At 44.6% G+C, this 139,772-nt stretch overlaps 8 protein-coding genes, 1 non-coding gene and 1 pseudogene across 13 annotated transcripts; 5 read left to right on the top strand and 5 right to left on the bottom strand.

Annotated features, from left to right (window-relative positions):
- Window positions 1-9,188: 9,188 nt before the first annotated feature.
- TRNAV-CAC (transfer RNA valine (anticodon CAC)) lies at window positions 9,189-9,261 on the bottom strand. Its single transcript has one exon. It is a non-coding gene; the product is annotated as a tRNA-Val (tRNA).
- A 13,956-nt stretch (window positions 9,262-23,217) lies between these two features.
- On the top strand, window positions 23,218-25,121 carry LOC132532307 (cytochrome c oxidase subunit 6A1, mitochondrial). The gene is made up of 3 exons (XM_060170678.1): window positions 23,218-23,348; window positions 23,494-23,636; window positions 24,836-25,121. Exons 1-3 carry the CDS (start codon window positions 23,249-23,251, stop codon window positions 24,917-24,919), a joined length of 327 nt encoding a protein of 108 aa, XP_060026661.1. The 5' UTR covers window positions 23,218-23,248; the 3' UTR covers window positions 24,920-25,121.
- Window positions 25,122-26,380: 1,259 nt separating this feature from the next.
- On the bottom strand, window positions 26,381-28,763 carry TRIAP1 (TP53 regulated inhibitor of apoptosis 1). The gene is made up of 2 exons (XM_060121464.1): window positions 28,296-28,763; window positions 26,381-27,341 (listed from the first exon to the last, which is right to left on the bottom strand). Exons 1-2 carry the CDS (start codon window positions 28,473-28,475, stop codon window positions 27,258-27,260), a joined length of 264 nt encoding a protein of 87 aa, XP_059977447.1. The 5' UTR covers window positions 28,476-28,763; the 3' UTR covers window positions 26,381-27,257.
- Window positions 28,487-40,261, top strand: GATC (glutamyl-tRNA amidotransferase subunit C). The gene is made up of 4 exons (XM_060121461.1): window positions 28,487-28,619; window positions 28,715-28,887; window positions 35,933-36,036; window positions 39,543-40,261. Exons 1-4 carry the CDS (start codon window positions 28,539-28,541, stop codon window positions 39,593-39,595), a joined length of 411 nt encoding a protein of 136 aa, XP_059977444.1. The 5' UTR covers window positions 28,487-28,538; the 3' UTR covers window positions 39,596-40,261.
- On the top strand, window positions 36,067-38,858 carry LOC132504261 (heterogeneous nuclear ribonucleoprotein A1-like; annotated as a pseudogene).
- A 548-nt stretch (window positions 40,262-40,809) lies between the features above and the next one.
- Window positions 40,810-47,454, bottom strand: SRSF9 (serine and arginine rich splicing factor 9). Of its 2 annotated transcripts, none has more exons than XM_060121460.1 (4): window positions 47,133-47,450; window positions 44,596-44,756; window positions 42,920-43,092; window positions 40,810-41,304 (listed from the first exon to the last, which is right to left on the bottom strand). In XM_060121460.1, the coding sequence occupies exons 1-4, from the start codon at window positions 47,318-47,320 to the stop codon at window positions 41,161-41,163; spliced, it is 666 nt and encodes a 221-aa protein (XP_059977443.1). In that variant the 5' UTR covers window positions 47,321-47,450; the 3' UTR covers window positions 40,810-41,160. The 2 variants fall into 2 exon arrangements, 1 of the variants encoding a protein (XP_059977443.1); XR_009534809.1 differs by having other exon boundaries at window positions 41,165-41,304; window positions 42,673-43,092; window positions 47,133-47,454.
- Window positions 47,455-47,618: 164 nt separating this feature from the next.
- DYNLL1 (dynein light chain LC8-type 1) lies at window positions 47,619-70,669 on the top strand. Of its 2 annotated transcripts, none has more exons than XM_060121463.1 (3): window positions 47,619-47,640; window positions 68,681-68,818; window positions 70,350-70,669. In XM_060121463.1, the coding sequence occupies exons 2-3, from the start codon at window positions 68,687-68,689 to the stop codon at window positions 70,485-70,487; spliced, it is 270 nt and encodes an 89-aa protein (XP_059977446.1). In that variant the 5' UTR covers window positions 47,619-47,640; window positions 68,681-68,686; the 3' UTR covers window positions 70,488-70,669. The 2 variants fall into 2 exon arrangements, with proteins under 2 accessions (XP_059977446.1, XP_059977445.1); XM_060121462.1 differs by lacking the exon at window positions 47,619-47,640 and adding an exon at window positions 68,332-68,467.
- Window positions 70,670-72,962: 2,293 nt separating this feature from the next.
- Window positions 72,963-89,183, bottom strand: COQ5 (coenzyme Q5, methyltransferase). Of its 2 annotated transcripts, XM_060121457.1 has the most exons (7): window positions 88,975-89,183; window positions 85,100-85,249; window positions 81,007-81,228; window positions 76,287-76,393; window positions 74,369-74,457; window positions 73,672-73,783; window positions 72,963-73,589 (listed from the first exon to the last, which is right to left on the bottom strand). In XM_060121457.1, exons 1-7 carry the CDS (start codon window positions 89,174-89,176, stop codon window positions 73,488-73,490), a joined length of 984 nt encoding a protein of 327 aa, XP_059977440.1. In that variant the 5' UTR covers window positions 89,177-89,183; the 3' UTR covers window positions 72,963-73,487. The 2 variants fall into 2 exon arrangements, with proteins under 2 accessions (XP_059977440.1, XP_059977442.1); XM_060121459.1 differs by lacking the exons at window positions 72,963-73,589; window positions 73,672-73,783; window positions 74,369-74,457 and adding an exon at window positions 74,476-75,192.
- A 3,212-nt stretch (window positions 89,184-92,395) lies between these two features.
- RNF10 (ring finger protein 10) lies at window positions 92,396-123,594 on the top strand. 2 transcript variants are annotated; one of them, XM_060170490.1, is made up of 17 exons: window positions 92,396-92,690; window positions 101,332-101,531; window positions 106,457-106,656; window positions 107,750-107,840; window positions 108,864-109,048; window positions 109,128-109,264; window positions 111,921-112,081; window positions 113,437-113,562; window positions 113,875-114,151; window positions 114,366-114,499; window positions 115,501-115,618; window positions 115,857-115,958; window positions 116,961-117,116; window positions 119,907-120,007; window positions 122,397-122,454; window positions 122,552-122,710; window positions 123,310-123,594. In XM_060170490.1, the coding sequence occupies exons 1-17, from the start codon at window positions 92,534-92,536 to the stop codon at window positions 123,384-123,386; spliced, it is 2,439 nt and encodes an 812-aa protein (XP_060026473.1). In that variant the 5' UTR covers window positions 92,396-92,533; the 3' UTR covers window positions 123,387-123,594. The 2 variants fall into 2 exon arrangements, with proteins under 2 accessions (XP_060026473.1, XP_060026474.1); XM_060170491.1 differs by lacking the exon at window positions 116,961-117,116.
- Window positions 123,595-125,485: 1,891 nt separating this feature from the next.
- On the bottom strand, window positions 125,486-127,779 carry POP5 (POP5 homolog, ribonuclease P/MRP subunit). Its single transcript, XM_060170746.1, has 5 exons — window positions 127,689-127,779; window positions 127,479-127,621; window positions 126,286-126,435; window positions 126,021-126,104; window positions 125,486-125,908 (listed from the first exon to the last, which is right to left on the bottom strand). The coding sequence occupies exons 1-5, from the start codon at window positions 127,706-127,708 to the stop codon at window positions 125,793-125,795; spliced, it is 513 nt and encodes a 170-aa protein (XP_060026729.1). The 5' UTR covers window positions 127,709-127,779; the 3' UTR covers window positions 125,486-125,792.
- Window positions 127,780-139,772: the final 11,993 nt, after the last annotated feature.

Below are 139,772 nucleotides of genomic sequence, written 5' to 3'. Positions count from 1 at the left end.
AACCAGCTATATGTATACATATATCCCCTCTTTTTCTGGATTTCCTTCTCATTTAGGTCAGCACAGAGCATTGAGTAGAGTTCCCTGTGCTATACAACAGGTTCTCATTAGTTATCTATTTTGTATATAGTAGTGTATATATGTCAATCCCAATCTCCCAATTCATCTCACCCCCCTTTCCCCCTTGGTGTCCATATGTTTGTTCACTATCAGCATTATTTCAAGTGGTATTCAGCCTTACAATAAACCCTATGAAGGAGCTACTATTATTAGGCTCCCATTTTACAGGGGTGGAAGTAGAGGACCAGAGAGGGTAAGTAAGTTGCTGAAGTCACACAGCTCAGAGGCTAAGCTGGAATTTGAACCCAACAGTTTCACTCCACAGCCTTCTCTTACCCATAAGTACATGGCCCTCACTGAGGTAGCAGATACCAGCCACCCCACTGGAGGCCAGGCAGGGCCAAAGGCTGGGTTGCTGCCTCCTGGGGCAAAGCACATCATTCTGACTTCCCTGCCCTGATGGCCAAGTCTACTCCACAGAGAACTTGATGTTTCCAAAGTCCAGAGCCCTCTACTCTTGGGAGGCATGGTGGGAATAAGGACACAGTAATTTAGGTTTGGAATCCAAATCCTGCCCCCCACCCCATACACATAATCACACTTCCTGTACACCAAAAGGGAAGGGGAGAAACCAGGGAGACAGGTCATGTGGAAACCTGAGCGGGGGACTCTGTGCACATACATCCCCACATGTCTTGCTCAGTCACCCTCATGACAGCACAGCACATGTTAACACAGGCATGTGTTAACGTGGGCATGTACCCGTGCAGTCACACAGGGAACACATGAGTATGTGTGACCTCACAAGTACATGCATCTTCCCCCCACACTTACACGTCCACCCACCCCACCCTGCACTGAATTCTTGGGCTTGGTCAGACCTCATTAAGCAGTGTAATGTAAAGGTTAAACACACAGACTCTGGCTCCTGACTGCTGGGTTTGTGTGTGTGTGTGTGTGTGTGTGTGTGTGTGTGTGTGTGTTTTGTTTTGTTTTGTTTTTTGGCTGCGCTGCAGGGCTTCTGGGATCTTAGTTCCCCAGCCAGGGATTGAACCTGCTCCCTTGACATTGAAATCACAGAGTCCTAACCACTGGACCACCAGGGAATTCCCTGACTGCTGGGTTTGAATCCACACCAGCTGTGTGACTTTGGGCAAATCCTCTCAGCTTTCTGTGCCTTGACTTCCCCATCTGCAAATGAGAGCAATAATAGTATCTACTCCCTGAGGGTGTTAGTATCAGGAATTTTATATATAGCACATATATAATGTTGATCCTTCAACATTGATCCTTCAATGTGATGTTGTATCCTTCATCCAACTCATCAGCTTCTCCAGAGGCAGACTCAGAGATGGAGCTTGGCATGCAGAACTTTATTAAGAGTTGTTTCTGGCACCAACACCTGTGGAAAGGAAAGGAAGAAAGCAGGAATGGGTAGAGGGAAGAGTTGGGCTGTAATGCAGTCTCAGTGGAGGCCTCAGCCAACCCTCTGGAGAGCTCTGAAGCTGCGACGGTCCATCACAGTTGTCCTGAGTTGACATGAGGGGGCTGAGCATTTATAGCTGCATTTACCAGTCCAAGAACATGAGCTACCCTGAGAAAGGGGCATGACCTTGGTGCAATGGCTCCCTTCAACTGCGAGTAAGCCACAGAGAGGACTCAGCCATGACCTGTCAGCCACCAACACCAGGGAAATGTATACCTCAGTTGCAAAGGGGCATCAGGACAGTGCACCACGGCATCTGCTACACAGCCCCCAGACCACAGCCAGGGGAGGGGGCATTCTCCCCTCCTCTCATCTCTGGACTCCAAACAAGGACCCTGAAAATAGTGAATCAAGGAACAGGAACCTCAACTTTCCCTGACTTGGACCAGGGTGTTCACTTTTGCCTCTGAATTCCATGGCACCTTATTCAAACCTCAGGACCCTATATAGCACATCCTTGAATAATAGTAAGTGGTGTTAACATTAAGGAGCATTTGCCCAATAGATATGAACCAGTTGAGTATCTTAAATGGATGAACTCATTTAACAATTACAACAACTCTATGAGGTGAATATAATACTGTTATCTGTACTTTACTGGTGAAGAAACTAAGACACCAGAGAGGCTAAGTAGTTTGCCTAAGGTCACAGAGTTTGTGTGGGGTGGAGCCAGGATTCTAATTTGGAGAGTCTGATTCCAGCACTCAAGTGTTAACCAGCATGCCCCTGTGCCTAGTGGTTAGTGTTAGCATGGATGATGTATATCCATGGATGGATGGATGGATGGATGGATGGATGGACAGACAGAGAGAAGGACTGGCAAATGGATGAACAAATCAATGGATATATGAATGCAAGAATGGATGAATGGATGGGTGGAGAGTTGAATGGACAGATGGATGAATGGACAGATGGATGGATAGATGGATGGATGGATGGATGGATGGATATCTAGTGTCCTGGCCTTCTTGGAATTTTCCATTCTAGTAGCTGCTTCCTCATTAGAGCAACTGGGTCCACATGAGCAGGGAGTGTGGTCCAGGCCTGAGCAAGGAAGACAGATCTAGACCTTCACCTCCTGTAGCTCTGACCTTTAACCAAGTGATGATGGGACTATGTAACAGAAAGAGACCTCAGAAGCAATGGCAGAATCCCAGGCTTGCCAGCTCTGTGGCTGGGGAGAGCCTACCTGTCTGGGCTACAGAGGTCTCATCTGTAAAATGCAGTGACTGGAACTTCTAGGTCAGACACCCTACAATTCTTTGAAGTGAGAACTCAGGCTAAGGCCCTTAGTCCTCTTTCACCTGTGGAGACCAGCCAATTCTAATTTATTTCTTCCAGGCACCATCTCCTTCTTTACCGCCTGTTTTTTCAGGCTTTCCCCAGAATGCACTGCTTTTTAAAGCATTTTTCTTCTCCTCTTCTATCACCTCTTTTCTGTTCATCTTAATACTTCATGCTCCCAACCATGGAATGGCCATTGCTGAACATGCACTGGGGCTGCCCGATTTCCTCCCTGTCTGGGCATGTGGGTGCTTAACTGCTATTTCCTTTTTTTAATGACTGACAGGCAGCACCCAGCCCTGGAGGGGAGATGCACAGCTGGAGCTGTGGTTCTGAGAGACTCTGAATCTTGCTGGAACCAAAAAGCCCCACAGGAAGATTTTCTAAGGCAAAGAATTTTGGAACTCCTACAGTCTTAACTCCCTGGATTAGTGCCCTGTGACCAGACAATGGAGCATAGGGGAAAAAAGTTCAGCAATCTGGGCTTAGGCTCTTTCTCTGACTTTGGGCAATTCACATCTCTTTTCTGCCTCAGTTTTTTAAATCTGTAAAATGAGAGCTTGATCAGTCTATGAATTACACAAAGGGAAGCAGATTACCTGGTTCAAACCTCAGCCGAACCACTTACCAGTTACGTGACCTTGGGAATGACATTTACTTCTCTAAGCCTCAGTTTCCTCATCTGTAAAATGGGGATGGTAAGACCACCCACTTCATAGGGTTCTTGTAAGAAGTAAATGAGATAATGTGTGTACAGTGCAAAGCACAAAGTAAACACTTATTAATTGGTGGAGGCTGCTGCAATGTTAGAGAAGAGAAAGAAAGGAGCTAGCTGGCAGCAGACAGGCAGAGATATATATTTAAACTCCAGGTGTTCACACCCAATCTTACCAAGCTGAACCCTCCCCCACTCCAGAATGCCTGTGCCCTTCATACAGAGTGAAACAGACAGGACATTTCAGAGATTGTGGGTGGGGATGTAAGGAAAGGTAACACTTGAGAAATATTGGACAATGCTTTTTTAAAAAATATATTTATTTATTTATTTTGGCTGCGCCAGGTCTTAGTTGCAGCATGCGGGCTTCTTAGTTGCAGCATGCATGCGGGATCAAGTTCCCCGACTAGGGATGGAACCTGGGCCCCCTGCACTGGGATTGCGGAGTCTTACCCATTGGACCACCAGGGAAGTCCCTGGACAATGCTTTTAAAGTACCTGAAAAATGAGTATTGCCTTTAGCCCAATAACTCCGCTGCTGAGATACAAGGACGTTATTTGACATAGAAGAAAAAATGTAAGTATAAAGTGCTCATCTGAGTTGTTTATAATCACAAAAACTTGGAAACAACTTTGCCGTCTTTAAGAGGGGAATGTTTGAGTGAAGGATATTTTGTAACTATTAAAATTATAGGGAATTCCCTGGCGGTCCAGTGGTTAGGACTCCGCGCTTTCACTGCCGTGGGCTGGGGTTCAATCCCTGGTCAAGGAATTAAGATCCCGCAAGCTCCGTGGCTCGAGGAAGGGGAGCAAACAAAATTAAACAACTATATTTGCAAGTCGTTTATAACAACATAGAAAAGCATATAAAAATAAGCTAATGAATAAAGGGAAAATACAAATTTACATATATAGAAGGAATGGTGTTGAAAAAAACAAAATCAACTCCCCATAGAAAATGCTGCAGGGAAGCATTCAAAGTTTATACACTAAAATGTAAACAGTAGTTATTTCTGAATAGTAGGGTTTGAGTGGTATTTACTTCTTAACTTTTCTACAAATATATCCTTTGTGTATATTTTTCCACTAGTACATTTTTCAGAGTTAAAAAAAAAAACTGTAGAAAGAAAACTATAAGGAAATAAACCAAAATGTTAACAGTGGTTGTCTTTGGATGGTATAGGGGATTATATTTTCTTTAATCAACATTGAATTTCTTTAATGAACTTTGTGTTTACTTAATGAATATTGTACTTTCTTTAATGAAAATATATTAGAATTATATATAGCTAAACTACATTTTTGTTAACTAGTTTAAAATTATGAATATAACGTGTCACATTAAAAGAAAAATTCAATCAGTACACAAAAGTATCAGGTGAAAGTAAAAGTTCTTGGACCTCTCTTTATCCCTTAGTCTCTTTCCCCAAAAGTAACTGTTACTAGTTTCATGTGTGTTCTTCCAGAAGTTTTCTGTGCATATACACTTAGATATGATTATCCATTAAAATATATATATATAGAGAGAGAGAGAGAGAGAGAGAGAAAGAGAGATTCACACAATATAAATGATTCTGAAACGTGCTTTGTTATTCAATGCAGTATAGATTTTTGGGTATCTTTGCATGTATGATATTCTACTGCAATAACTACAAAACATTCCACTGTAATGTGACATTATAATTTATTTAATTAATCCTGACTGATGACCATCAAGGTTGATGATGAACATCAAGAGTGTTGCTAGCTTTTGCTTTTATAAACACTGCTGCAATGAACATATTTGTTTATAATATTTAACTTTTTCCCACTCATGTGACTATAACTGTAGATAGAATTTTATTTTATTATTATTATTTTTTTTGCCACACTGTGTGGCCTGTGGGATCTTAGTTCCCCAACCAGGGATCAAACCCTCGTCCTTGACAGTGAAAGTGCGGAGTCCCAACCACTGGACCACCAGAGAATTCCCTGTAGAATAGAATTTTATTTTATTTATTTAAAAATAAATTTATTTATTTTTGGCTGTGTTGGGTCTTCGTTGCTGTGTGCCGACTTTCTCTAGTTGCGGGGAGCGGGGGCCACTCTTGGTTGTGGTGTGCGGGCTTCAGTAGTTGTGGCTCGCAGGCTGTAGAGTGCAGGCTCAGTAGTTGTGGTGCACGGGCTTAGTTGCTCCATGGCATGTGGGATCTTCCCGGACCTGGGCTCGAACCCGTATCCCTGCATTGGCAGGTGGATTCTTAACCACTGCGCCACCAGGGAAGTCCCAGAATAGAATTTTAGATATGGAATTGCTGAGGCCCAATGGTTTGTGTATTTGAAATTTCAAGATATAAGGTATTTAAAAAAAAAGATAGAAGGGCTTCCCTGGTGGTGCAGTGGTTGGGAATCTGCCTGCCAATGCAGGGGACACGGGTTCAAGCCCTGGTCTGGGAAGATCCCACATGCCGCGGAGCAGCTAAGCCCGTGAGCCACAACTACTGAGCCTGCGTGTCTGGAGCCTGTGCTCCGCAACGGGAGAGGCCGCGACAGTGAGAGTCTCGCGCACCGCGACGAAGAGTGGCCCCCACTCGTTGCAACTGGAGAAAGCCCTCGCACAGAAACGAAGACCCACCACAGCCAAAAATAAATAAATCAATTAAAAAAAAAAAGATAGAAGATATTGCCATCCAGCAACATAAATAGATATATACATTTATAATATTTAAATATATTTAAATATTATATAAATATATAATGTATTTATATAATGTATAATATATAATGGATTTATAAAATATGAAATATACATTATATAAATATATGTATGTTTATATACATATATATTTATACAAATTTAAATATATATACTATATGTATATAAAACACATGAAGAGAAAAGACAAATGGAAGAAAACCTCAATATGTTAAGTAGTGCCAAAAGTGTTTGTGCAGTATAAGTATGCAAAATAAACAAAAACAAAACCGAAAAACTTTGTGCAGAAATAAATCATCAAAGGCTATATACCTAAATATTAAAAGTGATTTTCTTTGTGTGGGATCATGGGTAGTTTTATTTCAGTGTTTTACACAGAATATAAATTTCTTTTCTAATCAGAAAACAGTATCACAGATATTATGAAAAGTACCTCTTTTTTAATTACAAAAGGCAATACATAGTCATTGAACTAAGTCAAAAATAAAGAAATGTGTTAGAAATAATGTTAATAATGTCCTTCTCCTCACGTCCAAATTCACTCCCTGAGGTTAACAATGTTGAAGGCCTGGTGAGAATACTTCCATACTCCTTTTCTAGAGCAGGTTATTTTTACACCGGAAAAGAAAGAATGAATAAAAGACCTTAAAAAAAATTTTTTTTTTCAAATTAGGACCTCCACTGCCCTTTTGCAGACCATCCCCTCCCTACCACCCACTCTGCCAAACTGTGCGCCCTCTTTCCACGTCCAAACTTGCCTTCAAAGAAACCCACTTGGGGTCCAGCTCCCCAGGGGCACCTGCGCCTCTGCCTTGGTGCAGCCCCACGCCCGCCGGGCCCGGGCCTGGGAGAGTCAGGCTCCCCGCCCTGGGCGGCGAGGGGCTGGGCCCAGCGGGCCCAGGGCTGCCGGCTAGGCCTCCCTCCCACGTGGGTGGAGCCTGTGCCCAGCCTCCCTCCCGCCCGCTTTCTCTAGGAGTAATTAAGAGTGAAATCCTCCTCCTGGTGACCCCGGTGCTCCTGGCCCGGGCTGATTTACACATGAAAGGTCTACGGAGGGCCTGGGCTTTCTCCTTTTCACGTTCACAATGAGGCGCGGCCTATAAATAAAACCTCTCTGAGAAACGAGAGGCTTCAAAAATGTCTTTGTGTGTGTGTGTGTGTGTGTGTGTGTGTGTGTGTGTGTGTGTGTGTGTGTGTGTGTGTGTGTGTGTGAGAGAGAGGGAGACACGGAGAGAGAGAGAGGGAGAGAGGGAGACACGGAGAGAGAGAGAGAGAGACCACAGAAACAGGAGAATGAAAAAGGGACATCCACTTAAGAGTTGGTATTTTTTATTGAGTGCTTACTCTGTGCTTGACCTCCTCACATCGCTCTTGTAAGACAGACATGATGGTGCCTATTTTATAGATAAGAAACTGAGGTTCAGGGAGGGGAAGACCTGTCCCAGGTCCCACAGTGAATAAGGGGGAAAGCTTGGGCTCGGGAAGTGGGTTGAGCATGAGATACAAATGGTGTCCTAGGCCTCCATATGATGGTTACAGGACTGTATGGATTTGTCAAAACTCATGGGACTATACACTAAAAAGAGAGAATTTTACTCTATGTAAAGCATACTGTAATAACCCTGACTTCAAAAAGGTAAAAGAAAAAAAAAACATACACCCACAAAAAAACCAAAGGTGCCCATGGGTCAAGGGTGAGGTCCCCTGGCTGCTTGGGGATTTTCTGTACCCTTCCATCTAGCAGGGCTGTTTCCTTATACCTCTGTATCCTCATACTTCTGTATCCTCAGGCTCAGGGCCTGATGTTGGAGAAATGTAGATACTAGGGAAATGTTTGCTTGCTTCAATGAATGAATGAACTAAATAATTCTCTCTGGATCCATTTCTCCATCTACAAAATGAGAAATTGATGAAACACTAAGGTGAGCTCCTGCTAATCAGCTCAGAGGTCACCTCCTCAGGGAAGCCTTCCTAGATCCCCTCCCACTCTCAGGCTGGATCTGGTGCCTCTTCTGGGCTCTCACAGAGCCAGGTTATACTCCCATCTCTGCACTGATCACACTGTATGTTATTTCTTGGTTCTGTGTGTCCTTCACGTGAATATTCAGGTTCTCTGCGGTAGGGCCTGTGTCTGTTTTGTACTCCCAGTGTGTGGCACATAGCAGGTGGAATGTCTGATGAATTAATGAATTAATGTATTTATTAGTTCTGGTCTGAGGTCCAAAATTGAATCATGCTGGTGTTGGCTGGAGCTGGGCAAGGGTCTAAAGCAGCAGAAACGGTCCAGGGCACAGAACCAGGAAATCCCTGTGCAGCAGAGTTGAGTTGAAAGGCCTTACTTCTAGAGCACCAAGAAAACAATCCTGCTGTGGCCTCTGCAGGAAATCCAAGACTCCTCCTGCACCAGGCAGGGGGGCCTGGGAAGAGAACAGTCAGACTCTGGAGAGTAGATGGTTTGGAGCGGGGCTCCCCTGGCACTGGGAGCTGGCAACCTGCCTGCGTCTGTCTGGGGCAGGGTTTGGGGTGGGACATGTGAGGCACATGAATGTTGTCAAGTCCCAGCTCTCCTTCTTCTTAGCTGTCGTTCCGCCTCACCAAGTCTCAGTCTCCACGTCTGTGAAATGGGCAGGGAATAGAATCATACCTACCTCAACGCGTTTATTAGGAGGGCAAAGGGATATAATGAGGTCAAAATGCCTGCTCTTTTGTACTGCTGAGAAAGATTTTCAACCCCCTAACATGTTTTCCCTTTTCTCCCAGACGTATTTCACCCTAATTAGAGAGGCCTCTTGTGAGTTCCTAATAATATTAACTCTTCCTAAGGTTTATTGGGTGTCTGCTGTGCATCAGGCACTGTTCTTAGTTGCTGCACATGGGATCTTCATTGCTGTGTGCGGGATCTTCATTGCAGCGTGGGGATTTTTTTAGTTGCGTCATGTGGGATCTAGTTCCCTGACCAGGGATCGAGCCTGGGCCCCCTGCATTGTGAGCACAGAGTCTTAACCACTGGACCACCAGGGAAGTCCCAAATCTGTTTCACTTAATTCTTACAACTCTGGGCAGCGGGTGTTACCCCCTTTTTACAGGTTGGGAAACCGAGGCTCGGAGAAGGGAAGTAAAGGCTTCAAGTAAAACTACCAGCAAGGCATTCAACTGGGGCAAGAATTTAGACTTACTCGATGAAGTAACTACCCACCAGGATATCGTGGGTAGCAAAGGAATCAGAATAAAAGCACGAAACCTTTACAAAGTGAGGAGGAGATGCCTTGCGGTGGGAGGTAAGGAGTAGAGAGACTAGGATGTGACTGGTTCATCTCTGGATCCTGGCACACAGTGGGCCCTCAAGAAATCTTTGGTGCTTGGTTGAAGCAATGAGGAGTAATGAATGAATGAATGAAGTGAGAGACTTGGAGCAAGGCCCCTGCTCTCTCTGGACTCAGTTTCCCATCTTTAAGTGGTTAAAGGCTAAGGTTCTCCTACTCAGAAAAATGGGCAAACGTAGACAATTTTGTACTCCATTTCCAGATGTTCACAGAACACCCTCCTGAACCCCCGCAACAGATTCCCTAGGAGAGGGTGATCCATGGAACACTGAGTAGGGAACCCCTGAATTTGAGGATCTGAGGTCCCTCTAGCTGTGATGCTAATAGCTGTAATGATAACAACAAGAGCAATAATAATAGGATTCAGAAGTTTTCGGACACTGACTCTGGGCCAGGCACTGTTACTTCATTTAATCTCTTCACAGCCCTGTGAATAATAATGATGCAGGCATTGTCATTATCATCTCTACTTTGTAGGTGAAGAAATTGAGGCTTAGAAGGACTCATTAACTTGCTCAGGTAGCATGGCCAAGCAGTAGGGGTCCTGGTTTCCAATTCAGCACTGTGGACACCAGAGTTTCAACTCTCCCACCTCCAATCCAGGGGAGTATAAACATATAAGCCCCATGGGGCTCTTTCAAGGCCAAAATCAAGTTGCTGTATTTGGAGAACATATCAATATAATGCTGGCAACCATTCATTCCTTCAAGCATTCATTTAACAATCATTCATGTGCCAGACACAGACTGGCTAACAGAGCCTCACAATGATCATGGTCCCTCCCCTCAAGCAGCCCCATTTATTGCATCCTTCCTCTGACACCCCCAGCACCAGATTCAGGGTGTGAGCAGCTCCATGGCAGATTCTCAGGCCCAGCTCCAGTCCCTGGAATAAGACTCTCTGAGGTTAGAGCTGGGAATCTGCATCTGACAAGTTTCCCGGGTTGATTCATAGACACTGAGATGTGGGAACTCCTGGATGGAGGGTGAGGTGACCTGGACAAGCAAGCAATTGTTTTTTAAATTTATTTATTTATTGGCTGCATTGGGTCTTCATTGCTGTGCACGGGCTTTCTCTAGCTGTGGTAAGCAGGGGCTACTCTTCATTGTGGTGTGCGGGCTTCTCATTGCTGTGGCTTCTCTTGTTGCAGAGCACGGGCTCTAGGCGCGCAGGCTTCAGTAGTTGTGGCAGGTGGGCTTCAGTAGTTGTGGCTCGTGGGCTCTAGAGTGCAGGCTCAGTAGTTGTGGTGCGCGGGTTTAGTTAGGATCTTCCTGGACCAAGGCTCGAACCCGTGTCCCCTGCATTGGCAGGCGGATTCTTAACCACTGCGCCACCAGGGAAGTCCCAAGCAATTGTTACACAGAGAAAAGTTTTCTCTATGGATTATGGAGGTTGCCGGGGAAGGCTTCTTGGAAGAGGGGACCTTTAAGATGAGACCTGAAGGGTGAGTAGGAGTGAATAGACCAAGGGGAAGGGGAAAGAGACACAGCAAGGAAGAAGCCAGTCTCTGTCTTTAGGGAATTCAGAGGGGGGAAGGGGGGAGTGAGGGGAGAGGGGATGGAAAGTGACAGCAGCTTAGCAGAAGGATGTGCCCAGGGGGCTCTGGGAATGTGGAAAAGGTGCCTGACTCAACCTGGGGAATCAGGGGTGACTCTGCAGAGGAGGTGACTGTTTTCCAACACCCAGGTATAAACATCTGCTTCATCACATCTTGAGTGAAGAGAATGGGCGTGGAAGAGATCCAGGGCTGGTCAGAGGTGTCATCTCCCAGGACGTTAGAGGCCTCTTATCAGCCTAGTAACAGTGGGCGGAAGCCACATCATCCTCTAATCTGGATGCTGTTTTCACCTCCATTGTCAATGCTAAGCCTTTGCTTGTTTGAACTAAGTCCTTCCATCTAGAGTCCTTAGTGCACAGTAGTAAATGGTGGAGGAGAATTCCTTTGAAATGGGACCCGGAGAACACCTGCTTAGATCCACCCAATTACAGAAGAAGCGCAGGATCTCTTCCCTCTTGGAATGAACCTCCTGGACATCATTGATGACTCATATTAGGTGGATAGTAGGACTCTGGCCCTCGCCAGCCTGGATTCAAATCCTCTCCCAGGACTTCCCTGATGGTGCAGTGGTTAAGAATCTGCCTGCCAATGCAGGGAACACGGGTTCGAGCCCTGGTCCGGGAAGATCCCACATGCCGCGGAGCAACTAAGCCCGTGGGCCACAACTACTGAGCCTGTGCTCTACAGCCTGCGAGCCACACCTACTGAAGCCCGAGTGCCTAAAGCCCGTGCTCCACAACAAGAGAAGCCACCGCAATGAGAAGCCCGCGCACCGCAACGAAGAGTAGCCCCCGCTTGCCACAACTAGAGAAAGCCCGTGCACAGCAGCGAAGACTCAACACAGCCAAAAATAAATAAATAAATAAATTTATTTTAAAAAAATCTCCTCCCAGCCATTTTCTAATGACCTGTCCTCGTACTATGTTACTTGACCTTTTGATGCCTCAATTTTCTCCTCTGGCAAAGGAGGCTACTAACAGTACTTACTATCTCCAAAGTGTTATTTTGAGAATGGAATGAATTTTCCTATGAAATGCTTAGAAGAGTGCCTGGCACACAGCAGGACCTCAGAAAATGTTGCGTAGGGACTTCCCTGGTGGTGCAGTGGTTAAGAATCCGCCTGCCAGTGCAGGCCACACAGGTTCGAGCCCTGGTCCGGGAAGATCCCACATGCCGTGGAGCAACTAAGCCCGCGAGCCACAACTACTGAGCCTGCCCTCTAGTGCCTGTGAGCCACAACTCTGAGCCTGCATGCCACAACTACTAGCGCCCGTGCTCCACAACAAGAGAAGCCACCACAAGGAGAGGCCCTTGCACCACAATAAAGAGTAGCCCCCGCTCCTGCAACTAGAGAAAGCCTGTGCGCAGCAACGAAGACCCAAAGCAGCCAAAAATAAATAAATAAAATAAATTTATTTTTTAAAAAGTTGGTAATTAATAAGAAACAAAAGCACAGATTATGATTTGTGCTATAAAAAAAATGACAGTGGCTATAAAGAAAGAGGAGCTTTTTTAGAGAGAGTGACCAGGGAAGACCTCTCCAAGAGGGCTGATATTTAAGGGGAGGCATATCACATGACAAGTTGGGAGAAGAGGGTTCCAGGTAAGGGGCACAGCGTTTGCAAAGGCCCTGAGGTGGGAATGGGGTTGGCTTGTTCAAGGAAAAAGAAAGCTGATACAGCTGGAGTGTGATCCTATTCTTTTTGTTGTCATCTTCCAGCTGAAGAAAGGAGGCTCAGAGAAAGCAAATGACTTGCCCAAGGGCACACAGGAAGTGCTGGCGGCAAGATTTGAACCTGGGTTCAGTTTGACCCAGGAATTTTATTTTTTCCAGCAGTGTTCAAGTTCATTCAATGTTTACAAACTTGAAAGGAGACCTAGAGTCTGATGTAAACCTGGAGTCTGATGTAAGCCTGAGAATGGGGCTCCATCCCTGGTGAGGTTTAAATAGACCTCCTCTCCATCAGAGTCATTGGTGCCAATGACTGCCAACTTCACAGAAAATATGTAATGTTGGGGTCAATGCTGTGTGCATAACTACGGGGTGGGGTGTAGGCTACAAAATAATAAAAGAAACAAAATAAGAAACAAAAAAAGAAACAAAATAAGAAAAGAAGCGGTATCCTCACAGGCAGGCAGGTGAGCCTTGTCTTCCTCCCCTGCAAAGTCTACAAATGGAAACAAGGTTATAGATGTCATTTAAATCAGCAATGGTTCTAAAGGATGGGCCGATGGGGAACTCTTACCTTCTAATTTATTTCTGTCTGAAGTTTTTACAGTTGGCATTTTGTCAACAGAAGAGGAACAACAACATCAAAATAATAATAAAAATCTTCAGTGAATTCCCTGGTGGTCCAGTTATTAGGACTCTGTGTTTCCTCTGCAGGTGGCATGGGTTCGATCCCTGATCAGGGAACTAAGATCTCACATGCCACGCAGCCAAAAAATTAATAATAATGCAATTATACTCCAATAAAGATGTTTAAAAAATTAATAATAATAGTAAAAATAATAAAAATCTGGAACGTGAAAAAAATTTTAGAACAATTAGTATTTATTACTGTGCAGCTTGGCATGGGAAATGCAGACAGTGGGTGACTGTCTGGGTGCAGTTTAGGATGTAGCTGTGGGGCACACGAAATTGTTAGATAAACACAGAAGACATGGACTTCCCTGGTGGTCCAGTGGTTGCGACTCCGTGCTTCCAATGCAGGGGGCGCGGGTTTGATCTCTGGTCAAGGAACTCAAATCCCATATGCTGAGCCACGCGGCCAAAAATAACCCCAAAAAAACACAGAAGACATGATGTTACATTGTATGGTAGAGACCGAAAGTTGTGTCAAAAATTTAAAAAGCAGAATCATTTCATTAAAAAAAAAATTAAGCACCTGGTTTGCGTCAGGCACTGGGTTTGGTGTTGCGATACAGGAGTAAGCAAGGTTGACAAGGTCCCTGCTCTCATGAAGCTCCCCAGCTACTTAGAATTTAGTGAGATGAGGAGTGGGAAGAGCATTCCTAGCAGAGGGAACAGCATGAGCAAAGGCCCTGAGGTTGGAAGGGACTTGGCATATTTCAGAAACAAAAAGATTAGCTCAGAGGATGACTGAGGTGTCCTTAGTGAAAATGGTAGCAATAGGCAGTGACTGTATATCCTTCAGGACCTTGAAGGTCAGAGTGAGGTGCTGGGTTTTAACCTCAGGGAACAGGAAGCCATTGAAGGGTTGCAGAGAGGAGAGGTCTAGTCAGACTTGCCCTTTAGAAGAATCACCATAGCTGCCCTATGGAGAAAAGATTGAAGGCCGTGAAGCTATAAGGAGATGGACCAACACTCAGGCTAATGCAATAGTCCAGAGGAGAGAGAAGAGTGGCCATGACGAAACAGGAATGGAGAACATTAGACAGACATTTCCAAAGTAAAATCCACTTTGTGATTGACTGTCTGTGAAAATGAAAGAGAAGACAATGAGAAAGATCGACTCCTAGTTTGTTAGCTTGGGGACTGTGTGGATGGTGGCGTCATTATAAGGCCACCTACCCAATGAAAAGGGACACCTAAAATTAATGAACCAGTAGGAGAGTCAGCCATGGAGACAACCACCATCACACATGGTACAGTGAAATGTGCTAAAAGAGAGGGGCTAACAGGGCCTCTGGGGGCAGAGAGGGAGCGGGGATAGGTTCTGGCTGGGGAGCCTCAAAGGGAAAGAGATCACAATAAATGAAGCAGTTGGAAGGAGGCTGGAGGCAAGGAGGCTGGGAAGGTGGCAACATGATGCGGAGCTTGGAGAAGACCTATGTGGCTGATGCACAAAGTGGGTGGAGGTGCCCCTGGGAGGCCCTGCATGCCAATCCAAGGAGTCAGTGAAGAGAAATTACACCGTGTTCTAGAAGAGGACTTGGTCCTTCTTATAGTTTAGAAAGTCACTGATCAGTGTGTGAGAGGCAGTAAAACAGGTGTTCATCTACGTACCGAATATCTCTAGAAGGATCATCAGAAATCTCTAGTATAGTAACTTTCTTTGGAGTAAAACTGGGTGGTTGGAGAACAGGGATGGGGAGGCTTTTCATTCTTTATTATTATTTTATAATTTGTACCATATAGATGTATGTATTCGATACTTTAATACTCAAAATAATTATGAAGGAAAAACATGTACTGGTAAAAAGCATACTTTGGGGTCAGACAGGCATGCATTTGAATCCTGGCTCTGTCAAACTTGTCTCCAAATTTGTCAATATTTGCATCTCTGAGGCTTAGTTTTCTCATCTGTAAAATGGGGATAATAGTAGTTCTTACTTCAAAGTGTTGTTGGAAGGATTAAATGAAATAATATATGTCAAGTGCCAGTACCACAGGAAGGCTAGGCTAAACAAATGCTGTTAGTATTAACAATTAATAATGGTAACTTAGATGGGTACACACCCCCTCCAAGGATGTCTCAGCTTGACACACGGTGGGGGAGGGGCGGGGGGAGTCGGGGAGGAGGCAGAGTCAAGGGAAGGGATTTGGAATCAGACTCAGCTGAGGTCTGCCTCTCTGAGCTACCTCTCTAAGCCACAATGACCTTCGTCTGCAAAATGGGACGCTAGCACACCTCCCTTCTAAGATCAAAGAGCTACTGGATAGGGGCAATTAGTCAACTGCCAAGAGCAGCACCCTGTGAGTTATGAGTTGTGAAGATGAAGATTTTCAGGATGGCCTCTCTCTCTCCTCCTCTGTCTCCCAGGCCCCAGGAACCTTTCAGTCTTTCCTCTCTGCCCCCAGTGTGGGGTGGGGTGAGGTGGGGTGAGGGGACATTCTCTAGAAAGTGAAGTTTTCTTGTTCCAATCCGGGGAAGATTCAGGAGACGTCTCAGAGGCAAGGCCTTAAGAAGGAGTCCCTGAGCCCGAGCTCCCTCTACCTCTCTCTCACGTTCCACCTCTCTCGCTCCTTCAAGACAGCCACGTTGAAGGTCGCTGGCGCGACTCATCTGTGGCCAGACTCGTGGGCGGCGCCCACACATGCGGAGCCTGCCACCCACAGGGAGAGTGCGGTACTGCAGGTGAGGGTACCAGAGAAGCCCCCATTCATCCAGTCACCCTTCCGTCAATTACTCAGGGCCTTTCCTGCGCCAGGCAGAAGGGGTCCCTGCCCTCATGGGGCTTACAGTCTAATGGGAAGAATACCAACAACACAAGTTCTGGTATCAACTTCACAGTCTGCTTTTTGGTGAGAGCCTTTGTTTTTATAGCACAAGTAATAAATATTCATTGTAGAAATTTTTAAAAGAAAATTAAAACCCAGACATACTTCTCTTAACACGTAAGTATAACCCTTACAGCATTTTCCCATGCACTTTACCAAAATGGAAATATACATTTCATCATATTTCGTAGCCTGCTTTGTTGTGTTTAACAGCTTTATTGACATATATTTCACAGACCATACACTGGTACTGTTTTCAGCTTAATGTAACAGCAGATGATTAATAATACAATACAAATTGCTTCTATTTGTTGAGCAAGATGCTAAGTGTTTTTACACATATCATCACATTCAGTCCTCCCAACAATCTTATTAGGTGGGTATGTACTATGATTTTCCCCATTCTGCAGATGAAGAAACTGAGGAACAGAAAGGTGACGTGATTTGTCCAGCAAAATAGCAGAGCCAGGATTTTAATCCAGCTTTGAGGGACTTCCCTGGTGGTGCAGTGATTAAGACTCTGTGCTCTCAATGCAGGGGGCCCCGGTTTGATCCCTGTCAGGGAACTAGATCCTACATGCATGACTCAACTGAGTTCAAATGCCACAACTAAGGAGCCCATCTGCTGCAACTAAAGACCTAGTGCAACCAAATAAATAAATATTTTTTAAAAATCCAGCTTTGACTGAGAAACTGAGTTCTTAACCATTTTGTTATGACTGCTCTGTGCCAGGCTGTATGGGAATTCAGAGGAATCTTAGAAAAGGGTGAGGGAGCTCTCCTGGAGCTCAGAGTGGAAATGAGGAGAAGGAATAGTTTTCAAACACAATGTAGTGAACTTAAACCTTATTGGGGTCCCAGAGGCCAGGGGCACGGTGTAACCAAGAAAGGCTGCCTGTAGGAGGTGAGAACTGAGCGGGGTGCGTGCAGACAGAGATGCACAACAGGGTGGGAAGGGCATTTCCAGACAGGAGAGGCCAGCCTGTACAAAGTCTCAGGTGCAAAGCTGATCACCTCTCTCCTAGCTTAAAAGCAAGTCTTCTTAGTACCCTTTGGATAAAATCCTAACTCATCATAGCCTGTAGGACTGTAGGGCTCTAAGTTCTTTTTTTATTTTTATTTTTTAACATCTTTATTGGAGTATAATTGCTTTACAATGGTGTGTTAGTCTCTGCTGTGTAACAAAGTGAATCAGCTATACACATACATATATCCCCATATCTCTTCCCTCTTACGTCTTCCTCCCACCCTCCCTTTCCCACCCCTCTAGGTGGTCACAAAGCACTGAGCTGATCTCCCTGTGCTACGCGGCTGCTTCCCACTAGCTATCTATTTTACATCTGGTAGTATATATAAGTCCATGCCACTCTCTCACTTCGTCCCAGCTTACCCTTTCCCCTCCCCATGTCCTCAAGTCCATTCTCTATGTCTGCAGGACTCTAAGTTCTTGCTCCTTCTCTCCCTCCACACCTCCAACGTTAAGGCACCATTTGGAATTCTGGATACAGTACCCGTATCTTTTCTCTGTGGTGATGTCTGCCTGGAAAACTCTCCCATCTCCCTTCCAACCAAAACTTGTCCTTGACCCACTCATATTTATTTGGGGGGGATGGTGGCATGACTTAGATGTCACGTCCTACAAGAAGCCTTCCCTGACTGCCCTTCCCTAGTCCAGGACAAATGCCCTTCTGCTCTGCTTCCATAGACCTTGTTCCCCCTCCCCTAATCATGGCAATAATAATAGTTAACAAAAAATTATTGAGCACTCACTTTGTGCCAGGCACCGTGCTAAAGTCACTTGAGTTTATTTTCTTTTTTGAATTTTATTCAATTTATCTTTTTATACAGCAGGTTCTTATTAGTTATCTATTTTATACACATCAGTGTATACATGTCAATCCCAATCTCCCAATTCATCCCCCCACTCCCACCACTTTCCCCCCTTGGTGTCCATATGTTTGTTCTCTACATCTGTGTCTCTATTTCTGCCCTGCAAACCGGTTCACCTGTACCATTTTTCTAGGTTCCATATATATGCATTAACATACGATATTTGTTTTTCTGACTTACTTCACTCTGTATGACAGTCTCTAGATCCAACCACGTCTCTACAAATGACCCAATTTCTTTCCTTTTTATGGCTGAGTAATATTCCATTGTATATATGTACCACATCTTCTTTATCCAGTCGTCTGTCGATGGGCATTTAGGTTGCTTCCATGACCTGGCTATTGTAAGGGGTGCTGCAATGAACACTGGGGTGCAAGTGTCTTTTTTTTTTTGAATTTTATTTTATTTTTTTATATAGCAGGTTCTTATTAGTTATCCATTTTATACATATTAGTGTATATATGTCAATCCCAATCTCCCGCACGTGTCTTTATTTATTTATTTTTTTTGCGGTACACGGGCCTCTCACTGTTGTGGCCTCTCCAGCATTTGTTGTTTGTAGATTTTCTGATGATGCCCATTCTAACTGGTGTGAGGTGATACCTCATTGTAGTTTTGATTTGCATTTCTCTAATAATTAGTGATGTTGAGCAGCTTTTCATGTGTCCCTTGGCCATCTGTATGTCCTCTTTGGAGAAATGTCTATTTAGGTCTTCTGCCCTTTTTTGATTGGGTTGTTTCTTTTTTAATATTGAGCCGCATGAGCTGTTTATATATTTTGGAGATTAATCCTTTGTCCGTTGATTCATTTGCAAATATTTCCTCCCATTCTGAGGGTTGTCTTTTCGTCTTGTTTGTAATTTCCTTTGCTTGGTCACTTAAGTTATTGAAGCAGTATCACAGAGTGATTAAACGTGCAAATTTTGAGGCCAGACTTCTTGGATTTGAATCCCAGCTCAATCACTTAGAGGGTATGAAACTTAGGCAAATGACTTCACCTCTCTTCGTGCCTCAGTTTCCTCATCTGTGAAACGGGGATAAGAATAGTAGCTGTCCCATAGGAGTGCTGTAATGACTACACTAATGCATGTGAAGGGCCCAGTACATGGTAAATGCTTAATAAATATTAGCTAATAACTATTATCCTGTTAAGTCCTTGTAATAACTCCAATTCACAATTGAGACTCTAAGAGGTCACTTGACTTGCCCATGATTATGTAGCTAAGTAGCTGACCTGAGACTTGAACCTGATACCAACGTTCATGCTGTACTGCCCCCCATTGTAGAACTCATCACACTGGTTGTAGTAACTGTTTACTTGTCAGTCTCTCCCTCTAGGCTGGGTGTTCCATGAGGTCGCTGCTGTTGCCCCAGTCCAAGGACACAGTTGAGACCCTAATTAAATGAATTGATGATGCTAAGCATCTCAGACAAGTTATTCAGATGATGGAAATGGTGGTCATAGCACCCCTCTAGCGTGCTTGGAAAACAGCTTCAGTGCCTTCTGCATAGTGCAGGCCACACACCCCTCTGCTCTGCTTCTATAGAACCTGTACCCCTCCCCTGATCATGGCAAAAATAATAACGAACGATAATTGAGCACTTAATTGAGACTTGGGATTAGTCTCTTGGCAGACAAATATTTATTGGTCCAGGAACTGGATGAACTCTTAGCTGGGAGAAACCACAGTAGAAGTAGCAGGCAGAACGCCCCAGATAAGCTTTCCCCTAAGCAAGCCCTGTCCTTGGCTAGGCAGCCTCCCCCAGTCTCCCTCCAATCCCCGCATCAGCAGCTGGCCCCAATATTGAGGTGCCTGCCTGCCAGCTCCCTGTTTCAAGGAAACAGAGCACCAGAGACCTTAGTGGCTTCAACATGAGTGTAAACATCACCAGCTGCCAGAGAAGATGACGTCAAATCCAGGCCTGGCTGGCCATGGCCTTGGGGAGACTCCCTGCACAGAGAAGCCAGATGCCCTGGGGTTCACTGTGAGAGGACGCACAAGCTGGGAACTGCCAGCTCAGCACCTTGAAAACACATTTGATGGTTCCATCCATTCTCAAGGGCCCCATGACTTGAAATATTTTTCTTTCCAAACCTACTGAAGTCAGAAATTATTAGCTCTTTTTTTTTTCTTGCTAATCCTTATTCAGAGCATCAGATTAGCATGAGCTTGACAGGGTGACCTCTCGGAGTTGGTGTCATTCTACCTAAAGCAAAGTCTGTATGGCTTTGAGGTTAAAAGAACTGGCTTGAGTCCCACACTGCCTGAGTCCACAACTTGCCTAAAGCTTTGTGATCTTGGGCAATTTCCTTCACAACTTTGAGTCTCAGTTTCCTTATCTGAAAACTGGGGAGAATAGTATCTAGCTCACAGGATCATGGTTGGGATTAATGTATATTCAGTGAGGTCCTATCATGTGCCAAGTGGTCACACCAGTGAACAAAATATAGTCCCTGCCCCCATGGTATGTGGTGAGGAAAGGCAGACAATAAACCAATAAATATTTAATACAGCAGATGGTGGCAAGTGCCACAAAGATAGATAAGGCGCAGTAAGGAGGATAGAGTGTCAGGGTGGGGAGGAGCTATTTCACTTCAGGGTGGTCTGGGAAGGCCTTTCTGATAAGAGATGGCTTCTAAGCAGAGTCCTGAGTGAAATAAGGAAGCAATTCATGCGGCTACTGGGTTGGGGGGGGACTCTTCTAGGCAGAGATATGAGCATGTGCAAAGGTCCTGAGGCAGGGGCATGCCTGGCATGTTCAAGGAAAGGCAAGAAGGCCAATGTAGCTGGAGTTAAGTGGGCAAGGGAGCAGGTAGACTACATGAAGTCAGAGAGGTGGCTGGGGGCAAGGTGTGTAGGACCTGGCAGCCCACTGTCAGGACTTTGGCATTTACTCTGAGATGGGAACCACTGAGGATTTTGAGCAGAGGAAGAAGATGATCTGACAGGTTTTCCCCTGGCTGCCACATAAGAATAGGCTGTAGAAGGGCCAGGTAGCAGGGAGACCAGTTAGGAAGCTGTTGCAATTGCCCAGGTGAGAGATAACACCTTTGATTAAATTGGTAGCAGTAGGTGGTAAGTAGCTGTCAGATTCTGGATAGAAAATGTGTGTGTGTGTGTGTGTGTGTGTGTGTGTGTGTGAGTGAGAGAGAGAGAGAGAGAGAGAGAGAGAGAGAGAGAGAGAGATATCAAAGGTGATTCCAAGGTGTTAAACTTGAGGAATGGAGTGCCCATTTACTGAGGTGGAGAAGACAATTTATGTAAAGTGTTTAGCATAGATGAGGGCATGAAATAAGTGCTTAGTAAATATCAACTATTTGTTGTATTGATGATTTTGGTTTCCTGGGCTGTCTAAACTCAGTCACTCAAAGCTTTGCAAATGCTGAGCATACCTGGCAATAACATCATAGGCATCATGCCTGAGAATGTACTGTGGGCCAAGCATACGACAGACAGAATCTTTACCTAGCACTACCACCCTGCAAGATGTATGAAAGTCCTATGAGAAAATAAACATTTGTTGAATTTTTAACATATCCCAGGCATTGGGCATTTTTCACTTAATCCTGTCTCTAACACTGAATTGTAAATTGCATGAGAGAGATCTTATAGCTCTTGCATACTACTGTGTACACCTGGCACATAGTAGTCACCGTAGTTAATATTTATTAAATGAACCATCATTATTATGGATAGAGGGTGAGTAACTTCCCCAGGTGGGGCTGTGTCTTAAATTATTGTTTGTCAGATAAAGGGATGAATAAGTGCATATTACATTCCCATTTTAGAAAAGAGGAACAGTTGGGGGCAGATCAGATTTGAACCCAGGATTTCCTGATCCTTGAGCTTGGACCCTTTCCATGGCTACACTGTGGGGCTTCACAGCCCCTCTGGCTGTGTTTGAGGATGCCTAGGGATTTGACAATCCTAATTTCACCATAACATGCAAAAACCCAGGCTACTCAGAGAAAGAAAGATCAGATTGTGAAGCTCTAGTAATACGATCCTAAATTTTTGTTTTCATGAAACTGCAGGACCTTAAAGCATTCGTTTTATCTAACTTGCTCAAGGTCATACAGGCTGTGAAGGATGGAAACAAAATGTGAATCCAGTCTTACCACGCCAGAGTCCCTGTTTATTCCTCTAAGTAGAGGTTCTTAACCTGGGGCACAGGACTCTTAGGGGGTGTCCGGATGTACTTTATAGTACCTTCTTCCCCCAACATTGTGTACTTAAACTGTGTGTGCTTCGGAGCAGCTGCATTTTTTGTGAGGGAAGGAGTCATAGCTTTCATTATATCCTTAAAGGAACCTATAGTCAAAAAGTTTACTTTCATTTTATCTTATGTATCTATTTTTTAACTTTTATTTTTAAAACTGTTTTTAGATGAGTAGAAGGAAGAAAAATGACAGGAGGGGTGGGAAAGAATTGTAGAGATAAAATATAACAGATGTCAATTGTTTCCCGTTGCTATTCATTCATTCAACAAATTTGTGTAGAGCACCTGTTACTTGCCAGGTACGATTCCAGAGTCTGGGGATGATGCAGTGGCAAAATCTTTTGACTCCCCTGATAGAACATAAACTCTGTGATGCCGACAAAATATTGTAATAATGATGATGACAATTATTATTATGTCCTGGTGCCATGAAAAAAACAGCGCAGAGTCAAAGGATAGGGAGGAGGGGAAATGGCATTTTAGATAGAGTGGTTTGTGCTCGGAACCTCCTGTTGCTGTCTACGGACTTCAACGAAGGGAGCGACCCCGGATGCCAGGGTGTCCTCCACAAACCTTTCTTTTGCGCTTAACCTCAGCAGGGTGCTGACCTTAGGGAGCAGGGAGTGCACGCAGGAGTGCGGAGCGCATGCTCCCTCTAGCTCTGCGGCTCCGAGCTTTCAGGCTAGGATTCTCCGGGCCGGGAGGACAGTGCGCAGGCTCCTCGGGTTAAAAGGCACCGCCCAATAGGAACTTCCTTTTGAGGTTCTGGCCCCGCCCCCAAAGCCAACTTTTCTGTTTCCGCTTCCGGCGCTGCGGCCGTTCTGGTGGAAGATGGCGGCGGCAGCTGTAGCCAGGGTTTCTGGGCTGCTAGGTCGTTCCCGGCTGCTGAGCCGGCCTATGTCGAGTGGCGCCCACGGCGAGGAGGGCTCAGGTACTGGGACTGGGTGCGCAGGGCGGGCCTCGGCCCCACTGGAGAGAAGAGCGACGGGACTGTGACCTTGGCTTGAGGCCTTGGGGGAGGGAGAGGAGACCCGGGCGTGTTACCGCCAGGCCTGAGCGTCGTGCCCCCTCTGCAGCTCGCATGTGGAAGTCTCTCACCTACTTAGTGGCGCTCCCCGGGGTGGGAGTGAGCATGCTGAACGTGTTCCTGAAGTCGCGCCACGGAGAGGAGGAGAGACCCGAGTTCGTCGCCTACCCCCATCTCCGCATCAGGTCCAAGGTACCCCTTGTAGTCTGTTCTAGTGTCTCTTCGCTTTTCATTCCAAATGCCAAGCTCTTCATTCTCTAAAAGCGTGGGTGCCGTGCGTGTAGTTTCTCATTTAATTTTCTCATTTTATTTTCTCCGGTCATATCTCACTGTCTTCTTCAAGGTCGTACGATAAGTGCCCTTCAGTTTTCCTTTCTCCGAGTCATCCCACCTTTTGCCTTCTGATACTGTTCTGAAACAGTTGTCGGTGGTACAAAACCTGGAGATTTGGGAAACTCCCTTAGACTGGCGAAGTCGGAAGGCGGTTCACCTTTCTAAAACCTGGGCATCTGGAAGCTACTAGCTGCATAATGAAGAGATTGACAGCTTCTGTTCACCTCTGTGCTAGTTATCATCCCAACTATGTCATCCTTTGGCTATTGATGCAGATATATTATAAAGTTATTACCTCACTTAGCCCAGGTAGGACTGGAAAATTAAGCAGGATCCTTAGATCCAGAAAGAATTTTTGAGTCTGAGCGCCACTCCCACCCTTGTACAATAGAATTAGAAGCCGTGCAGTAAGGTTTCTTAACGTCAGTACTATTGACATTTCGGGCTGGATAATTCTCTTTGGGGTGAGGAGGGGCTGTCCTGTGAGTTATAGGATGTTTAGCAGCATCTTTGACCTCTAACCACTAGGTGCTAGTATACGCTTCTCTCCCCAAGATGTCTCCATATACTGGCTTACGTCCCCACAGGGGCAGAATCATCCTGGGCTGGAAATCACTGCCCTAGAGCAATGCTTTTCAAAAGTAGCATGCAAAATAACTGAGGGTATGTTGCAGTTTCCAATCCAGAGATTTGTTTCAGGTCCAGAAATCTGCATTTAAGTAACATTCTCTGCCCCCATACCCACCTCTACCACTTTGATACAGGTGGTGGGAGGATTGCACTTTCAGAAACACAGCACTGATGTACAGTTACCAGCGAGAGGCTTTTGAGTAACGAACTTGAGCTTGCTTTTCATACTGTCTACTTTACGGGCTCCCCTGGAATTTATAAGAGCTCTCTTAAATTATGGGAGGGCTGAAATATGCCAGTAGTTAAAGGACTAATTTCCATTTTGTTTTTATGTATTATCTGTGACTCACCCTACTTTAGGCAGTTCGTGGTAGTGTTGTTTCTGAACTATTTTCTGGAATTGCTTAATTGACATCTTCACTCCACAGCCCTTTCCCTGGGGAGATGGTAACCATACCCTATTCCATAACTCTCACGTGAATCCGCTTCCAACTGGCTATGAAGACGAATAAAGAGAACCTGGGCCATTACCCAGTGGGGACCACAGCACTGGTTTGGACCATTACTCTGCACGCATGGACCAGAAAAGTGTTCGAGACCTTAAGCTCACCTTCTTGTATCCAGTGATGACCATTATACTTGATGACCATTATACTGATCTTCCGTCCCTTTGCTTATGGCAGGAGATGGCTTAAATAAATAATTCAGTCATGAGCTGAGAGTTGCATTCTTTGGTGGTGTTTTTCCCCTCAGAAATTAACATTGATGTTATTTCTATTTCTGCAGTGAAGGTCTGCGGCTGCTGTTTACCGTGTTTCAGGTCCAATTCAGGCCTCCAAATAACAATGTTTGTAACAGGCCTGGCATTGGTTTCTTGTGCCTGGGGTGGGTAAAGCAGATACCACAAGTCAAGCTAATTAAGGGTCAAAACTGGGTCCTGGCAGACTTCAGGTGGCAAAGACACCAGCATTTGCTGAAGAATTCTCCCTATAGTCAGATAATTTTCTCCAAAGATGTCAAGTTCTCATCTTGGGTCATCTCTCAGCTCCCTTAAGGCTGGAAGGCTGGAAGGGTCAGAAATTTTTGGAGAAATAAAGGCAGTGTGACACATTTCTGCATAGAGAACTGGCTTTGTTTCTGGAATTAAAACCTTCCTGTAGCCATAGGAATTAGGAGAGATCACCATTAAAGAGCAATAAAGATTTCCTCTTCAAAATTTAAAACCTTTTAAGTAGTTGAGATAGTGGGAGCCATTTTATGGGCAGGATAAAGTCAAAATAGCATGAGGAACAATCAGAAAAAAATTATTCCCTCAGTAGCAATTATAATAACATTTGTTTTATTCTCAAGGCTCAACCAGACAGTTTTGTGGTAAGATTCAAGAGCCTATAAGGTTTTACTGGCTTGTGGGCAGGCTTATTTCAGGACAGTTATACTTAACTCCAGCTTGCTGCCTGGACTCCCTCAACTGGGTTCCAGATATCTTTTGTATAATGGACCTTAACCTGTCAAAATATAAATGCAGAATGTATTGCAATGACATGAAGGACTGGTCACATTAAATATGAAGTTATTAATTGGTAAAGTGGAGAAGAGATAATAGGATCTAGGACTTCTGTAAATCAAGTTTCATACTATATGGGCACATAAAAAAAACTGAACCACATTACTCAAGATATGCAATTGTGGAGACTACATGATATTCTAAAGTGTGTAAGTGCTCACCTGATCCTGACATTTTTTGGGGTGCCATTATATAAACATTTTAAGATATCTGTGTAGCTTACTGTGGAAATTTTAGAAATCAGTGGTTTCCATTTGCTATACGATACTACCTAGCTTAGATAAATCTTCATTTTAAAATGATAAAAAAAAACTCCCCCCAGTGTATATATGGGATGTGTGGGGTTACAGGGTGGTAGTTCCATAAAGTGCGCTGAGTTTCAGGGGCAAATAATGATAGAAACTAAATGTTACAGTTTGTTCCATCTTCACGATTACAGGCATTACAGGGCAGGGTGGGTGAAGGAGGCAAATAAAGTGAACTCTTTTCTCTCCCCATTTAACCAGATGCAGCATTTTGGCACTTTTATGATACACAGATTGACTTAATTCATTTACTTAAGTTGAAAGCTGGCAACAGCAAATCTTTGCAATTTAGGATCCTCCTGCATAGCCACTCCAAGGATCTTAATTGCTGAACTACACCATGAACTCTGAGATGGTGTTCACAGTGTTCTTGAAGCTTTCACCTCTTATGAGATCTGACACTTCTTCTTAAGGTAGGGAACTGTTAAAAGCTGTCTTCCTCTTGGCTAACCCAGTCCATCAGCAATCATAACAGTTAAGTTACTATATAAAAATAAAACTGAAAAAAATAAAACTGCTCCCAAGCATTGATCAAAACTGTTGTGCTGGAAACCCTTTCCAAAGCATTATCTCCGGAGAGAAAAGAGAGATCCTAACCAGTTGCTTCCATGAACAGTAACCCCAGTACAGTGTACAAGTAATGCCCTTCGAAGCATAACTCAGGCAACCTTGGTCATCCTGACAACCTTATCAGCATTTACATACAAGATACATTTAAAACCGATCCCAGACCAAGTATTGCAACCATAATCCCATTATTTAGCACATTAAGTTCCTGCTGATGCCAAAGCCAGAAATTTCAAAGCAAAGAGTGATTTTTTTCATCACCTTTTACAAATGAGAGAAAAATATCAAGGAGGACAGGAAACTCCTCTCTCCTACATTCATCAAATCGATGCTATCTTCACAGCTTTAACTGGCACGATCCAGAGTCCTCAATTTCCTGATTTGAGGAGTCCATTTTCAAGGTGACTGTCAAGGTCAAGAAGAGCTTTCAGGCTTTTCTTTGCCATGGCCCATGAACTCCAGTCCTTCGATAGGAATCTCCTTCTCCTTTATTGCTTTCTGATGGAAGAAAACACATGATAAAGGTCCACATGGAGCCTGAGGACCAAACTTTATAAATATGATGGTACAAAAGTAAATCCGACTGGACCATAAGGACTACCAAACATGATTCAAACCCCATGCTTTTTAACATAAGTAAGATTACAAAGAAATTAACTGTAAAACCAGAGAGATTGGAAGGAGTTAACATCAAAATTCAGAAGTGGAATTTAAACAGTATCACCACTCTATTGTGACAGACACAAGTTCAAATCAGTCCCAGGACTTACTGGCTATGTAACTTTGATCAAGCCTAACTTTCCTATCTATATTGGGTAAAGACAGCAGCTCCACCTGGAATTACTGAGGATGTTTTTTAAGTTAACTAATTGGGAGTGCCTTGCCCAGGGCTGTTATTACGATTCAGATCAGTTTCACATTCACTGGGCTGGAATGCAGATGTTCTGGCTAGTCAAGAGAGAATAAAATAGGCCAATGAAGGGAATATAACAAAAGGAGATCCTCCATAATGTCTAACAGGCCAGAGAGGCTAACACCCCTCCTTATCCCTCAGCAATATTGGAAAAGTGCACCACCGCAAAATCCAAGGAAACTTGATTCTAGTGAACTTCGACTAATCACTTCCTATTTCTGGGCGTGAGTGTTCCATGCATAAAATACGAATAACTATACCCACTTTGCAAGTTCAGGTTGAGCACCAAATGAACCAAAGAATGTTACTGGGCTCCGTAAAAAGTAAAGTGCTGCAAAAATATTTAACCTTGCCATTCGGAAAGATACCAGGCAGCCTTGGTGACGGTAGGGGAGAGAACTACTGTCACTGGTCTCATCGAGGCTTTTCTTTACCCTGCCAGTCCCAAAGCCCTCAAGATACGATGCGTGAGGCCAGGGACACCGTAGAGAGAAGCCGGTGCCTGGGGTAGAGGCGAGAGGACCCGGGCCTCAGCTCACCTGAACACACTGCTGGTAGCGCTTGAAGAGGTCGGTGCACGGGTCCCCGGAGCAGTCCCCCTTGAGGAATTTCTCGGCAAACCAGCGATTGAAACACTGGTCGTACTCACGCTTCATGTCGGTGCAAGCCTCCCCTACACTGTTCATGGCGTCGGCGGTGGCGGCGCTCTCGGATGTCATCACTTTTAAGCGCGTCGCTAGGCTTTACGAGAGGACGCACTACGGGGGCCGAGAAGGAGAGAAATGTGGACGCGGGCAGTGTGGCTGGGCCTTCGAGCGTCGGCGGGCGGGCGCCGGGGCTTCCCCTCCAAGGCCGATCCTCAGGTAGAGGCCGGGGCGTCTAGGCGGGTGCCGAAGCGGGGCGGGAGGCGGAGCAGGCCCCACCTGTGACCCAAGCCCTCCGCCTCATCCTCCCCCAGGGAAGCCGCCGGGTCACGGCCGAGCTGATCGAGCACCTGGAGCGGCTAGCGCTTGTGGACTTCGGCAGCCAAGAGGCCGTGGCACGGCTGGAGAAAGCCATCGCCTTCGCCGACCGGCTTCGCGCCGTGGACACGGACGGGGTGGAGCCCATGGAGTCAGTTCTGGAGGACAGGTAAGCTCGCGACTACGGCCCTCCAAGCCTTGCCTGCGGCGCCTTCGCTCCCAGTTAAGATGAAGATTAGTGTCTCATTTCACAGCAGCGAGATGCGAGAACTTGCCCACGGTCACCCCGCGGGTGCTTTCACTCTTTCCCTTGTTCATTATGGATCCTGTCCCTCCCTTGTAGAATCCTCGATGGCTCCCAGTGTAACTAGGAACAAAATCCGAACTGCTAAGCTTCACTTTCGAGGCCCAACTTCCTAGAGTCTCTCCCTACCGCACCGAAGTACTGCTTTTATCCTTCCAACCACATTGGCTTCTTTACCGTTTCTCCAACACGCCAGATTCGTTGCTCCTCTAGGATCTTTGCATTAACTCCTTATCCTGTCTGGTTTTCTTTTTTTGGCCGTGCGGCATGCGGGATCGTAGTTCCCAGACCAGGGATCGAACCCGCGATCCCTTCAGTGGAAGCGCGGAGTCTTAACCACTGGACCACCAGGGAAGTCCCAGGGTTTTCTTCTAATATTTTTCTTGATAATCTTATTTTTGTTGATTTGTAATGTTTCTTGTTAATAGAATGTGAGCTCATGTCTGATTTCCTTGCTGCTGAATTCCTGTCTCAAAAATTTTAAATGTACATATTTTCTGACCTCGTGGTTCCCTATGGAAATATCTGTGAAAGTGCATCAAGATGTGTTCACAAGCGCCCAGGGTATGCAAATCTGTTTATAATACAAAACAACAGAAAAGAAACAGACCCCAGAAACATTCTAAGTGTCCTTCATGGCTAAATACATCATCATAGTACGCTGGAATATTTGGCAGTTAAAAATAATGAAATACTATATGCTGATATGGAAAGGTCTCCAAGATATACTTAATAAAAAAGGCAAAAAAAAAAAAAAGGCAAAGTTCATGACATCGTGTATGGTATTATCGATACTTTATGTGTAATCTATTTTATATACTCTGGTATATGCATTAAGTTTTGTTTTGTTCCCGGAAAGGGCATGCAAGAAACTATTAACGATGGTTAGTGTTAAAGAAGATGGAATGCAGAGGGAAGTTTTCTTGTTTGTTTGTTTTTTAGCTGTGTTGGGTCTTCGTTGCTGCGTGCCGGCTTTCTCTAGTTGTGGCAAGCGGGGGCTACTCTTTGTTGCGCTGCGTGGCTTATTGTCGTGGCTTCTCTTGTTGCGGAGCACGGGCTGTAGGCGCGTGGGCTTCAGTAGTTGTGGCACACGGGCTCAGTAGTTGTGGCACATGGGCTTAGTTGCTCCGTGGCATGTGGGACCTTCCTGGGCCAGGGCTCAAACCTGTGTCCCCTGCATTGGCAGGCGGATTCTTAACCACTGCGCCACCAGGGAAGCCTAGAGGGAAGTTTTAACTTTTCATTTTACACCTAGGGCCCAAAACACAAATGCCTAAGGGGGCAGAGTAATAACCCAAGTAGTGAAGTAGTGTAATGAAACAGGGAGGGGTGGGTCTTTGACAAAGCAGCTTATGAATACTAAAAGGGTGCAGCCTCTACCCACCTCTACCAATTTTTGCCAAATCTTACTACATTTTAAAAGAAAATGATCTTTTTTGAAAAGCAGACTTGTTTGCTGTTTGGGACTGCAGCTTCTTAGAAAGGATGGGTATGTAGCCTATAAAGATATGGGCAGTCTACAACTCTGTCCTAGCCTTTTTCTGATGGAATTTTTAAAAATAAACTCCTGGTACAGGTGGGAGAAAGAAAGCTGCCATTAGTCAATGCCGGTAGGGAGAGCCACACTTATCTGTAACCATAACCTTCAGGTAAAGTGCTTGCTAGCCTCGTGGTCTCACTCCAGTCTTTTTTTTTTTTTTTTTTGCGATACGCGGGCCTCTCACCGTTGTGGCCTCTCCCGTTGCGGAGCACAGGCTCCTGACACACAGGCTCAGCAGCCATGGCTCACGGGCCCAGCCGCACCGCAGCATGTGGGATCTTCCCAGACTGGGGCACGAACCCGTGTCCCCTGCATCGGCAGGCAGACTCTCAACCACTGCGCCACCAGGGAAGCCCTCACTCCAGTCTTTGATTCCTTCAAATCCTCTATTTTGTAATCTTGATGCTTAGGTCTAGGAGGGTTAACCAATTTGCCCAAAGTTACAGTGTTTCAAAACAGAAATCTGATGTCATTCTCTTACCCAAGCCCTTCAGGTGGCTTCCTAGTGCTCTTTAGGATAAAAAGGAAAGCTTCACCATAGCCTGTGGGGCATCATTTAACCAAGCTTCTGCCCACTTCTTCAAGACATCGCTTTCCCAGAGCTCTCCATTCTTTCTCCTTGTTAGAATTCTGGGCTCTTGCCTTTACCCCCATCTCAGCCCATGCATTCCTTTTTTTTTTTTTTTTTTTTTTTTTGGCCTCACTGTGCGGCATGCAGGATCTTAGTTTCCTAACTAGGGATCAAACCCGTATTCCCTGCAGTGGAAGCGTGGGATCTTAACCACTGGACTGCCAGGGAAGTCCCCACATTCCTTTTTTTTTTTTTTGCCTACTTAATTTCCTTTCTTCAGATTTCAACTGCCACTTCCTCAAGGAAGTTTTCATTCTTCTGTATTGAGTCAGGTTCTCTTTCAGGACCTGTGGCTCTCATGGTATTCAAAAGAGCTGTAATTTTACATGTATTTATACATGTATTTAATTGATATTTGATTCTCTGCCCCTCTCCTACTGCTCGTCCACCTCACAGGAAGCATGTCTGTTATTGCTCATCTTCATCTAGCACTGAGCAGACACTCAGTAAATGTTTGTTGAATGTTCTTTATTATCTATGGGAAAGGTGGGAATAGAGTGCAAAGAGCAGTCAGAATTTCCCAAGGCATCTAGAGGGTAACTATAAAGAAATGCAACTATTATTCAGGGAAGAGTTTGTGGAAAAGATGAAGAGGGATTTGGTTCTGGTAACTGGAATAGTGACTTAGTATTCAGTGATTTGCAATCTTGCCATAAATTAGGAAACCAGTTTGGGGTAATGATTCTATTTTAGATGTGACATTTGTAGGATTTTCATGTTTTGAATGTACTGCCTTCACTGACATTTGAAATGGAACCCAGTTAAGTGAAGACAAGTGTTAAATGGTTTTAGGTGATAGCCACACTAGCTGTAAAGGTCCTGACTGGCTAACAGAAATCTCTTGGCCCATTAATAACCTATCATTTGTTTTGAGCTAAAAAGCATTAGCATGCTTATGTACCAGACACTGAGATTTTATATGCGTTATATCTCAGTAATCACATATAATCCCGAAAGGCAAATACTAGTATCTCTTTCATAGATGAAGAAACCAAGGCTCAGAAAGGTTATGTAACCTGCGTCAAAGTTTCACAGGTATTACGAGGAGAATCCAGGACTTGGAACTCAGAGCTTCTCTCAAATACTGCTCTAGATATGCCCTCTAAAGTCAGCCCCAGGAATTCCCTGGCAGGCCTGTGGTTAGGACTCGGTGCTTTCACTGCTGGGGCCCGGGTTCAATCCCTGGTCGGGGAACTAAGATCCCACCAGCCTCGTGGCGCAGCCAAAAAAATCAATCAATCAATCAATAATAAAGTCAGCCCCTAGAAACTTTATCCTTTTTCATCTCAGATCCAGAGACTGACTCAGGTGACATCTCTGACTGCAGCCAAATAACTTCAATGCTTAGGACGTCCCTCAGAGCCTTATTTGCCAAATCGATTAGCTCTCATTTCAGTCCGCATGAAACTAGAAATAAATTAAAAGGCTTGTAGATGGAAGTAGAGTGGTGCCCAGAGAAACAACTCCTGGCAGCCTGATAGCAGGGAAGAGGCAGAAAGAAACTAATACAACAGCAGAACTGTTCCATTGGTCAGCCCAAGGGCCAACAGAGGCACTTCTTCTGCCATGCTGCCATAGTGCTTTCCATGAAATTAAACGCATTTCCCTCAATTACTGGTTTAAGTGCCTTGTCTGTGAGCTTTAGAGGGCAGGGATTTCTAATTCACAGTCAAAAGTTTTCTCAACCAGGGTCTTTCATCTGATTGAGGACACAGAAAGATCAATGGACTCTTTTTTCAAGTCTCCCAAGGATGGTACATAACTAACAAGTAGCCCAGATGCATAGAAGTTGTCCTACGTATCTGGACTAAATGCTCTTATAATAGAACCCTGACTGAGAAAGATGAGGTGAGGTAGACATTCAGTCAGTTATAATTGATAGGCACTTAAAGAGCTCATCTGGTCTTGTTTGGTGTTTTATTCATGATTCCAAGGTCAAGAAAAGTTAAGCGACTTGCCAAGTGAGGGGTCTGCTTGGTGTGCCACCCTCAGAGACCCTGTGTTCAGTAGCCTGTGTTTAAGAAAATAGGGAGGTGTGGACTTATTCTACAAACAACTCCATCTTAAATAGTAATTAGGTGGAAATGTGTGATATTTAAAGAGGTGAATTTTGTCTTTCTGGAAATGTCACTTAATAGGAAACCCAATTACCAAATGAGTGAACAAATCAATTGCTACCTACTGTTGGGAAGCAGTAGCTTTTAACCACCTCTTGGCAGTAGTATAGTCTTTTTTGTCAAAATCTCCAAACGCCCAGGAACAATTAGCAGCCTCCAGTCCCTATGGACTGGGAGGGTTGTGAGTGATTATAGCAGGTTAAGTGCATAGGTATTCTCTGAATGAGTAGTGGGGACTGAGGTGTATCCCGGGGTGTACAAACTCTTTTTGAAAAAAGAGCAGGTGCTATTCAGCGCCCACCTTCTGTTGCCCTAAGAATGCAAGCCCAGCATTACCAGACCTTTTTTAAACATCATTTCATTTAATTGTCCCAGCAATTCTCTGAAGCATTTTACAAACAAGGAAACTGATACATGGAAAGGATAAGTAACTTGCATACAGGCCACGTGCAGCTCTGGGGTTTGAATTCTGCAGTGATTCAGGAGCCCAGTCTCTTAGCCATTTTGTTATATTGCCCAACAGAAATATAAACCCCAGAAAGTCCAGTGGTCACCTTTGCAGATTACTTTTATTTTTGTTCTCCAAGTTTCCTTGAATGAGTATGAGTGCATAATCCTTGTATGGTAAAAAAAAAAAAAAAAAAATCTAGTGCGACCTTCACTTTTTTTGGCAAGAAGCTTAAGGTCTTAGAAAGATCATACTTGTTCAAGGTGACGCATTAAGACGGTGCCAGTCCTGGAATAGAGTCCAGCTTTCCACTCTTTGCACCATGAATAAGTGTTTATCGTGTCTTGCCCAGGGCTGGGTGCCCCAAAGAAATAGAAGAACCAATCCTTTCCTAAAACAATCTTACCATTACAACTTGGCCTTCTATGCAGCCTTTACCCAGATGTTCATGTCACACCCTTGCGCCATTGTCCCATTAGGTTTAGCCTGCAGTCTATGTCTGGCTCAGAGCAGAAAGAGCTTGGCTGCTACCCTCTTAGTGATTGAGCAGACTGCTTATTTTTCAGCCCAGGTATCTGGAAGCCAACTCAAACCTCTTGTCATGCACTTTTAAACCTTAAAACAGTAGTGAAGCCCCACAGATGTGTTCAACTCCTGTTTGGTTTCACTAGTTTGCCATCTGGATAGTTTAATGAAACCACTAAGCCCCGAAAACAGTGTGAGATTCTTGAGCTATGTTCGTGGTACATCTTGCAAGGGCAGGTACTTTTACATCCACAAAGGTGGTTGCGATGAAAAAAGCACTCATCTTAGGGGTACCAGAACCGGGCTCGGATCCCAGTCCTGTCACTTAGCAGCTTAGGTTATTTATAACCAATCTTGAGCAAGTTTCTGCACCTTGCTTATTTCCCATCACTCCCCCCAATCCAGCTGTTTCTTTTTTTTTAAGTGTATACATATATTTTTAAAAATTATTATTTATTTTTGGCTGTGTTGGGTCTTCGTTTCTGTGCGAGGGCTTTCTCTATTGCGGCAAGCGGGGGCCACTCTTCATCGCGGTGCACGGGCCTCTCACTATCGCGGCCTCTCTTGTTGCAGAGCACAGGCTCCAGACGCGCAGGCTCAGTAGTTGTGGCTCACGGGCCTAGTTGCTCCGCGGCATGTGGGATCTTCCCAGACCGGGGCTCGAACCTGTGTCCCCTGCATTGGCAGGCAGATTCCCAACCACTGCGCCAGCAGGGAAGCCCTAAAGTGTATACATATTTTTAAAATATTTATTTATTTGGCTATGCTGGGTCTTACATGGGATCTTCATTGCTGTGTGCAGGATCTTTAGTTGTGGCATGGGGGCTCTTCTTTTTTTTTAATTAACTTATTTATTTTTTCTGCGTTGGTCTTTGTTGCTGCGTGTGGGCTTTCTCTAGTTGCACTGAGGAGCTACTCTTCATTGTGGTACGTGAGCTTCTCATTGCAGTGGCTTGTCTTGTTGCGGATCACAGGCTCAGTATTATGGCACACGGCTTAGTTGCTGTGCGGCACGTGGGATCTTCCCCGACCAGGGCTCGAACCCGTGTCCCCTGCATTGGCAGGCGGATTCTTAACCACTGTGCCACCAGGGAAGCCCGGCATGTAGGCTCTAAGTTGTGGCATGTGGGAGCTAGTTCCCTGACCAGGGATTGAACCTGGGCCCCCTGCATTGGCAGCGCAGAGCCTTAACCACTGGACCAGCGGGGAAGTCCTAACCCAGCTGTTCCTTGATCATGGTTAAGGAGTGACATCACCTGTTCTGAGGACCTGTCTCTCACCCAGGCTGGGTTAGGTCCCCCTATCTAGTCCCTTGGCGAGCATTGCTTACCTCTGTTAGATTTAATATATTATACTGTAATTGCCTTCTTACCTATCTCCGCCAAAAGCAACTTACCCATAGTAATCATAAAAAATATTAAACATATCAATCCTGAGGAATAATTACCACTTACCTCACAGGGTTCTTGGGAGAATCTATAAATGGTAGGCTGTTATTTGGTCTGCTGTTGAGTACAACTCCTCCATCTTTGAGCAGTGACTATAACTCAAGAACATGCTGCTCCCTTGTTCTCCCGTACTTGACCCTCTCCACCCATGCCCTAGAAGCCATGTTCTGAGAAGGTAACCTTAAACTTCTGGTTTTGTAGATGTCTGTACTTGAGATCCGACAATGTGGTAGAAGGCAACTGTGCTGAAGAACTACTACAAAACTCCCATCGCGTTGTGGAGGAGTATTTTGTGGCTCCCCCAGGTATGTGTTGCCCAAAAATGGCTTAACAGACTGTCCCACACTAAACTAAGAATGCAGTAAGAACTGTGAGGCCCAGATTTGCTATGTGAAAGCACTTTGACAAGTATAAAGTGGCAAAAGGGTGAGGGAAGTCAAAAGGTAAAAACTTCCAGTTATAAGTTAAATAAGTCCTAGGGATATAATGTACAGCATGGTGACTCTAGGATGTTAACTAATCATATCATGGTAATCATTTTGCAATATACACATGTATCAAATCATTGTGTTACACACCTTAAACTTATACAATGTATGTCAATTATCTCAATAAAACTGGAAATTAAAAAAACACATGGAGATTACTCCTTTCTGCTTGTGGACGCCGCTGAGTAAGCATCGTTGACGTCTCCCCCACCACCCTCCACTGCCGTCACGTCTAAGTCAGAGTCACCCAAAGAGCCCGAACAGCTGCGGAAGCTCTTCATCGGAGGTTTGAGCTTTGAAACAACCGATGAGAGTCTGAGGAGCCATTTTGAGCAGTGGGGAACGCTCACAGATTGTGTGGTAATGAGGGATCCAAACACCACACGCTCCAGAGGCTTCAGGTTTGTCACATATGCCACTGTGGAGGAGGTGGATGTGGCCATGAATGCAAGGCCACACAAGGTGGATGGAACCAAAGAGGGCCGTCTCAAGAGAAGATTCTCAAAGAGCTGGTGCCCACTTAACTGTGAAAAAGATTTTTGTTGGTGGCATTAAAGAAGACACTGAAGAACATCATCTAAGAGATTATTTTGAACAGTATGGGAAAATTGAAGTGATTGAAATCATGACTGATTGAGGCAGCGGCAAAAGAGAAGCTTTGCTTTCGTAACCTTTGATGATCATGACTCTGTAGACAAGATTGTCATTCAGAAATACCACATTGTGAATGGCCAAAACTGTGAAGTAAGGAAAGCCCTATCTAAGCAAGAGATGGCTAGTGCCTCATCCAGCCAAAGAGGTCGAAGTGGTTCTGGAAACTTTGGTGGTGGTCATGGAGGTGGTTTTGGTGGGAATGACAACTTTGGTCGTGGAGGAAACTTCAGTGGTCAAGGTGGCTTTGGTGGCAGCCGCGGTGGTGGTGGATATGGTGGCAGTGGGGATGGCTATGATGGATTTGGTAATGATGGAAGCAATTTTGGAGGTGGTGGAAGCTACAATGATTTTGGCAGTTACAACAATCAATCTTCAAATTTTGGACCCATGAAAGGAGGAAACTTTGGAGGCAGAAGTTCTGGCCCCTGTGGTGGTGGAGGCCAATACTTTGCCAAACCCCAAAACCAAGGTGGCTATGGCGGTTCCAGCAGCAGCAGTAGCTACGGCAGTGGCAGGAGGTTTTGATTACTGCCAGGAAACAACGCTTAGCAGGAGAGGAGAGCCAGAGAAGTGACAGGGAAGCTACAGGTTACAACAGATTTGTGAGCTCAGCCAAGCACAGTGGTGGCAGGGCCTAGCTGCTACAAAGAAGACATGTTTTAGACAATACTCACATGTATGGGCAAAAAAAACTCGAGGACTGTATTTGTGACTAATTGTATAACAGGTTATTTTAGTTTCTGTTCTGTGGAAAGTGTAAAGCATTCCAACAAAGGGTTTTAATGTAGTTTTTTTTTTTTTGCACCCATGCTGTTGATTGCTAAATGTAATAGTCTGATCATGATGCTGAATAAATGTGTTTTTTTAAATGTGCTGTATAAAGTTAGTCTACCCTGAAGCCATTTTGGTAAACTACCCCAACAGTGTGAAGTTAGTATTCCTTCAGGGTGATGGCCAGGTTCCATTCAAAATTTATTTACAACCTGCTTTGGTGGAGAAGCTACTGTCTTCCGAAACCTTGGTGTAGTTGAACTGACAGTTACTGTGTTGTGACCTGGAGTTCACCATGAAAAGGGTCACCCAAGCCAAGTCATGGAGTTTTTTGATTATTAATATAGGATTGTTGGCACATCCTATGCAATATATCTAAATTGGATTATGGTACCAGATATAGATGGGAGTGAAGCTTGTGTATCATCCATTATCATGTGTAATAAACAATTTAATACCCTCTTGAAAAAAAAAATACATGTATTAATAACAACAAAAAACAAAGTATATACAGGTGGTGACACTAAGGTGGCAGTAGATTCCAGGGTCACATTCACCTCTAGGGGCCAGGTGTTAACAGGAATGAGCAAAACAAAAACAGGACCGAGGCAGGGAGAGATGTGTAGAGTGGCAAATCTGGAGCTCAAGCTATGCCTAAAGGGGCAGCTGGCATGCGCTGCTTCTCATTCAGTGCCAGGCAGGAATGGGAGCCCATTTTCCCAGAGAACCTGGACATCTGGCATTTTGTGTGCTATTTCCCAAATTTTAAGTGTTAATTCAAGATTTAAAAAAATACCATGAAAATAAAACATACCTGCTGCAAGCCAGGTGCATCCTGTGATCAATCTGCAACCCCTAGTGTGGAGATTTGCATCTTTAAACCTCACTGTAACTATTTTAAAACTCTGGGCCAATAATAAAACTCAGAACCTTGGGTAGCTGAACTGCAGATAGGTGAGCCCTCAGAGCTGCTGCACCCCTCTGGACATTGGGGAATGGGACTAGCCTAAGCACTCCAGGTAGATGGCTTTCCAAGTGCCAGCTTCAAGTTCAGAAGATGTCCCTCAGTGGAGAACCATCGTGAGCAGCCTCCAGAGACAAACATCAGTCCTCTGGCTCAGGGAATACCTCTTTGATCAAGACCAACCAATTAAAGAAAAGCTCTGGTTGAAGCAAGGATGGGAAGGAAAGCTAAAAAAATTTTGAGCTCGGACTTCCCTGGTGGCGCAGTGGTTGAGAGTCCGCCTGCCAATGCAGGGGACACGGGTTCATGCCCCGGTCCGGGAAGATCCCACATGCCGCGGAGCGGCTGGGCCCGTGAGCCATGGTCGCTGAGCCTGCGCGTCCGGAGCCTGTGCTCCGCAGCGGGAGAGGCCGCAACAGTGAGAGGCCCGCGTACCGCAAAAAAAAATTTTGAGCTCATGCCTCTGATTAACTGAACCACCTCAGTTAACTGTGGAGAGAAATAAGATTTTATAATCTCTCAATCTCAGTGTCTGATAGTTGTTGCTGTTTCAGCAGACACATCCATTGATCACATGTGCTGTTTCTCAAATGTGCTGTTTCTCAAATGTGCTGTTTCTCACATGTGCTGTTTCTCAAATAGTTGTGTCAGACTTTGCTTCTTGGGAAAAACTGAGTTCACAGTCATAGTCTCTCCGTCCTCTCCCATATGCATATAAATGTCCAATTAACCTGTCTCTGTTACTTACTGAAAAGTGTGCATTGATTACGCTTCACTTATAACTGGTTCTTTCAGATCATAATTAGAAAAACAGTGTAATAGCTACACTTATTTCCACTGCTTATTTTTCATAACAAACCAGTTAGCTCAGTGTAGAGCCAGTTGGAAAGCAGGCTCAACTATAACATTCCTTTTTGTTATTGTTTTCAAACAGGTAATATCTCTTGGCCAAAGCTGGATGAAAAAGAGCCCTTCTCACACTGCTGAGTAGCTATTCTGGGAAGGGGTGCCCTCTAAAAACGTGGAAGTGCAATGACTATTTTGTTACGAACACTAATGTTCCCACTTCCTTCAGTCACCTGAAAAAAGTGATGGTTAAGTATCTCTTAGTAACTAACTCTTTTGAAGACAGAACTGGGAAAGATCTAGCCAAAATAAGGCAAATAGTCCCTGATGCCAACGGAAGTAGAAGGTATTGCCAGTTTCCAAGGAAATGGATCAAGTGTACTCACAGGCTGTTTTGTACGGAAGATTTTATCCCCTCCCCAAAAGACTGTCTACCAAACTGCATTTAAGTGAATTTTTCTATTATGTAACTGTTAGACATTGCATCTGATCACTATGTGACAACTTGAGTTGTCCTTTTCAGTTGCTGCTTCCATTGACTTGAGCAGCCTTTTATCTTTACTGAACACACTTAAATTTGTTCTTGGGTACCCACTTTGCTCCAAGCAGAGGGCTGACTTCCTGCTAAGGTTAGGAGGCAGCTTTGGGAGGTGATGGATATGTTTATGGCCTTCATGGTTGTGATTTCATGTGTGTATACTTAACCCCAAACTCACTGAGTTGTATACATTAAATGTACAGCTTTTTACAGGTCAACTGTATTTCAATAAAGTGGTCTAAAAAAAAAAAACTAGTGCTGGGCCTGTGACAAGGTAGGCCCCCTGCCCCATGATTACTGAACTGAACAGAATCCCAAGACAGTGGGGTTTTTTGTTTGGGGGTTTGTTTTGTTTTTTAAAGCTCAGATACCAGGGACAAATGAGACAAATTTAGGAGTGAAAGTGATAGAACCAAAACTTTTTTGGTTTTTTTTTTTTCCCTAACCAACTGCCAAAGTTGGTTTTGGCTAAGAATTTCCCAATGATCTTTATGCTGGTGCCCACTTTTAAAAGTCTGTTTTTAGCCTTCCCATTCCCTTCCCCTATCTGCAATGCGCCCTCTTTTCTTTAAAGCAGCTTAATTTACACAGTTGGCCTTGAATTATAAGAGAACCCTGAACCTGCCCTTGGGATTGAAGTTCTCAGACCACCATCAGAGCAACATCTTTATCCCCAAATAAAGTAATCCACTCCTGCTCCTTACCAGCTGGGTACAAGCTGCCACTACAACTCAATGATTTTTTTTTTTTTTTTTTTACTATATCAGTGTGCCTGTTTGGTGAAATCTATGAACGTAATTAAGGACAATCACACATGTCAATTACTAAACGTTTAAAATATATTTCTAAACAGAATGGGCCGACTTAAGTCACAGTAACAGCTGATCTCCGTAGAAGAGCAACCCACAAAGATACAGCACTGTTTTTTTTCCCATCATCAGGGGTGAAAAATATACAACTTGTTTCTGAACCAAAACCATAATTTCCGCAGTTAAAAATGTTTCACTGCTAATATGGCCCTGGTAGAAATTATGTAGTTTTATTTCCTTAAAAAAAAAAAATTAAAAAAATGTCCTAAGACACTAAATCATCAATCTGGAATGTAGATTCTGAGCACAAAGCAGCTCAGTTCACCTAAAAAATAAAGAAAAAATTCCCATCACCTGTCTCAGTAGGGTCTGAAAGGAGAGAAGTAGTGTGGGGAACCCCTGCTTTGGTATGGAGAGTCACGGCCCCTTGACCCAGACCGAGACCGTGAGTAGCCATAGCTGGTGCTTCTCTCTGGATAAACGCGTATGTAGGAAGTTTCACCCTGAAATTTAAACAAAAGGTAAAGGAAAAAATAAGACCCAGAAGAATAAAGCACACCAACACCTAACATGGCTGCCTAACAATAATAGTTAAGTATTGAGCATTTACTGTTTGCTTGGCACAATGCTATCTCATTAAACCCTCGCAATAGTGCAGGAGGTAGGTATTCTTGTCCAAGGTGACACAAATAAATGGCAACTCGATTACGTGGTAAATAACTCAGCTACTAGCTACTACTGTTAACATATCTGAATTCCTGCCACTAACCCCCAGAATCTGACCTGGGCTAGATGCTTAGTTATCTTCATAATTTAGCTTCCTGGCAACTTTTTTTTTTTTTTTTTTTTTGCAGTACGCGGGCCTCTCACTGTTGTGGCCTCTCCCGTTGCGGAGCACAGGCTCCAGACGCACAGGCTCGGCGGCCATGGCTCACGGGCCCAGCCGCTCCACGGCATGTGGGATCTTCCCAGACCGGGGCACGAACCCGAGTCCCCTGCATCGGCAGGCAGACTCTCAACCACTGCGCCACGAGGGAAGCCCCTAGCAAGTCTTTTAAGATAATTATTGTGACTATTTTGCATATAGAGGAACCAGGGTTCGGAGTAGGTCGGCTAAGATTTTAATAAGCAGCAGAGAAGTCATGTCCAGGCAGGCCTACCTCCAGGCCCTTTGCCCTCAGCCAGCATTCTCAGATCTAAAGACCCTAAGATGAAAGAAGCCAGATGCTTTTTCCCTCAGTGAAGTCAGTAATTTGATTACCCTTACTGAGACCCTGCTTTGTAGTATAACTGACGACCAGGTGCTGTTTTGTTTCTGCTGCAAATTCAAGTCTTAGAGGACAGTCTGAGCAAAAGCACTGTCAACCCAGGCAGCCTCCAAGCCATAAAGTTAGGGAATTATATGAATCCTTAGAAAAAGAAATGGGCCCAGAAATTCATGTCCCCAGACATCCCTAAACCCCATAGCAAGTCAGGACAGGATAACCAGAAAAAATGTCCAATTGGTGGTCTGGTATCTGGTCTCAGTGGTATCAGAGGAATAGTCACCATTTGAATCAGACTGAGATCCAAAGCAGCAGCCACCTACTTGAAAGGAAGTACATGAAGAACTAAGTCCCCAGGGTGAGGTGATGAACAACAAGAAAATGCCAAGGGCTCAGGTTTCAAAGAGGCTCCTGCATCACTTTGGGAAAGACACAGTGAAGTGACAACTCAGCCCCAGTAGCAGTACCTAGAAGGGCTGAGATGATGAGGTTGGCTTGCAGAGCCCAGACTAGACCCAAAGGAGGGAGAGCCATAATAATTAGGTTCATGGAGGGACACTGCAGATTAAGCCAGTTGTGAAAGGGTGTTATCATGGAATAGCTCACCACATTATGACAGACTGCACCAGTATTCTTTCCAGGTTAAAAATACTATGACTGCAGACTTCTCTCTGTTATGACCCTGCAGGGCTTAGGCATGATGAATTCCTTGGCTTTGTCCACGTAAGATAGATCTTTAATGGTATTGTGAGGTCCTCAAATGGCAAACGCATGGCCTGTTGCTACTTCTGCTAGGTCAGCTTCAGGTGGAGTGGTCTAGGTACAAGCTCCTCAACAGAAGGTGGGGACCCACCTCATGAGAGCGGAATTTGGTGTCATCCAGTTTACGCAGGGCATATTCCATGTCTTCTTTTCTGAGATATTCAACCATCCCCATTCCATCTTTCTGCACATCTGCGTAACAGACATCCCCAGCTTCTCGCATATGATCTTTCAGGTCCTGCCAGCTGCCTGATGGAGGAAGTCCTAGGCACAGAGAACATAAGAAAAGAGGCCATATCCTTCATCTATGTTAAGAGCCATCAAGACCTAGGGTCCCTTCTCCATCAATCACTACTTTTAAATCCTGAGGGTCCCCAAATCACAAATTTTAATAAGGGACACAAAACCAGAGAAGAACACTAAAGTATGTGTGGTAAACCACCATAAGAAGCTGGTCCTAGGATAATCTTCCAGAGACCAAGCCTTTCCGACAGACCAAGAAGTTCATCCCGTTATAGGTTTAGTACCTCTAAGAATTCAGAGCCTCTCTTTCTTTGTCCTTCATAATTAATAACAAACTCCCAAGACTTTGAGTTCTAATTTTTTCCATTATGAAATTTATCGGTACCAATTATTTCTTGCCTGACTGGGTTCCCAGGACATGGGAATTTTGAAACCATCCAATAAAATAACCAAAGTGTAGCTGAAGTAACACAACAAAAATCTAAAGTTTGTTTTCTTGTAGGTGTGAATGACTGACAAACTAGACAAAGTACCTCTTAAAAGATCACCAACACTCTTCAATACAGTAGGGGAAAAGGTAAGACTCAGACGCTAAAACTAGTCGGGAGTCATACAACCCTACCTGATGTCATGAAAGGGAAATGTGCTCCTGCTCTCAAAGGCTGTGTTTACCGCTCACAGCTCAGGACTGCAGCCATTTCCTAATAGTTTTCTAAGCAGGATTTCAGAGCAGCATGGAGAGAAAAAAAGATATGTATGACATCCTGAAGGAGGGAATAGAGTTCTGGGGTTAAAAAATTACAAAGGGACACAGATAGGCAGATACCGACAGTATCACTCTCAAGCACCATGGGAGTCTGATGTGACTGTGTGACATTCACATCTAAGACAGTGCCAGGCTCCTCAATACACTTCACTCCACCAGGGCCCTAAAACACCCCTGCAGTGTGCAAAAGGCCCCAGGTTTTTACCAGTGTGTTAATATTTCAAAAAGATGCATAAACCTCTGAGCTTAGCATTTCATCACTTGTCAACACTAGACATTTCGTTCTATACTTTGCAATACAATCACTAAGACTCCCAAGTTGTAGTTTTGGTTTCTTTTTTACATAATTCCAAAACCACCACAAAATATGGCCTATTTTAGGATCCAAGGCTAGGTAATTTGTTCAAATCTGGCTTCTGCAATGTCTTTCTAGCAAGTCCGACACCAGGGTACATTCCAAAAGAAAATGTCTTTAGAATTCCAGCTCAAGGGGTTTTGCCATCTTCCCTTTCAACGCTAGAAAACTCCATTATAAGAAGAAAGTTTATGTTCTATCAAGGCTGCACTATCAGTGCAATTTCATTGGCAAGGTACCTGCCTCACTGGCAGGGCTTCAGACTGTCACTGTGCATGGGCTGTTGAAAAGAAAACCCCACACATCCCACGCACTGAAGAATAACAGCTAACATTTCTTGGAGGCCAGACTCTGTGCTAAGTATTTTACATGCATCATCTTATTTAGTTTGAAAGGAACATACCTGAAACAAGAACTCGGAAATCAGATCTTCTTGTAGGAGGCCCATTCCTCCCACCACGGGGCCACCCACCCCGACCTCCGTAAGTCCTGGGGAACTCCACACGAAGCCGGCACTGGCCATAATCATAACCATTCCTTCCATAAATTGCATCCTCAGCATCTCTGCAAAGAAAAGTTTGGAGTTAGTGCTACTCAGGAGGGCCAACCGACTTCCCAGTGAGGAACATGAGTAACAAGAATAAAAAGAAAACCTCAAGTGAGAAAACAAACAAAAGAACAAAAACCCGGAACTTGATGCACTACTGCTTTGGTTTGAAGACCTTTCATGATATTGGAATTAAACTTTACAGCTGTCACACACAGGGTTCTCTAGGTATGAAATGATAATGAATAGATAAACAGATAAGAGAACTAATTCAGAAAAAAATAAACTGTTGACAGATGACTGATTTTGCCAATAAAAGTGTTTCTCTAACCTTGGTGAGCTGTTTCTCAAAACGCACACCACACACTAGTTCTTTAATATTCTTCCTCAAGGCCTAGTACATTCAGGTCTATAGAAAGAAAAACCCATTTAAAAAGAGGTAAGGCTCAAAAGACAAATGCAAATTAGTGTTTTGTGAGGAATATGGAATTCCTTCAAGTGTACCTTTTCAGCATGGTTTGGAGGACTAAGTTGTCAAAACCACTCTGGGTACAGTTTCATCAAAAGAGGTAAATATCCAATAAAGTAATACTTTAAAGTCTTTCCTAGGGCTCTAGGAGAGTTAGGAACACCAAGCTGGTTCTCCAATATTGATAGGAGAGAGAATGCCCTCAGAGGGTGAGAGGACAAACAGCTGAAGACATACTAATGAAGGCAGCATTCAGTTGTCACAGGCACATAAACACTAATCAAGATTCCTGTCCCAGGATTAAGAGCAAGGAGGACCACATCCAGTTCAACCCTAGCTATATTCATAATACAGTGAGAGAGAGGCAGAACTGCCAGGGTTTAAGACTGAATAAAAACTGTCCTCAGTTCAAATCATCCTCCTGCTACGTACTAGGAGTTGTCTCTGGGTAAGTATGTGATCAAGATTTTACATGTGAATGTAATATGCCTGTCTCACAGGGTTTTTGTAAGGATTAAATAAGATACTACGTGTGCAGTGCTTTGCTTGAAACTTGGCATCTAGTGATAGCAAAAGATAGCTTTTCATTATGAAAGGAATGAGGGAAAAGACGACATACCATACAGTAAGTTTGTATTCGGCAGGGCAGTAGATTCAAATCCTACCTTCCCTAGTACCCTTCCCTTTCATCAACTCTAAATCCTGTTACCTCATCTGAAAATGTGATTAGTAGCACCTAGTTTATAGACTGTTGAAAATGCTAAATAATACATAGTATGGCACATGACACATAGCAACTTAAGAAACACGGGAACTGTTACTAATTAATATAACAACCTTTTCCAGTTTAGGTGTGTGTGAAAATGCCTAGTTCCATTTTTTAAGGCAAATGGCAAGACACTAGGAATGAGCTCCGTCAGAGTCTTCAGCCATCAAAGCCTCAGGGTACATCCAGCCTCCTCATCCTCAGACGCTGCCCCTTGCCTCGTATCACCCACGGTGGGCAGGACACCCCACGGGCAGTCCTCCTAGTGAAGCCCGCAGGGCGCAGACTAGGCAAAGCGCTCCCTCTGCCAGTGCTGGAAACCAGCGAGCGGGCTCCGATTTACCCCGAGTGTAGTAACCAACACAGTGCGAACCAACAAGCGCAGTGTTGAAAGTTACCAGGCCTTTTCTGGGGCAAGGGCCGACACTCTTTGCAAAGTCACAAAGACCCCCTTCGAGCCGGTTTCGGGATCTAGAGCTTCCACATCCTCGGGGCCCTTAGCATCTAGCGGTGCCTCCCTTATTAGAGAAGGAATAGTGAAATCAGAGACCCCCATCAGACTGTTCTACAAGTTTTCCCAAATCCCTGACGCTTTTATCAGAACGAGGCCCTGGCCGTGTGGGGCGGGGCGCGCGTGGATGGAGATCCGTTCCATCAAGGAGCCCCCCTATACGCCCTCCAAAGGCATCCACACCCCGGCACTGTGCGCCCCACAACGGCGAGTCCCAGCTGCGGGGAGGAGTGGGCAGGGAGGGCGACCCTTCCCTCCTCACCCAGTCCTCTCCGGGCCGGCTCAGGGGCCAAGCTTCCCAAGCCCTGGGCCGCTTTCTCCGAAGGGTGCCTGTCCTGCCGCGAGGGAGAGAACCGGCATCTGTACCATCCCTGAGGTCGGTCTGGGTGGGCCTGGGCCCTCCCAAGACCCGGCTTTTGTGTTTCTAAGTAAAAAAAAAAATTATAGAGGAAGTGACGGAGCAAAGAGCAAAGGACTGCCCGGAGCCCCGCGGCGAGAGGAGGCCTCAGCCTCCACCCGGGGGCGCCGTGAGGGGTCTGCGGCGAGGGGGGAGGGGAAGCCCTGGAAAGGAGCGGGGAGAGGAGAGAAGGCGGGGGCCCGGGGCGTCGGGCCGGCCGGCGGGCTGGCGGGCGGCGCGGGGCCCTCACCGCGGGTCCTCGAAGCGCACGAAGGCGAAGGGCACGAGGCCGTGCCGGTTCTTTAGCTCGATGTCGCGGATGCGGCCGTACTTGTAGAAGAGGTCCTCCAAGTCCTTCTCGCGCACGTCGGTCGGAAGGTTCCCCACGTAGATGCGTCCGTCGCCCTCGCCGCCGCGCTCGTCCGCCCAGCCCGACATCCGCACCGCGCGACGCCGCGGGCCTGCCGCAGCCCACGTCCCCGCCGCAGCCTCAGCCGGGGTCCCCCCGCAGCGTCCCCGCGGGCTCGGAGGCGCTCAGCCGCACAGCATTGTGGGAACAGGAACGGAAGCGAAAGGGTCGGAGGAGGCAAAAGGAATCCTCTTAAAGGGGACGCGGCTGCGACGACTGCGCGTGCGCTTGCGCCCCCTGTAGGTGCAAAGGGGGTTGGGGGGCGACAACCGGGAGAGAGCTTGGAGTCAGGCGATTTGGAGTCAGTTCCCCAAGGCAAGTCACTCGCCAGCTGCGTCGACTTGGGCAAGTGAGTCAGGCTCCCTGGGCCTCAGTTTTCTCCCTCTGTAGCGCTGCCTACCTCACAGGTTTTTGTGAACATTTGCTGAGGTGAAACGGGTGTAGCGCTCAGAGTGGGCCCCGCGGGCCGTCACTCCGCGTGCAGAGCTCCGCAGGGAGTCGGCCAGGGCCTCAGGCTGACGCCGCAGCGGACTGAAGGAGTCCTCGACTGCCTCAGGTCTGTAGCCCTCTGGGCCACCCTGTCCCTGTTTTGCAGTTGCTTAGAACTGAGGGTGTTAGGTGGATTAAAATGGGTGTAAGAGACCTGAGATGGGCTCCATGGCTGGACTTGAAATTTATCGGAGACAAGGAGGGAGTAAAAGAATCATTACTGGGAATTCCCTGGCGCGCGCTTCCACTGTAGGGGCACGGGTTCTATCCCTGGTCAGGGAACTAAGATCCTGCAAGCCGCGCGGCGTGGCCAAAAAAAAAAAAAAAAAGGATCATAACTGTAGCGACTGTCACTCTAGAGTGCTTCCCGCGAACTGTGCTTTTAATCCTCACGCAGTATGGAGAGATTCCAATATTACAGGTGAGAAAACGGAGGTATCATAATTGGGTCAGATTTAGAACCCAGAGCCATGCTTCCAGCCTATGCACTGGGTCCTTCAGAAGCTCGGGAGCTCAGGTAGACTCCCACCTTGGAACGTTTCCACATTTACATTCCATTGAATGCATTTACATTCAGGGCAGAGCATTGAACCTGGGGACGTTACAAGAATGAGGTCTTGCATCTAGAGTCTTGATCTAAAAAGATTTTTCATGTTAAACATGAAACCCCTGGGGCTTCCCTGGTGGCGCAGTGGTTAAGAATCCGCCTGCCAGTGCAGGGGACATGGGTTCGAGCCCTGTTCCGGGAAGATCCCACATGCCATGGAGCAACTAAGCCCGTGCGCCTGCGCTCTAGAGCCCGCGAGCACATCTACTGAAGCCCGCGTGCACATCAACGAAGAGTAGCCCCCGCTCTCCGCAACTAGAGAAAGCCCACACGCGCAGCAATGAAGACCCAACGCAGCCAAAAATAAATAAATAAAATTAATAAATTTATTTAAAAAAGAAACCTCTGTGGATTGATGGATGGGTAGATGCATGAGAAAGCAAATACAGTAGAACGTTAACTAGATGGTGGGTTAACTAGTAGAACTAGTAGAATCTAGATGGTGGGTGTATTCAGTGTGTTCACTGTACCATTCTTTCAACCTTTCTGTATATTTGAAAACTTTTATAATAAAATGTTGGGGGGAGTTATGAAACAAAAACAAACTCTGTTAGTGCTAGCAATAGCAAGAGAATAAAACCAAATATTTAATTTGTAAATTTATTTATTTATTTATTGGCTGCGTTAGGTCTTCGTTGCTGCTTGCCGGCTTTCTCTAGTGGCGAGCAGGGGCAACTCTTCATTGCAGTGCGCCGGCTTCACATCGTGGTGACTTCTCTTGTTTCAGAGCGCGGGCTTCACTAGTTGTGGCACAAAAGGCTCAGTATTTGTGGCTCAGGTGCTCTGGAGCGCAGTCTCAGTAGTTTTGCACAGGCTTAGTTGCTCCGCGGCATGTGGGATCTTCCCAGACCAGGGATCCAACCTGTGTCCCCTGCATTGGCAGGCAGATTCCTAAACACTGCGCCACCAGGGAAGTTCCCTGATTTCTATATTTTTATTTGTGCTTTTCTGTGTTTATGAAATTCTCTGTAATTAGCATGTACTACTTCCATAATTGGAATAAAAAATAAATTATTTCTAAAATAAAACAATCAGAACCATCTGTTGTATTCTGGATTATGTAAAACTTCTAGTTGTTCTTTCCTGGCCTTCAGAAAGCAAGCAGGAAAGAGCCCTGGCCAGAGTATATAGGAGCTTATGTATCCTAAAGGCACCCTAAAATCCAGATGCCTCCTCATTTGGGGGGGTGCTTAGGTGTACTAACACCACCCTCTGAGTCCTACCACTCCTACCTGATTGTTGCCTGGAATGTGCAGATGGAGGCAGTTGGGTAGTCTCCTAGGGAGAGAGAGGTGGAGTCAGCTAAGTGACCTAACAGAACTCTAGGTGTAAATAGTAATGATTCAACTCGTCTGGTGCAAAGTCTTGCAGCTTGTGATCACCAAAGAAGTTCATATGTAGCCTAGAAAATGTGCCCAGATCTGGGGAAGTGACAAGTACAGCCTTTCTGGATTAGGAGGAAGGCAGCTAAATTGCTAGGAGGCATCATCCAGGGAACCCCAAAGGTGGATTTTGTTTCTGTGAGCCCAGGTACTAACCTTTGCAAGTTAGAACCCAGATGAAGCCCAAATTAGGACGTAATGCTAAAGAGGCCCATGCACTCCATTCTCTACTAAGGCCACAGATGCTAAGGAGGGTCACCCTTTTGAGCTTTTGCCCATCTGGTTATTCAACATCATCAAGTGCATGCTATAATTTAGGCCCTGGTTGCATGCAGTAATACCATTCTGTCCTCAAGGTGTTATATTCAAGTTGTTATTCAAACAGTCAATTTAGAGCACAGTTGTGATAAGGGTAAACTGCTGTGAGGCCACCTAATGCAGTTTTAGAGATTATAAGGGAGGCTTCCAGGAGGAGATATTTAGGTTGAGCCCTGAGGGACCAGTAGGAGTTAACCGTAGGGAAGGAGAAGGCTTTTCAGACAAAAAGGACAGCATGAGCAATTGCTCAGATCATGAGATTATGGTAGACCAGGGGCGAACCCCACCTCCCTACAATATGGCTGGGGCAAAGAGTTCAAGTAGGAAAATGGAGGGCAAAGGAGCTGGGGCCGGGGCCGCCAAGGCCTAGTAGACTGTATTATGGAGTTTGGACTCTACTGAGGGCAGTGAGTAGCCATTGAAGGGTTTTAAGGAGTTATGTTGGGATGAGACCTTCTCAGAAGGAAATGGCAGCTGACTGGACGGGAGATAACGAGTAGGGGAGGAGACTGAGAGCTAATTTGAATGGAGGGTAGCTGCAGGATAGTAGGGAAAGGAAAGGGAGTCAGGGAGAGATGTGGCAGCAGCTGCCATTATAGGGAAACTTGGGGAAAGAGGAGAGATAATTAAAGGGTCAGTGTAGGAAGTATTGCTGTGTAATCGCAGTGTAAGCCCCCTCCTGTGACTTCATTAAAAAATCTGCATTATCGGGCTTCCCTGGTGGCGCAGTAGTTGAGAGTCCGCCTGCCGATGCAGGGGACGCGGGTTCGTGCCCCGGTCTGGGAAGATCCCGCATGCCGCGGAGCGGCTGGGCCTGTGAGCCACGGCCGCTGAGCCTGCGTGTCCGGAGCCTGTGCTCCGCAACGGGAGAGGCCACAGCAGTGAGAGGCCCGCGTACCGCAAAAAAAAAAAAAAAAAAAAAAAAAAAATCTGCATTATACATTAATGATTTTAGAGTTGGATTCATATTGTTCCGGGAAGATATGACAGTGTGCTCAGATTAGCCCAGAGGTGAGTATAGGTAAGAACAGGGATAGCCTTGGGTGGCCTATTGACTAGCAGGTTACATGGGGATGTAACATGGGATTGGGTGCAGGGAGACACCAATGGGGAGACCACTGCCGTCATCCAAGCAAGAGATGCCAGTGGTCTGATGTAAGGTGATAGAGATAGATGCTAAGGAGATGAGATATTCCAAGGACAAAAATCATAGGACTTGGAGATAGATTGGTCGTGGGAGCTGAGGAAGGAGGAGGAGTCCAGGTTAATTGCCAGGTTTCTGGCTTGGGGTACTGGCTAGGCAGTGGTATCGTTCTGAGACAGGGAATAAAGCAGAAGGAACTGATCTGCAAGAGGATGAACAACGATGAGTTCAGATACGTGTGAAGGAGGTAAGAAGGAAGGATAAGAAGTGTGATGGCTCTAGGCTCTACGTGCCCTCTCCAAGAACAGAATTCCAGGTGCATGACCAGGTGATGGTGGATGGACGTTGGAGTCCTCTGATACATGGGATAGGCCTGCCCTTCCCACAGGGCGGGGCTTTCACTTAAGCTGTATGGGAGCTCAATAAAGTTCATCATTCCTAATATGATGATAAGAATGGCACCAGTGGGATTGTCTTCAGATTGAAAAGAAACCTTTGGCCTTGGCAGACTGTGAAGAGTTAATGCATTTCCCACAGCAAGCCGTTTACTCCCTACTAGGGAGTAGGGCAGTGCCCAGTAAAAAATAATAATAGAGCAACACTGGGGATAAAACATTCTACGAACCTGCCCATCTGGTTTCCTCCCTTTCCCTATGACATCAGTCCCCTCTGGCATCCAAGCAAAATGTTTTCTTCTCTGCCAGCCTCAGTCATGAGCTTCTCCCAGACCTTGGCCCTTGGGAGCAGTGGGCAGAAGAGGAAGTGATGGGGGAGTAAACCATCGGTGGGAAAATGAGTCATCTCAGAGAAACTGGTCCAGGCTGGCAGAGAAGGCTTGGGCTGGGTCGCTGTGGAATGTGTTTCTGGCCACTGTACCCTAGGAGCTTTCTGTCATTCTTTGCCACTTTATTTGTGCTATAGAGTAAAATGAAACATTCTGGAGAGCTACATAATTAAGAACTGAGCTGTGCAGGAGAGGAAGGGGACAAGCAGCAGCAGAACTAGGAGATCTGGAGAGAGTATGGAAGGGGGTGCAGAGAGCTTTAGGGAAGCAAGTGCCATGTGTAGGTGGATGAGAAGAGGAGAAAGATGGGAAAGATAATTCAAGAAGAGTTGCAGTACATTGTGACTATTTGGTGTTTTCTTAAGAGACTGCAGAAAATCGGTAACATTTTCAATTATTTTGGGGTAATGAACTGATGTTTCTTTGGGTTTTTTTGGGTTTTTTTTTGCAGTACGTGGGCCTCTCACTGCTGTGGCCTCTCCCGTTGCGGAGCACAGGCTCCGGACGTGCAGGCTCAGCGGCCATGACTCACGGGCCCAGCCGCTCTGCGGCATGTGGAATCTTCCCGGACCAGGGCACAAACCTGCGTCCCCTGCATCGGCAGGCGGACTCTCAACCACTGCACCACCAGGGAAGCCCTGATGTTTCTTTGAATGTGGCCAGACAAGTAGGAACACGAGGGTCTGGTTTCATATGCGGTACATCTAAAGCAGTAAGCGTGCTGAATCTGTAGCAGCCTCATTGCTTCATTTTTGCCAACTTGCTGTATTCTGAGATGGAGGCCTCAAATAGCTTGTCATGTCAGGGCTGCTTTTTCTCGGATCCATGGGCTGCAGGGGTCAGTGAAGCACTGCCTCCCCTCCCAACCCCCCCACGACCCCGCCGAGTTGTGAAAGTTGTAAAGTTGGATGCAAAATATTGCACGTGAGCAGGATAGTCTTGATTCTGGAAGAATATTCACGCAGTGCTATCCAATAGAATTTGCATGATGATAGAAACGTTCTCTATCTGAGTGCAATATGGTAACCCCATGTGACTACATGTAGCTCTTAAGCACTTGAAACGTGGCTGCTACAGCTGAGAAACCGAACTTTTAATTGTATTTAACTGTAATTAATTTTGATTTTAATAGCCAAATGTGGCTAGTGGCTACCATACAGGACAGTGCAGTTCATCATTTTCAAAGGTCTGTAAAACTATACCCCCCAAACTACCCCCCAGAAAAGTTAAGAACCACTAGGGCCAATCCCTTTATAGCCCTGTTGTGTTGGCAAATAGTAAGTGTTTAATAAAAACCTGTTAATTTTTTAACGAGTACTTAAAGAAGAGTTGCTCTAGCTCCAGAAAAAGGGAGCTGAAGTACAAAATGACAAATGGTCTTCTCAGTTTCACCAAGTTTTATTTTCTAAGCCCTAAGTTCCTTACCCTCTACCCAAAACTTTTCCCTAAACATCTTCCACTCTGTCACATACCTTGGAAACTTATTTTATGGCACAGCGAACCAGAAGCACAAGCAAGGGTGGAAGGGGTGTGAAAAGATTAACAACAGTGCTGATAATGTTTTTTGATGCAGCAAGATGAGGCACTGATTTAATAGAATCCTAAAGCTTTGTACTCAATCTTGTACTAAGCAGATTTTTAATGAACTGCATCGATATAATTAGGTAACAGCACCTCAAAAGTAAACACATTCATTAAAGGCAAAAACAAATATGGGAAGTACCTGCAGATTTTATAAAAGTAAAAAACAAAACAAAAACAAAAAAAACCCCCCAGCCTTCTAAGCTGTACCTCCCCCTGTGCTAACATGTGCACAGTAGCTAAATTTCCTTCTGTCTGGCTGAGGCTGGCTCTCCCCCTCAGCCAGCACATGTGCAGGGCTTCTGTGAATGTCACATTGACAAACGTTCCCTGGAGCTAGGCAGCTGGGGACCAGTTTCTTTTGTTATTCCCTCCTTCTCGTGGGCTGCCAGTTTTTCTTGTCATGGCACACTCCTTGACAGTGCCTGCAGGAGACTAGGGTTTTTTCCCTCATGGAACACTCTGACCCCAGCTCTAAAAGCCCAGGCTTGTGTATGTGGCATCTGGGACTTTGGTGGTTTTCCCCACTCCTTGCCCACTTGACATTTGTTCATTCATTCCACCGGGTATTTACTGAGCCGCAGAATAGCCTGGCTCTGTGCTGGGCGCCAGGGACACAAGAGTTATCAAGACCCCCACTGTTAAAAAAAAAAAAGACCACTGTTCACAGACAAAGGGACAATGGCAATGGGTGCTCCTGCAGCTCTTAACCCAGAGCTGAATGGGGTGTTCAGGGAAGACTTCCTGGAGGGAGTGGCTTCTGAGCTGAGTGAGACCTGATGTACCAGCTGGTGTTAACCAGGTACCTGAGGAGAAAAGAAAAGCATTCCAGGCAGAAGGAAAAGCATGTGCAAAGAAAGCTGGGACGACTTCTGTCGCTTTGGGGAAGCTCAGCACAGTTAGGTGGGACTGTTCTTTCTTTCTCACTCTACAGCCGCCAGTGATTTAGGGTGAGAAGCCCTAATGTAAATCAGAACCTGGCTGGGTTAGATTATACATGTAAATCCTAAGTATTTCAGCTGCTCATACAAATGTTTATTGTATATCCCTGACTAGGATGATTGTAAAGGGGATGAGATAGGCTGGAGGGAGGGGAGAGCCTGAGGGGAATATAGTCTCACAGTCTCCTAGGGGAGCTGTGCAAAGCGAAAGGGTACTTGTTTGGAAGCCAGAGGGAAAGCAGAAGAGAACCAAGCAGAAATCCAGCGATCCCTCCTGGGCCTGAGTAAGAAGGGCCGCAGGGGGTGCTGTATTCAAAATGCTAGGATGTTTATTAATAACTATAATTCCCTAAGGAATTGGAAGCACCCTCAAGGTCCACCCAGAGGGGACTTGCTACATGGGAAACGTGCAGTTCTGAATACCATGCAGATGTGAAAAAGAGCAAGTCCCTATACGTAGTTATGAAAAGATGTGCAAGTTATTTATGGAATGCCTACTGTTGGCGCTGTGCTAGATGCTAGGGTGCCAGAGGTGGAGGGGACAGTGTCTGCCTCCCAGAGAGAACACCATCTGCACCCCTTTATCTTGGCCTTTGTGATTTGCCTCCACCAGTCTCTCCCTCATCTCCCATTACTCCCAGATTGCCAACTTCTCCAGGATCTGCTGTGTCTGAAAGCCTGTACCAAGTGTTGCAGGGGCTAGTTCTTCTCCTTGGAACATTGATTTCTCCACCTCTGCCTCCCCAGTCTTTAGCCTGACCAAACCCTCCTTGGCCTTCATGTCCGTGACTTAGTAAGTTGGTGTTCAGTGATGCCAAGACCTGTGTGACCCCAGCCTAGAGCTTTCCTCCCACTTTGTACCTTGGAAAGGCCTAGGTGTCCCCTACTGCTCCTTTCATTCCCTCAGTATTTTTGCCAGTTGAGTTGTCTAAGCACATTCTAGAATCTTTTTATCAAGTTCTATATGGCATCTTCTAGTTTTTTTCATTGGAATGGTGTTATATCTATAAATTTACATGGGGAAAATTTTTCCATTCTTGCTGTATTTGGCCCTCCCACCCAGAAGTTTGGTATCACTTTCTATTTATTCACATCTTTTTTCTTCTTTTCTCCTATTTGTGGCTTATAATTTTTATATTTCTTGAAATCTAAATCTGTAGCACTGTGCTGATACCCAGGGAATACCTGCAGTGTCTTTTTTTGACACCACCTCTGACACCAAATGTGTCGTTTTTCCACACCAGTTCTCCAATTTTCCAACGCCAGCTCTGTGTCCAACAATTCACAACTACCCAGAGTTAGTGCAGACCCCCACAGGTTAAGGGCTTAGTCCCATAAGACTTACCCTCAGTTCAGATGCCAGCTGAAAATGGGGTTACCAGTCTACCCACACTTCTTCCAGGCTGACTATAAATTTGGGGTTCCTATAGACTGTTTATCCCCCAAAATTCATATGTTGGAACCTAACCACCAATGTGATCGTATTAAGAGGTGAGGCTTTGGGGAGATAATTAGGTCATGAATAGGATTAGGGTCCTTATAGAAGAGGCCTCAGAGAGCTCCCTCATCCCCTCTACCATGTGAGGACACAGAGAGAAGGTGGCCATCTATGAACCAGGAAGTGGGCCCTCACCTGAACCTGCCCATGCTGGCACTCTGATCTTGGACTTCCAGTCTCCAGAACTGTGAGAACTAAATGTCTATTGTTTATAAGCCCCCCAGTCTATATAATATTCTGTAACAGCATGCTGAACAGACTAAGACAGGAGTCATGAGCATGGAGGTGTTATTCAAAGCCTTGAAAATGGAAACTATGAGAAGTGGTCCAAAGACTGAGGCCCGGAACACTTCTTCCTGTAGAGGCCAGGGAGAAGAGGTGAAGCAAGTAGATGAAGCTGAGGAGGAGCAGCCAGTGAGCCGGCAGAAGAGGGAGAGTCCTGGGGATACTGGAAGCCAAGCGAAGAATGAGCTTCAGAGAGGCAGAGAGCAACTGTGACAAGTACATCAATGAAGGACGCTGAGAACTGGCCACTGGATTTAGCAGCGTGGTGGTCACTGGTAACCTTGATAAGCTGTTTTGGTGGAATGGACTGGAGAGTGAATGGGAAGTGTCTTAGTCTGTTCAGGCTCCTACAACAAAATACCATGTGCATCTCATTCAGTGTCCACTTCCTCTACACACAAAATGTAAACTCCATGAGGACAGGAGCCAGGTCTGAGTTTCTCCCTTTCATGTCCCTAGTGCCTAGATGGGGGCCTTGTACCAAGTAGGTGCTCAATAAGTATCTCTTGAAATAATGAACAAGTGACTAAGACACAGGGCAGGAACTCTCAGTGTTTATCCTCTAATTGGCCAAAGCACTTAGGCAAGAAAAAATTAAATAAGTAATGGAGCTTCTCTTGGCAGGTGCTGAGGGAGGTACCTCTCTGTACCCAGCACCTAGCTCGGGGCCTGGCGCACAGTGAAAGCTCAGAGAATGCTGCTAGCTGAATAAGCATTACCTCTTATATCTGCACGTACTCCTCGCATTGGTGGTGATCTCATCAAGCCCCATGGCTTTAAGTGTCATCTGTAATCTGATGACTCCCCAAATTATAGGTCTAACCTGGACCTCTTCCCAGAACTCATATATCCAACTGCATATTTGACATTTCCACTTGGAATGTCTAATAGGCATCTCAAACTAACATAGCCAAAACAACTTTTTGTTTCTCTTTTGGCCAGCCTTCCCTATCTCAATCCATTCTTCTCATTGTTCAGGCCACAATTCTTGGAGTCATACTTAACTCCTCTCTTTCCCCCACACCCCGCATTCAATTAATCAGCAAATCTGTCAGCTCCACCTCCAGAATATATCCAGAATCCAACTGCCTCTCATCCTACCTTTGCTGTTACTGTCCTGGTCCAAGCCACCATCACCTCTCACCTGGACTGTTGCAGTAGCCTCTTCCTGGCCTCTCTGCTCCCACTGGCTTCCCCACACTCTATCCTCCACCCAATAGCCAGGTCATCAAGTCTTGGCTCAAATGGCACCTTCTCAGAGAGACCTGCCTGGAAACCTCTATTTAAGACAAGATCTCTCACTCTGTCCCCTTTGGTTCCCTTAGTCTATTTTTATCCATTGAACGTAGCAGGGTCAGACATATTTTTGCTTACTTATTATCTTGTTAGAATGTAAGTCACATGAAGAAGGGATTTTGCCAGTTTTGTTCTCTTGTGGATCCCTAATAGGGTTCTGATCACCAATCACAATAGAGTTTCCCTCACACCAACAAGCAATTCTCTGGACACCAGCTGGGTGTCCTACAATTCAACTCAGTTCTGATACCATCTACCTGGAGATGACATCAGATTCCACTGTCAAGGGTTCAGTCCTACAAGACTGCCCCCTCCCCCAACTTCAGAAGCCAGTTGCAAGCCCAGGTTGTTACCTGTACTTTTGACCAACTAACTATAAGTCAGAGGTGCCCACGACCCCCTCCTTGAGTTCAATTAATTTGCTAGAGCAGCTCACAGAACTCAGAGAAACATTTTACTTACTAAATCACTGTTTGTTTGCTTGTTTGTTTTAAACATCTTTATTGGAGTATAATTGCTTTAAATCACTGGTTTATTATGAAAGGCTGTAACTCAGGAATAGCCAGATGGTAGAGACACAAGGTATGGGGAAAGGGTGGGGGGCTTCCATGTCTTCTGCAGCGCACCGCCCTTCCTGAACCTCCATGTGTTTACCAACCTGGAAGCTCTCTGAACACCGTCCTTTTGGGTTTTTATGGAGGCTTTATTACATAGGCATGGTTGATTAAATCATTGGTCATTGGTAATTGAACTCACTCTCCAGCCCCTCTTCCCACCTCAGGGGCCAGGGGTGGGACTGAAAGTTCTAAGCCTTTAATCTCATGGTTGGCTCCACTGACAACCAGCCCCACCTTAGCTGCTTTCCAAAAGTCAGCTCATCAGCAGAAACCCAGTTGTGGTGGGAAGGGGCTTGTTATGAATAACAAAACACTCATTTCACCTTTATAGCTCTGAAGTGATTTCAGGAACTGAGGACAAGAGACCAAATGTTATAACAAAAGATGATCCCATTGCTCGTGTTATATTTATATATAACAAGATATATATATATAAATATGTTTATAATATATATTTCTTATCATAAATTGTAATGTCACAATCCCCAGCACGCAGAACAGTGACTGACATCTGGTTCTCTCTCAGCAATCATGAATGAAGGTCTGAATGAACTCTTGAGTTCTGGAGAGTCAGGTTTTCTTCCAGTCAGTGCGTAAGAGTGGAGATGCCGGAAATCAGATACCAACTGCTTGTTCCTTTGTCTGGGGCCCTAGAATAATTGAGATTTAACTTGGGGCCACTTTGCATATAATTAAAGAGTGACAGCAAGGTCTCCTAGAGCAGACTCCAGTCCTGCCTCCTAGTCTATGCAGGAGGGAACTTGTTCTGTAATTGTTGGACATCCCATCCCTTTGTCTGTAAGTAAGCCCGCCTGCCCTGTGGTCCTTACACAGGGCTGTGAGTCTGGGATCTGTGGCATTCAGACTCATCCTAGATTATTATTATTATTATTATTTTTGGCCACACCACTTGGTTTGTAGGATCTTAATCCCTCGACTAGGGATTGAACCCGCGTCCTCAGCAGTGAGACCGCTAAGTCCTAACCAATGGACTGCCAGGGAAGTCCCATCCTAGATTTATTTAGGGCACTGGTTCTCAACTAGGGGGCAATTTCACCCTCCAGCGGACATTTGACACTGTCTGCAGACTCTTATTTATTTATTTATCTTTGGCTGTGGGCTCTAAGTTCCCTGACCAGTGATTGAGCCCGGGCCCTCCGCAGTGAAAGTACAGAGTCCTAACCACTGGACTGCTAGGGAATTCCCTGTCTGGAGACATTTTTGGTTAATAACTGGGTGTGCGGTGCAATTGGCATCCAGTGGGTAGAGGCTAGGGATGCTGTTAAACATCGTTCAATGCACAGAACAGTCCCCCAGCAGAAAACTTTCTGGTCCAAAATGTTGGTTCTGAGGTTGAAGAATTCTGGTTTAGGGTACCATTAATGATAATTGGTAGCCAGCATCATTGACCTTTGCCATGTGCCAAGTCCTATACCACCTACTTTATATGCACCATCTCAATCTCCAAATTGTCCTTGAGAAACAAGGACTATTACAATCCCCATTCTACAGGTGAGGAAACTGAGGCTCAGAGAGGTAGAGTCACTTACCTAAGGTCAGACACCTTAGTAGGGGCAGGGTAAGGCTGCACACCCAGGTCCGCCTGGCTTCAAAGTCTGTGCTTTTAGCCTCTTCTCTGGGTTTTCTGCTTACTGATTGGGAGCTGAGGGGGGCCCACTAGGCCTCTCTGGACGTGCCTGAATTTATCTGCTGCACCCCGGACAGGGGGCTGAGCAATCAGGCTTCGGAGGTATCTGTCCATTCAGGCGAAGCTTGGCTATGGGCCAGAGGGAAGCTTTTTCTTCCCTGAGTTGTCCCAGTCTGTCTGGCCTCACTCTCCCTGCACTGCAGTACAGTTCTTGGCTCCACAACTCAGTTCCCCTGCCAGCCCCAGGCTAGTGCCAGCCCTTCTCCATGGGAAGAAAGCTTCTAGATTCAGACCTAGGCCTTGCACACTCTCCCACTGAGCCTCTCCTTTCTGTACAGGAGTTCTTGAATCAACCCTGGGGACTGCAAGGTCACATTCCTCACACTTCCTTTTAGGTAAGGGAGGGCTGGAGCTGCTAGGTTGGTGACAGAACTCATGGTCCAAGAAAGTGCTTGAGGTCCCAGAAAATCTTGGAAAGTGATTGCTGGACAGGGCTGGGAACAGTGCAGTCCTGGGCCAGTGGCAGGGTGCAGGCTGTGGCTTTTTCTCTCTTGTTCTGGGACCTCCAGTCCCTGCAAGAAATCCCTCAGTGTGCTTGTGAACAAATCCAAAGGGCTTTCTGAGGGCCCTGGGAAAGTATGATGGCTAAAGTACAAAGAATTTGTTCAGGGAAGATCAAGACAGTCAAGGACAAATCTGGGGTCAAATTTGAGAGAAAACAACTCTGAATTAGTTTGAAAAATCCATTCTTTCTTCAGTCCATCTATCCATCCATTCATCTATCCATCCATCCAACATATATTTAGGGAGCTCCCACCAGGAGCCACGGATGCTGAGAGTCTCCAGGGACACACATCATCTCCCTTTGTCTGGGGAGGTGAGGCAGCTCAGAGGTTTCATCGACCACGTAAGTCTGTACAGTCAGAGCAGGGTTCAAATTCCAGCCTTGTCATTCCTAGCATTGTGACTTTAGGCAAGGGACCTCACCTCTCCGCACCTAATTTTTCCTCATCTATGTAATGGAGAGATCAACAGCTCTTATTAACATCCACCTTATAGAGTTGTGAGAAGTCAAGGAGATAATGTGTCCCAAATGCTTAGCACATAGTAAGTTCTCAGTACATAACAGCAGTAGCTACCATCTTTTGGACCTTGGCTAGGTCTTTTTTTTTTTTTTTGGGGGGCTGCACCACGCGGCATGCAGGATCTTAGTTCCCCAACCAGGGATCGAACCCGTACCCCCTGCAGTGGAAGCATGGAGTCTTAACCACTGGACCACCAGGGAAGTCCCTGGCTAGGTCTTTAGATGCATTATTTAATATAAACCTTGCCACCACCCTACAATGAAGGTATTATCTCCATTTAAAAATCAGGAACCTATACCTCTGAGAGGCTAACTCGTAGGAGGGCACACAACTTAGGTTTTTCCCAAGTCTGTCTCATTCTAAAGCCTATGATTTCAGAAGCTTTGCCTCCCTCTCATGATGATTTCCAGTAATAAGAATAGAAAATGCATGTTTTCAGGCTCAGAAGGGTTCTCAAGAAAACTTAGCAGCTAGGAGTGGAATATAGTGAGTTGCCCAGACATGTGATGCTACAGAACCCAATTGATGGGCCAATTCAGTGGGATCTGGTGAGGGAATCTTGCATTCATTCCAAGAGTATAGGTTATTCTAGAGCAATTGTTCTTTATCCTCCTTGGGTTCTGAATCCCTCTGTGCCTCTGATGAAAGGTATAGATCCTCTCCCTGGAAAAATGCCTGTGAGCACAACACACATCTTGTGCATAATTCCTGGGGACTTGTAAAACCTTCGCAATCCATCCACCGGACCCCCTTTAAGAGCCCTCCGCTAGGGCAGCGTTTCCCAAGTGTGGGACACATATCACTGGCGGGGTCCCAGATCAGTTTAGCAATATGAGGGCAAAACGTTTTATACTATATTATTTGTTTATATTTTATGGGTACCTTCTATTTATGATAAATGAGACTAGTTTTCTGTTTATGGTAATAATATAAATTTGCCTTTTAAAATGCTTATTAAAAATAGGGAGTTTAATTGAAGAAAAATATTGAAGAAATAATAGTAGAGGTAGGGTGCAGGTATGGCAAAAACCATGAGGACGATTTGGGAAATGTCTCTGGGGTTTCTCCTTGGTGGAGTCACGGTGAGTTTACTTTAGCGTCATCTGAATTTCCAGAGGACCCTGGAAATGACTTACTTTGGGGCTCTCTACGTTGATGGCATGGTTCTGACCAACCAAAAATGCTGTTGAGTCTCCACTTTCTTACCTTCCCATGGAATTCCCCTAGTGCCTATGATGAGCTGAACCCTCCCTGCTGCCAATCAAAACTACACCAGATACTGTCCTCATGCAGATCTAAGTGCAAGCATTTTGGTGCCATACCCATTCATTTATTCAGCAAACACCATGTGCCAAGTAGCAAGCATAGGCCATGATCCATTCACGCCCAGAAAGTGTGAAATCCCCAGCACCCAAGGGTAAAGCCAACTTGTCTGAGGTGATGGAAAGAGCAGTAGATTTGGAGTCAAACAGACCAGGATCTTAGAAATCTGGTTCCATAGCCGCACGGCTTGCAGAATCTTAGTTCCCCAACTAGGGATTGAACCCATGCCCTCGGCAGTGAGAGCTCGGAATTCTAACCACTAGACCACCAGGGAATTCCATGACATCACTTCTGATACTGTGTGTGTTTGTTTGTTTTTCTAACACCAAATACTTATTTTTCCACATCCATTCTCCAACATCCACTGGGTGTCCAACAATTCAGTTCTGACGCTGACTCCCAGAGTTAGCACAGACCCACAGGCTAAGGGCACAGACCCACAAGACTGCAAATGGGGTGCCCACGTTACCCTCACCATGCCCAGCTGACTATAAATTTGGGTTGCCACAACCACTTCCTCAGGCTTGATAATTCTCTAGAATGACTCACAGAACTTAGAAAAGTACTCTACTTACTATTACAGATTTATTATAAAGGATGCAACTCAGGAACAGCCAAATAGAGGAGATGCATAAGGCAAAAGGTATTGGGGGGTGGGGGGATGCAGAGTTTCAGTGTCCTCTCAGGGTGCACCACCTGCACAGCACTTTATAGTTTTGGAGTTGTTATGGAGAATTTGTTACATGGGCATGGCCACTGGGGATTGAACTCAATCTCCAGCCCCTTTCCCCTCCCAGGAGGTCAGGAGATGGGGAAGGTAGGGGAAGGGGACATGGGTAGGAATAGGGGGCTGAAAGTTTTAACCCTCTAATCATATGGTTGTTTCCTCTGATGACCAGCTATCTAGATACCTGAAACTATCTATATATCTGAAGGCATCTTGCCTCCTTCCCCCCAAAGAGTCACCTCGTTACCTAAACTCCAGTGTAATTGATAGAGACTCATTATGATAACAAAAGATTCTCTTATAACTCAAATAATTTCAAGGGTTTAAGAGCTCTGTGCCTGGATCTTTGGACAAAGACCAAATACATATATATATATATATATATATATATATGTTCTATTATACTTCTTTGAGTCTGTCTTCTGGTTACAAAAAGAGAGTATTCAGCTGAATAAAAGGTTGCCAACTGGAGGCCCATAGGCCATATCTAGACTGCACTGTGTTTTAAGAAATGAATTTGTGACCAACATTAAAATGATGATATTTCCCATAAAAATAATTCAGATTTCTGGTCTCTCTTGAAAATCAGATGATTTTAGCAACACTGGGTCAACAATCCCAAATGGCAACATCTGCCTGGGCACCTTTTAAAGGGCTTTTCTAGGGACTTCCCTGGTGGTGCGGTGGTTAAGAATCCACCTGCCAATGCACGGGACACGGGTTCAAGCCCTGGTCCGGGAAGATCCCACATGCCATGGAGCAACTAAGCCTGTGCGACACAACTACTGAGCCTGCACTCTAGAGCCCGTGAGCCACAACTACTGAGCCCACATGCCACAACTACTGATGCCCGCGCCTATAGCCCGTGCTCTGCAACAGAGAAGCCACCGCAATGAGAAGCCCGCACACCGCAACGAAGAGTAGCCCCCGCTCGCCACAACTAGAGGAAGGCTGCGTGCAGCAACGAAGACCCAACGCAGCCCAAAATAAATAAATTTTTTTTTTAAAAAAGGGCTTTTCTATTTGCCACAGTCCCCTCCACTCCCTATTGTACCACCTACCTCACCTCACTCATTAATGTTACCTGCTGGGCTCCTGTACTTCTAAAGCCCTTTCAAACCCCCAAACCCATGATATTGGAAAGATTAGGTTACTGTTGACTAGAAACTCCTTGAGGATGGGGCTGTAACTGACTCTGGGTATATATTTCAAGCATCCAAATCCTGAACAGACATTTCATTTACAACTAGCGATATTTATTACTTGCCTCACTGTGCGATAAGCAGATAGGAAGTGAGAAATGATTCTGCAAAAATAAGTGGTAACAGAATGAAAAAGGCCGTTGGTTCCTAGAAATAATATCCCCCAAATGTCTCTTGGGGTTAAACACAGGCCAGAAAATCATGAGTTTCTTTTTTTTTTTTTTTTATTTATTATTTATTTGGCTGCGTCAGGTCTTAGTTGCCGCGTGCAGGATCTTTGTTGGGGTATGCGTGATCTTTAGTTGCAGCACACGGGATCTTTTAGTTGCGGCATGTGGGCTCTTGTTCCCCGACCAGGGATCGAACCCAGGCCCCCTGCACTAGGAACACGAAGTCTTTATTATTTTAATTAATTAATTAATTTATTTATGGCTGTGTTAGGTCTTCGTTGCTGCACGCGGGCTTTCTTTAGTTGCGGCGAGCAAGGGCTGCTCTTTGTTGTGGTGCACGGGCTTCTCATTGCAGTGGCTTCTCTTGTCACAGAGCATGGGCTCTAGGCGTGTGGGCTTCAGTAGTTGTGGCACGTGGGCTCAGTACTTATGGTTCACAGGCTCTAGAGCGCAGGCTCAGTAGTTGTGTCGCACGGGCTTAGTTGCTCTGCGGCATGTGGGATCTTCCTGGACCAGGGCTCGAACCTGTGTTCCCTGCATTGGCAGGTGGATTCTTAACCACTGCGCCACCGGGGAAGCCTGGGAACACGAAGTCTTAACCACTGGACCACTAGGGAAGTCCCAGCATGAGTTTTTGATAGTGCTCTTACTTCATTTTTTAAATATTTATTTATGGCTGCGTTGTGTCTTCGTTGCTGCGCGCAGGCTTTCTCTAGTTGCGACTAGTGGGGGCTACCCTTCGCTGCGGTGTGTGGGCTTCTCATTGCGGTGGCTTCTCTTTGTTGCGGAGCATGGGCTCTAGGCTCGCGGGCTCAGTAGTTGTGGCACAGGGGCTTAGTTGTTCCATGGCATGTGGGATCTTCCCAGACCAGGGATCGAACCCATGTCCCCTGCATTGGTAGATGGATTCTTAACCACTGCGCCACCAGGGAAGCCCCACTTCTTTTTAAAAAAATTTATTTATTTATTATTTATGCTGTGCCCGGTCTTAGTTTCTGTGTGTGGGATCTTCGTTGTGGCATGTGGACTTCTTGGTTGCCGCATGCATGTGGGACCTAGTTCCCCGATTAGGTATAAAACCTAGGCCCCCTGCATTGGGAGCGTGGAGTCTTACCCACTGGACCACCAGGGAAGTCCCTCTTCCTTCACTTTTAAAGAAAATAATTAGGGTCAAGAGCTGGTTGAGATGAGCAGCAAACACAGAAGATGCTCAGGAAGGCAGGTGCTACAAATGGAGAAAAACCTACAGGCATTTATCGAGCAAAATCCTCTTATTTGTTAGAAAACCTTAACATCATCCCGTCCCAAACTCCTTTTCTTCAAAGTTATTAATAAGAAGAAGGCACACTGTCTCCTCAGCTAAATGTATTAAAGTAATATTGAAGTTAAGAGAATGGACTTTAGGGTCATCCAGACCTGGAATTTTTTCCTTTATTAACAGCTTGACCTTGTGAAAGTCAATTTCCTAATCTGTAAGCTGGGGATATAAGACCTGGAATTCTTAATTCAATGCATATCTAAGTCAGTGCATGCTATGTGGCAGATGCTGAATTCGATGATGAAGATGCAGCAGTGATGAAGACAGGCAGGGACAAATAGCCAATAACTGAGCAAATAAATACATGAGATAATTCATGTGAACTTATTCTGAAGGAATAAATGAGGCAAGTACAATGGAGGAAATAAAAAAGTTACTTCAGTAGAGAGTAACTGAAGTGTGGTGGTAGGGGGTAAGTAGAGATGATTCTTTAGGGAAGGAGGCATCTGAGCTCAAATCTAAATGAGCAGAAGTTATGCCAGGAGGGAGATGGGAGGAAAGGGGTCCCAGGCACAGCTGTTGTGAGGAGCAACTGAGTAAATGCCAAGCACTTGGTGATAGGCAACCACTCAATACACAGCTGCTGTTCTTATGACCTCATCCCCTTTAACGACTCTCAGCTCCTTCTGTTCAAACAAGGAGAAGCTGGCCAAGCCATAGATCAGAGGGTTTAAAACTATATACACTACCAAATGTAAGGTAGATAGCTAGTGGGAAGCAGCCGCATAGCACAGGGATATCAGCTCGGTGCTTTGTGACCGCCTGGAGGGGTGGGATAGGGAGGGTGGGAGAGAGGGAGATGCAAGAGGGAAGAGATATGGGAACATATGTATATGTATAACTGATTTACTTGGTTATAAAGCAGAAACTAACACACCATTGTAAAGCAATTATACCCCCATAAAGATGTTAAAAAAAAACCAACTATATACATGAAAAGTAAAGGCCCCCAAGAGAGATTCAGGTTCTGGCATCATCGTTAGATTCCATAGTTCTGAATCATGCATCCAAGTCAGCAAGTCAGGTAGAAGCACTAACCCAGACTCACTCCTGTTGCCAATACAACTTCTTCCCCAACAGCGACTCTGTGTAGAACTACTTTAACTCCTCCAACCCATAATCCCACCACTGGAAACCTGAAACTGGGAAAAGTCTCTTAATTTGATTTAATTGATATGCATATGTTGTACCGGAGTTTCTCATTATTCCCAGCTGGTTTCTCTTTGGCATTGTGTGCCTCTGATCAAATTGTAAGGGGCTCTGGATTAATGAGAGTGGGTGGTCAAGTAGAAACAGGCAGAAATGTAAACAGAAAGCTTCTGGTTACATGATTAAACTGATAACTTGTTTATGCAAGTTCAAAAACACATTTTAGGTATTTTAAGGGTTGGTTGTTCAAAATCTTGCCATGACTCTTGGGACAGTTCCATAAATTGACAGCCATCGGTAAGATTCTTCCAACCCTTACTATGTGCCACAAGTTGTGCTGAGAACTTCAAATGCACTAGTTTATTTAATACTCCCAGCATGCCTATGAAGTGGTTTCCTTTTATATTTAATCCCGTAACAGATTAGAAAACTGAGGTTCAAACAGCTAGTAAAATGACAGGGCTAGGATTTAAATATTTAAATCCAGATCTGATCCTGCTCCCCAACCCCACCCCAAGTCCTTGGTTTTTTATCCACTTAGTGGTTAGTCTCCCTAAACCAGAGGAAATACCTCTAAGGGATGCCATTCTATTCATTAGGGCACCTCCGCCCTAGAGGTAAATCCCCACCAAGAAACTCCTACACAGGAAAGACTGCCTCATCTGAGCAAGAAGCCCCACCCTGGACACACACCACCGGGATCGGCACTCCCAAATCCACCCGGAGGGCTCCCCACCCCCTTAAATGAGGTCTGCATTGCCCAGCAGGGAGACCCCACTCTTGGGGATAATCTCTTAATTCATAAGGAAACCCTCTCCCATTTCTGAGGACCTCTGACACCCGCACTCCCATATTTCAGAGGAGGTCCGGCTGCATAATTTGCATGGCCCAATGCAATATGAAAATGTGGCGTCCCTTGTATTAAAAAAAAATACGAATTTCAACAATGAGACAGCAGAGCATTAAACCAAATCCTGGGGCTCCTCTTCTGCGACTGCACGGATCACTTGCCCACGAAGCCAGCCCTGCTTAAGAGATACCCTTCTAGTGAAGCGATTGGCTACCTCAGTCAGAAAGGGTAAATCCTTCCGACCTGGGATGGGAGGAAGGGACGTGGGATACCCAACTTCCAAAGACAATACTTATTCTAGAACACACTCTGGGACAACCTCCGTAAATTTGGAATCACTTCTCTTGACCTGGACGGAAGCTTCCTTCGCACCTCTCTAGCCGCTGGGCGGTCCTCGCGACCCCACCCCAGCACCGCCTTCGGGGTGTTTGGCCTCATCTCGTGCGGCCCATTGCCGGGGCAACCGACGCCGAGAGCGGTGCATTGTGGTCTGCAACAAAATGCAGGAGAAAGATCCTGAGGGAACCATTGAGTCCATGGGCCAATGGGAGAGTTCTGGGGCTGTGTCAAGCCAATAGGGACGTTCGGTGGGGGGCGGGGCCGGCGGGAGCAGGGCGGGGCTTAGGTACTAGGCGGCGGCGGGTGGCGTGGGGCTCCATAGATGCGCCACGGCTTTAGTAGGGACCGTTCGTCTCGACCGGTCTGAGCCTCGCCAGCCCCTCCCCCAGGAGACCGTTGCAGTCGGCCAGCCCCTGCTCTTTGGTGAGAGACTCGGGGGGGTTCCACTATCTGGCTTCGTCCCCTGCCGGACTTATCCCGCCGTTCGGTCCGCGCGGCCCGCGCTTCCTGAGAAGTGGGGTTGGGGGTCGTCCCGGGGTGGCGTGGGGCGGGCGGAGCGGGCCGGGGAAGCTGGCGCCTCGCAGGCGCAGCCCATAACCCAACTCCTCACCCTTTGCCCGGGCCTCGCCCCCCCAGGTAACCATGTGTGACCGAAAGGCCGTGATCAAAAATGCCGATATGTCGGAGGAGATGCAACAGGACTCGGTGGAGTGTGCTACTCAGGCATTGGAGAAGTATAATATAGAGAAGGACATTGCGGCCCATATCAAGAAGGTGAGGACAGGGCGCGGGCGTGGGGTTTCGGGCAGTTTGCGCTCAGCTGGGGCGAGTCACAACTTAGTTCCTTCTCCTCGATCCTGCGTCCCCCGAGCAATGGCAGAGATACTTGGGGGGCACGCAAAGTAGCGCGGGTGTAGAGGTTTCCAGAAAAGGACGCAAATGAATTTTGCGCTTCTCTTGAAGATCGGCCCCTCAGCGTTCGAAGTTTTTTTTTTTTTTTAATTACCCAGCTCCACGGGGAAAGCGCCACCTAGTAACGGTTTCTAGGATCAGGCAGCAGCGGTTCCCCCCCTTCTGCATGATTGCTGCGCCCAGGATCCATCTGGGTGCTCGAGAGGGGGGTAGCTGCGTGGGTGTTTCCAGCAGGGCCGAAGGGAGATCTTGCCAGCCTTCAGTGGGGAGTCAGTCGGCAGTTGAGGGAAAGTGGGTGGTAGTGAGGGCTGGGTACTAGGTTGGGGGATTGGTAAATGGCAGTCTGTAGAAAGCTGGCAGGCCTGCCAACTTCTCGAGCTATGTTTTCTAGAAGGGAAGGAAGCTGGCAGCCTAAGCCGTGGGAGGGTTCTAGTCGAGAATGAGAAGATGAAAGACTTCGGATGGAGCAGAAATAAATACCTTTTTGACAGAGGCAGCAGCAGTGCGTTGGTCTAGTTTGTAAGAATTTTATTCCCCTTAATCTAAAAGACGTTCTTGCTGTGTACAATACAATAGTAGCCAAATTTTGCCTAACTCACCAGAGACTTGTAGTACTTTCATAGAGAAGGACTAGCTTTGGCCCCTGCCTAGAGCTACCCAGTGAAACCTAGAGCCTCTGGGGGTGGGGAAAATAGGGAAAAGTTGTTACTGCAGTTTGCTCTCCTTGAGGACCAGGTGGTAGATTAGCACTGTTAGGATAGATGTGGGAAGAAGGGCTATTGACAGAAAGATAAAATTTGCCCAGGTAGCTGTCAGGTTCTGCTTCCAGCATTCTTTTTATAGGGACAGTGGAGTGCCAAGTGTCTTGTCCGTTTAAATTTTGATCCACAGTGGTTTAGAAGCTCATTGAGGCTTTGTTCTTTTGGAAGTCTTTTGTTTCAATAATACTGAAATGAGTTATAGTGGGGGTATTTTGGGCTAAATATTTACTATTTTCTTGGCTTTTGTAGGTGCATGTCGTACAATAGGAGGATAGTTTAGTTCTGTTTAAAAACTAGAGGATAAACTAGAACTGATGTCACCTGCTGTTAATGAATAAGAATATTCTAGAAGTTATGAAGGTGTAATTGCCATGATAACAAAGCGCTCTGTCTCTGACGTTGCCCTTTCTGACTTTTACCTCCCCAGCCCCCATTCCCAGCTTAGCTCAGATTGCAAGTATGTTTGCATTAATGCACCATGTAGGCGATTTGGAGCTGAGGAACATTCTTTCATTCTAAGAATTTGCAGATGCTGACGTTCCTTCTTTCTGCTCTGCTTATCTAGGAGGCAAACTCTGACCTCTGGTTTAGCACTAAAATTCTGTGTTCTTTTTCTCCTCCCCTTCCCCCAGGAGTTTGACAAGAAATACAACCCCACCTGGCACTGCATCGTGGGGAGGAACTTCGGTAGTTATGTGACACATGAAACCAAACACTTCATCTACTTCTACCTGGGCCAAGTGGCCATTCTCCTGTTCAAATCTGGTTAAAAGCATGGACTGTGCCACACCCAGTGATCCATCCAAAAACAAGGACTGCAGCCTAAATTCCAAACACCAGAGACTGAAATCTTCAGCCTTGCCTAAGGGAACACCTCGATCTTTATTGTGTTGTTTTGTACAGGGCATTCTCTGTACTAGGTTGTTGTGGTTATAAAGCAATTAGCAAAACAGCTTACATTTGTATTTATTTTCTATTCCATACCTCTCTGTCCCATGTTTTTTCTCTTCAAAATCCATTCCTTAAAAGAAATAAATGTGTTGGAGAAGTGTGCGTTAATAACGATTTGTTCAAATAACCTAGGGTTGAAGATGGCCTATTGTTTGATCTTGGGTAGTTTGGTGGGGGTGATTCCTTGAAGTTTCTGTGGGATATAACAGACTAGCCTATTCAACGCTCTTGAGTTTCATTCTTGCCCATCCTGCTACTGTTATGCATGGAAGAATACTACTCAGAAGTGCATGTTAAGAAATGCATGGCAGAGAAACTACTGAATTAACTCTTATTCCTAATCTGATGCTTTCCTTAAGTGCTCATTTTGTTAAAAGATACTGCTATAGAGTGTTCTGGGCCTTAGGCCTCAAGTGGTGATGAATGTATAGTAGTTCCATGGTTGTAAAATGGAAATAAGCTAATAAGAAAGTTGGGCTCTAGACTAATTTCCCCTCCCCTGCCTTGGCCAAAGTATATTCTAAAGATTAAAGGTGGTCTTAAAAGGGAAATCTTTTGAGGCAGCCCTCCATGTGATTCTAATAAAGTCTGCAGGAATTTAAACTTATAAGCCTGCTGTGCTGTGCTTTAACTAGCTGTGTTCACATGTGAATTGAAGCTTTCACTAAAAGACCCAATTAAAACTGGATAAGTAAACTTCATTAAAGGTTTCCTGCTATCAATTTTAGGAAGACAAATCTTTTCTATGAATAAAAGCGAATATGGCAGACTTGGCTTTTGTAGATAGGAAATATTCCAGAGGCTGAGACAACCCACGCCCATCCTGGGAAGCTGCAAGGAAGGTCCTGGCTTTTAAGTTCCCCTTTGTTTTCAGTGTTCACATGAGGTAAGCCTTTTTGTTTTAGACCTTGGATCTATGAGATACAATTAGGGTGTCTGAGCAGCCAGGCTAATGCTACACAGAGCGGGTGATAGATCTGAATTGACTGATGATTCCATCTTGAGAGCAATATTAGGTCTGTAACATCTTTGGGAGGTTGTTTTTCTTTACCAGAACTTGGGGTCTTAAAAGTTCTAGTGAAGTTGATCAATGTTAGGACTGAGAAAGTTTCAGGGTAGAGGGGCAAACAATTGTTTTACTATTATGGCAATTCAAGTGGGAGAAGTTTTTCCCCTGCTTTCTGCAGGAGAGGAGCAGGAGGTACTGTGGAACGGGACTGCAATTGCAGTCGTTTAGGTTTGTATTTATATGAACAGACTGAGAATGTTCCTGTAATACATCTTTTTTCTACCTCCTTTTCCTCTTTTGTGACCTGGCTATATTTGAAGCCCAACAGGTGTTTGGCTTTCAAAGCTGCATCAATCTTGTCGATTTTAGCTCTACTTCCAGTCTCCAGCTGCCTTCAGGCCACAAACGGCTGGACAATGGGAGTTCTAATTTCATCAGGCCCATATCTATTGCCAGGAAGTGACAGCTTTTAACTTTTCTTTCTTGATTCAGATATGAGAATCACATTGCCACTGAGCGAGGACTGGGTTGATGACCTATGAAGGTTTTTTTAGTGCCTGCTCCTTGTTAATTTCAGAGGCGCCAGCTGGCTGAAAACAAAACTTAAAAGTTTTTCTAAGGTGTAGCATTTTATCAATCGTTCTAAGGTGCTGTTCTTTGAGACACGTGTATATAGAGTGCTGTATCTGGAAGCTTTTCAGTGACAAGGGCACAATCTTGTGAGTGAAGGTCGTGACTCACGTGAAGGGGTAAATGACCCCTTCTGTGCTGGGGCGAGAGGCAGCATATCTGAAGACTTTTCAAATAGCCTTGAACTAAGGTCTCTGAAATTCAACTGCCAGCCAACTCACAGGTTGATTTCTGCAATTTCTTACCAACCCTCCCCCACCCCCCAAAAAAACCCTTAAGTTTCATCTGCACTGAAAATATTTATGGTCTCATTTTTTTTTTTATGGTCTCATTTTAACATCAAAGAGTGGACTGTATTAAGGAGACAAGAGCTCTGTGCAGCTCTTCTGAGTACTGGAGGGGGTTTGGCTAGACAAATAGTTATCAAACTTTTTTTTTTGGCTATAAGATCCTGACTTCAAACGTATCCTGACAAAGAAGCTCTCTTTGTAAGACGTGAAATCAGGTACATTTATTCCTTCAACAAGGATTTGTCAAGTTTCCTTCATGACAGGCACTGAGGACACAATAGTGGCTTTTGGTAGAAGAGGACTGAATGAATAATGATGAAAGTGTATTTCTTTCACCTCCCTCAAGAAAAAAATGACAAAACCCATGAAAATTGTAAACTCTTTTAGTGTTTCAGGGCACAATTCTAGTTGTGATCCTTAGCCCTCTAATTTGGGCCTTGGCTTTTGGCCCCAGACTTAGTCCTAGGCTGAAAGATGGACTTGGGTACAGCTAGGAAGTTTTCTGGTTCAAATCATCATTGGGTTCTAACGATTCATTATCCCTCTAGGAGGCAGCACTGGCAGAGAAGCCACAGATACACTTCAAAACTGAGTTTCAGTGCTGGTTTTCCTTAACCACATACTACAGAGCCAAGAAAAATTAGTAGGAGTTAAGCAAAAAGTACAGACCAAATACCTCTGGGAGAAGGCCTGAAGCAGCCCCAAAGGAAAGCTGCAGTAAAGTGACAGAAGCTTGTTTCTTTCACTCTGAGACTGGTCACATCAGAACATGAGTCCAAGGCGCACAGCCTTAGGAGAAGATGTTGTGCTGGTCTCACTAACCACATTATCCTTCGGCTCCAGCCTTTTGACAGGATGTGACTGGTTCACACTCCAGGATCTTAAAGGAGTTACAGTTTGAAGCCAGAATGAATGGCTACAATGCCTGATGTTAGATTTTCATAAGTCACCTTCTGAAAACCTGCATCTTCTATCATCTCCTTGAACTCCTCCTAAAACACAAAGAAGGATACAGCAAAAATCGCCTGGATTTCAACTGTAGGGCCTTTGTTGTAAGCTATAGAAGTTTTTTACCTGAGATGGGAACTGTCGGATACTTTCTACAAGGTATTGATAGGACTTCCAATCTCCTGCAATGACCTCTCCCAGGACAGGAATGACCTGGAAGCTATATACATCATAGAGCCTAAACAAAAAGGCAAAATATTAAGATTAGAACGTGACCATTAATAAGCAAGAAGGTCTAAGCCTGGGATTATAAACTCAAATGCCTATAAGGGTCAAGCAAGTACCTGAAATAAGTGAAGTGGGCCAGGTGCAGAAGCCTAGGGAGTAGTGAGGGTGTGGTGACAGGCACAGTTAGGAAGTACCAGAAAAGTGGAGAAAGGGCAGTTACTACTCAGCCCTGACTATTGCCATGTGGGAATATGGGCTTAACCAGGGTTGCCATATATCTGATTTCTCAAGTGAAGCTGGAAATCTAGATTTTTATGTAAAATTTCCTGATTTTAAAATATGGACATCTAAGTCAATTTTTAAAATACCATGAGTCAAACAAAATACATACGTGGGCCCACTTGAGTCTCTGGTTTGAGACCCTTCTAGCCTAGGTGTTGTCATTCAGACCTCAGAAGTGGCACTGTCCCTCAGGGACTCTGGGACACTGAACTATGAGGTTCATGCTTGTAGCTTACTGGCTATTTTCTTTCCACTTTGGGATGGGAAACCCTTGGCTAGATGATGAAAATCAAGCCCTGTTAACAATACCAACCTGGATACGAGCGGATTGTTTACTTGGCTGAACTCCAGACAGAGAAACCGTCCTCCTGGCTTCAGGACCCGATGGGCTTCCTGGAGCGCCTGAGCAAGACAGGAACAACAGAACACACTCGTCAGCAGCCCTCATTCAGCTCTGGGAGGCTGAGGCGGCGTCAGCTTCTATGGGCATTATAAAAGTGATTTCCCACAGATCCCGTGTTCACTCTCAGCTGGGAAGTTGTAACAGCAGAAATAGGCATTCTGCTGCCCGTGACTAGAGAAGGTTACTTGGAGTAATCTAAACTGACTCAGATTGGTACAACGCCCCACAGGCGGCAATTTTTGAATTACTTCTCAAAATCACAATGGATATTCCTTTTTGATCCAGCAATTTTACTTCAAATCATCTATCTTACAGAAATGTTTCTATTGTGGAAACGACATGGGTTATTCATTATGGCACGATTTGAACAGCACCAAGATTAGAAGCATCTTAACCATTAATGAGAGACTGGCTAAATTACGGAATATATACACAAAGGGAATCTATGCAGCTATTAAAAAAAGGAAGAGCCAGTGTTCTTTATGTGCTGACATGCAAAAGTCTGCAGGTATATAGATATATAGATATATAGATTTTTTTTTTGCGGTACGCGGATCTCTCACTGCTGTGGCCTCTCCCGCCGCGGAGCACAGGCTCCGGACGCGCAGGCTCAGCGGCCATGGCTCACGGGCCCAGCCACTCTGCGGCATGTGGGATCCTCCCGGACCGGAGCGCGAACCCGTGTCCCCTGCATCGGCAGGCGGACTCTCAACCACTGTGCCACCAGGGAAGCCCTGCAGGTATATTTTTAAGGGAAAAAAAAGCAACGGGCAAAATGTTTCATATGCTAATATTTGTATAAAAAAAGAAAGAAAATAAATACACTTAATATGCACAAGACATCTTTGCAAAGCTACATTAAGAAATTGGTGACTGCAGGGGGAAGAGGCACTGAATGGCTGGGACACAAGGTGAAGACTTTTACTGATATATCCGTTTGTGCCTTTTGAACTTTGAATCTACTAAAATTTATTATTTTTTTTTAATTTAAAAGGAATAATAAACTGGCTACAGACATAGGACAGGTCATAAAAATGAAGCTAAAGTACACCATAAAGGATGTCTCACCCAAAGCAGGCAACTAGGCAACTGGAGTCCACATTACAGAAATGAAATGGGGTGCCTTGCTTACCATCTTCAAATGTTTGGACAGAATGTTCAAGCAGAAATAAAGAAGAGCTGCATCAGATTAAGAGCTGAACATTTCCCTTCTTCCTACAGAGGAACCATGAATCTAGCTACCTTCTGCCAAAATAGGGTTTGAGTGCCTTTTTCTCTGTCAGCCTTGGAAATCCCTCTGATCTGCAGTGTCAGAGTCAGGTGGCTTCACAAGCAAGAGGAAGCAGATGAAATGAGAGAGCAAGACTGACAGTCTCAAAAATGTAAATACTGGGATTTCTCTGGTGGTCCAGTGGTTAAGAATCCGCCTTCCAATGCAGGGGACGCGGGTTTGATCCCTGGTTGGGGAACTAAGATCCCACATGCCACAGGGCAACTAAGACCACGCACTCTAGAGCCCACGCGCCACAACTAGAGAGAAGCCCGCTGCCGCAACTAAGACCTGATGCGGCCAAATAAATTTTTTTTTTTTAAGGATGTAAATACCAACCCAAGCAACAAAGCCTTCTGTGGGGATCTGCTCTGTGTTTTTTTTTCAATTTTGTGGGCAGGAAAATTGGCAATTTAAAGGATTAAGACCTCTAAGCCTGAAACATTCAACTCAGGAGCTGAGCCCAGAGAAGAATCTCTCCCTTTCCTCATTCACCATGGAGCCACTCCAGGAGAACTAATATCCTGAGTCACGCAAGCGGATGCAGCCATTCATTACCTGATCAATGTGTGTGACATTCCGGATCCCAAAGGCAATGGTGTAAACATCAAATTTGTCATCATCAAAGGGCAGTTCTTCAGCGTCTCCCACTACCCAAGCAAGTCCTGAAAGAGAAAAGCAGTTCTGGCCTCAGTCTGGACAACTGTCTCCTCTGCACCCAGTGAACTGTCAAACCTGAGGAGGGGGTCATGGGAAACCCTGAATTTTCAGTAGGCCGGACAGAACTGTGGGTACTGTGGACACCCTGTTTGCGGCTGGCTTGTGAAGTGGGGGCAGTCCTGTGGCAATTAGCCCTTAAACCTGTGGAATCTGACGCTAACTCTGGGTAATTAGTGTCAGAACTGAACTAAATTGTTGGACAGCTGGTTGACTAGGAGAACTGGAGAGCTGTTTGGTGCTGAGCAAACATCACACATGTGGTATCTGAAGTGGTGTCAGAAAATACACACCTGCCTTCTCCAGTGGATTCCTGGCCACCGTCTTCACGGTGTCCTCCAGTCCTGAGAATGTGAAGCTGGCGACCTTGAAGTTTAGCAGGAAGTCCCCGCAAGGTTCTCAGAGTAGACACTGGTTACTTAGTTATGCCTTACCCTTAAGCAATTTTTATCCACTAGGTGTTTTGTGTAAAGCACTGTGGTTAAGAGCCCAGGTCCTGGGGTTGCCTGTGTTCTAATTCCAGCTTCCCCATTTATTAGCCATATAATCTTTAATAAACTACTTTGTTTCCTCATCTGTAAAATGGAGTCAATAATAGTACCTACTTCAGACAATCATTGGAAGTATTCTAAGTACGTAATTTAGTATAATTATATTGGTTCTACTGGAGTCATACAGAAGCAAAGTGTCTTGACTGCAAGTCTGGTCATGAATTCAGAAAACACCCAAGGGAGCTCCCCATCAGGGTAGCTATGTCCTCTGAGGATCCTGATTTGGCTTTAATATTATTCAACTTGCAGTGAATCAGACATAAAGTATGATATAGGGACTTCCCTGGTGGTGTAGTGGTTAAGAATCCGCCTGCCAATGCAGGGGACAAGGTTCGAGCCCTGGTCTGGGAAGATCCCACATGCCACGGAGCCACTAAGCCTGTGCACCACAACTACTGAGCCTGTGCTCTAGAGCCCGTGAACCACAACTACTGAAGCCTGCGTGCCACAACTACTGAAGCCCGTGCGCCTAGAGCCCGTGTTCCACAACAAGAGAAACAACCACAATGAGAAGCCCGTGCACGGCAATGAAGAGTAGCCGACGCTCACTGCAACTAGAGAAAGCCCGCGTGCAGCAACAAAGACCCAATGCAGCCATAAATAAATAAATACATTTAAAATAAAATAAAACACTTGGCTTCCTTAAATAAATAAATAAAATAAAAGCACTGTCACGTTCGGTGTCTCAATGGAACTTAAAAAAAAAAAGTATGATATAGAAGGAAGGCACTATAGGGGAAGGTAAATGGAAATAACCCTCCTGGAAAGCATGCCAGCAGTATTTAACAAGAGCCTTAGTAATAAGTATATCCTTTGACCCAGCTATTTGAATTTTAAGAGGAGGACATTAATGACATCATCATCAAAGCTACTGCTTACTAAGCCCATGATGGCAGGGTCTGTGTTATCACTTTACATACATTATCTTCTCACATCCTCATACCGACTCTGAGACAGCCGTACTATCATCTTCATGTTTCAGGTGAACAAAATTGAGTATCAGAAAGATTGAAGTACCTTGCCTAAGGTCACACAGACGGATTAGAACTCAGTAAGTTTTATTCCAGAGCCTGTGTTTTTAACAGTTATGGGATAGTACCTCCTACTGTGAGAAGGGTTATTATTTTCTACATTTTATAGATAAGGTAACTGAGATCTAGAGAGCCTGAACACTTGTCCAAATATATTGTCAGTAAAAAGAAAATAATGATGCATGCAAAAATTTACAAATAAGGATGTCACAACATTGTGCTACGTGCAAAAACATCAGAAAAAAATGAAAGATCAACTAGTTACATAAATTGGTTATGCAAATCATAAAACATCCATATGAGAGAATATCATAAAAAATGATTTTAAGGAAATTTTTTTTTTTTTTTTTTGGCCGCACCACGCAGCTTGTGGGATATTAGTTCCTTGACCATGGATCGAACCTGAGCCCTCAGCAGTTAGAGTGTGGAGTCCTAATCACTGGACCGCCAGGGAATTCCCAGGAGTTTTTAATAACATGGGAAAATCTCATGATACAATGCTGAATTAAATAAAGCAGGATACTAAATTATATACATAAGATGTTCTCAATTTTATAAAAAGAACATGATTAGGAAAAAGCTAGGAAGGAAATATATTGAGGGTCATGGTCATCTCTGGATGCTGAAACTCTGGTTAATATTTACTTCTTAATACCTTTTCAAATTTTTGATTTCTAATATCCAAAATTTTCCCAAATATATCACTTTTATAAACCATCAAATAATCTTTTTAAGGTTCCTGCCCTCCAAGCTTCCATTTTGGGAGGAAGTGCTACATGTAAGTAAAACACATAATAGTACTACACACAAAAATGCCTTTACACATTAATTTTTTAAACTATTAAATCATTTCTAGGATCTTCCCACTTAGTTTCAAATTTTTTTGCATGATATTTTTTGCAAAGGCATTATTATTGGAGATTGATAAAGCAAGGAGGAAAGATAAAACCATACTATGCAGCATGTAATGATTCCTATGCAGGTGGATTTCTTGGCTGTTAGGAGAGCCTGAAGGGCAAGCTGTGCTATGGAAGAGATGATTCAAGAGGTGGAACATTACCCATCATTTCCATCTTTGTTCTCCAGTCTTCGTGGCTAAGCACCAGAGAGAAGGGAAACACGTTTCTCAGTAGGAGTAAGAACACGGTGCCTTTGTCTAGAAACACTAGTGATTGTCAGCCTTCTGATCAGTGTTGATGGTTAACAAAAGAGCCCTTCATTTGGGGGGCCAAGTGGGCTGCAGTTCGTCTAGGCAGCTCATTCTGCGGGTGGGAGGAGGAGGAGGAAGCAGAATTGAGCTAAAATAACCATAGACACTCATGGTGGGGGTGGGGGAGGGGAGAAGTGCTGACATGGACCCAAGGGACTTGGCTTCCTTTGCTGTGCACCGCTGCCTCTCACGGGGGCTGCCTGCAGTGCTCGGCCAGCGTGGAAGAGGGCAGTGCAGCGGCTCTGAAGAGCTGGGTAAACATGCTGCAGCTGCCAGATCAGTACTTCTACTGGGGCATAAAACTAGGGGCAAAAGTATTTCAAAATATGAAAACAAACAGAAAGCCAAATGCAAAATGTATATCTTTAAGCTAGAGCAGAAACTGTCTATTTGGAAGCTGCAACAGGTTCCTGGAGATACCCAGGCATTCTCCCATTGGCTGTTGAGAGTACCGTGCTAGGGAAATTTGAGGAGTACCATTTACGGGTGATTCTTCAACTGCATCAGTTGGGCCCTCTGAGAAACCCATGATGAAATAGAGGTAGGAGGGCAAAAGGGTTTTTTTCTTTTTTGGGGGCAGGGGGTGAGAGGAGACACCTGGAAAAAATAAAAAGGAGAGGAAGCAAGGCTGTGTGAGAAAAGCCATTAGACCTACAATGGAATATTACTCAGCCATAAAAAGAAACGAAATTGAGTTATTTGCAGTGAGGTGGATGGACCTAGAGTCTGTCACACAGAGTGAAGTAAGTCAGAAAGAGAAAAACAAATGCCGTATGCTAACGCATGTATTTGGAATCAAAAAAAAAAAAGGTACTGATGAACCTAGTGGCAGGACAGGAATAAAGACGCAGACGTAGAGAATGGACTTGAGGACACAGCGGGTGAGGGGCGAAGTGAGAGTAGCATTGACATACATATACACAACCAAATGTAAGAGAGATAGCTAGTGGGAAGCAGCAGCATAGCACAGGGAGGTCAGCTCGGTGCTTTGCGATGACCTAGAGGGGTGGGATAGGGAGGGTGGGAGGGAGCCTCAAGAGGGAATATGGGGATGTATGTGTGTATATGGCTGATTCACTTTGTTGTACAATAGAAATTAACACAGTATTGTGAAGCAATTATATTCCAATAAAGATGTATTAAAAAAAAATAAATAAATCACAACCCCGCCCCGCCCCCCCCCGCTCCCCCAAAAAACAAAGCCATTAGACCTGGATGAAGATCTGAGAAAGTCTCAGCCCACCCAGTGGCGGGGGTGGGGTGGAGGTGCTCTGGAGCAAAGATTGCCTGTAAAAAGAGCCCCACGTGGGAAATGTCCAGGCCCCAGGAGCCCCCTGGTTTGAAAGCTGAAGCAGAGCTTAGTTTTGGGAGGGGGATGAAATGGCTCAAGAACAGGGCATGGGGGTCACTGGGGAGCTGCTGGGAATTAAAAGCCAAACTTGTCTCAGTGTCCAAGAGCTGAGATCCAAAGAGTCAGCCCCCATTCCGGATCTGCCATTTAAATTGTGTTAGCTGAAGCAGATACTTAACCTCTTTGGGTTTGGGTTATCTCCCCTGTCACATATGGCTGATAATCTAACTCCCTGGGTTGCTGAAATAATGTACATAACAGCACACATGCTGGACGCAGCCACACAAATTATCTTCCACTCCTACCTACATGTAAGTTTTTGAAACCTAGAAAGAAAGCACTTCAGCATTGTACATATTCCATCTTATTTTATAAACATATAAACATCTCCTCTGGGTCCATTTTCTGCAGGACTTACCAGCTTTGTATCCTCGAGCACGGGCTTTCTGTTTTCCAATCTTTAGCATCTCCTTGTTGATGTCACAGACCATGACATGAGAACCGTCCAAAGAATCCTCCTCATTCTGGTACTTTTTGGCAATTTCTTCCCAGGATAAATTTTGTTGGGCCCTTAATTGCCTCTTCTCCTTTCTCTGATGCTGTGCCTGAACATAATTAAGGAACCGGAATGCAATGTCACCTGTGGGAAGCCAACAGGAGGAAATATCAAACACAAACAAAAACAAAAACCCAGCATTTCTTAAACCCCAAAGGAGCAACAAAGGTACAGGGGTTGAGGAGTGTATGAAAATTGAATTTTGTGCTCATCTCAACAGTAACTATTTTTTTAATTTTAATTTTAATTAATTTATTTATTTTTGGCTGCGTTGGGTCTTCCTGGCTGTGCGCCGGCTTTCTCTAGTTGTGGTGAACGGGGGCTACTCGTCACTGTGGTGCACAGGCTTCTCATTGCGGTGGCTTCTCTTGTTGCGGAGCACGGGCTCTAGGTGTTCAGGCTTCAGTAGTTGTGGCTAGTGGGCTCTAGAGCGCAGGCTCAGTAGCTGTGGTGCACGGGCTTAGTTGTTCCACGGCACGTGGGACCTTCGGGGACCAGGGCTTGAACCCGTGTCTCCCGCATTGGCAGGCGGATTCTTAACCACTGTGCCACCAGGGAAGCCCAGTAACTTTTTATTTTAACAGTAAATTTCTAACGTCTAAGATTCTTTAAAAAACCTGGACTTCCCTGATGGCTCAGTGGTTAAGAATCCGCCTGCCAATGCAGGGGACACGGGTTCAAGCCCTGCTCCAGGATGACTCCACATGCCACGGAGCAACTAAGCCCGTGCGCCACAGCTACTGAGGCCACGTGGCACAACTACTGAAGCCCATGCTCCACAACAAGAGAAGCCACCGCAGTGAGAAGCCCGTGCAACACAACGAAGAGCAGCCCCCACTTGCCACAACTAGAGAAAGCCTGTGCACAGCAATGAAGACCCAAAAATAAATAAATTTATTTTATTAATTAATTTATATTAATTTAATTTAAAATAAATTAATTAATTTATTTTATTTATTAATTTATTTATAAATAAATTAATCAATTTTTTTAAAAAAACCTCAGGCTTCCCTGATGGCGCAGTGGTTGGGGGTCCGCCTACCGATGCAGGGGACACGGGTTTGTGCCCCGGTCCAGGAAGATCCCACATGCTGTGGAGCGGCTGGGCCCGTGAGCCATGGCCACTGAGCCTGCGCATCCGGAGCCTGTGCTCCACAACAGGAGAGGCCACAGCAGTGAGAGGCCTGCATACCTCAAAAAAAAAAAAAAAAAACCTTTAAAAAATTGCATATGTAATGCATGGACACATTCTTACTATAAGACTCAATACCTAAACATGTAGAATAAAACATGAAAGTTGCATTCTCTGTCCACACTCTCCAGACATAACAAGTGTTAAGAGCTTAGTGTGCATCCTTCTAGCCTTTTTCTAATAATTTTTATGACAGTAACATAAAGGTACAGTCACAAGCAACAGTTCCCTGCCACACCACTTCCTACTCCCAGTTCAGTTCCCCACAGACCATCCTTCCTAACTCCTTTAGCTGTTTATTCTGTTGGTTACAGCTACTTCTTTACTCACCCCCATCTCTGCTTGCTTTTATCCTCCCAATATATTTTATCACTTTTCATAATTCCTCACAGATACCTTTGTAACCTAAAGTAATAAACTAATCAATATATTTTTTTAAATTTTTTTATTGAAGTATAGTTGATTTACAATGTTTCAGGTGTACAGCAAAGTGGTTCAGTTTTACATATATATACATTTTTTTCTTTTTCATATTCTTTTCCATTATAGGTTATTACAAGATATTGAATACACTTCCCTGTGCTATACAGTAGGTCCTTGTTGTTTATTTTATATATAGTAGTATACATCTGTTAATCCCAATTCCAAATTTATCCCTCCACCCCAGTATTTTATTTTTTATTCCACCAACTACAGACAGTATCTCTTTTGACTCCCTTCAGCGTTCCATCATATATATATTTTTATTCTGTCAAGCCTGATAACATTTTATTTGTTCTATAGCTATGTCTTCTGTGCTTTGTTGATGGTTTGAGTCTAAAAGCTGAAAATCAAGTGTGTACATTATTGTGACCAGGTAAATATTGTTTGGGCAAAGCCAGTGCTTTCCGGGATCACATTTCCCTTTTTACAATGCGGTTTCCTTGTCTTTGTTTTGTTTTTTTCTTACACTGTAAGAAATATATCCTTAAGTTTTTCCATTTTCTCCATCCAATTCAGTATTCTCTAGTCACTTTCCTATATATTTAAATATAATTATATGTACTCATATAAAACAACTTAAAAACATAAATGGGGATCATATTATATGCATTGTATACAACTTTTCTTTTTCTTCCCACTTAATATGTCCTTGAGGCCATTCCATTGGTATTTCTAGGCTTTCCTCATTCTTTTAAATAGCTACCTAATATTTTATAGTATTGATGTATCTTAATTTAAAGCCATTTCTTTTTTAAAAAAATATATTTATTTATTTTTTGACTGTGTTGGGTCTTCGTTGCTGTGTGTGGGCTTTTCTCTTTAGTTGTGGCGAACGGGGTCTACTCTTCATTGCGGTGCACAGGCTTCTCATTGCAGTGGCTTCTCTTGTTGCGGAGCATGGGCTCTAGGCTCGTGGGCTTCACTAGTTGTGGCACGTAGGCTCAGTAGTTGTGGCACGCAGGCTCAGCAGTTGTGGCTTGCAGGTTTTAGAGCGCAGGCTTAGTAGTTGTGGCGCACAGGCTTAGTTGCTCCGCGGCATGTGGGATCTTCCCAGACCAGGGATCGAACCCGTGCCCCCTGCATTGGCAGGCAGATTCTTAACCACTGCACCACCAGGGAAGTCCCTAAAGCCATTTCTTTATTGAGGTAGAAATAGGTTATTTCCAATTTTTCACTATGACTAAAAATTATGCAGTGAGCATATTTGTAGCTCTACTTTTTCAATGTCTTTTTAAATATATGGGATTACTTTTCAATTGCATTTTCTAAATGGGCAGTTGCCAGCATGTGGTAATGTTACTGGCTGGGGTACATTGGAGATGGAAGCAGCTCTAACTGACCCCCTTCTGTAGCTATCTCTCTGTGCAAGTTTTTGTTTTTGTTTTTGTTTTCAGACTAGATGTCTGGAATTGGAACTGTGGGATCCTAGACTGTAAGCATTTTAGATTTTGATAGATTCTGCTAAACTGTCCTCCACCGTACTGCCCTCTGTGCTTCCTTTTGGGTAGAGGGCCACACCAACAAAGCCACACATAAACATGTTTCAAACATGGACATTATTCTACTGTAATTTATTATTATACATTATCCTATTAGTATAGATTATTACATTATTACATTATATTACACATTGTGACATTTTTCTCTCCAAATGCCTAGTGTGTACCAAATAACAAAGGACCATGCACAAATAAATGAGCCTTTGATATCTGGTATCATAGTAGATTAGGCAGAAAAGTCTGCCTAGAAAGCTTACATAACATGATAAAAGCTCTCCCCCTTTCCCACACCAAAGAAAGAGGGAAAGTGGGATAAAGGTTAAATAGAAGGTAAAACGGTTGTTTAGATGGGGAAATGCCACTAGAGTTAAAAATTGGTCGTTTTACTTTGTAATCCTCTGAATTTTAGAAAAGTGACAGGCACAAAGCTGATATTCTGTGCTTTTGACTGACATTCAGTTAAAAAAGGAAAGAATAAATCTTTCTGAGAAGTGTACTGATTTTCAATTACTATTTTCAGGCTAATGGTAGGTGAGCTAGCTCATTCCAACAAGAGACACTAATTTTTTTAAACTATTTTATTTTTATTTTTTACTTATTTATTTATTTTGGCCACACTGCGAGGCTGCGGGGTCTCAGTTCCCCGACCAGGGATCTAACCTGTGCCCCCTGCAGCGGAAGTGCAGAGTCTTAACCACTGGACCGCCAGGGAAGTCCCAAGAGACACTAATTTTTATAAAAGGAGCTTAGTGGTACGCCAGGATACAGAACTGTATGTTACCTGTGCCTCCAGCAACATCCAGCAGCTGGGTCCCCGGAAACGGGCGCATCTTCCAGAGCAGCAAATCCTTCCAAATACGGTGGATACCAAGACTCATCATATCATTCATCACATCATACTTCTTGGCCACACTTTCAAACACCTGATAGACTTGAGAGAAATACAACATGATTGGACTATTCATAAGATTAACCTGGAAAAGTCCTAAATGAAAGAGGAGAAAGCTTCCCCCCCATGAAATTAACTGTCTGCAAGGTGGAGCCAAGTCATAATGCTTGATGCCCAAATCTTCACCTTAACATTACCCCTTCTAAAAAAGGCTTAAATTACATCATGTAAGAAAGAAGTCAACCTCTTTTATGTTATCTTAGTTAGCTTTACCTAGGGCCATTACCTTGTAATAATGTCATGCACATACTTAAGTACTAAATAGGTTTCTGTTTTTCTTTTTCTTTTTTTTTTTTGCCACACGTCTTGGTGGCAGGATCTTAGTTCCCTGACCAGAGATAGAACCTGCGCCCTCAGCAGTGAAAGCGCTGTGTCCTAACCACTGGACCGTCAGGGAATTCCCCAGTTTCTGTTTCTTAGAGGAAGGGGCAGGGAGGGGGTTGGAATGTTTCTAATATTATTATAATAAAAGACAACAAAATCCTTTAGGAAGACACGACAAATGGATGGGAAGACCTCAGCTCATCTCTGCCAGCATCACTGAGAAAAACCTCATGTACAATTTGGTGGGCAGATGGATGGCAGGATGTGAATCAGGGCCAAGTCACACTGTAGAGGGTCCTCATGACCCAACATAGGATTAAGGCAGAATGTGGAATCTGGGCTAGCTGAAGAGTTAAGGAATTTATTATCCAATACACTTTAAAGTACAGGCTACATTTAACTTCTTTGCACCTCAATTTCTGCCCATGAGATGAGAATATCAGCGCCAGCCCCCTACCTGCCTGCCGTAAGGCTGAATTAGGTAATGAAGGGGAGACACGTTGAGTTCCTCAGATAAAATGTGCTGCTTAGACCCAAAATATTACTGTCCTCTGCTGAATCAGCAGACTATAGAGCCCCCTCCTTTACCTCAATCTTGAATGTCTATTCTCAACCTTGGGATCCTATAAGCTTGCTCTTTGCTTTTGAACATCTTTTGGGGTACTTAGAGGGACACTGAGGCTCAACCCACTAAGTATAAGCCCTTCTTGCTTTATATGGTTCTAATATACAAGAATTCCAGTTACTGTGGTTTAGTTCAATAATGCCAGTCCTCTAGCAACATCATTCAAATCCAGTGGTATATTAACTGTGACTAATTACATAAAGTACACATTTTGCTAGTAGTTCTTCAGTCCACAAATCATACATAAATAACAGATATGCATCATGATCAGAAGCCAACAATGTCACTTCTCTTACAGTTTGTAGCTGGTTGGTCACTATACATCAGTTATTCAGTTCACATGCAGACAGCAAAGCATGTAGTTGTGTTATCTTCTTATCTCAGCTGTAAATCTCTGGGGCATTTTACAAAACTAGATAACTGAAAGAGGAAACTGGCCAATGGAAATGAAAGTGCAACAAAATAATGAAAAGTGATAAACCCTGGAAGTGAAATTTGAATACATCAGTGGAGTTACAGGAGAAACATGACCATGGGAATGTTGATACTGCTGCCCCTCGAGAGGTTTTAGATATGCAGCCAGAGGAACTTTGGGAAAATGAACTTATGGATGTAAATGAGAATGTGGTTGTGATGAAAAGGTTGAAGATGTCCCAGAGGAAATGATGCCAGCAAAAAATTTCACATTAAAGGAATTCTTGGAGATATTTCATGACATTGAAAGTGAAAGGATAAAATGTTAGAAGCTGACTGAACCTTAGAAACACGTCTGACCGTTTGCTGAGGCATGGAGAAGGTGCTCACTCCCTACTGTAAATTATATGACAAAAAGGATGCAAACACTGTTTAAACTACTCGTGGTAAATTTTTTACAAAGGACTAAAACAACTTAATTCTCAATCTTTCTAATTTTTTGTTAGATTTTAATTTAATTTTAAATTTAAACAATTAAAAATTCTAATTGTATTAATTAAATCTAATTTTAAATGACAGTGTGCTAAATAAATATCAACTTTACTATTTTTTCATTTCCTTATATATTTATAACTGACATTAAGAGAGTTTTTGATGTTTGATAATTTTTAAAGGTTCTGGAACAATCGCAATTTTCCCCATTGATCTTTAAGATCATTGTCATGATTTCAGCTTGCATGGACATTTTTACTGTCCTGCATCATTGTGCAAAGATTGCCTGTACTTCAATCTTGGGTCCCAATCTGGAAGTCATATTTAGCTTAGTGGGTAACTCTTCCCCCCGTCATTGTGTGAAATGTTGTTTATACATTGTAAAGCACAATACAGAGGTTAAGCATTATTATTATTTTGGAAGCAACCCATGTGTATTCAAATCCCAGCTATGCCACTTATCAGCAGTTTATTCATCTACACAAACAGGATAAGAGTTCCTACCTCATACGCTTGTATTTATAAGAATTAATGTAAAATATTTTTAAAAGGTTTCAGGGCCTCAATAAAAGTTTGCTATCGTTTTACTTGGCTCCATTTATTTCACTCCACAATCAGTTATCAAGCTCCCAATGTGCATCAGGTGCTGAGGATACAGACGTGAATGAGCCACCATCCTAGCTTTCTGGGGATTCACAGTGAAATAAATGTTAATTTAAATTCAGTATTCAAAGAGTTACAAGGGCTTCCCTGGTGGCGCAGTGGTTGAGAGTCTGCCTGCCAATGCAGGGAACACGGGTTCGTGCCCCGGTCCAGGAAGATCCCACATGCCGCGGAGCGGCTGGGCCCGTGGGCCATGGCCGCTGAGCTTGCGCGTCCAGAGCCTGTGCTCCGCAACAGGAGAGGCCACAACAGTGAGAGGCCCGCGTAGCGCAAAAAACAAAACAAAACAATCAGAGTTACAGTAGAGCTATGTATAATATTTAGTTAAGATTCAGGTGAGAGGTAATACAACGTGCTAGTCTATAAGAGGATGGAAATTCAGTTGTAGGCTCTTTCTCTTATTTCCTGGGTGAACATAGGCCAAGTTAAGGAACCTCTCAGAGTCTCACCTTATCCATCTGCAATATGGGCATAATACCTTCCCCATTACAAATGGTACAGTTGGAGTTTTAAAAAAGTTCTTTTCCTTTCCCATGCTTATGGTGAACACAAAAAACTGCTCAAAAATATCTAACATTTACTGAGCAATTATGAAGTGCCTGGCATTATTCAAAATTCTTCAGTGTATGAAGTAATCTAATCTTCACAAGAACTCTATGGAAAAAGTTACTATTATTCCCGTCGGGCAAATTTGGAAGCTGAGGCACACAGAAAATAGTTTCCTTCTTTCTTTGTATAAAAGATGGCCTATCCCTTTAGCAAGAGATTAAGAACTTGGGCTCTGTAGTTGGGCCAAACTGGGTTGGAATACTAGTTCCACCACTCACTAGCTATATTAAACTGGGCAAGTTTTTGCTTAAGCTTTAAGCCTCAATTTCCTCTTACGTAACATGGGATAGCAATATTCATCATCGGGAAGTTGAAATGAGATTGTAAACAAGGTCTGCACACTGCCTGGCACATCATAAACGCTCAACTGATGGGGTTTTGTGATAATTACTTAAAAAGAGGTAGCGTCTCAGTTTGGCAGGGTTAGGCTGGGGCTACTTCTTGGAGGTCAGGACTGCAGAAGATAAAGAAGATAATGCATCAGAGCCGACAGGACGTTAAATCAACCCTTAATATGGGCGGAAGAAACTAGATCGCAGACGGTCAGATTTCCCTCCCTCCACCCTCTCACCCTTTTCACCTTTGCCCCCCTTCTCCTCTTCCGACACAGTCTCAAACCCGAAGTGCGTTTCGGTTGCCCGCTTCTCTTGGGACAAGGGCCGCGCACCCAGCGGGCCCCTGGGCCAGGAGCTACGAAGCCCGGGAAGCCTGCAGCCCAGCAACACCCGCGACGACCCACGGCAGCAGAAGCTCCATAAAACCCAGCTCCTGGGGGCCGCCATCTTGACAGTCGCGTGACCGCCGCCAGACAGGATGTCGCGTTGCCTCACTAGATGGCTGACGGCGGCCGGCCAGAGACATTATTAGCTGAAGGCGTCCTGAAACCTGATATTAAGGAGTTCTGCAGGATCCCTGGGATTCTGAGGCTATTTAGTCTTTGAATACCCGAAATCCCTTTCTCTTTCTCTCTCCAAATTGAATATAGAATTCACCAGGAATGAGCGGACCCTAGGGAGAATCCCCAATCACTTCTCAGAGGGCACGTCTCTGCATCTTGCCAACCTGTACTACTAACTTCCAAGATATTGAGTAACTCTTGTTTTCTGGTGCAGAAGAGGGCAAACGGAGGTACAGTGTGGTAAAAGGCTAATATTACGGGTTAAATTCTCGCAATCCTTGGCGTGCATAAAGAATCACTTGGCATGATCTTAAAGTGCACATTTCCGGGCCCCAAATACCAGAGATTTTGGATCAGTAAATCTGATATGGATACTGAGAATCTATTTGACCAAACTTCTCTGGTGATTTCTATGAGAGGGATTGGCAGACCAGTCTTGAGAAACATATGCTAGACTACTCTGAATAATAAACATTGGAAAGATTGTTCGTTGGTCTTTCCATTTTATGGACCTAGGAAGTTCATAGATGGGAAGGAAAGCTCTGGCATCTATTTAGTAAGTCGCCAGAAAACACCACTCAGCCTCCCTCTCCTGCTATCACAAAGCTACATTTCTAGCTCCAACTGGTATAGAATGAGTGCTTTCCTTCAACCCCAGATTTTCCCATTCTTTTCTATGGTAAGTGTAACATAGAGCACCTTGCGCAAAAGAGGATGGAGGTGGTGAGTTTTATTTGGATTTCTGTATGTTTCTGCTTTAATTTTCTTTAAAGTATGTTTCCTGTAAATGTTTCACAAGGAGAAAGTGCCAAGGACCCTAAGAAACTACTTTGAAAAGGAAAAATCTCTTCTTGGCTTAATGTAGCCTGACAGATGGACACCTACTGCTTTATTTTGGAAGAACTACACTGGGATTTCTCTCTTTCCCTCTCTTTTAAGAGAGATAGAAGAAAGGAATGATTCACCCATGTAATCAGAGTTCTCACATCTTTGTTAAAGGAAATAAAAAATCATCCAGGAATCTTAGTGTATCTTCCACGTCTATTCATACTTAAGAATGGACTTAAGGATTTTCTAGACTTAATTTGATGCATGATGTAGCCATTCTCTCATTTCAATATGATTTGTGGTGGGAAAAAAGCTGGAAAAGGGAAAACAAGATAAGGACTGGTGGAGGGCATTTAAGGAAATTTAAAAAATGAGATTAGGGCTTCCCTGTGGCGCAGTGGTTGAGTCCGCCTGCCAATGCAGGGGACGTGGGTTCGAGCCCTGGTCCCGGAAGATCCCACGTGCCACGGAGCAACTCAGCCCGTGTGCCACAACTACTGAGCCTGCACTCTAGAGCCCGCAAGCCACAACTACTGAAGCCTGCATGCCTAGAGCCCATGCTCTGCAACAAGAGAAGCCACCACAATGAGAAGCTTGCGCACTGCAATGAAGAGTAGCCCCCCACTCGCCGCAACTAGAGAAAGCCTGCGTGCAGCAACGAAGACCCAACACAGCCAATAAATAAATAAATAATAAATAAATAAATGAAAAAATGAGATTAGTATCTAATTTCCTTTATCCCAGTTAAAACTGTTAACTGCAAGATGGATCGACTTGTATATACTTATTAATGTTTTGTATAACGTGATGATTAATAAGGAACCCAAAAGGGCCTAATTAGGGGAAGTCTAGGATTTTGTCTATTTGTTTATTTGTTCATCTATGACTGCTGATATTCTGCTCATCCTTCTATGCTCAGCTCAAGTAACACCACCTCTGGGGAAGCCCTCCTCTACCCCTCCTAAATTTTTGTATGTCTCTCCTGCTCTGGTCTGCATTTTGTGTCAACTTTATTATAGTCCTTATCACATTCTTGCATTAATGTATTTTGGAATTCTTTGGGCTGAGCACAGTGCCTGGCATATAATAGGCTTCTAACTAGATAAGGTTAGCCTTATTTATTGTTATATTTATAATAATTATTTATCTTTTTCACAGTGTTTTTCTGTGATCCTTCAAATCTTGAACTGCTACGGTTGGAACGAATCATTTATAATTTTCCAAAGTACAGATGGGTGTCATATGATTTCTAAAATACATATGTGATTTTCTAAGTCTCAGTGTCCATATCTGTAAAATGGAGAGCTGCTTATCTTACAGGTAGTTGAGAATGTCACTTATTAGCTTTGTGATCATGGCAAATGATCTAAGCTTTTTGAGCCCGTTTCCTTGTCTTTAAATTTGAATTATTGTGAGGATAGATGTGATACTCCATAAAAACTGCACAGAGCAGTGTCTGCTAATGATAAGCACTCAATGATAACTATTATTATTAACACTGACATGAAATATTAACAATGATTTATATTAATAAATGACAATGAAATGAAGTAATTGCATGAGGAAGTGCTGTAGAGTGATACTAAATGTAAAGTATTGTCATTATTATCATTATTAGGAGATTGAGTAAGAGCCATAAATAAATTGATATTAATACTAGAATAAGAACTATAACTTACAATGAGTCAATAAAGGAATTCCACAGGTATTCCAACGTTTGGATGCATTATGAGTGGTATATATTATTATTAGTGTACTAAGACCAAAACCTGTACTGCAAGTCCCATCATCCTGTAAGATCTGTCACACATTGAGGAGGAAAACAGAGGAAAAAAAACAAAAAACAAACAAAAACCCATTGGACCCGGATGTAGGCATAAAACTACATTTCCCAGCGTGCTTCACACTCACATCTCCACTATATATAGTTCATCCGGGTTCTTCGAGATGCTGTTTGGCGACTCGTCGCCATTCCCGGAGCAGCTCGGCCTCGGCCCAGAGGCGAGTGTTGGTCTCTGTGTCGGAGACACTTGTCCCCGACACCAAGACAGCAAGCCCTCTCCCTTGCCCCGCGGCGGGAGAGCGTGTCCGGCCGGCCGGCGGGGCTCGCGCACCCTCCCTCGCCTCCCCTTTCCCTGCAGCCTCCGCCCCGCCAGGCCCGGCCCGGACCTCCGAGCCCCGGCCTCCTCCTCCTTCTCGGTCACCGCCGCCGCCGCCGCCGGGCTCAAGAGCCCCGCCCGCCGCTTCTCTTTCCAGTTTGAGAAGCCGAGGAAGGAAACAGGGAAAAATGTCGCCATGAAGGCCGAGAACCGCTGCCGCCGCCGACCCCCGCCGGCCCCGAACGCCATGAGCCTGGGTCTCCGCCGCGCCCGCTCCGCTCCGACTGCCGCCGCCGCCGCCAAGGCCCCCTTTGATGCCGCAGAGCTCCCCCAGCGCCGCCGCCACCGCCTCCGACATGGACAAGAACAGCGGCTCCAGCAGCTCCTCCGCCTCTTCGGGCAGCAGCAAAGGGCAACAGCCCACCCGCTCCGCCTCTGCAGGGCCGGCCGGCGAGTCTAAACCCAAGAGCGGTAAGGGCGGGCTCCTGTGGCGGGGGGCGACTGCTCCTAATGCTGGGGAGGATCCTCGCTCGTGTGCCAGCTAGGTCACCCAGGGACAAGCTCCGCTTTCTACTAGTCATATCTTTCTCTTTCCCATGGCTCCCATTACTTCTAGTTAACACTTAATGAGAACTGTACTGCGTGGTTTTAGTACATCCTTGCATTAAAGCTCGAAATAGCTCGGTGAAGTAGATGCTATTCTTATCCCCATTTTGCGGATGAGGAAATTGAGGCTCAGAAAAGGTGAGGTCACCAGCTAGTATGTGTAGTAGACCTGAAGACCTGGTTTGTCTGACGCACCAGCGTACGCTCCTAAAACCACTAAGTTCATTTACTCTTAATGTTGAATTAGAATTGGGTAGTGTTCAAGTTTAAACGGGAGGGTGGGGCCCAGAGATTTGTTAAACTCAAATCTCATGTTGAATGACCTGGTCCCAGATCTCCCCAGATGAAGAGGACTCATCTTTGAATGGCTTTGTTTAGTGTGGAGTAGTGGTTAAGAGACCAGCCTCTGGATTCAGTCTTTTTAGGTTTGTCAGACCTTGAGTGAGTGTCTCAGTTTCCTTACCTGTAAAGGTGGAGAAAATAAATTAACTTAGGAAACAAATGAACTAATGCTTAGGAGAGTACCTGACACCTGTTATGCACCAAATGCACAACATGTCTATTTCCTTGTTAGACTAGGATGGTGTCATCTTATGGGGAAGATTTTGTCATTTCTGTAGTCATGCCTCTCAATATTAAATATGACCATCATGATGATAATAGCTACTATTTATTGAGGGCTTACCATGTGCCAGGTACTGGGCTAGGCTTTTACCTCTTTTTTCAATACTCCAGTCACCTGTCCAGCAGGGTGGAATTGTTCACATCTAAAGAAGGAAAAAGGTGAGAAGCCAGGAGATCTGGAGTTGAATGTCTTCATCTTACTTCAGAGCTCTGCTCTTTTGTATTTTGATTAAATTAGCAGTAATAGGAAATGTTTTCAGTGGGAATAGTGGGGATGTGTGGCAGAGAGGGGAACATTTGGAGTCCCCAGATGTGGAGCTCCAGTTGTTTAAAACTTCCAAGATTAAGAAAACTGCAAGACTGACTTAAAAACCAGAAAAACAGCTGTAAGGCTGAGTTGAGTTCAGAGTTTTTCTGCTCTATATAGCAAACTTGTTTACCTGGTACGTCAAGGTCTTCTAGAGCTTGCTTTTGGAACTCAGGTGGAGACCAGTTGTCTTGATAAGAATGAATGCTTTAAACATCTAAGCAGGGATAAGTGTAGACTCTCAGGCCATGTCAGGCAGTATTATGTAGACTAATTTTGGGGTTTTGCACATGTGTAGGTTTATCGGAGATCTCCCCTAGAGATAGAGGTTTGCCAGTCCTCTTGGCCAGTGTTGGAACTAGTTTAGAACAGTCTTCATATTTTTCAGTACAGCTGGTAAATAACTTTTGCATTCTATTCCTAGATGTTAAAGATTCTGGTTCTCCAGCTATCTTAATTCTCAACTAATTTTTCTGGGGCTCCTGTTTAAGCCACTAACTTACAGTCATGAATCAGTTGCAGTAAATGCCTTAAGTTGATTTATTATTTAGTGAAGCAGTAGGTGAAAGTTTGCCCCAACTCAAACAAAATAATACAGCAACAAATCTGAGGTATGTAAGGCATTTAGCTTGTATTGTCCTGATTTTGAATATGTTGATTAGTGGAACTAACTCTCATTACCCAACAGGATGATGCAGAATTCTATTGTGGTTTGACCAAAGTAAATATTTGTCAGTGTTAACATTTCAGTCAGACTTGTATAGAGTAAGTATTAATTGCTGGGTTCATTCTGACTGAAGTGAATTTTTTTTTTTTTTTAAGCAGCTACATAAAGGGACTTCCCTGATGGTCCAGTGGTTAAGACTCCACGCTTCCACTGCAGGGGGCATGGGTTCCATCCCTGGTAGGGGAACTAAGATCCCGCATGCCATGCGGCATGGCAAAAAAAAAAAAAAAAAAACCCATAAAATACTCTTTTTTTTTGGCCGCTGCTGCCATGGGGCATGTGGGTTCCTTAGTTCCCCAACCAGGGATGGAACCCGTGCCCTCTGCAGTGGAAGCATGGAATCTTAACCACTGGGCTGCCACGGACGTTCCCCTTCCCCCCCAAACAAAAACCCCATGAAAGACTTCTAAAACACTATTCACCTTATCAATTGAAAGCTTCTGAGGAAGGAAGTAAAAACTCACGGAAAGGACTTTTTTGCTGGGCTTTATGAAATACACAGGTGTGCCCTCTGGTAGCATTAGTTTTTGTTTAATGTGTTTGTAAGAGAGCTTGAATATGTTTGCCATTGCTATTGCCTACTTTTCTGGCTGCTGCTATGTATATTCCCTTAGCAAAAAGGAAGGATAGGCCTGTAGCTAAATAGAGTTCATCATCAACCATAATCACCTGTTTGCATTTAGGAACAAATTCAGAGACAGTAAATAGAGATTAAAAATGGCTTAGGAAACTAGATATTGGCTAAGGTTGAGCTGAAAGGTAGCATATACTGCCTTAAGAACATTACAACTAAGACTAATGCTACCATAGCAGATATTGTTCAGGATCTCTTACACAGTGACTTCTACTTCTAGATGGCTGCTCTAACAAAAGAGTAGGTTGAAATTTTGCATAATTCCGTAAAAAGATTTCTGTAGGATTTCAGAAGCTGACTCAACACTTGATGTACTTGATTCAGCTGGAAATTGTTGAAGGGACCTCTTGAGTTTCATGGTACTGAGTTGAAGGAAGAACAGGAAAGGTGAGGTGAAAAGACATGACTTACAACTTGTCTGTCTTTTGTTAAAGTAACAAGAACAAGAGTTTTTCAGTTTTTAAATATTTAATTCCCTTTTCCACTCTTCTTTTCCTACCTCACATGAGAAAAAAATCTTTGGTTTCTAATTCTGTAAACCATGTGTGTAATAAATGGTCATTTGCTTCCTAGTTACATGATAAATATACTTGAGTCTTTGTTCCTGCGACTGGCTTAGGTTTGCCCTTCATGCACACAGGAAATAAGTACATTTGGCTAACAGGATTTACTTGATCTTTCTGGCCAGATTGGCATACCACAGTTTCTTTGCCTTGGCTAATTGCTTCAAACATTTGCATAATACTCCTTTTCTTGGATCTATTCCTACAGTTTTGTTCCAGTAGTGCTAAGATGTAGTTCTAAGAACGTTCAACAGTAAATATCCCAGGAATGTAGCCCAGAGGAGAGAGGTGGTTTAGAGTTCGGGGAAAGTTGTTTAGAAAGAGCAAAGAGGGACTTCCGTGGTGGCACAGTGGTTAAGAATCCGCCTGCCAGTGCAGGGGACACGGGTTCCATCCCTGGTCCGGGAAGATCCCACATGCCGCGGAGCAGCTAAGCCCGTGTGCCACAGCTCCTGAGCCGGCGTTCTAGAGCCTGTGAGCTACAACTGCTGAGCCCACATGCTGCAACTGCTGAAGCCTATGCGCCTAGAGCCCATGCTCCACAACAAGAGAAGCCACTGCAACTAGAGAAAGCCTGCGCACAGCAACAAAGACCCAACACAGCCAATAAATAAATAAAAATAAATATTTAAAAAAACAAACAGTAAACTGATTTTAAAAAAAAAAAAGAGCAAAGAAAGTAAAAAGAGGCAAGAGAGAGACCTGGCTGTTTTGGGGCAAACAATGGACCCTGGCCCGGAACCAGTCTCTTGCCCCATCCTTCTGGGTGGGGGATGGTACTGCCATGGAGGTTAAAGGAAGGTCAGGTATTATGAAGCAGTTATTTTGAGGTTGGTGGTATGAAGCACTGTCCTGACACTCTTCCTCTTATATTCCGGTACCAGAAGCCAGGTTACTAGGGGTAATCTGCTCTGAAGAAAGCCTCTGAGCTGTAAATGGACCTGGAGGTTTTGATGGCTTTGAAAATTGAGGTGACTTAAAGCCTTCAATAAACACCATTTAGGGAAGTTAAAAGAATTTCCAGGCTGGTTGGCTTGAGTCCTTGGTTTCTATGGCTTTTTGAAAGTCTAATAGGTGCTCTTGATAGGAATTTTAGATTTATTAATAATAGGCTTTCAAATAACAGCAACTATGTGCCAGCCACCAGGGTAGGCATTTTACAGAAGTTTTCTCTTAGTCCTCATGACTCTATGAGGAGGGAGGGGAGAGGATTAGCCCTATTTTACTGACAAGAAAACCAGGAGTTAGAGTAATTGTCCAAGTAAATTCCTAAGAAGTCCCAGGCAATATTACTAAGTACACTTTATATAAATTCACTTAACAAGCAAGTAACTTATTGGCACATGTGTCATTCCTGATACCCCATCTCTCTTCCTTTCATTCAGAATTAATAATTTCAGCTGGACTCAGTTATCAGTTGATTCTGTAGTAAGGCCATATGTTGCCCCTCCAGAGGTGCTTGTCAACTGCTTTGGATGATGGGTAAGCAACTTGCTTGTGACATGGCATGAATCAGCAGCAGAAACTTTCTGGCTGGTATTCTGATCTGTAGACTGTCCCACCTGTTACAACTACAGCTAGAAATGTTGATGTTGCCAAATTTTTTAACTGAAAAATTTATGGCCTGTTACTTGGTAATTGGGGGAAGAGACTGAAATATGCTTACTGTTACTTGGTGGAGACCTTTCTCTTAGGGAAATGTGGGACAGCTGAGACACAGTGGATTAAGTTTTTTTTTTTTTTTTTTGGGTTAAGTTTTCAAGTCTCCTGTGTTCTGGATTTGAGCCATTTAACTAATGGTCCATTTTGGAATGTGTCTTGATAGTTTTTGGCAGTTCTCAGCTCTGGGTGTGCATTAGAATCTCTTAAGGACCTTTTTTTTTTTTTTTTTTTCTTAATAAGGATGTGTGGGGCTCTTCCCTAGCAATTCTTTCTGATTCTTTAGGTCTGGTTTGGGCCCTGACATCCATAGTTTTAAAAGTCTCTGCAAATGATTCTCTTGTGCAGCCAGGATTGTGAACAACCACTTTGAAATTTAAAACTTTCAACAGAGAATATGTGTGTCCTAGGAACTTAGTTTGACTTTTTTGTCTGTTTTCCAGAATCTAAAGCAGATCACCTCATTGCTATCTCCTATTAGAGAAAGGAGGACAGATTCATCCCCCAACTTATTCACATGTATATTCTGGCAAGTTGCCTCAGAAATAGCACTCCTGAGTTTTATCTCTGGGTCCCAGGCCTAACTACCTTCAATCTTCAGCTGCCTGGGTCTAGAGATAAGAGCCAGCCTCTCACTTTAGATGTCTGACTTCACGCCTGTAGGTAAGTGAAAGACAAGATGAGGGAGTGGATTTTAGCAACTAAAATCTTGAATCCTTATGTGGTCAGTTGTCGTAATGTTTTAGAAGTGAGCAGTTCACTGTCAGCAGTTCTGTAAGCATTATGAAACCATTTCCTTGCCAGTGTGGTAATAAGTGAAGAAATGAAAACAGCCCTCCTTCTGAGTGCCAGGTTACCTTTTTGAGCCCTTGAAGTGTAGAATCTGGCTTTACCTAAATCTGTGCAGTCTAAATCTATTAGGTCTTGAAAACAACAGGGTCAAATGCAGGATCATCTGAAATAGTCTTGGATAATAAGGTTTGGGGAACATATGTTTTCTGCATATGCCTATCCTCTTCATAAAACCTCATTTCTTTTCATGGTAAAGTTAGCTGGGGTTCTGTATCCCTCTGAATTTTCCGTTAATTTGAAATCTTACTAATTTCATGGGTTCAGAGCAAGGCAGAATTTGAGATCTGAAGTTTCATTTTCTAATTGTTACCACTGATGCCATGTTTGACTGTAACTGTTGCGAACTGAAGTAGTAGGTAAAAGTCTAGTTCTTAAATTCTAACTTTTAAGCTCTGGTCACTTTCTCTAACTGGGATTGAAAGGTGACTGGTAGGAGTGAACCCTAGCCTGGCAGTGTTTCTTTGACCATCTGTTCTGTTGACAGTGCTGCCATCTCACATGACTGGTCAGGTTTGGAGAGGATGACATACCTCTCATTTATCCCATGTTGCTGGCAAACTGAGTGTGAAGTGGTTGCTTCGAAAATCTGGACTCTGGTTTATCAGCTGATGTTTCCTTTTCCCTGAGGATATGCTTCACCTTGAATTTATTTTTGTCTGCTGTAAAAGAAGCTGGTCACCTTGTCTAGAAATAATTTCTTGTAGGTACTTACAGTTTTTTAATTATCCAAATTATTAGTATACAGAACAGTAATTCTGTTTACTTAGGTCAGAATTTTAGAGGGTGAGGCCTGAGCACAAGAATCCCTTAAAAGCTCATCTGGGTGATTCCTACAAACTGTAGGATTGAGAACCACTGTTTTAGGCCAACGTGAATAGCTTCATTTCCCAAAGGTAAATGTCATTAACAGCCTGCTCTGTTGCCTTTCCAGAGATGTTTCTATTAATTATATATTTTTAACATAAATAGGATTAAGCTATATTTTGGCAGGTGGGGGGGGTTGTAGTTTCTGAGGCTTATGCTGGAGTCTTCTTTTTTTTTTTTTTTTCCTGCGGTACGCGGGCCTCTCATGGTTGGGGCCTCTCCCATTGCAGAGCGCAGGCTCCGGACGCGCAGGCTCAGAGGCCATGGCTCATGGGCCCAGCCGCTCTGCGGACTGGGGCACGAACCCGTGTCCCCTGCATCGGCAGGCGGACTCCCAGCCACTGCGCCACCAGGGAAGCCCTGGAGTCTTCTCGACTTTATAAACTACCACCCCTTTAAAGTTTGAGAGTAAGCCTAATGGATTTCTTCATTAAAAGTCCCCCAACTTCTGTTTTCTCTGTTCTTGCTTTTAAAGCCATTAAAGTGTAGGGTACAGACTTGATTTGGTCAGATTTCTCTGTTGAAATAAGGCAAGATGAAGTGAGTGAAGGGACAAGAAAGATGAGTCTTTTTTTGTCTGAAGACTAATTTGGGGACCTTTCACCGTTATTTACTTGGTATGGGTCTCAGGTTCTCAGATAGGTTTTATTTTGCCTCCTCTCCCCTGCTTTTTTTTTTAAAGCTGGTAAACTTTGGCACATGTTAAATGTGTCTGGGGGCTTCCCTGGTGGCACAGTGGTTGAGAGTCTGCCTGCTGATGCAGGGGACACGGATTCGTGCCCCGGTCTGGGAAGATCCCACATGCCACGGAGCGGCTGGGCCTGTGAGCCATGGCCGCTGAGCCTGCGCGTCTGGAGCCTGTGCTCCGCAATGGGAGAGGCCACAGCAGTGAGAGGCCCACATACCGCAAAAAAAAAAAAAAAAAAAGTGTCTGGTCAGGGTTCTTTGTTCAATTTGGACAAAATAATCTATGCAGTTCAGCTCTGCAGTAGAAAAAGTGGGGCAAAGAATACAAACGAGCTCTTTACACAAAATACAAATGGTTAACAGACTGAAAAAATGTTTGTTGCTAGTCATCAGAGAAATTCAAATTTGAAACAAATTATTTTGACCCTTCAATTTAACAAAGTTTATTCAACTCAGTATTATAAAGAATGTAGTAAACTAGATGTTCTCTCTTATACTGTTGTTAGAATATAAATAAATTGGTATGGTTCTGGAAAGCAACTTGAGGATGTGTAAAAGGCTTTATGATCATACTTAATCTGCTAATTCTACTTTGAGAACTTGACATAATTATACACACAGGCCTCTGTATAAAGAGGCTCCCAATACTATTATATTAAATAAACAAAAAGTCAGAAACCACCTAAATGTACAACAAATTGGTTATGTTACGCCATAGCATATGGTAGACAACAGTGTGGCCATTAATCATGTTTTTGAAGCCTAGGGGTGCATGCAAATGCTCAAGGAGTAATAGGTGGAAGACAATATATCTTATATGCCTGTCATTCTGTGGAAGACGTGTGATGAGTGTATAAAATGGAGAATAAAAGGAAATTAAACACTTCATAGGTTGGTATTCCATGGGCACTGGCGAATTTATTCTTCTGGTTTCCAAAATTGAACTTATGTTCTTGTAATTGGAGAAAAAAAGCAAGAAACAGTTTTTAAAAGGGTATAACTTCACGCTGATATACTCTTAGAGTCCAACTTCTTTTGTTTTGTCAATTTAATAGCTTCTCAGTTTGACCTCTAAAACGTATATAAATATTGTTTTGCTTTTGTGCTTTCTGTATATCTGCTAAGACCTAGGCCACACCATTGCGGTATAGGGTCTAGCTGTGTTGTAGTAATTTAAGAAGAATGCCTTCTGTCCTGCCTCCAGATAAAGTACTTTTCCTTAATATAGATAGGCTGTTCTTTTTCTGTCACTCTGTCTGAATGGACTTGTATCAATACAAGAGCAGTGATTAAGCTCTGTTATAAAGAAAGACATTGTGAACTGAGAGTCTGTGTGGTTTGATCTATATTGTGTCCCTCCTGAGGGAGGGACCCTTTAGGCTTCATTCCAAAAAAAAATTTTTTTTTTTCACCTTACTGTGTAATGTCTTGCCGAAAGCACTGATGCTCTGGCCCAACCCAGATAGCTTGGAGGTCATGGAAGGGCCCACTTACCTTTGTTTAAACACAATTTTGTTGGGAGGTGGAGAGCAATTCGTCAAGTATATGTATCATTTCTTAACTAATTTTTTCACATTTCTTGCTTTCAGATGGAAAGAACTCAAGTGGATCCAAGCGTTATAATCGCAAACGTGAACCTTCCTACCCCAAAAATGAAAATTTTATCAACCAGTCCCGTCGCTCCAATTCACAGAAAAGCAAAACTTTTAATAAGATGCCTCCTCAAAGGGGCGGCGGCAGCAGCAACAAACTCTTTAGCTCTTCTTTCAATGGTGGAAGACGAGATGAGGTATGGAATTTTAGAATGTCCTTTCTAGAACATAAGAAGCATGAGGTCTGATCCCCCCATCCCCAGTTTATTAGTGGTTGGGAAGGGGTGGGAGCAAGAGTTCCCCCCCTTTCTGAATTACTTGAGTAGTTGAGGATTAACTAGGTTTGAACTTCTCCTCCTTTCTTCCCTTGAAGGTTATGAACATTTTCTTGGAAGACATTGTAATTATGGATTGTGAGAAATTATAGCAAATTTCGGGTACTGTAATTTGTATCATGCTTTAAAAAAATTTTGTGTCATCCTTTTATTATCACTCTTGATTTATAGGTACACTTTGGAATATTTAGGTAATAAAATGGCATTAATTAATGACATTAATTTGCCCAGTAGTATCTAGAAAAATGTAAAATGCTATATATTCTTAGTCCCAGGTACTCTGATTTTAGGAGTTTCTTAGATATCTTTCTTTAAGTGCATAAAGACTCATGTACAAGGGAGGTCATTGCAACATTGTTTGTAGTTGCACAATTTAGGAAACAAACTAAATGCTATCAGAGTTAAATACATTGTTGGTTAAATATATTATCCTGCTGTTTGAATGTTGCCTACTATGTAACCAGTATACAACAAGATTTAATGGATGCACTAATGGAAGAATTCATTCACTCACCAGAAATTTATTCCTCATCTACTATGCACTAAATATCATTTAGAGTTTGGAATACAGCATTGGGTAGAGCTTATAATCTAGTTTGGGGAGACAATAAACAAATCGTTATGTAATAAATACAATTATTAAATTAAAAAAAAAGTAGACTGAGAGCGGTAAAGGGATAGAGAGTAACAAAGAGTAGTTTTAGGAGGTGGCTAAGGAAAGCTTCTCTGAGGACTCTCTGAGTCCTGAATGAAGCAAGGGAGCACACAGTAGAATTTGAGGAAGGGTGTGTTAGCAAGAGCGAATTTACAAGTACAAGGGACCAGAGATGGTAATGTTTTTTGTGTGTTTGAGGTAAAGCAAATAGGCTACCATGGGTGGAGAAGCAGGAAATGAAGCCAAAGAGTAAGACAGAGGAATCAGATCACATAGGCCCTTGAAGGACTTTGGCTTTTGTTCAGAGAGATGGGAAGCTATTGGGGGGCTTAAGAAGAGAAGTAAGGTAATCTGACTTGGAATTGTAAAGGGGAGAGTGGAAGCAGGGAGACTAGTTAGGAGCTTATTAAGGTATTCCTGGTGAGAGTGATTGAAACAGAGTGATAGTGATGAGAGGGGATCATATTTGGGGAGATAGTTGCAGGTAGAGCCAGCAGGATTTTTAAATAGATTAGATGTGGGGTTTGAGCAGAGAAATAAATGACTAGTGTTTTTGGTAGGGGCCCAATTCAGGTACCGTTTGCTGAAATGGGGGCAAGTTCAAGAGGAGTACAGGGTTTTGGGATGGGGAGGGAAGGGGGATGTTTAGATTAGATAAAGAATGTCATTTGGAAGTGTTATATTTGCGTTGAGATGCCTGTTGGATCTCTGAGTATAGATAGGCTGTTAACTGAGTCGAGTTCAAGGAGGAGACCCTGGCTAGAGAGCTGTCCATGTACACTTGGTGTTTGCAACTATGGAACTAAGTGGGATCATTAAGGAGTGAGTGTTGCGAAAAGGGAATAGATTCAAGGACTGAGCCTGGAGTCAGGATGATAAGGAACCAGCAAAAAGGGAGGAAGAGAACTGAAAGCCATTTGGAGAAATGGCTTGTTTTGTCCTGTGCTGCTGTTAGGCTGGGTAAGAAGATTCGGATGGAAAGTTGACCTTTAGATTTGGAAATGGGAAGGTAGTTTAGGTTTTTGGCCTTGCGCTGCTTTGGTGGAGTGGTGAGGACAAAAACCTGATTGGCATAGCTTTAGAGAGGATATGAAGAAGAAACAGCAAGTTTAGATAGTTACTTTCTAGTGGTTTTGCTCTTACAGGGGACCAGAGAGGTGAGGCAGTAGCTTGAGGGGAATGTGAGGTCAAGAGAGATTTTAAGCTTAGAGAAATGCAGCATACTTCTGCTAATGGGATTGTTCTGGTAAGAGGGAAAACGTGATGCAGAGGAGAGAGAGAATTACTAGAAGTGTCCTTGAGTTCCTGAGGAGTTGGGGTCTAGCGCACAGGTGGAGGAGTTGGCTTAGGAGCTTCACCAGTTCATCCACAGTAACAAGAGGAAGGCAGACTAGGAGCACGTTGGAGTTCTTTTCTGATTGTTCTTACTGTCTCAGTGAAGTGTAAAAGGTGAGCCAAGAGAGGAGGTTTGGAAACCAGAGGACTGGAGGATTTGTCTGGGTGTCTGGGGGAATCCGTGGAGCACAGAAGCGTAATAGGATTGCAGTATGACCGCTGGGCCGCAGAAAGGTCTACTTTAGTGAGGCTGGTTGGTATGGTGTGGTTGTGTTCTTTAGCCATGTTTACTTGCTCTGATGCTGTGGATTAATTGGAAAGTTTTGCCCGGTGAGTACAGCTGACAAAGAGAAGAGGGCAATGGAATAGGATCAGAGCCAAATAAGGAAAGAAGATTTGGGGGGAGGGTGTTGGATCACTGGTTTGGAGATCCCAATGGAGGTGAAAAGTTGTTAGAATCAGAACTAACGGAAACAAGCTGAGAAAGGAGTGAGTTGCTGGTAGGGTGCTCAAAATTAAGATGGTGGAAGAGGTGCAGTTATTACCACTGTGGTCTAGACTGTAGAGCAGTGCCATCCAGTAGAAATGCTAAGATAGAAATGGCAAGCCAAATATGTAACTTAAAGTTTTCTAGTTGTCACAGTAAACAAGTAAAAACGATGAAATTAATGTTAATATATTTAATCCAATATAGCTAAAATGCTCTTTCATGATGTGGTACTGGCCACATTTCAAGTGCTCAGTAGCCATCATATCTGGATAGTAGTGGCTGCTTTGTTATGACAGCACAGCTCTAGATGGTATGCCCATGGCAGTGGGTGGCAGAGGTAGAGTGGAGGGCAAGCTGATTGGAGGAGAGGAAGTCAAGGAACTGAGAGGTGAACATGTTGGAAGTGTAATCAGGAATTATGATGGGCAGTATTAGAGACAGTGGGCCGTTAGTGGTAAAAAGATGAAGGTAGAAGGTTGAGAATGTGGTAGATTTTGTTGAGTGAACATGAGCTCTTATCTGAGTTTGGGGCATTAGAGTGGAAGACTGATTAGGGGAGGCAGAGCCTATGGAGATGAGAGTCTAGGGGTGAGAGATAAGGGATGACCTGGAAGTCTTGGGCTTCCTCTGGTGAGTTACATAAACAGTGAGGGGGAGGTGTTGTCTCCCAAGATCTGTTAAGATAAAAGGAGATTGCCTAACTGTGTGATATGCCACTGTATTTAATCATAAAGATCATATACTCTGATTCCGTATTCATAGAATATCTCAGAGGATATATTGGTTGCCTCTGGAATAGAAGGTATCTTTGGCTTTATCCCTTTTTGTACTCTTTTTGCCCTCACCGCGAGGCATGCGGGATCCCAGTTCCCCGATTGACCAGGGATTGAACCCGCGCCCCTTGCAGTGGAAGCGCTGAGCCTCAACCACATGACCGCCAGGGAAGTCCGCTTTTTTGTACTCTTTAGATTTCTTTATCGTGTATATACAAGTGTTGCTCATTAAACTCTAAATTTGACTTTACTAACAAGCAACAAAAGCCTTAAATTTGCATTTCCTTTGACTCAGTAATTCCTACTCTACATTCAAAAGAAATAATTGTAGGTGCTCAAATGTTTGTGCACAAAGGTCTGTCAACTGTGTTTATCATAGCATTATTTTGTTAATGCTGGAAAAGCCATGAACAATCTGTCCTACACTAAGGCATTATAGTATACCTATCGTAATATAATGGTATATAGCTATTTAAAGTGACTCTTCAGGGACTTCCCTGGTGGTCCAGTGGTTAAAGACTTCGCCTTCCAATGCAGGAGGCGCGGTTCGATCCCTGGTTGGGGAGCTAAGATCCCACATGCCTCACAGCCAAAGAACCGAAACATAAAAAAGAAGGAGTATTGTAATAAATTCAATAAAGACTTAAAAAAAAAAAGGTCCACATCAAAAAAAATCTTAAAAAAAATAAACGTAAAACAGGCTTACCAAAAAAAAAGTGACTCTTTACTAGTATTTAGTGACAGGGCCAAGTGCCTATGACGTTAATTGGGAAAGTGGGATTAGAAAATGGACTAGCTGACTTATAGCAGGTACCTGTACCATTTCAATTTGGGAATGTTAGGAGGACCACAAAAGCTCCAACACAATAAATCTTCCATCTCTGTGCAATGGTATTTCTCACACGTGGTTTCTTGTCACTTTCTAAGCTGTTTCTGAATGTGCTGATTGGATTTATTTCTGGACACAGAGCTAGTCTGCCTACATGTTCTAATTCTGTCAGTTTTAATTAACAATGAATAGCAGTGTGTGTCTTAGACAGGAGGTCTCTGGCAGGATCCTGAAGCCTATGGCAGTTAGTAGCTGCCTGCAGGCCGCCTCCAGAGTATAGTTCCACAGATTCATTTTGACCAGAAACAAACCAGAGAGCAAGTAGCTAACAAGAGTGAAGGTGTAGGAGTCTTACGGGACTGTGGAAAGATTAATCCGGTAAGTAAATCTTTGTGCTTCAAGATAGCTAGAGAAGTTCATGCTGGGTTTTGTCATTTAATGGTTAATTGCCACTTAGGGCAGACTAAATAGTTTATAAGTAATTGTATGTTAGAGGCTCTTTTTCTCTTTTTCCACTCCCATCTAGATCTTAGGTAGACTTTTGCATTACCCCGTCCTAGGAAAATTGTTTACTAAATATAAGCCTGTGTTTTATTTAGTTAATATTTTAAGCCGTGTAGAAGGAGGGGTTGTGCAGGTTTCTGCTGTCATTTAGCAAGTGTCATCCTAATCTAAAATCCTCTGATTTATTCTCATTCTCTCTAGGTAGCAGAGGCTCAGCGGGCAGAGTTTAGCCCTGCCCAGTTCTCTGGTCCGAAGAAGATCAACCTGAATCACTTGTTGAATTTCACTTTTGAACCCCGTGGCCAGGCAGGTCATTTTGAAGGCAGTGGACATGGCAGCTGGGGAAAAAGGAACAAGTGGGGACATAAGCCTTTTAACAAGGAATTGTTTTTACAAGCCAAGTGAGTATGGCTACTCTTAAGAGGGAAGTGAAGTTGAGCCTTTGGGCATTTGTGGTGCAAAGAGGCTTCTTTTAAACTACTGTGGGAGAGAGGCGGAAACAGAGTTGATTCTCTCTCTCTGTCTCTCTGTCTCTCTCTCTCTCTCTCTCTCTGTCTCTCTCTGTCTCTCACTCACCTCACTTTGAAAACACAGATGTGTTTCAAGTGGATGTTCTTGGTGCTCAAAAGAAGATAATAAATTTATTTATTTAGCTTAAATAAATAAATGCTAAAATTAAATAATGCTTTAGTATCATGATGAGGTAGTAAAAGTGTTTGCTTTGGAATTGAATCCAGATTTGAATCTTGTTTTGGCCTTCGACCTTGGGTAACTTACCTAACCACTTTGAGATTCAGCTTTTCCTCTGTAAAGGAGGAGAAATTACTTAAGGGAGAATTGAGTGCCAAGTTGGAGTGCTTGGCATACATTTGCTCAAATACTGATTCTCTTTTGTTTCCTTTTGTGTGGCATTAGTTATAATGTAAGGTTTGACCTTGGATCTAGACTGAAGTAACCATTTAGTACTTTATATAAACTGGTGGGAGTTCCCTGGTGGCCTAGTGGTTAGGATTCCAGGCTTTCACTGCTGTGGCCTGGGTTCGATCCCTGGTCAGGGAACTGAGAATCCCCTAAGCCGTGTGGCGTGGCCAAAATAACCAAAAAGCTAGTACTCAAAAGATTGAGTGGGGACAGTTTTTTCTACTGCCTTGAAGACTAGTGGTTTCTGGGGGTGAGGGAGGAGATCTGGCTTCCCTTCTGGTTGATGGAGCCACAGTCTGGCTTAATTTTAGTTCAGAGGAGGGCCTGCAGGCAGCTTGGCTGGGCCTGGAAGCAGAAGAAACAGAGTTCATGGTAGACTCCTACCCGCTGAGTCTTTGGATTCCTTCCAGAGCCAGGACTTGGAACTGAGGCTGAAGTCCTAGTTTAGTGCTTCACAAAGCATGGCTGCTAATGGCCTGCATTTGATTTCTAAGTAAAGAGATGATGAATTTCTGCTGAAGGCTTGTTGGTAGATTCTGACAGTGCCTTTTACTTGTCTCTCCCTATTTTTAGCTGCCAGTTTGTGGTGTCTGAAGACCAAGACTACACAGTTCATTTTGCTGATCCTGATACCTTAGTCAACTGGGACTTTGTGGAGCAAGTGGTGAGTAGCTCAGCTAAGCTTATAACCTGTTAGTGGGAGAGAGAACTAAAGAAAGGGACCGTGGTGACAGCAGCTTTTGGCTGGGTTTACTGCTGATCCCACTTTCTGCCTGGCCTTAGTGTAGATGTTTTCCAGAGATCAGTCCTGGTTTCTTCTGGAGTTCATTTTGTGCTAATTGGCTCTGGCCTGCAGGACTGGGTGTTGGAGGGCTCTGATCTGTAGGACAAAAGCAGTCCTGTCTACTACCTCTTCTCTTCTGGGAAGAAGTAATCAGAGGAATATGAGAACTCTGGTTACCCTCCTGACCCAGGATGGACTCATTACATGGACACTGCTTCATTGGTAGCCATTTGTAGTAATCAGTATCAGATTAGGCCTTGGCCTTGTGACAGGTGAAATGAGCTACACAGCTGTACTTCTGTCCAAGCTACTGCTGTGTTTGTTTTCTCTTCTCTGTTATGGGCTCTGGGTATCCCCTTGTCACTCCTAGGTTATATGATGTAGTTTCAAAATGATGGACCCAAAGCCTGGACTCCCATTACTGTGAAAATTCATAGAATCATCTGAAAATGACATAGAAGGTCTATGAAACTTAGGTTTTATATGCATTGGTTTAAAAAAAAAAGTAGAGACGTACAGTATAAAGTGGAAGTCTCATTGACTCCTCTTTTGGAAATTACCGGTACATTACTTCTAGAACCTTCTTGTGCCTTTATGTATGCGTACATATAAATCTTTTTTTGTAAATGGGATCATATATTGATTTCTGTCATTTTTTCCGTTTGATGTAGAACCCCCAAAATACCTGTTGTATAGTTGTTTTAGTATATTAAACTATTATTACTGTTTCCTTTATGATTTGCTTGAAGTGCTATTGTACATATACCTGCACTGTTGAACAGTTTTGTGAAGATGTGTTGTTAGAGCTGTATAGGGATGGGGATGGAAGAGGAGAGGCTTTAACTTTGGTAATCCGTAGTCATTTCTGAAAGTAGTTTAACTTGTGCTGGCATTTTGTTTCAGCGCATTTGTAGCCATGAAGTGCCATCTTGCCCAATATGCCTATATCCACCTACTGCAGCCAAGATAACCCGTTGTGGACACATCTTCTGCTGGGCATGCATCCTGCACTATCTTTCATTGAGCGAGAAGACCTGGAGTAAATGTCCCATCTGTTACAGTTCTGTGCATAAGAAGGATCTCAAGAGGTAAGACAGAGATATTTACTAGATTAGATCCCAGTCTGCTAACTCCTTGCCCTGCTACATATAAATGTCCATGTTACAGTGTTGTTGCCACAGAATCACATCAGTATGTTGTTGGTGATACCATTACAATGCAGCTGATGAAGAGGCAGAAAGGGGTGTTGGTGGCCTTGCCCAAATCCAAATGGATGAATGTAGAACATCCTATTCATCTTGGAGGTAAGTTCGGTTAATTTGGGGGCAGATAATGGTGGGTGTATACCCTTTAAGGTTCCTTGAATATATCTTTTTACTGTCAGAGATTTAGCCTTTCAGCAAGCCATTTCTGGCATTTCCAAATTAGTCATAGTGTTCCAGTAGGTTGGGGTGGAGTTTGCAGAAAGTGGTTTCATTCTTGGTTTCAATTTGGTTCAGTTGTAAAATGAAAAATTAAAGTACATATAAAGCTTTGTTGAATAGTGTCTGGCTCTGTGCCCAGGTTTTGGGGATTCCCCAGTCAGCCAGTCTTGCCACCTGTCATCAAGGAACTCGGTGTCTAATAGAAGAGACAGACTGGTGGCCAGGCAGTTCGGATCTAGAGTGTGGGCAATGCTTACAGTGGGGGAAGTGCAAGAGGTTGTATTCTCTGTATTCCACATGGAAATGAGCATTGAATTAAAGTGGCATTTCAGTTTCTGGGCAAAAGAGATTTTTCAATAAACAGTATTGAAACAGTTGACTCTTATGGAAAAAATAAAATGAAATTAGATCTCTATCTCATACCATTCAAAAAAATCAATTTCTGATGGATTGAAGAATTAAATGTAACGAAATCCAAAACTTTTAAAAGAAAATACAGGAAAATATCTTTATAAATCCTCAGGTTTTTTACTTGGATGGAATTTTGAACCAGGCTGAAACCATAGATGCTATAAAAGAAAAAGATTGATGAATTTGATTTTATAAGAATAAAATCCAGCAAGACTCCTCAGAGTCAACAGGTGATAAATAAACTTAGGGGAAGGTTTACACATTTAAAATACAGATTAATGTCCGGAACATACAGGTGTTCTATAAATTAGATGAACAGTCTAGTAGAATAGGCTAAGCATCTGGCAAAGCATTTCCAGGAAAAAGATATCTGAATAACTCCAAGTATCCACAGAGGTTTAACTTTGCCTAGAGTTATGCAAATCAAAATGCCTGTCATAGTCACTCTCACGCACGCACACGATGAGGCAAATACAGGCATACCTCGTTTTGTGCTCCACAGATACTGAGTTGTTTTTTTTTTAACAGATTGGAGGTTTGTGGCAACCCTGCTGTTGTCAGATGATGGTTAGCATTTTTTAGCAATGAAGTATTTTTTAAATTAAGATATCTACATCGTTTAGACATAGTGCTATTGCACACTTAATAGACTACAGAATAGTGTAAACAAAACTTTTATATGCACTGGAAAACCAAAAAATTTGTGATCCACTTGATTGTGATGCTCACTTTATTGCAGTGGAACCAAACAGGCATATCTCTGAGGCATGCCCGTACTGGGTTTTGGCAGGGGTGGGGAATTAGGTACTCTTGTTCTTCATAGGAGTTTAAATCGATACAGCCTTTTGTGTGTGTGTGTGGGGGGGGGGGGTGGATTTGGTAGTATTTAAAATATGCACAACCTTTGATTCAGCATTTATACTTAAATATCATAAAGAAGTCATTTGTACCAAGGAGCATGTATAAGGATATTTTTGTTACAGTGTAATAGAAATTGGCAATAACCTAAATGTTCCACAAGAAACTTTCATTAGAGTATATCATGCTGTCGAACATGATACAGAAGGTAAAAATGAGATAGATCTGTGTATTACATTTTAAAGTCCACAAAATCTGGGGGAGGGAAATAAAGGAAATAAATCATCCATGATCCTTTTATCCAGAGGTACCCCCCAAATGTTAATTGTACAGTTTTCTTCTATGCGTGTATGTTTTTGTGAGATTGGGACTGTTTTCTTCTTTGGCATCTTTTCTTTCCCCATGTAATGTGGCTATTTCTCCGTGTCACTAAATTCCTCCTTCTTAGAAAAGCATTTTTAATGTCTGCAGAATTCTCTTTAATGAATATACCGTCATATCATTAACTTCCTTTATTGGACTTACTAGTTGGTTGCAGCTTTTCTAATACTAAAGATAATGCTATAATTAATGAACATTGTTTTTTCAGTTTTTTGGTTTCATTTTGGCTGCAACTCACTGCTTGTGGGATCTTAGTTCCCCAGTCAGGGATTGAACTCAGACCCTCAGCAGTGAAAGTGTGGAGTCCTAACCACTGGACCGCCAGGGAGTTCTGAGCATTAATTTTTTGACTACATCTTTGGTTTTCTTAGGATAGCTTTCTTGTGTTATGGGGTCAGAGTTACAAACCTTATATTAAGGTCATTGCTAAAATTTTTTAAGGAAAACATGCTAAATCAGTCCGTTTTCACTTTAGGAAAAAAGCTGTGTATGAAAGTTCCTATTTAGTCACACAGCCGTGAGCTTTTTTTTGGCTGCGTTGGGTCTTTGTTGCTGCGTGCGGGCTTTCTCTAGTTGCAGCGAGTGGGGGCTACTCTTCGTTGCGGTGCGCGGGCTTCTCATTGCGGTGGCTTCTCATTGCAGAGCACGGGCTCTAGGCTCGCGGGCTTCAGTAGTTGCAGCACTCGAGCTCAGTAGTTGTGGCACAGGGGCCCTAGAGTGTACAGGCTTCAATAGTTGTGGTGCAAGGGCTTAGTTGCTCCGTGGCATGTGGGATCTTCCTGGAGCAGGGATAGAACCCGTGTCCCCTGCATTGGCAGGTGGATTCTTAACCACTGCGCCACCAGGGAAGTCCCGCATTTCTGTCATCTTGTTGGCTTTCTTGTAGATGAACAGCACAGCCAGTACTCCAAATTGCTGCTGGCCTCGAAGGAGCAGGTGCTGCACCGGGTGGTTCAGGAAGAGAAAGCAGCACTAGAGCAGCAGCTGGCAGAGGAGAAGCACACTCCCGAGTCCTGCTTTATTGAGGCAGCTATCCAGGAGCTCAAGGTGAGATGATGCACTGGAAATGGGATGGGGTGGTGGGGATTAGTTACTTCAGCCCCACATTTAAGATTACAAGCGGGGAATGGCTAAAAAAGTAGGTTTAAAAAAAAAAAAAAAAGTAGGTTTGCTTTGGGCTTTGGTGATAGGAGGGGAAGGGGTTGACCTAGGGATTTTTAAACTGCTCTCTGGAGCTCTGGAGCTGAAAGGAACAAGTCAAGGTGATCTTATAACTGAGACCCTTGAGTTTCTAGATTAGCTGTGTTCTTAATTAAGCAAGGTAGGGTTTTTTGTTCTTTAGGAAAACATTTGGATTTATTTTTGGAGATGTTTTATTTGAGGGACATTGTGGAGAAATTACTATGGCCTCTCCAGCGGGCTCTAGCAATGCCTGCTGAGGATTTTGGAGCAGCAAGAATTATCCAAATATAGAATCCCTTATGTCCTGTATCGTCTACAATAGAGATTCTTAAACTTGAACAAGCATCAGAATCACTGGTTGTTGTGTTCCACCCTGAGAGACTGATTCAGTAGGTCTAGGCTCAGTAAGCTTAATAATTTGCATTATCACAAATTCCAGGGTGGTTCTGATGCTGCTCATCCCCAGATCACATTTTGAGAATCATTGATCTATATTAGAACAATGAAAGCCCCCATGAACGGGGCTGTGTTATTTTTTTCTCACTTAAGCTCCATAACCTGGTGTGATAGAACAAGTATCCCCTTTCATGGATGAGGAGATGGAATCATGGGTTAGATAATTTACTTGAGGACATATAACTAATAAGAGGTGAACCTGGTATTTGAATTTCTCTGTCTCTAACTCATAAGTCCTCTTTGGGCAGCGTTCTGTGTATTTATTGGGTTGGCCAAAAAGTTCGTTTGGGTTTTTGTAATGTCTTACGAAAAACCCGAACGAACTTTTTGGCCAACCCAATACTTCTAAATTTCTTTCTGTAGTGCGGAGCATTTGTTCAAATGCATTTCAGGGAGAAGAAAAGCTGCCTAGAGGTAGAGCTGTCCGGGTTGAGGTGGGGGTTGCCCAGACTCTTTGTCTCCTGCACTGGGGCTCTCTCAAAGCTTCGCTCGTAAAAACTAGAAGACTAGTCCTGTGTCCTGGGATTTCTGTTCAGGAAGCTTTTTTGTAGTGTTGTCGTTATCTTTGTCAGAGATGCTAAGCAGAGTACCATCCCATTTGAGTACTAGGTGTTTTTGCTTCCTGCTTCCCTTAAAGATTGAGAATTCTAAGTACTTAGACTCTTCCTTTTTGCCTTTTAACTTTTGCTCCTGTTGAGAAAGGCCATTGTAAGATTTGGCCCTTCACACTAAGTATGTTTCTGGTTTTCTCTCTGGTGCTCTAGACTCGGGAAGAGGCTCTGTCAGGATTGGCTGAAAGCAGCGGGGAAGTCGCTGGTGTCGTGGCTGCTCTGGAACAACTGGTGCTGATGGCTCCCTTGGCGAAGGAGTCCGTTTTTCAACCCAGGAAGGTTAGTGTCCCAGTTACAGACTAAATGGCTGCCATTCCTCAGGTGCTGCTCTTCAGCTGTTAGGCCCTGTTGTGAGGTTTGAATTTTTTGGGGTAAGAGGGGACTATGAGTATTTCCTATGTGCTTTTAAATTAATTAATTAATTAATTTATTTATTTTAAAATTTTTCCAATGTGCTTTTTCTATGTGTGTTCTTTCCCCAGTGATGTTAAATCAGTGAATGTGACAGCTAAGGTAAACCTCAAGAGAGCTTGGTTCCTGTGCCTGCCTTTGCCACATGTTCTTTCTGTGACCTACAGTTTGTCCCAACAGGGCATGCTGGAGTATCTGTCTGCTTTTGATGAAGAGACCACAGAAGTTTGTTCTCTTGGCTCTCCTCCTTGTCCTCTTGCTCTCCCTCTGGTAGAGGAAGAGGAAGCAGTTTCTGAACCAGAGCCTGAGGGGTTGTCAGAGGCCTGTGAGGACTTGGAGTTAGCAGAAGACAATCTTGGAGAGGGGACCATTTGTACCGAGTCCAGCCAGCAGGAACCCGTCACCAAGCCAAGCATCACACACCTGAGCAGCTCTCCTTGTTACTACTTTTACCAAGGTGAGTGTCCCTGAGGAGGAGGGCTGGGTTGCTGCTTAATGATTCAGAGACGTGATCTGGCTCTCTGAGCAGAGGGAGGTATTGCCACTAGCTCCTGGGCAGATGGGGTCTGTTGTGCCTTTCAGCTTGGGGAGGGAGAGTTGGGCCTGGGATAAGGAGGGCCTGACTTGAGGACTGGCCAAGAGTATTGTGTGATAGAGCCACTTGTCTTCAGCGGAGGATGGGCAGCACATGTTCCTGCACCCCGTGAATGTGCGCTGCCTCGTGCGGGAGTATGGCAGCCTGGAACAGAGCCCTGAGAAGATCTCAGCCACGGTGGTGGAGATCGCTGGGTATTCCATGTCTGAGGTAAGGGCCTGCCTTGCGAGGTGGAGGGGCAGGAAGCGGCATTAACCTAGTCTCTTTGTGGTGGGCCTAGCTGAACCAAGTTCACAAACTTTCAAGGCCTTTAGTCTTGAAAGGTTTTAAGTCTTTTTGTTAGTGATGGTGCCTGTGAATTTTTAAAAAGTTAAATGACCCTCCCCCACTGTGCCGGGGTTCTGTTAGGTCACTCACCACTGCTCCCTGTATCACAGGTTCATTTATTGTGGTTTGGGAATAGAGATGTCTCCTACTTTCAGAGATGAGTTTGTTTTTGTTTCTCCTTATTGCTTGGGAGAAAATGGCAAGAAAACAAAGTCCTTGGAGGCTTTAAGGTAGCTTACACAAGCTCGTTATGAATTTTTGGTTTAGCAGCTACCTGTGAATTAGTGTCTGATAATTTACATATGTGAATATTTGCTCTTTGAGAGTTACAGTTGTATTGATCACAAATTTGTTAAAAGCCTTAAATTTAGAGATTTTTAAAGTACTGTGAACTTTCCATCAAACATGCAGAAAAAGAATTAAAAAAAATTAAATTAATGACCTTCATTTTTTATTATTTTAGGCCAAGCTTTGCTCAGTAGGGAAACCTGCTTTATCTGCCTTCTCAGTTATCATTAATTCAGTCAGTGGTTCCCAGATTTTTTTCCCAGTAAATAACTCTTACCTTCCTTATTCTCCCGTTTGTTGTGGACCCCCAGAAAAGCTGAAACAGCTGATCAGCTTTAGATCATTCATTACCAGCCTCAATTCATTCATTTGCAGCACAAACCAAAAAACTGCTTTTGGTTGCTTATTCTACCTTACGGTAGGTTAATTGACAATTTCTGTTCAGCTTTTCAAAAGCTGATAACTTGAGCACTAACTCTTTGAGCCCCATTGCCATCTGAGAGGGTGTGGTGTACTGCCTGATACCTGGGGTGGGAACCTCTGCTCTTAGAGTTAGGCCTGGTCTTAGTTGAGCATCGGTCCCTTTTCCCTTGTAGGATGTGCGACAGCGTCATAGATACCTCTCTCACTTGCCGCTCACCTGCGAGTTCAGCATCTGTGAACTGGCTCTGCAGCCTCCTCTGGTCTCTAAGGAAACCCTAGAGATATTCTCAGGTGAGAATGCCCCCTACTTTGCTTCCCTTTTTAGTGGAGTTTAGGGATTCTTGTGACTAGAAACCCACAAGAGGAAGTAAGGAGCTTTTGTCATGAGTCTCAGAACCTCCTGATACGCTCCATCCGTTCATCCAATCCAGCTGGGCCCACTCGTGTGCCCTTAGCTCCTAGCCAAGTGAGAGGAGTTAATGGCCAGGTTGTCCTGCATTTGTCTCCTCACAACCTCACCAACCCGCAGATGATATTGAGAAGAGGAAGCGGCAGCGCCAGAAGAAGGCCCGGGAGGAACGTCGCCGAGAGCGCCGGATTGAGATGGAGGAGAACAAGAAGCAGGGCAAGTGTAAGTTCAAGAACTCTCATCTCAGTGATGAGCACAACTGTGCATCACTGTACAGAGATCCCGTGCCTGGGCCCAGGGGCCAGACTGTTTAGGTCGTATGTCAGGTCTGCCACTTGCTTTCTTCAGCTCTTAAATGTGAGTTGTGAGAGTACCTCCTTACTTGTAGGCTTACATGAGAATTAACGAGTTGATGTTGGTCAAAGTGCATAGCACATAGTAAGTTCATCCTTGGCATAGTGGGTGAAAAAACCCTGGGTGGGCGGGGGAAGGGAATTGGAGATCTGCTGCATGTTGGGGATAACTGGCCCTGTGCTCTCTGGATACATTGTTGGCCTCACCTTTGACTCTGGAGACATCTATACATAGCAAGTCTACCAGGAGAGTTTGAAATAGTAGAGACCTATTGACAAACTAGGAAATACGTGCAGGAAGTTAGATTTGAGCTCCTTAGTAGAATCTTTTGATCTGGTTCTTAAACATAAGCTTCACTGAACCAAGGACTGTGTGACATGAGGGTCTAGTTAACCTCCTGAAAACAAGGAATTGAGTCCTTGGCTAGGGAAAGGACTTAACTATTTTGACTCCATGTGGTATGGTAAACATAAATTTTACTTCTTCAACTGGGATAAGTGTATAGCTGGCATACCAGTGTTGTGTAGCTGTTTAAAGCACAAGTCCTGAATAGTTGAGAAAAGTGATGTTTCAGGAACAAAGGCTTTTTTGTTTTAATTTTTTATTATGGAAATATTCAAACACAAGTATACAGAATATTATAATTAACCCCCAGGTTTATCACCTAGCTTCAACCAAGAAGAGTTAGAGCAAGGCTTTTATACTAAAACAAAGGCATATTATAAAGTGACAGTTACTATAAATTTGGGTTTTAAAGCTCTGTCTCCATCATTCAGATCCCTGGGGGATTCATATTGACTGTCCACAACTGTTGGAAAAGATTTGAGGGATTCTGTACATGGGCCTACCATTCTCGTCTTTGCTTTGCAGACCCAGAAGTCCACATTCCCTTAGAGAATCTACAGCAGTTTCCTGCCTTCAATTCCTATACCTGCTCCTCTGATTCTGCTTTGGGTCCTACCAGCACCGAGGGCCATGGGGCTCTCTCCCTTTCTTCTCTTAGCAGAAGTCCAGGTTCCCAAGCAGGTAAATAGAGTTGGGATTTAAAGAATCAAGTTGACCACCAGCCACAGACCTGAAGCAAAGCCCTAGTGTCTGAATTTACAACTGTGATCTCGGCATGGTGGGGGTCTTTACGGGACTAACCTTACTTGGGTAGTTAATAGATTCCTGAGATCCATCAAATTGCTACTATTTGATTCACTTTTCCATTGGCTGTACCGACTTAGCTTCTAAAAACCTCAGGCAGCTCATATAGCAGGATGGTTAAACCTAGATTCTTCTCCACAACCCAGCTGTTTTATTTCTAGTTTCTACCTTAAAGATACTCCCCCTGTTTGTGTGAACATCTTTATTTATGTTGTCTTATTTATGATAGGGAGAGAAAACAGCCTAAAGTATACTGGTAGGGAAATGGCTAAATTACAGCATTTTTACTATGAAATTCTTTACACCTACTGAAAAAGGAAATAGCTCTCTTCCTGAACTAATGGATAGACCTTTAAGATAAAAGGAAGTTGTAGAACAAGACAAAACATGACACCATTTTTGGGTTAAAAAAGCCACACAAAACAAAGCATTTCAGTATGGGTTTATATGTCTAAATGTATAGAAAAATACTGGGATGATTGTGTTCCAGACCGGTAACAGTGTTCCACTCTAAGGAGTGAGGTCAGGATTGAGAGGCCTTCAGCCTTTTTTTTTTTTTTTTTAGCATCTTTATTTGCGTATAATTGCTTTACAATGTTGTGTTAGTCTCTGCTATATAACAAAGTGAATCAGCTATATGCATACGTATATCCCCATATCCCCTCCCTCTTGCATCTCCCTCCTACCCTCCCTATCTCACCCCTCTAGTTGGTCACAAAGCACCGAGCTGATCTCCTGTGCTATGCAGCTGCTTCCCACTAGCTGTTTTTTTTTGTTTGTTTTTTTAAATTAATTAATTTATTATTTTTGGCTGTGTTGGGTCTTCGTTTCTGTGCGAGGGCTTTCTCTAGTTGCGGCGAGCGGGGGCCACTCTTCATTGCGGTGCAGGGGCCTCTCACTATCGCGGCCTCTCTTGTTGTGGAGCACAGGCTCCAGACGCGCAGGCTCAGTAGTTGTGGCTCACGGGCCTAGTTGCTCTGCGGCATGTGGGATCTTCCCAGACCAGGGTTCGAACCCGTGTCCCCTGCATTGGCAGGCAGATTCTCAACCACTGCGCCACCAGGGAAGCCCCCCCACTAGCTGTTTTACATTTGGTAGTGTATATGTGTCCATGCCACTCTCTCACTTTGTCCCAGCTTACCCTTCCCCCTCCCCGTGTCCTCAAGTCCATTCTCTACATCTGCGTCTTTATTTCTCTCCTGCCCCTAGGTTCATCAGAACCATTTTATTATTTAGATTCCATATGTATGTGTTAGCATACGGTATTTGTTTTTCTGACTGACTTCACTCTGTATGACAGACTCTAGGTCCATCCACCTCACTACAAATAACTCAATTTCGTTTCTTTTTATGGCTGAGTAATATTGCATTGTATATATGTGCCACATCTTTATCATTCATCTGTCGATGGACACTTAGGTTGCTTCCATGTCCTGGCTATTGTAAATAGTGCTGCAGTGAACGTTGTAGTACATGACTCTCTTTGAATTATGGTTTTCTCAGGGTATAGGCCTTCAGCCTTTTAAAAATGTTTTTCCTTATATATAGAATGTGTTAATGTGTCATGAAATTAAACAGTTAAAAGGAGTTACTATAATTTCAGAGAGCTGTCTTTTCTGATCTTCATCCTCCTGGCAGATAGTTTCTGATACTTAAAATTTATTTTTGTCAGGCATTTTCAATGAAAAGTCCAAGATCAGAATATTTAAAACTCTTGGTGACCCTTGTGATCATATGCCCATCACTTGGCAGATTTAGGAACCTGAGACCAAGGCAGGGACTTGGTTAGTGGCAGGGACTGGGACTAGAATCTGGGTCTTGAGGGCTGCACAACACTTATGCTCTTCATAATGAGAAGAGAACTACTAAAGGAACTACTAAAGCTACTAAAGGAACATGGCAAAACACTGACTACATCATCTGTGATAAAAAGATTGCGTTTTCACATACTAGCTTTTCTGAAGTTATTTGGGCTTTAATGTATTCAGGCAAGAGCAGTTGGATGGTCCTAGGAATAAAAGTACCACAGAGCCCTGGCTGACTGTGGCAGGGCCTGCTGCTGGGAGAGTGAATAGGCCTCTCCCTCCCAGCAGTGATCAGGGCAGTGGGTAGACTGATCTGTGGGAAATGTTCAACCCTAGGTCAGAAAGGATGGAAAAGACTAATTTCCCTAGGGAGTATCAGGGAAAAGCTTGCATCTTGCTGGATTTTGCTGCTGTATGTGTTTTGGATTCTAACTGAATATTCCCAGGTCATAGACTTCTTTTGGCGGGAACATAAAGGCTGACATGATTACATTTTATATCTTTTCTTGGAGCTTTTTCATCCATATAAAACCATTCTCTGACAGTCCGATACCTAGGCCTTGAGAACCGGCTGATGTGGAGAGGATTTTTCTTACCGTGGGAATAGATTTTGCTATGCCTTCTAGTGTTATTGTAACCATTAAACTTTTCTCTCTCTATGCTGATCACTCCTGTGAACAATAGGCCATGTTCTTGGTTTTATAAGCATATGGCAGAGTTGAAAGTGGATCACAGTTAGCTTTCTGAGGCAGGGTTGGTAATTATCCAGACCCGATTCTGGGTTTGTTTCTTCTTTCTTATTAACAGGACACTAACTTTTTGGAACTTGACTTGTATAATCAGGTCTCTGGTTCCCTTTCAGACTTCCTGCTGACCCCTCTGTCACCCACGGCCAGTCAGGGCAGTTCTTCATTCTGCGTTGGGAGTCTGGAAGAAGACTCTCCCTTCCCTTCCTTTGCCCAGGTAAACCTGTTGCTTGTGAAGCAGCCCAAGGGTATTTAACATGAACTCTGATGCTTGTTCTTTCTGGAAATCCCTCTGTTGGAGATGGGGAGACTTACAGGCTAATGTTGCACTGACTCTAATAACCATGGAAGGCTTTTTAAAGATGGAAGGTCATGGAGTTAGTCTCAGATATTACCATAGACTTACCAAGGAAAGTGGCTAAGAGTAGTTGAGGAAGAATCAGGAGTTTTAATTATTTAACACATCAATAGATACTTTTATACTGAGCACTGTTCTAGGGGCTGGGGATATGTTAGTCAATTTTAACTGGTCCCTGGTTCTAGGACCTCTGATTCAGTGGTATCTGTTACATACAATAAACCATTCTTCTTCACTTTGGGAAAGGGAAAGTTGTCTTGATTATCCTGTAAGTAGCCAAATCAGCTTTCTTGAGGAGTTGGGGTGGAGGCAACACTAGGCTAGTGAGATTTGATGTCAGATCAGTATTAATCTTTAAAACAAGCAAAACACTCAGCATTCCTGTATTCAGATAACTGAGGAAGATGGACAGACAGCTTGACAAGCAGCCTTGTAGGAGGTTAGTGTTCACTTCTTTGGGGCTAGTTTGGAATCGTTAGCTTAACAGTTCTTTAGAGCAGTTAGTTGATCTGGGTATTTCTCACGTACAAACGGCAGTTTGTGCTGAGGAATAAGCAGGAATTGAACTTCGGTGAGGAGAGTCTTTGAAGTCAAGGAGGATGAAATAATTGAGAGCAATCCTGAGAATGAACTGCTAGGTTTCAGAGGTTATAAGCAAGTGGCTCCTAGGAGTTAGGTCAATGCCTAAGTTGTTTTTTTAGCTAGGTTTTACTGTCATTGCTTTTTTCAACTTTATAGTTTGAAAAACTTCAAACTTAAAGAGTTGAAAGAATAGTATAATGAACATTCATACCTTTCACCCAGATTTACCAGTTGTTACTATTTTGCTATATTTGCTTGCTTTTCTCTCTCTTTTTTTTTTTGCTATGTTGAAAGTAAGTTACAGACCTCATGAATGACACTTGACAACTAAATACTTGGGAGATACATGCCCCCAAAATGACATTCTCCTGTATAACTACAATTACCATTATCACATCAAAGACAGCTGATTTAATACTATCTAAGATGCCACATATTTTTATTTTCCCATTTGTTTCAGTGTCCTGTATTGTTTTCAGTCAGATTTAATCAAAGACTATTCATTGCATTTAGGTTTTCAAGTCTCTTTAGTGTCCTTTGATCCATAACGGTTCCTCTGGCTTCTGTTTTTTTGTTTTTTACCTGTGACATGGATATTTTTGAAGCATCCAGACCAGTTGTTCTATAGATTATCCTATAGTTGAGATTTTTCTGATTGTTTCTTTATGAGTGGACTCAGGTTAAACATTTAAACATTTTTGTCAAGATTAAAATATAGGTGATATATTTTAATGACCTTGGAAGAGTAAGATGATTCAGATGTCGTACTATTGGACCCCAGACTCCCAGGGACCAAGGGAGCAGATCATCAAAGTGTGGCACATGATGAAGTTTATCAGTGAAATCGGCATCTGCCAGTTGAACTCATCTTGCACAACATGCAAGCCCCACTTTGGTAAACATTTAGGACAAGCATTCCTACTTGTATCTTCTTGGGGTTGTCTTTTGGTAAAATTCACCCTGCTTTGAGTGGCATGGTATGTGTGGCAGCTGGGATGCATAGTGGCCCTCAGCACTTACAAAGCTGGTCTTGGCCAAGTGGGATGAAAAATTTCCTCACTCAGGGGCAAGAGGAATTGTTGTTCTGATTTTACTGTACTTGCAGGAATATGGTTTATGGCTGGATCTAAAAGTTAATAGTTAAGGAACTATTGGAAAAGCAAAGACCACAAGGTAACGAGGGCTGTGGGAGCAGTTTCGAGATAAAGTTAAATTGATTTTTGTGGCCTTAAGTAACTGAGGTTTGATAGCCAGGTGGTTTGTTTTAAAATTGGAAGGTCCTGTACACTCCTTATTCTAAGAGGTTGATGTTTTTAGGAGTCTCCAGAAGAGTAGGAAAATTTGTCAGAAGCAGGCAATGACACAGTCAGGATTCCCAGCTTCAGAATCTGAGTATGAATCTCTTGTGCCTTCTTTGCAATATGCTTTACCTGTTTGCTAAGGAACAACTGGTTTCCCACCTTGTGAGTTTCATTGCCAGTTCCATTGGTCAGGATATAGAGGACATGACCAAAACAGTGTTAAGGAGAGAAGTATCTAGAAAATCTTTTTCCCAGAGGGGTAGTTGGTTCTTTGTCTCCCGTACCAGTCGGTGTCAAGGTAGGAGTCTGGAGAAGAAATGGCGTCAGTTACTTAAATTCTTTCCTCCCCTTTCCCACTTTGGCAGATGCTGAGAATTGGAAAAGCAAAAGCAGATGTGTGGCCCAAAACTGCTCCAAAGAAAGGTGAGAACAGCCCTCTGGTAAAGGGGAAATTTGGCCCCTTTCAGAAGGTAAAAGGCTCTAGTGTTGTTTCTACAATTTTAACACTGGTGTTTTTTAGGTGAAAACAGCTTAGGTCCTCCTGCCCCTGTGGACAGCGATGGGGAGAGTGATAACTCAGACCGTGTTCCTGTGCCCAGTTTCCAGAATTCCTTCAGCCAAGCTATTGAAGCAGCCTTCATGAAACTGGACACGCCAGCTACTTCAGATCCCCTCTCTGGTAAAGGCACAGAAGTGGGGTGCTCAGCTCAGGGCTGTCATTCCCTCCTGGATCCAGTGGCAGACATCACTAATCAGTTGCATTTTTCCCTCTGAGCCTCAGGGCTCACATTCTAGTGTCAACTAACATTCCATTTGGTACGTTAGCACCTTTTTGCACCCCAGATTAGTTCTTTTGAGGCCTTGGTGTGAAATTCTGAGGACCTTTTTTTTTTTTAACCTTCTAAGACACAGTGGTGGAGGGTGGCTAATAGATGAAGAAGGTCAGGCTTGAAGCACACCCCCGCTCTGTGGTGTTCATGAACTAGATAAGAACAACACTGGCATTTATGCGTGCTTCCTGTGTGCCTGGCGTTGTGCTAATTTTATTCTCCCAATACCATATTAAATGGGTATAATTCACATTACAGACGAGGAGCTGGGCTGGGGACGTAAGTGATGTTCCTGAAGACAAACACCAGAGTGTGCAAGGACTGGTATTTGAATCCAGGTCTAATTCCAGAGCCTGCACTCCTAGCTGCCTGCGACTATCATTAATGAAAACTGGCCAGGGGCAAGGCGATGGCATTCTAAGCTAAGCTGTTTCTGTTTTCTGTTTAGAAGAGAAAGGAGGAAAGAAAAGAAAAAAACAGAAACAGAAGCTCCTGTTCAGCACCTCAGTCGTCCACACCAAGTGACACTACTGGCCTGGCTACCTTCTCCATCTGGTTTTCTTTTTTCTGCGCTTTTGTTTTGCTGCTGTAATTTTTAAGTATTTGAGTTTGAACAGATTAGCTCTGGGGGGAGGGGGTTTCCACAATGTGAGGGGGAACCAAGAAAATTTTAAATACAGTGTATTTTCCAGCTTCCTGTCTTCACACCAAAATAAAGTATTGACACTCACAAGAGATCTCTTCCTGCCACGGTTTTTAGTTTGTTGCCAGGTTAGTCTTTTTGACCCATGTGTAGTTAGTTTTTCTCAACCTGAACTAAGTTTGAGTCCCTTGGAGCAGCCCACATCAGTGTTAGTGTTACAGCATTGCTCTGCTGTGACATCTTGTGTCAGGGCACCATGCTTTCAGCACACCTAATAGTTGAATCTTTTCTATCTGTTCAGTTCTCCTCTTGTTATCTTTAAGAAACAGAGGGATGGGAATAATATGGATTTAGGACACCCAGCTTAAATTGCAGTTTTTCTTCTGACAAATAACCACGCTGTGGTGTCAGACCCAGGTTGCACTGGCATGTGTGATGGAGGGTTTTGCCTCTTGAACGTGGCTTCTGTTTGGCAAGGAAAGCTGTAACTGTCATTGACGAAGGAAGCTTGGGGACTTGGCAACCTTTGGATCAAGCTTGTTTCAAGTGACAGTGGCCTGAGTTACAGGAACAGAGGAGCCTGGCACACCCGGAGGAAGAGCAGGACAGGTTTAAAAGCGGTGGGCTTGCCCACTGCCTCCCTGTTGCCTACAGCAGTCTTATGCCTTGGTTTCAGCTGAAGTTGGCTGATGTGAACTATTTTGCTGTTTAATAAAGTAACCTCTAGGTGTAATAGACGATGAAGGCCAATAGTTGGAATAAATCACCTCCACAAGCATTGTGAGCATTCTGGTTTCTTTAAGATGATCTCAGGGCAGCTTTTTTAATTTTTTTTTTAGTATTTATCTGTTTGGTTGCACTGGGTCTTAGTTGTGGCTGGCGGGCTCCTTAGTTGTGGCATGTAAACTCTTAGTTGCAACATGCATGTGGGATCTAGTTCCCTGACCAGGGATCAAACCTGGGCCCCCTGTATTGGGAGCACTGAGGCTTACTCCTTGCACCACCAGGGAAGTCGCTAGACATATACTTTTTTTTTTTTTTTTTGTGGTACTTGGGCCTCTCACTGTTGTGACCTCTCCAGTTGTGGAGCACAGGCTCCGGACGCGCAGGCTCAGCGGCCATGGCCCACGGGCCCAGCCGCTCCACGGCATGTGGGAGCTTCCTGGACCGGGGCACGAACCCGTGTCCCCTGCATCGGCAGGCGGACTCTCAACCACTGTGCCACCAGGGAAGACCTATACTTCTTAATAGATTAATAGCTACTATGAGCTTGAGCAATTCGAGTAATGCCTTTAGGTCAGGCCTAAAGGGTTCTTGAGCTGGGTTTAACTCTAACCTCCCATTCTTAAAAGGAAGAGATCCTGGGTCAGGAACTCTTCTGGGTGGATGAAGGGGCATGTGAAGCAAAAAATCACAAATCTTTGTTAAATATTTAAGGGACTTTGAGTGATGTCCATTTCATTAAGGAGAAAATAGGTCCTAGAAATGTCTTTCATAGGTAGCAGATCAAAACTGATCATAGTCTCTTCTCCCTCCTAATTCCTGTGAGTGCACTGTCTCACCTGCCTTCAGGTACCAGGCAGGTAAAAGGCAATGGGGAAGGGTGGAACTGCGGAAAACTACCAGAAGTTGGCAGCTGCTGCTTGACTTTGTAATAATGAGGTCAGGTGAGACCAGGTTTTTTCCCCACTCAAAACTGCAAGAACTGTATCTTTTGTCAGGTTACCTGGTTAAGTATTGGCAAGGAATCTGGAATTCTTAAGGTCCTGTGGGTCAGTACTGAGACCAGCTGTAGATCTGTGCCAGTTTAGTCGCTGTGTCTCACTAAAACTGCTACTCTGAATGGCCTGGATTACTTAGGGCCCATCCCAGGGGCAGGGGTACGAGGTTTCAAGTGGGAGGCTGTGCATCTAGTACCACATGGGGAGCCAGTTTTCCAGCCGAGGGTGGAGGGGTGAAAGAGACTAGGCCAAGCATGAACTTCACATGCGCACTAAATACTACAGAAGCCAAATACATTTATTAAACCTGCTCTCAGCCAGGCAGTTAGATACAAAGATGTCTATAACTCCAGGGGCTTCACAACCTCCAGAACCACTTAACCAGGCAATGCTGGGTAAAGGTGACTTCGATTAGTTTTAAGCAAATAAGTCCATTTTGAGCTGGTCACTTGGCCTCTGGTCAGCAATCATCCTGTTTGAGAAGTACAGAAGATGCTGCTGCCTCCCAGAATGTCCTGTCCCAACAAGTGGGCCCTGAGGCTGGGGCACAGGGCAGTCTGTAGAGGTTCACTCCATTGCCTCAGCAGCCTCCTCACCACCACTGTCTGAAAGCTCCTCCCCAGCCGACGACTCCTCTAGTAAACAGCTTCTTGTGACAGACTTCTGGATAGCCTCTCGTTCTCCTGAAGAAAGTACAGTACGGGTGATTAAAGATGTCTTTGGGAGTGGCCTTTCATTCAGCTGGAGGAGGAGGCCAGTCACTTGCTCAGTGGGCACAGGGCTAGCGTGCCTTACCTTCATCAGTGCAGTTCTGCAACAGGATCAACAGCTGTCTCCTGTTGTACTGAATCAGGAACTTCTGACATGTTCTGATTGTACCTGGCACATGAAAGAGCTTTGTGGTCAACAGCTTGTGAAAAGTGTTTGCCTCAAGAGTCTTGCAGAGCTAGGAAAAAGTATCTTGCTCTTGGCAGGAGAGCAGGAAGACCCACCCACCACTGAAGACTGAACACTGAACTTGTTACCTATTGGAAATGAGACATATCACATGCACCCATACCTCCCACGTGTAAGGTGTTGAGAAAACACGGGTAATGGTGTCCTTTGTTCTCCAAGTATGTGATAAAGGGAAGAGCTGACCACACAAGCCGGTAGAATTCCTTCCTGCATCGAAGTAGCACTATTCCAGTATAGGCATTGAGGTATCGCACTACAGCAGGAAAAAAAAAAATCATTTGGGGAAACTGGATTCTCGGGAATGGGTTAAACATCTTGGGGTAATTCAGAGCCTATGCGCTAGAGATCCTTCAAGGCAGTGGCAGCTGGGATGCATCAGTAAGCAAGAACTGATTTCTGAAGAAAAAAAAATTAGGACAGACCTTCATTTACAGAAGGGAGAGAAACAACATCCAGTGCCTCGCACACCACTCAGAATTGGTGAATTCAGAATTTAAAACGGTCTTCTAATCGACTGACTAGTTAATGAATGGGTGGGGAGCGTATAGATCCATCTTCCTCAGAAAACCCTTGGCTGAAAAGCAAGTTGCTCTGCAACTGGTCTATGCAGGTTCTTGTAGCAGCCAACTGGGTCTCACCTGATGTAGGAGAGTTGTGCCTACGTGCATTCCTTATACTGGATTCAATTTTGAGTAGATGGTAAGAGAATGAGTTTACATAGAGTGCCTGTTGAAAGGGCCATCTACATTTACCTACACACATTCTGTACTTCACAGGCCCTTTTCAGGGTTAATTTTGACAATGTTTTTTCCATGTGATGTCAACGTAACCAGTCAAGTAACTTAGAACCATACACGGCTTCCCTCATTTAATTTTCACCATCCTGTTAAACAATACATATGTCAAATAGGTACAGGGGGTTCTTGCCCAAAGTCTCACTGCTTACTGCTCTTAGCTCTCCGCCTAACTCTGGACTCACGCAGACTTTGGGCTCGGATCCGAGATTCCTAAAAAGGACGATATCTTTTTAAAATTTATTTTGCCCCACCCCCACCCCCACCCCCCTCATGTGGGATCTTAGTTCCCCCTCCTGGGATCGAACTCGTGCCCCCTGCATTGGAAGCGAGGAGGCTTAACCATTAGGCCTCCAGCAAAGTCCTAAAGGATTATATCTTACATAGGACTGTGCACAGGGCTTGGCAGTTGCTGGGGTCGCTTGTGCCCCTTCTTTCTCCCTCCTCTGGCCACTGCCCCCTCCACGTCCCGCCAGCCCCCGGTTCCCCAGCACCCTCGCACCCGCGAAGCCGATGGAGCAGGCGGCCGCGCCGAAAGTCCCGTGCACGCGGGCAATCGTGTCCCGTACCAGGCCGCCCAGCACTCGGTCCTCCAGACTCAGGCGGCAGCGGGGGTCGTCAGACACCACTTCACAGAGCAGGTACCTAAGGCGGGCGAGAGGGCGGTGAGCGCGGGGCCAGGCCGCCGGGGACCGGGCAAGGGTCTGCTTACCTGTGCTTGAACCGCACCATTGCGGCCTCCGCCTCCAGCAGGCGGAACCGCAAACCGGATGTCTGCTTTCTGGTCGGCGGCCAATGGGAAGTTGTCCTGGCAGCCACTCAGAGGGAGAGGCGGAGCTAGAATGTAGGCGGAGCCCCGTGTCGGTCTCCTTCGAGCTCCTCCTCCCTCTGAGGAGCGCAGGCGGCCTGCTCAGATATTCGCTGATTTGAGTTGTTTGGGAGCTGGATTCCAAGACAGAACACCTTGTGCTGTGATGGGTGGTTACGCCCCACGCTGGAGTTTCCACCGCTGTGTAGGACGCAGCCGCGGCATTCGGAACCTCCAGAACGTTTACCTTCTATTAGCTTGCAACACAGTCGTGTGTACACTTATATTTTCTCCCCAAGATGGACGGTGGAACTTTTGAAAGGCAACACTTTGCACTCACAGGCCAGGGATTGACAAAGGGGAAATCAGACCCTTATTTTCAGATTAGAGCTCGGTTTAATTTCCCCATACAGCCAAATATGTTATTACTGCTTAGGCCTTTCAACAACCTTATGGAGTCGGGTGTATTGTCTTGTTTTTTGTTTGCAAAAACCATCCGTGGTCTTTATATTTTCTGTGTGGAACAGAAATGCACAAAGAAGCAAATAAAAATAAATTATAATCCCAGCACCGAGAGAGAATAATTTATAATGTAGTGGGTTTTCTTCCTTCATTTTCCCCCTGTGCCAGCAGTTCTCCAGTGAGGTCCAGGAAGCACTGGGTTTTCTGAGACTCTTTCAGGAAGTTCCCAAGATCAAATTACTTTCATAATAATACTAAGATGTTATTTGTTTCACTGTCTCAGAGTGGACAGTGAAGTTTTCCAGAGGCCACATGACAGTGCTGACATTATTGCTCTGATGGCTAAGAGAATTGTGTATTGTGTTTTAAACACTTCTCAGTTTTAACAGACATGGTAAATATCAATATATCCCACAAAACAAAAGCTCTTTGGGATCCTCAATAATTTAATGAGTGAAAAGGGGTCCTGAGACAAAAAAAAAGTATGAGATGAGAACTTCTGCCGTATGTTAAATTATATTTTTCCTTTTATTTTCTTTTTAAGAATAGGATCATACTGGACTTCCCTGGTGGCGTAGTGGTTAAGAATCCGCCTGCCAATGCAGGGTACACGGGTTCGAGCCCTGGTCCGGGAAGATCCCACATGCCGTGGAGCAACTAAGCCCGTGTGCCACAACTACTGAGACTGTGTGCCACAAGTACTGAGTCTGCGTGCCAAAACTACTGAAGCCCGCGTGCCTAGAGTCCGTGCTCCACAACAAGAGAAGCCACCACAATGAGAAGCCTGTGCACCGCAAGGAAGAGTAGCCCCCCGCTCGCCGCAACTAGAGAAAGCCCACGCGCAGCAACAAGACCCAAAGCAGACAAAAAATATATATATATAGGATCATACTGTTTAGTACTCTTCTTTTTTTCCCCTTGAATATCTTTTTTAAAAATTGTCTTAGTGTGGCATAACATACATAAAGCGCATATTAAGTGTACAACTCATTGAATTTTTACATACGTATAGACTTTTGCAACCATTGCCCACATTAAGAGAGCATTTCCAGCACCCAGGAAGGTTCCTGTGCCCTATCCCAGCCATAAACCTTCCCAGAAATGGCTTCTATTCTGACCTCTATCACGATAGATTAGCTTTGCCTGTCCTTGAACTTTATATAAATATAAATCTCCAACAGCATGTTTGTGTGTGCGCATCTGGCTCCTTTCTCTCAACATATTGTCTGTACGATTCATTCTTGTCATTTATTTTAATGTCAACTGTTCTTCAAGGTTATTTTTCAGCTGCTAAACTGGTCAATATTCCCACGATGGACGTTTAAATTAGTTCCAGATTTTCTTGTTATACCCAGCACTTTGATGCCCAGCCTTGTAACAAGCTCTTTATATCCATCCCTGATTATTTGTAGACCTGTCATGGACTTGGTGGGCTCTGTGAGGTCCCTGAAGGGAGTCGGGTTTCACAACCGATTGTTTGCAAGATCTGGAATGAGTTCTCAATTTTTCCATCTCTCACTCTAAATCACCTTAAAAGAGGGATGCTAAGGAAGTAAGGGGAAGAGGGAGAGCTGTGGTCCTGCTGAGGGACCAGGGCTCTTTGCCCCTCACCCAAGAACCACCTCTTTATCCAAAAACTGTTCCCGCCAGCGTCCTCCTTTGGTCAGCAGGGGGCGTCAGAGGCTCGTAGTGCGTGGATAAAGTCTCAGCCTCTGAGCTTCCCCCCTCCCCTCCCGTCCCTAAAGTAACTCCCCTAACACTTCCCAGCCTTCAACTCACTTAATCCAAACACCGCGCCAATTTCATAGATGCCGTTGGGGCTTTCAGCAAAGTCACACATCCAATAAGGAGCAGGATCAGAATTCGAACTCCAGGCCATCCGACTCCGTGGTCCTTGCTCCGGTCCACACCGCTGATGTCCTCCGGTGCACGGTTTCGCTGTCCACTTCGTATACACTGGAGAGACTACAGACGTAAATTAGAATCTCCTCTCCGTCGTTTACCAGCCACGTGCTGTGAGGCGGTTGATTCGCGTCTCCAAGATCTCAGTTTCCTCATCTGTGCAACAGGATAATAATGGTTCCTCCCTCATGGGTGCATATGAAATTTAAACCAGATATCGTGGGCAAACGCCTAGCACAGTGAGTGCACAGTAAACGCAGATTTGAGCGAATGATTTACCGCTACCCGCAGGCATAGCCCCAGGGGAAGCACAGCGGAGCGGTCCTGGGCCTCCGCTCCTCCGACCAGGCCGGGCGGCCTGCCTGGAGGCCACACGAGGGTCCCGGGCGGCCGGGAGGGGCGGCGCCGGCGGCTCAGCCCGCTCCCCGCGGTAATTAGCCGGTGTCTGCTCCGGCTGCGCCAGCCGCTAATTACACGTCTCCTAATGAGGCCGGTGGCTGTTTGCAATCACCCGGGTCCCCGGCGCGCGGCGCGGGAGGCCGCGGGGGAATCTGCCCGCTGGGGTGTGGACAGCGGCTGCCTCCCCGGCCAGGAGATCCGCTTGGCGGCGGCGGGTGTGCGCCCCGGCAGTGCCTGACCCCAGAATGCGCGTCCGTCAGTCTTTGGAACCATTATCATCCCGCTTTTACAGGTGAGGAAGGGGCCTGTGGCTCGGAGAAGTGAACTCACAGGCGCGAAAACTCACGCTGGAATAGTCTAATCCTTACCTCCCTGACCCCGAGCCTGTGCTCTTAACCGGCTACTGCCTAGATCAATGGGGTACTTGCTGTTGTGACTCGTGGGACTACTCAGAAGAGTGGGTCTCAGATCAGATAAAAGGAGGAATGGGTGTGGGGGGGGGGAACTTCCTTTGAGCTCTTCCCCTCCTTCCCATCTGAAGGTTCTCACTGTCAATTTGCCCTTTTGGATCAGACACAAAGCCGAGTATCAGCTCCAGTAAGTCCTTTAAACCTTACTTGGAAACGTAAATCACACAACCCATTTCTCGGACTGGGAAACCTGGCGCATTCCCTAGGAGGTAGTTGAGGCAACTGCTAAAATGCTCCCATACCATGAAGGTGGGAAGCTGTAACTATGTACCTTGTTCTCAGGGCCTTCTGTGGTGGGATCCAGAGTAGCCGGCTTTATTCTTCATCCTTACGTTCTGGGCTACCAATTTTTTTAAAACAAATTTTATTGGAATATAGTTGATTTAAAATGTGGTGTTTAGTTTCTGCTGTACAGCAAAGTGAAGCAGTTATACATACACATATATCCACTCTTTTAAAAACTCTTTCCCCATATAGGTTATCACAGAGTATTGAGAATTGTCCCTTGTGCTATATTAGTTATCTATTTTATATGTAGTAGTGTGTATATGTCAATCCCAATCTCCCAATTTATCCCTCCCCCTCACCCCATCGCCAGCTACCATTTATTAGGCTCTCTGTTCCAGACACTGTACTGAGCACTTCATGCGCTTGACTTCCTTTAGTCCTCATGACAACCCCATGAATGTAGGCCCCATTATTCTCTGAGGCTCAGGGAGGGGAGTGACTTGTCCAAGGTCTCACAGTAATTTCAGCAGACAGAGACCTTTTGTCTTACCCCCAAACCTGTGCTCTTGACCCCTTGCTCTCTACCTCTTCTGGGATGTCTGGGACCTAGAGGAATGTTCAAGGAAGGCATATACATTCTGAAGTGTCTTTGGCAGCCAGGGGGTCCCGATCAGAGCCTGGATGCTGCTGTGGTGGATGGTGGCAAAGCAACATTGTTCAGCTTCAGCATTTTGTTAATCAGCCGCTGCTCATTAGGGGCTCCTGCTCCTCTAATCCAATCAGCCAATTCCCTATAAAACCTTTATGGGGACAATCTGGATAAAAGTAAACCCTCCATCTGCCTGGCCAGGGGCCTGGGGAGCTGCTGTATCCACTGGGTTGCAGGGGCAGGCATGGCCCTCCCTGGACCTCAGAGACAGAACCATCCTGCTTCTTCCCTCATCCTCCCTGCTTTGTGGACCTCTTTTCCTCTGCCCTGCCTGCTGTGAGGATTCACTCATCCCCAACTTAGTTGAAATTACAAGGACACTACTGTTTGACCCAGCAATTTCTCCACCAGGAATTTATCCCACAGAGATTCTTGCACTTGTGCCCAATGACAGGTAGACTAGGACATGTCTTACAGCATTGTTTGTGATAGCAAAAGGCTACTTCAATGTCTGCCAGAAAGGATCCACTGTATGTGTATATTTATTAGATGACCATGTGCCAGAGACTTTGTTAAATGCTTTACATAGATTGACTCATTTAATCCTCACAACTACCCTATAAAACAGGGACTTAGTTTTATTAACCCCATATGACATGTAACTTGCCGAAGCTTCACATAGCTGGTAAGCAGCAGGGCCAGGGTTTGGACCAGGCAGTTCTTGTCCTTAACCACTATCCTATTCAGCTTCTCTTTCTTTATGTGCATGGAAAATTTCCAGAAGGTGACACAAAAGCTTTGATGGTGGTTAACTGTGGGGAGAAGAATTACAGGTGTGACGTAGGAGGGGGACCTCACTTTTTACTGTGTCCCCTTTTATACCATATTATTTTACCATGTGCATATGTTAGTTTCATAATTTAGAGGAGTTACTGAGCCCCAGTCACTACAGTATGTTATTACTAATCCTTACCTCAACCCTGGCCGTGGGTTCTATCATGACCCCCATTTTGCAGGTAAGGAAGCTGAGCTCACCGAGGTGGTCTTGCTGGGTGACATGCCTGGGAATGGCAAAGGGGTACTGACCCTCAACCCAGTGCTCACTCCCCTAATTTATATTAGCCTCCTGGGCTTGGAAGGCCCAGAGGGGAGAAAAGCAGTTAAAAGCATGGACTCCAGAGCCAGCTTACCTGGGTTCAAGTCCTGACTCAGCCACTCACCAGCTGTGTGACTTTGGGCCAGTCACTTCCCCTCTCTGAACCTCAGTTTCCTCTCTGTGAGAATTAAATGACTTACCTCCATGTCAAGTGCTTAGAACATTACCTCCATGTCAAGTGCTTAGAACAGGGCCTGTCTCATTGTGAACGCTCAAGAAATGTTGAGTATTTTTATACATTGTCCTGAATGCTGTCTTCCCCAATTTCAAGCTCAGAGCAGTTCCATCTCCCAGCTGGTGGGTTCAGCTGTGGCTGCTCCCGTCCCCTCCCTGAAGGGAAAGGCCCAGCCTGCCCTGTGCTCCAGCCTCCAGCAGAAGTCCTTTGGGATCTGTTCTCCTGGGTTATCCCACTGTGGTTGCTGTGATCAGAATTGATCACATCACCAGAGCTGGAAAAAGGGGCAGAGCCGCAGGGCTGGTGTGGCCCAGATCCAGGGTAAGGCTGCGACGGGCGGCCTCCCAGTTCGGGATGTTCCCAGCGCCTTCCCACCGCTCATGTTTGGAGGGAGAAGGGTCTCAAAATAGCTGTTGCTTCCCCAGCACGGCACTAGGCCAGGGACAGGAATAGACATCTGGGGGTGGCCGCCTCAGCTTCCCTCAGGAGCCCTGGGGGACCGGGAATAGGCAGAGGCCAGACTCCCCCCAGTGTGGGGCGGGTGGATTGCGCAGCTGTCGGTATGCAGTGACCCGCCTGTGACAATCCAGCCCATGCCAAGTGTTGCCCCACCTGGGCTGGGGGGTCAGCAGGTCACCAGCACTGGCTAGATCCTGGCCAGGACCTGGACTCTTAGACCAATAGGAAGTGCCCTTCAACACTGGCCCCCACAATCCTCTCTTGGCAGGTGGGGAAACTGAGGCCCGGGGAGAGGTTCACATGCTCGAGATCACAAAGCTGGTTAGAAGCCAAGCTGACGGGAGAGGCAGGCTCTAGGGCTTCGAGAGGCTTTATAGGGTGGTTGTTAAAGGGTTAAAGGACTCAGAATATAGGGGTTCAGATCCAGCCACTACTACTTACATGATCTGTATACATACTCGTGGGCCTCAATTCCATTACCTATAAAATGGACACAATAATAGTTCCCAGCTTCTTTAGTGGTTGTGAAGATTGAACGAGTTAATACTTGTGGCTATTATGATTGTTAGTGTTTTCTTATCAGATTCCTCACTCGTTCATCCTTAAGGCATTGGCTGAATGCCTCCCGTGTGCCAGGCACAGTGCTAGGCCTAGATGGGTGCAGCTCACGCAGTGGCAAGAAGAGATTAGTTGATATTTCAGGGAATCTGCCATGTGCCAGCTACTATGCAAAGCATTTTTACCTACAGCATCCCATTTATTCCTCATGACAACCTATGAGGAGACATAATCTTGCTCTGTTTTAGGCCTGAAGGGAGTGAGGCTCAGAGAGGTGAAGTCACTCCTCCAAGGTCACACCGCCAGGAGGTTGCAGAGCCAGAATTTGAAACCTAGGCTGCCTTCCTGTAGAGCTCATGCAAACCGCATGACACTGTCTCTTTACCGGGGAGACGGACAAAGTCGTTCAGTTGGTGCAGTCCGGAGGTTGGGTAGGAGGTTTTTTTTTTTGGCCGTTCCTCATGGCATGCACTGGACCGCCAGGGAAGTCCCAGGTAGGAGGAGTTGAGTGCATGGAGGAGGGCTGTACTCTACCTCCCTGATTTCTTTCTTCTCCAGGCCCCTCCTAGTAGCCAGGACCTTTTCAGTGCAGGGGCAGGGGAAGTCCACAACTGAGTCTCACTCACACAGCAGTCCCATGTCAGATGTGAGCTGGTCCTCAGCCCCCACTACCGAATTCCCACCTCTGTTCCCCTGGGTTTCTCTGAGTACCCAGTATATGCCAGGCCTGTGCTAGGCTCTGAAAACACAAGGAAGACTTTGTCTCTTCCCTGAAATTGCTCAGGGTGTGGTGAGAGAAAGAGGTTGCCCAAATAACAAGAGCAATACAGGGCAGCTGCTGTGATGAGGGTGTAAGAACAGGAGCAAGTGGCTGCCAGGAGGAGGTACCTAACTCAGCCTGGAAGTCAGGGAAGGCTTCCTGGAGGCGGTGATGTCTGAACTGAGGCCCAAAAGGAGAAAAATGGTTAGCCAGGAGAAGAAAGAGATGTAGGAAAGAGTGTTCTAGATAGAGGGACGGCTTGTGCTAGGAGAGGAAGTGCTGAATTCTGGGAACTCTGAGGAGCAGGGGCTAGAGGTATGGGTGAGGGGCACTGGGGCTGTAGAGGTGGATGGGGACAGTCATTCAGGGACTTGCTGTCCACACTAAGGGGCTTGGATACCATCTGGAGGGCTGGGAGAATGAGATCGGGGGCTAGAAGTTTCCCTCTGGTTTCAAGGGAGGATGGACCTCAGGAGGTTGGACTGAAGGTGGGAAGTTTGATGAAGAGGGTGCTGCCTGGGGGGGAAAAGAGAGCCTTGGACTAGGGTGCTGGAGGGCAGGGGGATGGAGAGAAATGAGTGGCTTTGTGAAGGTTTTAGAGGTAGAATTGGTTACCTATTGCTGCGTAATAAATCACCCCCAAACTTTTCGGCTTAAAACAACGACTTATTAGTTTTCATGATTCTGTCAGGTGACAGGGCAGTTCTGCTTCATGTGGCTTGGGGCACTGGGATGGCTGGAAGGTTCTGAAGTGGCCTCACCCACAGAAGGCTGGTAGTAGGTATTGGCTGCCGTCAATTGGGGCTATCGTCTAGGGGGCCTCAGTTCGCTTCCATGTAGCCTGTCCATGGGGCTTGGGCTTCTTACAGCATAGCAGCTGGCTTCCAAGAAGCGGAAGCTGCCACGTTCCTTAAGGCCTGGCTCAGAAGTCCCAGAACGTCACTTCGGCTGCATTGTAATAATCAAAGCCCGTCCTAAGACCAGCCTCGTTCAAGGCGAGGGGAAATACGCACTACCTCTTTTATCAAATTTGTACAGTTTAGCGGCATTTAGTGCATTCACAATGTTGTGCAACCAACACTTCTCCCTGATTTCAACTTCTTTTTATCAGCTCATAAGAACACCCTGTACCCATTATGCCATTGCTCTCCATTCCCCCTCTCCCCAGACCCTGGCAATCACTGGTCTGCTTTCTGTCTCTATGGATTTGCCAATTCTAGATATTTCATATAAAAGGAATCAGAAAATATGTGAACTTCTGTGTCTGGTTTCTTTAGCACAATGTTTTTGAAGTTCATCTATGTGGTAGCATGTATCAGTGCTTCGTTCCATTTTGTGGCTGAATTATTGATCTATTCTACTGTATGGATATACCACAGTTTGCTAATCCATTCATCTGATGGACATTTGGGTTGTTTCCATCTTTTGGTGATTGTGAATAGTGCTATGATCATTTGTGTATAAGTTTTTGTTTGAACACCTGTTTTCAATTCTTTGGGGTATATACTTAGGAGCTGGGTCATGTGGTATGGTTTAACTTTTTGAGGACCCACCAAACTATTTTCCACAGCAGCTGTACCATTTTACACTCCCATCAGCAATCTATGAGGGTTCCTGTTCCTCCATATCCTTGCCAACTTTTTTTTTTTAATTAAAGCAATCCTAGGGGGTGTGAGGTGATATGTCACTGTGGTCCTGATTTGCATTTACTTAATGACCAATGATGTTGAACATCTCTTCATGTGCTTTTTTACCATTTGTATATCTTCTTTGGAGAAATGTACTTTGCTCAGTTTTCAGTTGGGTTGTTTGGTCTTTTTGTTGTTGAGTTGTAAGTGTTCTTTCCATATTCTAGATACTAGATCCTTATCAGATATATGATTTACAAATATTTCCTCCCATCTTATAGGTTGTCTTTTCACTTTCTTGATAATGTCCTTTGATGCACAAAAGTTTTTACTTTTCATGAAGTCTCATTTATCTATTTTTTCTCTTGTTGCTCATGCTTTCAGTGTCAAATCTAAGAATTCATTGCCAAATTAGAGGTCATGAAGATTCACTCCTATATTTTCTTCTAATTGTTTTATAGTTTTAGCTTTTTAGGTCATTGATCCAGTTTGTGTTAATTTTGAGGAAACAGGCACAGAGAGGTAAAGTAACTTACCCAATGCCACCCAGATAATAAGCAGCAGAGCTGAGATTCAAACCCAGGCCATCTGGCTTCATTGTGCTGACTGGTGGGGAGAGCATTAAATAGGGCAATTTGTTCAGGGAAGAAACACTCTAAAGACATGACATTTGAGTGGAGACACATAAGATGCCAGCCATGGGAAGTCCAGGAGGCTGTGTATATGGAGTGAGGTAGGGGTCTAACTTCATTCTTTTGCATGTGGTTTAGCTCTACCTCTTGACGGGACATCAGCATGCCCTTACAGGGAGGGGAGGGATGGTTGGAGGCCATCTTTGGAGACAGTTCAACACAGCAGGTCTTGGTGATGAGTTGTCCATGAGGGGCTGGGGAGGGAAGGGGGTGGAGAAGGCAAGCAGGGTGACATCCACCTTTCTGGATTGAGTCAGTGTCACTGGGCAGATGGGGAAGCCTGGGGGAGGAACAAGACTTAGGTGAAGGGAATAAGAACTCAGTCCTGGACATGCTGAGTTTGAGCTTTCTCAGCCATCCAGGCACCAAATAAATGATCAAGGAAACATGGAAGGATGCTAAGATTCCAGTCATTGAATGAATAGCTATAGGACTCCTAATACTAATACCAGGTAACATTTATGTGGTGCCAGCCATGGGCCAGTCACTTTGCACTTTTTTTTTTTTTTAACATTTACTATGTGCTCATTACTTGGTGTTTTACAAACGTTAATCTAAAATTCTTACAAAAATTCAGAGTGATGGGTATTTCTAGTTCCATTTTTCATATTCGAAAACTGAAGCTTAGTTTCGTTCTTCAACCTGTCTGAAGTTGTACAGCAGGTTAGCAGCACAGCCAGAATTTAACCGCAGACCCTCTCTCTTCAAGATCTGGGCTTTTTCGCTTTTCAAAAAATTGAGCTACAATGTACCTACAGTAAACCAAACAAATCTCAAATTTGTTCATTAAATTTTATATATACCACCTCCTAGGTACAGATGTAGAACATTTCCAGCCCCCTGAAAACTCCCTTTCAGGGATATTTAATTCTCACAGTGACCCTAAGGGGTAGGTATTATTATCGTCCCCATTCTTCAGATGAGGAAACTGAGGCTTAGAGAGGTGAAGCCACTTGCCCAAGACCACACGGTGGTGGAATCTGGATTCTAACTCAAGCCTATAGGACTAGGAGCTTGGAGTCCTTTCCACCTCCCCCCACCCCAAGATTTCTCCCAGAGGCCAGACTCCAAACTCTCAGGCCCTCTGAGACCAGGCTGAGGATCACCTTACCCCTCACTGGGCTGGGACTGGACTCAGGCCTGGAGGGTCCCTGAAGGCAGGAGCTGGCCTCTGCTGAAGGATGGAAGTCCCTCATTTGTGGTTGTGTGGGGAGTGCAGGGCCAGGGAGGATGCAGATTTAGGATAAGGAGAGAGGAATGAAATGAGCTCTTCCTTGTGCCGGTCCCCATCAGTCACGGAGGATGAACAGTGGGCAGGAGCCCAGCTGGGGTCCTTTCCCAGCAATAGGCCCTGGGGGAAAAGCTCAACTCTGCCTGGACCTGATTGGCCCAAAGTGAGGAGAGGAGGGGGCTTTGGACCACTTCCTCAGCATCCCGGGGGCAGCTGGGAGGACCCCAGGAGTGTCCTCTGCACCTCTTCCCACCTCTGTGTGTCTGCCCTGCACCCCTCTGACCTCTTCTCCTGTCCCTCTGCTCCAGCTAAAGCTGGCCTCCTTGCTTTCTTTCCAACCTGTCAAGCTCCTACGTGCCTCAGGGCCTTTGTACTCAATGTTCCCTCCATCTGGATCCTCCTTCCTCCTGGACTTCCTAGGGCTGGTGTCTTATCATGCGTCTCCACTCAAATGTCATGTCTTCAGAGTGCTCTTCCCTGCACAAATTGCCCTATTTAATGCCCTTCTCACCAGCGGGCACAAAGGAGCCAGATGGCCTGGGTTTGAATCTCAGCTCTGCTGCTTATTAGCTGGGTGGCATTGGGCAAGTTACTTAACCTCTCTGTGCCAGTTTCCTCAGCTGTAAAGTGGGGCCCATGATAATAGTGCCTACCTCATAGGGTTGTAGTAAGGATGAAACTATTTAACATGTTAACAATGTTTGGCCCATTGTAGATGCTTTAAAAAATTTGCTGTTTTTCACATAACACTCATCCCATCCTGAAATTATCTTGGTTACTGGTTTGTTTACTTGTTACCCCAGTTAGAATGTGAGCCCCATGAAGATGCTGGGTCCGTCTACGTTGTTCACTGCTCTGTGCCCTGTACAGTGCCTGGATTGCGGTAATAAACTTGGGTCGAATAAATCGAATGGACGAATAAGCCAGGCTGCTAGATGATTCTGCTTGCAGCTCCCCAAACATGCCACGCTCCCTCTTATTTCTTGACCTTTGTGCTTGCCGTTTCCTCTGCCTGGAGCCATGCATTCCCCAGAGGAAGGGAGGGGAGCAATGAAGAAAGACTGCCTTAGGACTTCCCTGGCGGTCCAGTGGTTAAGACTCTGCGCTTCTAATGCAGGGGGTGCAGGTTCAATAGCTGGTCGGGGAACTAAGATCCCACATGCTGCAGGGCCCAAAAAAAAAAAAGACTGCCTTGCAGCTGCCCAGGTCTCTCTTTTAT

This window comes from Lagenorhynchus albirostris, chromosome 14 (genome assembly GCF_949774975.1).
Source record: "Lagenorhynchus albirostris chromosome 14, mLagAlb1.1, whole genome shotgun sequence".
Classification (NCBI taxonomy): Eukaryota; Metazoa; Chordata; class Mammalia; order Artiodactyla; family Delphinidae; genus Lagenorhynchus; species Lagenorhynchus albirostris.
Note: the sequence above shows the minus strand (reverse complement) of the source record. Positions and strands in the feature narration are given on the sequence as shown.

Coding starts and splice junctions, on each gene's coding strand:
- LOC132532307 (XM_060170678.1), top strand. CDS start 23,249: ATGGCGGCGGCAGCTGTAGCCAGGGTTTCTGGGCTGCTAGGTCGTTCC. Junction 23,349..23,493: donor CCACGGCGAGGAGGGCTCAG/GTACTGGGACTG, acceptor CCCCCTCTGCAG/CTCGCATGTGGAAGTCTCTC. Junction 23,637..24,835: donor ATCTCCGCATCAGGTCCAAG/GTACCCCTTGTA, acceptor TTCACTCCACAG/CCCTTTCCCTGGGGAGATGG.
- TRIAP1 (XM_060121464.1), bottom strand. CDS start 28,475: ATGACATCCGAGAGCGCCGCCACCGCCGACGCCATGAACAGTGTAGGG. Junction 27,342..28,295: donor GCTACCAGCAGTGTGTTCAG/GTGAGCTGAGGC, acceptor TTCTTCCATCAG/AAAGCAATAAAGGAGAAGGA.
- GATC (XM_060121461.1), top strand. CDS start 28,539: ATGTGGACGCGGGCAGTGTGGCTGGGCCTTCGAGCGTCGGCGGGCGGG. Junction 28,620..28,714: donor CCTCCAAGGCCGATCCTCAG/GTAGAGGCCGGG, acceptor ATCCTCCCCCAG/GGAAGCCGCCGGGTCACGGC. Junction 36,037..39,542: donor GTATTTTGTGGCTCCCCCAG/GTATGTGTTGCC, acceptor GTTTTCAAACAG/GTAATATCTCTTGGCCAAAG.
- SRSF9 (XM_060121460.1), bottom strand. CDS start 47,320: ATGTCGGGCTGGGCGGACGAGCGCGGCGGCGAGGGCGACGGACGCATC. Junction 44,757..47,132: donor GTGCGCTTCGAGGACCCGCG/GTGAGGGCCCCG, acceptor TTTTCTTTGCAG/AGATGCTGAGGATGCAATTT. Junction 41,305..42,919: donor CCAAATTCCGCTCTCATGAG/GTGGGTCCCCAC, acceptor TTTAAATTTCAG/GGTGAAACTTCCTACATACG.
- DYNLL1 (XM_060121463.1), top strand. CDS start 68,687: ATGTGTGACCGAAAGGCCGTGATCAAAAATGCCGATATGTCGGAGGAG. Junction 68,819..70,349: donor TTGCGGCCCATATCAAGAAG/GTGAGGACAGGG, acceptor CCCTTCCCCCAG/GAGTTTGACAAGAAATACAA.
- COQ5 (XM_060121457.1), bottom strand. CDS start 89,176: ATGGCGGCCCCCAGGAGCTGGGTTTTATGGAGCTTCTGCTGCCGTGGG. Junction 76,394..81,006: donor TGCTCGAGGATACAAAGCTG/GTAAGTCCTGCA, acceptor TTTCTCTTTCAG/GACTTGCTTGGGTAGTGGGA. Junction 74,458..76,286: donor ATGTCACACACATTGATCAG/GTAATGAATGGC, acceptor TGTCTTGCTCAG/GCGCTCCAGGAAGCCCATCG.
- RNF10 (XM_060170490.1), top strand. CDS start 92,534: ATGCCGCAGAGCTCCCCCAGCGCCGCCGCCACCGCCTCCGACATGGAC. Junction 115,959..116,960: donor GAACAAGAAGCAGGGCAAGT/GTAAGTTCAAGA, acceptor TTTGCTTTGCAG/ACCCAGAAGTCCACATTCCC. Junction 120,008..122,396: donor CCTTCCCTTCCTTTGCCCAG/GTAAACCTGTTG, acceptor CCACTTTGGCAG/ATGCTGAGAATTGGAAAAGC.
- POP5 (XM_060170746.1), bottom strand. CDS start 127,708: ATGGTGCGGTTCAAGCACAG. Junction 127,622..127,688: donor ATGGTGCGGTTCAAGCACAG/GTAAGCAGACCC, acceptor CGCCCGCCTTAG/GTACCTGCTCTGTGAAGTGG. Junction 126,436..127,478: donor CTGCTCCATCGGCTTCGCGG/GTGCGAGGGTGC, acceptor TTCCTGCTGTAG/TGCGATACCTCAATGCCTAT.